Source organism: Sus scrofa, chromosome 1, assembly GCF_000003025.6.
Source record: "Sus scrofa isolate TJ Tabasco breed Duroc chromosome 1, Sscrofa11.1, whole genome shotgun sequence".
Taxonomy (NCBI): domain Eukaryota; kingdom Metazoa; phylum Chordata; class Mammalia; order Artiodactyla; family Suidae; genus Sus; species Sus scrofa.
In genome coordinates, this window is record NC_010443.5 from 125917354 (window position 1) to 126061532 (window position 144179).

Genomic DNA, 144179 nt, shown 5'->3' on the forward strand with positions numbered 1-144179 from the left:
ACCCATATGGTACTGACATAAAGACAGAAATATAGATCAGTGGAATAGAATAGAAAGCCCAGAATCAAACCCACACACATACAGCCAACTAATCTATGACAAAGGAGGCAAGGATGTACAATGGAGAAAAGACAGCCTGTTCAATAAGTGGTGCTGGGAAAACTGGACAGCCACATGGAAAAGAATGAAATGAGAACACTCCCTAACACCATACACAAAAATAAACTCCAAATGGATTAAAGACCTAGATATAAGACCAGACACTATCAAACTCCTAGAGGAAAACATAGGTCAAACACTCTCAGACATAAATGACAGCAACATCTTCTCAGATCCACCTCTTAGAGTATTGACAATAAAAACAAAAATACACGAATGAGACCTAATTAACTGAAAAGTTTCTGCACAGAAAAGGAAACCCTAAACAAAATGAAAAGACAACCCACAGAGTGGGAGAAAATATTTACAAATGAATCAACTGACAAGGGATTAATCTCCAAAATTAATAAATACCTTTTGCAGCTCCATACCAAAAAAACAAACAACCCCATGGAAAAACAGGCAGAAGATCTAAACAGACAGTCTCCGGCGAAGACATATGAATGGCCAAAAAACACATGAAAAGATGTTCAACATCACTCATTATTAGAGAAATGCAAATCAAAACCATGATGAGGTACCACCTTATACCAGCCAGAATGGCCATCATCAAAAAGTCTGCAAACAGTAAGTGCTGGAGAGGGTGTGGAGAAAAAGGAACCCCATTACACTGTGGGTTGGAATGTAAATTGGTGCAACCACTGTGGAAAGCAGTATGGAGATTCCTCAGAAAACTAAACATAGAACTACCATTTGATCCAGCAATCCTACTCCTGGGCATCTATCCAGAGAAAACCACAACTCTCAAAGACACATGTACTCTGATGTTCATTGTAGCACTCTTTTCAATAGCCAAGACATGGAAACAACCTAAATGCCCATCGACAAAGGAGTGCATCAAGAAGATGTGGTACATATACACTATGGAATATTCCTCAGCCATTAAAGGGAACAAAATACCGGCATTTTTAGCAACATGGATGGACCTAGAGATTATCATGCTAAGTGAAGTCAGTCAGACAATGAGACACCAACATCAGATGCTTTCACTGACATGTGGAATCTGAAAAAAGGACACAATGAACTTCTTTGCAGAACAGATACTGACTCAGTATCTGAGTCAGTAAACTTATGGTTTCCAAAGGAGACGGTTTGGGGGTGGGGGGATGTTCTGGAGTTGTGATATGGAAATCCTATAAAATTGGATTGTGATGATCATTGTACAACTATAAATGTAATAAATTCATTGAGTAATAAAAAAAAAGAAAATAACTAATGAGTGGATTTAAATCCAAGCAAATAAAGAATTACATTAAATGTAAATGGTCTAAACGCTCAAATTTTTAAAACAAAGAAAAAACTGTGGGATTGGACTTTTAAAAAGCCCGAACCAAATATGTGTCATCTATAAGAAACTCATTTTTAATATAAAGATATACATGTTAAAAGTAAACTGATGGACAAAGACGCATCATATACACAATAAGCATAAGAAAGCTGGAGTGGTTATAGTAATATCAGACAAAGGAAACTTCAGAACAATGGCTATAAAAAAGATAAACAAGGATATTACAAATTACATCCTTTTTGCTTCTGCTGGCACATTGTACTTCTATGCATGTTTTAAGTCTCACAATACATTTTTCATTTATCTACCCTTTCTTATATGAGCTATACCACTGGGTAACAAAACAGTACATGAGGGCAAGTATCTTTTTTATAAAAGTATTACAATTAATAAGCGAAGAATAAAGAATAAAATGTCACTGTTTTCCTACTCCCAATAAATTAATAGATTTGAATACTGAGTATCAACTGCTGCTAGTATCACAAAGATAAACAACACATAGGATGTGCCTCCTGATGAAAGACCACACAACCACCCATCTTGCCAAAGGGACTGATCTTAAGTCTAAATAATTTGCATAGTCTTTGTGTAATCTTACAACTTGTAGAAAACTCAAAGAACAGAAGAGCATAATGAACTAAACCATAAACATGCAATCAATAAAGTCTAGACTGAGGGTAATGCTACAATAATGGGTAACAGTGATGGGTGATACTGGTGAAATGCTTCAGGTTCTTCAATGAATTACAGGGAAAATAAATGGATAGAAGGACACTGTAGATTAAAAGCTCCCTCAAAGCAAAATAAAAATGGGCAAAACTAAAATACACTCTTCAAGGATGCAAGAAGTAATAAATATAAAATCCCAGGGAGTGGTTACTTTAGAGGGTAAGAAGATGGAAATTGCTGTTTGTTTGGGGTGGGGGGGTGGAGGGTTGCCTTGCCTGCAGTCGGTGAAAATTCCCAAGCCAGGGATCAAACCCATACCTCAGCAGTGACCTGAGCTATAGCAGTGACAATGCTGGATCCCTAACCTGGGGCACCACGAAGGAACTCCCAGAAGATGGAAATTTTATCAGGGCACAGGGAGGAGCTTCTGGGTTGCATGTCTAAGTTCTGTTTCCCAGTATGAGTGATAGTTATAAGAATATTTGCCTTGTAAAAACTCACTAAGCCATATTTGCTTTATATGGCATTCATTATCTGTACTTTAGTTTACAATTAAATGGTTAAGAAAAAAGTAGTGTGATCTCAGTGCTCAAAAGTGAAGCTACAGGGCTACAGGAGTTCCCTAGTGGCCTAGCAGGTTAGCAATTCGCCATTGTCACTGATATGGCTTGGGGTCACTGCTGTGGTGCAGGTTTGATCCCTGGCCCAGGAACCACCACATGGCCCAGGGCATGGCAAAAAGAAAGAAAGAAAGAACTTAAGCTGCATAACAGTTGAAAAATGGGAGCTTGACAAAAGACAGATCCTAAAGAAGGACTAAAATCACGCAGGATAGTGGAGAATAGATTCAAAGCCAAAATATAAACAAGAAAAAGTAGACTTAATACTCATGTCAAAAGGATTAATCTTAGTTAACAGGTGCTTATGAGAGCAGAAATGAGAGGCCAGAATTTCCATCTTCAGTTAGGGAGTAGGATCTTTGGTCCTTCCTAAACCAGACCCATTCTTGTTTTTTTGGTTCAGAGTCCAAGATTGGTAAAAATTACCCAGAGACCTTAGTTAAGAATTCAGACTTCCAGATTAAAATAAATTACATCCCAGGGATCAAAGGAATGCTGTCATCCAGCTCTGAGGAATCATGGAAAGAAGTACTGCCTATTAAGACTGACTTGTTTAGATTCCACATTATTAGGTTAAACTGGAAATTACAAAGTTCTTTTGACAACTACTGTCTATGCCAGCAAACTTCCTATTAGTATTTGTTTATATATGCGTAGTAACTACACATAAAGATTACTCGTCAGAATGCCAAAGCATCACAGGCATTTGCCCTAAACACGATAGTCAAACATTTTTATATTTTTAATTATTGTAGCCACAGCATTTGATTCAATATATGCTGCACAGTGCCATGAATATATAAAATGTGATTCTTCAAATATGGAATATTCATTGCCTTAAGCTTTCATTTTCTCTATTTTACTTAAGCACCTTGATTTTCACAGTTTGCTAACACCAGCATTTCTAGCTATAATTATGATAAAATAATTAATATTTGTGTTCTCACCATGTAGAGTACCAGACTGGAAGTCAGAAAATCTTGTTTTAGTCTAAATTCTGTCATTAATTAGTTCTGTGACCCCAGCCTAAGTACCCTCTAGGAAAGAATTTAGTTTTCCCATCTGTAAACCATAGATGTTGGACTATATCTGAGGGTCAAAGAGCATATTTAATACAGGGCTCTAGGTTTTGAAAGCTTCTCATATTTCAAAGGGAACAAATGTCTAATGGTGTCATGTCAGACAACTTTTCAGGGTTTGTGATGAAGATTTGGCACAAGACCATATACAGTTTGCTTCTCTGCTTCAGAGTTCAGAGTTCCAAGCCCGATAAGCCAAACGCCAGGCTCCCAACTGAGGGTGGTCCTAACACAGATCCAACGACAGAAAGCCTCAGGAATCATGGATATTAGAGTTCCTCTTTTAAAAAGAATTATATAGGAGTTCCCGTTGTGGCTCAGTGGAAAAGAATTTGACTAGCATCCTCCTTCTCCCACAAGACCCATGGCAAATGTTGTCACTGTAACACACAGTTCCTTGCCATCGAGGCCTCATTCTACCTCGGAATCTTCAAAGCCATATAATCAGGGCTGAGTCATTGTCAACCAATTATACATTTATTCTAAGCTTTGGAAACTTATTTATACTGATTTCACTGTCCAATAGGAATATAGTGCCCAAGCAATGCTCTCTTTTCTAGATGTAGTTGTATCCCAAGGTACAGATCCATATTTTAACTCTCATTCTGCACAGTAAATCCAATTTGAAAGTTGACTCCTGTGTGGATGGTTCCTTTATCCAAAGAATGTGTTCCTAACTCCAGAATTCCAGGAGTTCAGAGCTGAGGGTCCTCCTGAAACTTCAAATGGAATCATGTGGGAGACTCCAATTCCATCTGTGCCCAAGATAAGCCCAGTGTATAAGCAGAAGATTTGTTCCTATTAGAACCTTGTAAGTCTTAGAGAAGTAAAGTTACCAAGTCATGAATCCACCTCTTATCTATAATAAGATACTTAAGACACAAGGAACTCTACATATACCAGGACCGCTTGAGTCCTCCCTGGTGACCAGGAAAGTTCTAGGAAGAGTGGAAAAGGACTGTTCTTATGCCTTACATATTATCACACCATCAGAAATATCTTCATACTGGAGTCATGCTCCTAAAAGGATGATCTGCAGATGTATTTATTATAAGGAAGCTATTTCAGAAAATGTTTGGTGTCTAGGGGATTATTTTAAGGATGATAATTAGCATTCATGTACCACCTCCAGAAGTGGTTCTGTATTAGCAATGCTATTTAATTTCTGAATTTATAATGTCACATTTTATGAGTTCCAATAAAGATGGGGACAAGACCCAACATTTGGCTGAACTGTATGAGTACAGTTTACAGGGATAATAATAGTAACCTGAAACTTTTAGAGCAATGGCTGTAATTTTCCATTTCAGCTCCAGTTTCAAATATTAAACTGTAGTCTACAGAGGGTAGCCTGGTTCCTTAGTAAATTTATAGACTGAAAAAAAAAAAAAAAAAAATAAAAAATAAAAAAAAATAAAAAAAAAAAAAAAGGAGTTCCCGTCGTGGTGCAGTGGTTAACGAATCCGACTAGGAACCATGAGGTTGCGGGTTCGGTCCCTGCCCTTGCTCAGTGGGTTAACGATCCGGCTTTGCCGTGAGCTGTGGTGTAGGTTGCAGACGCGGCTCGGATCCTGCGTTGCTGTGGCTCTGGCGTACGCCGGTGGCTACAGCTCCGATTGGACCCCTAGCCTGGGAACCTCCATATGCCGCGGGAGCGGCCCAAAAAATAGCAAAAAGACAAAAAAAATAAATAAATAAATAAATAAATTTATAGACTGGATGATTTGAGGAATATGAATAAAAAGGGTAGAGGAATATGTTCGTTTGAATATAGGGGGAAAGGCAAATTCCTTGCCAATTCTGGATCATATTCAATAACCATCAGGACAATATATTCATGAGTTTTTCCTTTTCAAGTTAAAACCATCATTCTGAGATTACAAAAAAAAAATGGAAAGCAGACCTTTTGTGCTTTGACTCTCAACTTAGAGGTACTTGCAGAATTGTCATTGGCAAACACCTTAGGATTTGGCCCTTATATGTTTTAAGGATAGGCTATAATAAAAATTAAAAATAACCTAAATGTCCACTAATTAGATAATGCTAGAAGAAATTTGGCATCATCTGCACAAGGAAAAATGTGAAGCCATTAAAGCCATCCTTAAAGAATGTGTAATTCAATAGGAAAATATATGGAAGCATACAAAATCAGTTTGACAATGTGCATCCCTGAGGAGGAAAGCTAAAAGAGGATGATGGAAAAGAACTGACTTCTAATTATCAGACCACCTGAATTTCTTGCTTTAAGTATTTTTCATTTAAAAAGTAACTGTACATGGAATATAACTTCACAAAGAAATGAACTTATCTCTATATTTTTCTTTTCCATACTTTTCTATGTTTTCCATATAGTTTTAAAAATGCATGGATTACTTTTTATTGAAATATAGTTTGTGTATAATATTATTATATTAGTTTTCAGATATACAATAGACTGATTTGATATTTGTATAGTTTATGCACCATACAAAATTATCATGACATATTGACCAGCACAAATGAAATTTTCCATGGAAAAGAAAATCATGGAGAACAGACTTGTGGTTACCAAGGGGGAGGGAGAGGGAGTGGGATGTACTGGGAATTTGGGGCTAATAGATGTAAACCATTGCCTTTGGAATGGATAAGCAATGAGATCCTGCTGTATAGCACTGAGAAGTGTGTCTAGTCACTTACAATGGAGCAGGATAATGTGAGAAAAAGGAATGTACATGTGTTATGTGTGACTGGGTCTCCTTGCTGTACAGTAGAAAATTGACAAAACACTGTAAACCAGCTATAATGGAACAAAATAAAAATCATGAAATACAAAATAAATAAATAAATAAAAATTAGTTGATGACTAAGTTACATTAGATTGTTCAGATCTTCATTTCCAGAGACAACATAAGGTAACACACAATAATGACAAAGACAGACATTCAGGAACATTGTTTAAAAGAGAAGTTATACAAACCCTATGCATAGTAAGAGTCCATTGAATGTGTCGGTGGATGGATGGATGGATGGACTAATGACTAAAAAGAAGAGATGGAGAAAGGGAACAAGGAAATCAAAGATATTCACCAGATTCTAAAAGTAGTTCTTCTAAATGGTGGAACTATGACCTTGAAGTTCTTTATTTTTGTTCCTTGACATTTCTGATTTTTCTACAATAAAATGATGATTTTTTTAAGCTTTTAAGAAAAGTGGATACTGATGAAGGAGCTGGACCTCTAGAGAAATTCAATGATTTGCTAAAATATCCCCAGTCAAGGTGGAGGAGAACTTGGATTTCAACCCATGTTTGTGAATCTTAAAAGAGATTTGGTCTGAAATCTTGGGCAAGGAGTTTCAAATGTTTCTATTCCAGCAAGACCAGAAGGCATCCTTTCCTTGTCCTAAAGAATCTTCACACATTAAGTCCCAGAACTGCTAGCCTCCCTAAGTCAAAATGTATTCAAATGCTAGCTACAAAAATTAATTTCTGCTCTCCTTAAAGAAAGGGCGTTGGGTCTGTTTTTGGTTCATTTCTTCTTTCTATGCCTTCTGAAGAACCAGGTTGAACTCCTCCCCAGGAACTAGGAGCTGGGGAGAACTTTGTTTAAAACATTGCTATGAAGGAAATGATATCAGGGGTTTTACTAACTGCTCTAAACTTACATTTCTCCAAAATAAATGTATGTTCTGTTTACATGGAGCCCAGCTCCCTGGTTTGCAAAACAATTTAGTACTTTCATCAATAAGAGTGATTACTACATAGCAGTTGCTAGAAATAATATCTAGTGTGCTGATTCTTCATTGTCTTGAATTCTTTGTAATCAGATCAGGGAAACATTGTCATTCTGGAGCAGTCCTCACAGGCTCTCTCACACCGTTAGCTGCACAGGTGGGCAGAAGAGAGTGAGCCCCTTCTGTTTGAACACAGGAATGAAAGTTTTCGAGATTGCTGCATCTGTTCCTGCTGAAAAGGCCACCCTCACACCCATTTCCTCCTTCCATCAAACACAACAATCAAGCTGAACAATACTGAAGTGCAGTAACATGGGCCATGCAGGCAGACTGCTGTAAACATGTTTGGTTAGATGAGAAAGCAATATGCCTGGAAATATAAAATATCCTTAATCTCCCCAAAATCAATGATAACAAATAGGACAGTTGGAGAAGGAAAAAGTTAAGTCAATAGAAGTTGCTCAGGGAGTTCCTGTCATGACTCAGTGGAAACAAATCTGACTAGTATCCATGAGGACACAGGTTCATTCCCTGGCCTCACTTAGTGGGTTAAAGATCCGGTGCTGCCATGAGCTGTAATGTGGGTCACAGATGCGGCTCGGATCCTGCATTGCTGTGGCTGTCGCGTAAGCCTGCAGCTACAGCTCCAGTTTTACCCCTAACCTGGGAACCTCCATATGCCATGGGTGCAACCCTAAAAAGCCAAAAAAAAAAACTTGCTCAGAACAGCTTTTTCCAGAATAGTTAAAGATGCTCTATGTGAATCTCAGCTAAAACAAGGAGAAGCATTTCAGAACTCTGAACTTGAATGAAAATGTTTCCAAGATTTTCTGGGGCGCCATGAAGAACAAAGATCAATGATAGGTTGGGTCCACCATTCAGAGAGATTCACATCCCAAACTGAGATTCATGTCTCCTGCTGGATGCACTCTTCTTAATACACAGCTTGTCTCCCACACACCACTGTGGATACCCTCCTTCTCCATTCACTACACCCCATGACCACAGTTGAACAGGCTGCATTGTACTTGAGAAGCCTGATGTGAGACCAAATTGTTCTTTAGCTAAGATTTGCCTGTGGAGGGTGGATAAGGTAAAGGGAAATTCAATCAGTTCCAGGCCGAGGCCACTGAGAAGAGCCGCACCCAGTGAATTAACAACATGACCTGAAGAAGTCAGGGCCAATGAACCAGCCATCTTTTGTATGTGGATGGTTCCAGATAGTTCTACCCACCACTCCAGTTATTTGCTATAGAGAAAAGTTTGTTGGTTCTTTGTTGTAGAGCAGGACATCTCATGCCAAAAAAAAAAAATTCACTTGACTCAGTGATTCCAATTTTCCAGGTCACAATAATATCAACTTTTCCCAGCAGATATGGGTTAGCAGGTTAATCACAACTAACTTAGGTCCCCAGAAAATACCAACAATGATAAATGTAATAACAACAGTAGCAAATACTTATTCGGCACTTACAAGGTGCCATGAACTGTTTTAAGCATTTTTGAATCACTTTCTCTGAGCCTCGGTTATTCCATATGCATACTGGGGCCAACAGTAACTTCACCCTCAAATTATCAGAAGGATTAGACAAGTTATAAAATGTACTTAAGGCCACATGGCCACTACATCATGGGGTGCTGAGATTTATACTCAGGAAGTCTGATCCTCAAGTTTGTACTTTAGCAATCTGTTGTAACTCTGTTCCTAGCCTCCAGAAATTTGGCACTTTACCACCTGCCCTACGTGTTTATGTCAGACACATCTTGTTCAGGACAACACAACAATATGTTTGAGCCACCTTGCCTTGGCTTCCTGCCTCCTTTGTCATCCCCTTCCTTAGGAGTCCTCCTCCCAAGAGCATGCTTTTCATATACAAACCATGCAATACAAAGCTCACTCCCCTCACCAACCACCTCCTCTCCTGGGCTCTCACACTCCACTCCAGACCACAATCCACCTGCCCTAATCACCCTATGGCCAGACACTAGAGAACTAGGGGCAGCCCCTGTGCCCTAGAGCCATAAGCCTGTTTACCCTGCCTTCCCTGTTCCTTCCATGAAAACCACAATAAAGGCTCTTGCCCACAGCTTTCTCCTCTTCCTCCGCTGCCAGACCTAACCCCTGGGCTTCCCCATGTAGTTTTCCCAATAGCTTTCCTCTTGGGAAGCATGAGTAATAAGTTATCCTTTCAAGTGTCAATCATCTCCTGATTCGATCTACCCAATTTATATATATATTATATGTATATATAATAGAAGACATATATATAATATAGAAAAATATATAATAGAAGACATATATTAAATGTAGAAAAATGCATTTAATATTTAATTTAATTATATATTTAATTATATTATATATAAAATAGAAATATATATAATTATGCATTAGATATATTTCTATTTCTATATGAGTTTTCTATATTCTAACACACTACTGTGTTACACCCAGCAAACGAGTGCTATGAATCAGACCAGGAATGCCTGCTATGTACTTCGTTCAATTCATCTTTAAAGACTCTCTAGCTTCCTATCGCTCCTGGGTATAATTTCAAAGAAACTCTGGGTCCGAGGAGAACCTTGGGACACCTCCCTAAATGGGGTCTCTGATCACAGGTCCCAGCTTATAGTGATGTCTCCCTCTCACAGGCGTGGGTGGGACCCCTGTCCATAAGAACAGCACTGCCAAGGTTGCTGAACATCCTCAAAATCTATAGAGACACAAGATATACAATGGACAGGATATACATCTTCTCCAAGAGAAGAAAATACAAAAAAAAACTGTAAAGCAGATGCACTTTGACAGAATTTCTGCTCTCTCGATATTTACATGGATGGAGAGAAATGTCTAAAGAAATAGGTGGAAATCTTCTATTTGGTATCATACACTAGGCAAAGGAAAGGTACATGAGAGGCCTAAGGAAGACAATAGGGTCAGAATGTCCCTCCACCTTTTGCTGGAATAGATGTATAACTGTGCCCACAAGGGTGAGGTCTCCACAATAGGCTGCAGGCAAAACCCCAGTGTAAACACCAGTATACCAGGCAGCTTGAAATCCCAGATATACTTAAATCCTGTCTGAGTTCACAGGAACCAGTTGTCCAAGGCATTATCTGACAGAGGAGACAGTATCTGAAGATAATGTGACATGGTATTTGATAGGAAACAAAAGATGAATAAAACCCTTTGACTCTAGATGTCCTAAAATATCCATCTCCTTGTAATCAGAAGAATCAGCACAATCAACCCCAAAGAGGGAAAGTCATTGGGACAGCCCACCCATGGAAACCTGGTACAGAATGAGACACAGCACATTTTAAAATCGTAGCATCACTCTGAGGCAATTTGTTAAAATGAAACACTGAGACCTCACCATATCTAACTTGCTTCCTCATTTAAGTAAATTGTACTGGTGAGAAAATGCTGTATTTGCATCCACAGCATATGCATCGGATGCCAGGTTTATCTCAATTCAAATGTGCATTTTGAGGTTGTAAACATATGGTTACAATTTCTATGGAGCTGTTTAGGAATTCTTTATGGATCAAATCCTTAGTCCTGACATCCCAGACAGGTTCAGCAATTTTTTTAAACTGCTGCAAAGCTCTTTGCTTCCTAAAGGCTCATTTATAACAGGAATTGGCTTTGGAAGTGTTTATATGCTCTTTGGTGTTGTCTATAATTACTTTCTCAGCTGAAGTGGCGGGAAGGAGGGAGATCTAGGCTGAGAAAGGCAATGAGAAAAGCCAGAATAAATAAATAAAAGTGTCTTAAGGGAAATCTGTTTCATCTCTCCAGTCTTGTAATTTTCTTTTTTTTTCCCAACTATAATTGAAAAAAATATGCCTGAGTCCTAGCACAGATATTAAAAGAAACACCAATGGTTTTTGTTACATGGGTCTCATAGGCTTGAGGTTCGAACAGCCGCTGCATAAAGGGCAGTGTCCAGTGAGGAGATTGGGAACAGTGATAACTGAGATTCGTCTCCATGGTTATTTAGACCCACTTGAGAAAAACCATTTTCACTTTACCTGGGAGAATATGAAAAATAGCTTTTTCAGCCTTCCATTATGTGTATAGTATATGAACAAGTCCACAGTAGGGTACTTGAAAGTAAAATTGCTATTCTGAGGTTTACCAAGCTAATACACCAAACCTGTACTATGTGATATACTATGAGCTTCCTGATGGTAGAAAGTTGGGTGTGATCCAAAGACTTTCCTGGCCATGTGGTCTGGGTCTGGGAGACACCTGAAGCGAGATTTGGGTAAAAGTTCCACCAAACTGAAGTCTGTGAAGACTCGTGGGGACAGTGGAAGTTCTCCCTTCTTTCTTTCTCACACTTCATTTCTCAGCTCTAATCATTGCATTCTGCCAAAAAGAGCAACTTCGCTTCCGTCACTGCATTTGCCTGCTCACTGAACTGTGTCTGCCTACAGTGAGCAAAAACACGATGAGGGGCCGAGAAGAGCAAGTGTGCAAGCTGGGGTCACCTCGAGCAAGATGCTGCATGGAACCGTGGCCATCACTTACAATAAAAAAAAAAAAAAAAGAAAAAGAAATAGAACCTTTTCATGCTTTCAATTCCAATGTCTATAAAGGCATGATGGATATCTTTCAATGAGACAGATCTGGATAAAGAGACATATACCTATGTTAATATGGAACATTTTCAGATGTGTATTTCAATTTAAAAAGCAGGGTTCTGAACAATGAGTGTAATGGTTTACTTTTTTTTCTTTTCGGGGCCACACCTTCGGCATATGGAAGTTCCCATGCTAGGGGTCGATTCAGAGCTGCAGCTGCCAGCCTACACCACAGCCACAGCAACATGGGATCCAAACCACATCTGTGACCTAGCCACAGCCTGCAGTAACACTTGGATTCTTAACCCACTGAGCGAGGTCAGGGATCAAGCCTACATCCTCACGGAGATTGTCAGATTTGAATCTGCTGAACCACAACAGGAACTCCTTTACATTTTTTTTAAGTCAAGAGGTTACTTACACACACATGCTTCTCTACGTATAGACTCTCTCTGAAACTAGAGGTACACTGATAATGTGGTTGCACCAGGGAATGAGAACTGGGCAATTCATGGTCAGAGATGGGAGGAAGACTTACTTTTTATTTAGTTCTATATAAAGTTTTACCATCTGCAGAAATACTAACTAATCAGAAATTAATAAAATGCAAATAGAAATAAAACAATGAGTCACATGGACTAGTTTTCAGAACAGTATCTCATCTCCAGAGAATCACAGGCAGAAATCAAAAAAGTAATTTCAAAAAAAGTCTAACATTTTATTCGCATTTATTGGCCACCATAAAGGAAGCTGATTTCTCTGTTCCACTTCCTTTCACACCATGGTTGTTCCATAACCTTTCTCCCCTTTATTCTTGACCCCTAGGCTTAGAGTCATATACCTCCTATCCTTTCCCCCTATCCCTTTTCTCCAGATTTTGCATAATGAAGCTCCAGAGAACTTGGTTGTGGATGCAGGAGTCTGCTCGCAGTACAGGGAAGGGAACAAACTCATTGGATCAACCCAATTACCTCTTTAGTGGGGCAGAGAAGAGGAAAGCTGAGACACAGCTGAGTCATTAACTTTTCATCCCATTTCATAATATTTATTCACCTATCAGGGGAATTTGAGGTCTAGCACACTAGAAAGCCAGACTCAGGACACCTGCTTCATCTTCCCAGGAGGATTAGCCTGGCTGGTAGAGTGAGTCTAGGTAAAGGACCAATATCATTATATTCATACACCATCTCTTCAATTTCATATGTCAAAAAATAGTAAGACATCAATTGTGTTACATGTATGTCTACAAATGACAAACATAAAGATTGGTGATGTATAAGCCTTAGGCATAAGGGTAACAGTGTTAAAACTCAAAACTAAGCATCTCGGATCTGGCAAGCCCTCTCTTATATGAACAACATCACTGCTAGGCTCTAAGGTCCTGGGAAGCTGAGTTGAAACAGAGTATGTGCTCCAGTTCTGTGTGGCCCTTCCTTTCAGCTAAGTTCTGTGTTCTTTTTAAAATAAATTTAGACCTGAACCCACTTTAGAACGTGTGCAGGGGTGTGTGTGCCAAGGTAAAGTTCATCAGAAACACTGCACAAAAAGAAAGAAGGCAGTTATGATTTTAAAAAGATCAAGGCAAATTTTGGCAACACTTGTTCAATTTCAGTCCACATAAGAGGATTCGACTTTTGGTCCTGGTGACATGTCTATCCCTACTCTAGGCCAGAAACCTCATGCAATTAAAACTTGATGCAATGAAACATTAAGATGTTATAATTAACACTCCTACCTGTGATCCTCTGCTCACAAGATAATATCATATTTATAATCTGGTTTCCTACACAATGAGACAGAAAGAAAATAAATTAGCCAGAGGATAAAAAAGTCTAGTTTTCTCTGTGGCTCTATTTCTTGTTGCAACTTAATTCATTGGCATTCTGGTTTTAGATCTCAGTCTCTATAAACTTAGTTAATGTGAATCTATACCCTGAGGAATTTGTCTACATTTAGTGAACTGAAAAAAAAAATGGACTTCTCAATCTGAAAGTCTGGTCCCTAATACTGTAGGGGGTTTTCACTTTGGGAGGACTCTTAGAGCATACCCTATATACAGTCTTGGAACTTACCACTTGCAAGTAGTGCATTTATTAATCGTAATATTTTTTGACTATGTAAGTAATGCACTCATTGTAGAAAGTTTAGAAGATACAGAAAAGTTAAAAGAAGTTAAAAATAAATAACCATTTTACCAACTATAAATAACCACTGTTAAATAACTGAAATACTTCCTCCTAGCTTTAAGTTTGTGTGCCTCTACAAATACATGCAAAACTAGAATGATACTTGAAATGGCTTTGTAATCCATTAATTTCACTAAGCATAATATTCTGAGCATTTCTCATATCACTAAATATGTTTTGAAAATAGCTTTAATCAATCCCCTTTTGGATATTTCAGTTAATTCCAATATCTTGTTATAATAGAACACACCCTGCTGAACATTTCATCTTCATATATAATCTTTACTCACATCTGAATGTTTACTTAGGGAAAATTCCTAAAAGGAAAATACTGACTCAAATGGTATGAATATTTTTGATGCTTTGATTTATATTGCCAGATTATATCCAAAATCTTGCTAAAGTGATTTTTTTTTCTTTCTCAGCTGCACCCGCAGTATATTGAAGTTCCCAGGCCAGGGATCAAATCTGGCAGCTGCGGCTGTGATATACACCAAAACTGTAGCAACGCCAGATCCTTAACCCACTGCACCACAGCAGGAGCTCCTGCTAAACTGATTTTCACAAACATCAGAAATTTCCTTTTGGTGTCAGAATGACAGTTTTGCTAATCTTTTACCAACATAGGATGAGAGATTATTGTGTTTAATTTTTGACTAATTTGAAAGAATAAACCTTATATTTGCATCGTACTAATTTACACTTCTTTTTTACTTTGTATAAATATTTTTTCAAATATTTGTAGCTGTGACAGTTCTTGTTTTGTTTTGTGACTTTACTTTTTCCTGCATTTTGCACACATCCTTGACACACAGATTTTTAAAATCATTTTTATAGTAATTTCATATTACATATTAAATTTTCTACACAGTTTATCTCATGCAGATTAGTTATGCTTATTGGGCTTTTTTTTTTCAATGGATGGAATTTTTAAAATTTCTCTTTAGTCTGAAGATCTCAATCAGCACCTACCTCTCCACACCTTCTTTTGAGTGACTCAGAAGTCCACAACTCTTACTGCTTAGCACCCGTAGACTAAGGGACCCTTCCTCTCGGTCACAAGTGGTCAATGAGGCATGTATGCACCTGACCCAAGAACAGTTTCTCTAGAAGGTGACCTGCAGCCCATGCTTAAAATGCAGCCTGACACAATATCAGAGATGCAGTTAGTAGAGCTAAATTTCTCTCTCACAGAGAACAGCGGGGCAGGATCAGAAAGGAAGAGATTCCATAGGAAGAGGTGACAGGCTAAAGGAATATGCAAGCAGAGGGAGATAGGATCAGAAAACAAAAGAAACACAGGATGCTATGCAAAGAGAGAGAGAACAAAAGACATATGGGTATGAGAACAGAGGAAGTGCTATCCTAAAAAAAAAAAAAAAAAAAAAAAAAAAACCTCAAACCCTACCAGCAGAGAGACCAGAGTCAATTACTTAACCTGCCTTGTTTCCTTGAAATTTTACTTTTCCAAGATGGGGACTTGCATAGGCATATGATAAGCCCACATGGCTTAACTAGTAGAGGGCTCTTTCCTCTTGCATCCAAAATAAACATTCTGGGACTGTGGTTCCCAGCCACTGGTGATTTTATCCTCTAGGGAAAATTTGGCAATATCTGGAAACATTGTTGTTATGACTGGAAGGGTACTGCTAGCACCTAAGGAATAGAGGCCAGGAATGCTACTAAATATCCCACAACTCTCAACTTCCCACAACAAAGAATCATGGAACCCAAAATGTGAATAGAACTGAAGCTGAGAAAGCCTGTTCTAGAACAAATCAGCTTTTTTATGGGTTCTCTCTTTGCATTTATGCTTAGAAAGAAAGTCATTCTCTCTTCTGTGATAAATCAAATACCGCCCTATAGTTATGTTCTATTTCTATGATTTTACTTTAACAGTTTCTTTTTCTTAGAAATTTTTAGTAACAAGAAAGCCATGTGAATGGCAAGGAGATTGGGAAACTGACTCAATTTATGCAACAGGTCACACAATCATGCCTGTGATTAGATTATATTCCTAGAGGAGGATCTGGTAGAGATTCTCAGAACTTCCTTGATTTAAGTCCGCTCTCCTGAGAAGGTAACCCAGACTCTGTGAACATCTGTATTCCCTCTCCGTGAAGAGGCAAATGCTAATAAATTCCCTCAGCAATTGTACTGAAAATATAAAGTCTGCTTACAACAAAAGTGATGATGTACAAGGTACTATATTCACTTGATTGAACAGATGTTCCAAAAATTGGGACATCCTTAAGGGAAAGACTTAAGAAGGTGGAACCCCTCGAATTGGTGCCAGGATCCTGGGCATTAGGCATTGGACAGAAGTCACTTACTCAAAGGAGTTTTTCGAGTTGACATGAGTAGGTAGAACCAGGTGAATACTCTGAAAATGTACTTACTCTGAAGAGGAGAATGTAACTTACATAAATCTTAGGTACAGTTTACATTTCTGAGCTGGTCTCCAGACATCACATCTCCTCCTTCCTTCTCTTTGCCAACATTATGAGGTCCAAAAGTTTTCTAAGATTCTGCAAGGCAGATGGTTCCTGTCCTCACGTCACCATAACAACCCATATTCCATAGTAAGTAACAAGCATGATTAGAAAAGACAGATGGAATGAGCCTGCAAATGCAAAATCTGCCCCTCGATTTAGAACACTCTGTCCCCGGGGAGAGGTTCTCATCTGGAAATTCAGTTGTCTTCTTGCAAACCCTTGGGAGCTCATAACAAACAGCACTCTCACGTTAACCTTGCTCCTTGAGAACTCAGAGTCTTTTCTCTGCATTTACCCTGAAGTGAAGATTAATTCATTCTCTCCTTCAGTGACCTTGGAAGTGGAAAAAATAGACATTTTCTGCCCAGTTACTCCAGATTCTATCCCTCCTGCAACATAAACTGCAACCCAAGCAGTTCCTGGAAACTTCAAATAGCAGCACTTTGTTGGTCTGTACTTGCTGACAAATTATCATCGTGACTCTGTTAAGGACTTCTATCTTCTTTCTCCTGCCCCTTAGAACTCTGCATCTTTGTATTCAATCTCTCTCCCACGCATTCCTTACTTAGACACCAATACCTTTAATCTTCAGCACACTCATTTCCCCAGTACCTATGAGCGAAATTAACACACATAAACCTGGTTGTGTGCAAAACACCCGCAAGCAGAAACATGGAGACAAATAATAACTAGGATACAGAAATTGATGTTTTCCATAGAAACAGTAAAGACCAATGCAATTCTTGGAAAGTGTGCCTCTAAATGAAAAAGAAGTGGAGAGAAATAAGTTTAAAACCCTCTCAGGTCCTTTCTATAAGGCAAAATATGCTGTTTTCAAAAGATACCCACCCCAGAAAAATAAGAATAATAAAAAATATATATATAGAAGAGAGTAACACAAAATAAGAATAATAATTAGAATAAGTAAATGTTCACCAGCAAGCAGTCATCATTCAATGATATTATTTATTAAGGTTAAGTTCTTAACCTTTTTCTTGTGTATAGGCCAAAGGTTGGAAAGCCTTTCCTATGAAAAGCCAAATCGTAAATATGTTGGCCTTTTCAGGTTATAAGGTTTCTTTTCCAACTACTTAACTCTGTCACAGTAGCCCAAAATAACCATAGATGATATGGGAATAAATTAGTAGGCTGTGTTCTAATAAAATTTTATTTATAGGCATTGACATTTGCATGTTATGTAATCTTAACAGCTCATGAAATATGATTATTCTCTTGATTTTTTTAAAAGTGACTTAAAACTCTAAAAATTATTCTTAGCACAGGGAACATACAAAACAGGCAGAAGGTTGGATTTGGCCCATTGGCCATAGTTTGGCAACCCCTGAATATCATCTTTTGTTCACTTAAGTAATTCTGAAAATGCCTCCCTGAGAAACACAGCTTAATGATTCCCAACTCTTCTTGCCCTGTTCATTGAGCAACCTCCTACTAAGTTGTACTCTTATCTTGCATGTGGTACTTCCTTCAGGTGTATTAGCTCAATCTGACAACCAAAGAATGGGTTCTAGGAGCAGAACTCTCTCCTGATGCATTAATAAGTTGTTTCAAGATTCTAATTAGTATTATGAGATTTTTCCCTTGTTACCAAAGTTTATATAACCAAAGTTCCAGATCCATGTCCGAGGGAGCAAAGGGTATAATACGGAGGTAAGGGCAGTTATTAAATCCCCAGACAAAGCAGAATCACTCAACATCATTACTATAAATTCTAGTATGTCATTGTCAACTCAAAGGAAGTCCAAATTAGGATGAGTTATGAGCTGACTCAATTGTTAGTCTGATCAGTGGTGATTAAAAAGGCGTAAATTATAACCTTAAAAATTTTAGTGTCTCAAACATCCAATGTACAGAGTCAAAACATGCTAAAACTGTACCTATAGGATAAAGGGAAAATTCCAACAGCCACCTTGCCACAGTAAAGTGGAAAATAAATATCTAATAAGCAAGTAGCTAATAATATCAATATATAAGAATGAATTGCATATCCCCAGAAGAATTACATAATAAATAAGAACTTAGTTTAATCTCTGCTAAATTTGTTCTACTATGCAGTTGGTTGCTCATGGAATAATACTAAGCCCATGATTGCCCAGATCTCACCTACCTAGTGATAAAAATGCGTTCCATTACTAATTTTCTCTCATTCCTATCCTCCCACACTATTATATAAGTTCCAGTTTTTAAATGCAAGCCTTTTCATGAGATTTGGCTCAAGGCAAATAAATTCCCAGTGTGTCTGTCCCACCAGATCTTTAGACAAGTCATGGCTGGCACCCTGACATGGTGGGGGGGAAATAATTATGATGAGCAAAATTCTGAAATTAGCAGACTTGAGGTTTAAACCTAGGCTACTGAATCCAATCAGCTCTATAAATTCAGGACAAACTGTTTTATTTATTTGTGCCATGAAGCAAGGGAGGGACCTTGGAGCTTGTCCATTCCAGCAATTTCCAAGATTTTCTCTAGCAAAGGAATCTTTGCTTAAAACGTGATTTAAGGTATGACCCGCAAGTGTAAAACTGGGAGGGCACAGCTTCTCTATTAACAAGGAGGTCAGAGCACCAGGAGACCTGCTCTTTCTACCTCCCCAGGCACCTACGCTGGCCCCCAAGGCTCCTCCACAGAACCCTGTGATCTTTATCAGCTTGAAAGCCACTGATCTTTTTTTTCTTTTTACAGCTGTACCTGCAGCATATGGAAGTTCCCAGGCTAGGAGTAGAATTGGAGCTGCAGCTGCCAGCCTACACCACAGCCACAGCAATACTGAATCCAAGCCGCACCTGCAACCTACACCACATAGCTCACAGTAACACCAGATCCTTAACCCACTGAGCAAGGCTAGGAACAGAACCGGCATCTTCACATCCTCACAGACCCTGTGCCAGGTTCTTAACATGCTAAGGCACAATGGGAACTCCTAAAACCACTGATCTCAAAAAATAAATAAATAAATAATAAATAAAATAAAAAATAAATAAATAAATAAAACCACTGATCTCATCCAATCCTCTCATTTTACAAATGAGGAAGCTACTGAGAACATGAAAAATGACCCTGCCAGCAGCCAGACAGTATGGTTAACAACCAAACAAAAACAAATATAAATGGTGCTCAGCCAAGACCTCACTGCTGGTGTGTTTGGAACAAGACAGAGATGTGGCCAATCCACAACCTCAATGATGACAAGACTTCCCCTCCTCTAACATGAGAGAGTGCTGTTCCCCTTCCATAATTATTCCTAGCCCACCTTGAATACACCAGTCTCCGTGATATAATCTATTAAGATACCCAGTCAGGAGTTCCCATCATGGCACAGGGGAAACTAATACAACTAGGAACCTGAGGTTGCAGGTTCTACCCCTGGCCTTGCTCAGTGGGTTAAAGATCCTGCGTTGTTGCTGTGGCTGTGGTATAGGCCAGTAGCTGTAGCTCCACTTCTACCCTTAGCCTGGGAAACTCCATATGCTGTGGGCATGGCCCTAAAAAGCAAAAAAAAAAAAAAAAAAAAAAAAGATGCCCAGTCACCTAACTGTCCCTACTTCTTGACATCACTGACCAGAACTAGCCCCTGCTCTCCTGCTCCATCCCTAGAATCATCCAGCATAAACCTGAATCCTGTAAAAGGGCCTGCCCACTGGTCCTCTGTGGTGCCTTCTCCCTTACTCCAGCCAGCTCAATAAACCCAACTTTTTGTTTTTATCTAGGTGTGTCCCTAGTGGTCTTTGGCTTCAAGGTTAAATTATTAGCATTCTAAGCAACATCCTTAAGGAAAACAGAATAGCACCAAGGATCAGTTCAGAGAACAGATAGCTGAGCTCCTAAAATGGTAAATAAACAAATAGAAGAGAATTCAGACCTTTAAAAGACCCAAGGCTACTAATCCTCTAAAGTTCAGCCATCATGGTGTAGGGGCTTCACTTGAGGGACATCCAGGGACCACTGTTTGACAGTGCCCCTGACGTGGAAGAGAGATCCACCACTGCTCTGTCTGAAATGCTCTGTGCCACTCAATATCTTACATAGCAGCCAGAATGGATGGATCACCTCGGAGATCAGCCTAGCACTCAGAAAAGTCTGTCATTATTTAACCCACATTTGCTTTATAGGAATTCAAAAATATTGTGCTAAGCATCCTTCTGGGTTGGACAGCAACCTAAGACATCCCCATAATGGTCCAGGCTGTTCCAACAAGGACATGAAGTCACGACCACTTCCAGGCTGGTCTTGAAAGGGAGGATACGATTTCCTCTGGGTCTTGCACATAGTATGAATTTCAATAAGCATGTCTTGAATTAACCCCAGTGAGTTGAAATCAGCCTTGCATTCTGTATGCAGTGTCCGTGGCTTAAGAAAGGAAGTTTTCCTCAGTCTCATTTTGCCAACAGTATTGCCAGTCCATGAACATTAGGATTTATTTTAAATATTTCCTTTCTTCATGCATAAATAATGATAAGGGTTGAAGGTGTGGAGACAGGCTTAAGCAAGTGACTTTATGGGGGAGGCACTGGCAATGGAGAAGGGCTTTAAAGCCTGGCACAGGCCCAAGACCTCATAGTGAGTTTTTAGTACCCACCCCTCAGATCCTAACTAGTTTCCCCACTATTTACCTAGAGGCTGGGATGCATGAGCCCGATAAGGACTCTGCTAGTCCAACAATCTATGTTCAGCTCTCTAAGCATATTTCTAGGGATGAAATTCCCTAAACCAAGCTGACTGCTTAGGTCTATTTGGATATCCCAATTTTCAACCCCTGTGTTATGGCCCTTCTTCACAAAGCTGCCCTTTGTTGTGGGGCTCTGCTCATCCTTCAAGGCTGGTGCTACTGTCACCTCTTCTCTGTGCTCTCTATGATGGCCTTCTTCCCAAATACAGCCCACAAGAACTGGGTTTCTATAATACCTAATGCAATAAATGGAACTAGACTTACTTGTTTTTTATGTCATCTCCATGACCAGTTTTTTTTCTTGAGAGTGGAGTAGATGCCATCTTCACCTTTGATCTCCAGATATAGAAAAAGGACTTCTGTAAGTATTCTCTGCTTTAGATCAAATTGCCTTCCAAATTTTGTGCTCTGACATAACATTGAACCTCATCCTCTCCCTCAAGGAAACAGAGTGTGACTACTATAAAGATGATCATATGCTGCTATTTCCACCATCAGGCATGATGCTTTAGCACTTGGCAGAGAAGACCTCAGGCTTCCCAGCCAGTTATCCCATCCCACCAAGAAGAACCTAAAAACAACCTCCAAACTTCCTCAAATGTACATCTGGCTTCCCAAACCACTCAAAGACTGTTTGGTCTGAATTATTTAGAGTGACTTTCACCCAGTAAGATTCTCCCCTAGAAACCCCCAAAGAGAAAAACACCCTTGATCAAAAACATTACAAACAACCAAGCTATTCAATGAGAGTCTGCACCTCCCCTGCCATCTTCTTACCAATATGTGCTCCCTAGAGCCTGGAGTCTACACACTTATCCACTAGTGAGACCCCAGCCAAGTATATCACCTCCAACTCCACTTTGAGCAAAGGAGGGTCTGTTTCCCAAAGAGCCAGTTGACCTTGAAAGGCAGTGTTAAAACAAGGAAACCTAAACCACCTGTTCCTGATAACCACCCTTCCTCCCCCTTACTCTGTAAAATGTGTCTTTGTTAAACTATTCAAATACTAAAGGAATAGACCCCCCAGTCCCTAACCAGACAACAGCCATGTGGAACTAGGCTACTCCCATGGGGTAATATCCCTCAACCCCACAGGCTCCGTTCATTCACAAACCAGAGCTGATTTTCTAAGCAGAAGCATGTCAGTAAGTCATACTCTTAGTTTGCCTAGGCACAAATAAGGAGCTCTATGAATGTTTTTGCTATGATATCTTCTTGAAATTTCTTTTAGGATGTTTAAAGTTTAGTAGCAGAGTTTATTTATCCATCTATCTCACTTACCAGAGAACACTAGAAGGTCAGAGAATCGGTTCACACAATAAACATGCATATTTGTAGCCTAAGAGGCTGGCACCATTCTCAGCTTATCACAGAGGCTCAATGAGCAAGCGGCTGCATCTGTGGGCCTGGCTTCAGCCACTTGAGGACAGTCCAGGAGACAGAGTGCTCCGTCCCTGCTCTGGAAATCTTACTGAGGTGCGGTGAATTCCTAGAGGCCAGAGTCCTATATTTATTTATCTTGAGAGCCCTGGTGTCTCTCATAAACCAAGCATTCAAGAAATATTTGTTCTGGAATGAACAAATGAATTCATTCTTGAAAATTATTTGCTTGAATGCAGGCCATTAAGTATCAAGCAAGAATCTACATCTGATACACTAATGAAGCTGCTCTAATAGCACCAAAGCTCATCAAGTCTCATTGCCTCGAGACTGACCAGATTATCAAGTCCAGGAATTATGTTCACTCTATATCCTTCCTGATCTGTGTACCATCCCTTGGTGTTCTTTTCTCCTTGGCACCTGTGACACCCTCCCCTGGAGTTTTCTACTTACCTCTCTGCCTGTTTCTGCAAGTGTAAACCTCTTTCTTCATCTGATCTTCAAATGGTTGATACCACATACAAGGCTCTCTCCTTTTCTGTTTCTCCGCGCTGTCCTTGGAAGAATTCCTATAAATTCAAATGCATGCAATTGATTACTTTTTTATTTACTAATGAATTTCAGATCTACATTTCCAAGCCAGACCATTCTTCTGAGGTTGATACTTCCTGGATGTCTACAGTCACTCATCTCATAGGCAACATAAACACGTAAAAGCCTTGTTCATCCTCTCCTCCTTTCCCTTGTCCTTCCTCCCACCCCAAGCCTTTTCTTTCTTCTATATTTTATATCTCACCTTTGGGAACTCTCCACCATCACCGAGACCACTGTACCAGAAATCTTGGGGTCACTCTAAACTCCTCCCTCATTATCTTCTTTCATAAAACTAGTCACCAACTGAAGTTCCTATCATGGCTCAGCAGTAACAAACCCAACTAGTGTCCATGAGGATGCAGGTCGGATCACTGGCCTCTCTCTGAAGAATCTGGTGTTGTCATGGACTGTGGTATATGTAGGTCACAGATTCAACTCGTATCTGGTGTTGCTGTGGCTGTGGTGCAGGCTGGCAGCTGCAGCTCTGATTTGACCCCTAGCATGGGAACTTCCATATACCACCAGTGTGGCCCTAAAAAGACAAAAAAATAAAATAAAATAAAACTAGTTACCAACTAAGTAATTCTCAATTTCTCTCTTCCTTTCCATCCTTCCTGACACTCATGTTAATTTCCTTCCCCTTTGAAACTATCCCTAGAAAGTTCTCTCTGCTCTCATTCTCCCCCACATTTATAAGATCTGGGACATCTACTGGAAGCAAGAGCTTCCTAAAATGCAAACCTAATTACATTACATCATTCTCTGATGAAAACAATCTTTTCAGCTATCACACCAACCCACCCCCACTGTCCACAAGATGAAGTGCCAACTCCCAAGCACAGCAGAGGGGGGAACCCTGCCTCATCTCCTGCCACCCCCTAGCTCCATGCTCCCCCAACACCACCCCTGGTTGTCTCCCCTGGGCTCACTGCACCAGGAGAGCCTTTCAGTGCCTCTCTGCCTAGCTGACTTTACATGTTCTCCAAGCAATTCAAACATTACCTCCAGAGGGTTTTTCTATCCTGATCTTCCCCCAGCCAAATAAGAGGTCCATCTTCTTCCTCCCATTCTACATAAACACTCAGACGTCCACTCCCTGCAAGGCTATTTAGAGATTTTCAACTCTACCTGCTGGCTAAAAGTCACCTGAGCACCTGAATGCCTTGAATTCCACAACAGTGACTCTGATTTCATTGCTTTAAGAATCAATGAGATTCTCATGTGCATTGGGCTTCATGCTTCCCAAACTTTAATGTTAGTACCAATCCCCTGAAGGTTTCTTAAATATGAAGATTCTAATTCTGCAGATATGCCTGGGGTCTGAGATTCTGCTATGTAAATAAGCCCCCATGTGATATCGATACTACTGGTCCACAGACCACAAACCTGGATTGCATTTGCTGCCCCATGTGGAGGCCATAAAGCTCTAAATAGCAGAGCCACCACAAAAAGACTCCCCCTATAGTTCCCTTGTGCCTCAGCAGGTTAAGGATCTGGCCTTGTTACTGCTGTGGCTCAGGTTCAATCCCTGACCCTGGAACTTCCACATGCCATGGATGCAACCAAAAAAACAGGCAAAACAAAAAGACTCCATCAAGGAAAATAGATGTTGTTAAAACACCTGACATAGCTTGGTTCCAGAAAAATTTGTGTCTATGGGAACCATAGAACCATAGGTTGTAGAAGCTACTGCCATCTAAAAGGGTAAAGCCCAGAAAAAGAAAGTGACTTGCCCAGAATAACACAGAAAGTAAACACAGAATGAGGTCCAAACTCAGGACACTTGATTCCTCAGTGTGTATACTGTTGAGTATATTCAGTGCTTGGGAGAGATGTTGAGGACCCACCACACTGGGGAAGTAGCCATCGCACAGGACGCCAGCAACATGAGCAGGACCCAGACAAGCACTTTGATACAGAAGTGGCTGGAGCAATTCCCCTTCAAAAGAGATCCCAGCCAAAACTTGCTGATGAGATGGATAATGGAAAAACTGGTCACTTCAGTCCAAGGCTTATGACTGTGTGTTGGGTTCCTGAGTGAACTTAACCTTGACCCCAGAGAGAAACTAACACTGAAAAATGTGCACTGTGGAACTCTGGACTATTCTAATGTCTTTAATCATCTTGATTCTTAATACTCCCCAAACCTACCATAATGCTGGACCTATCAAACTCCCTGGATATCTTAATGGATAGCTGTTAAATGAAGGCTAACCAGAGAACGTCTTGGCTTTCTTTACATAATTCTTTACCAGTCTGTGTTGTAGTCAACCTCCTTCCTATAGGGTGGGATGACATCAGCCAGTGCCTGGCCGCCCACTATAGAAAATTTCTCAAGCTTCTGATGGAGGCTGGATCTGGTGAGTGGGATGTAGTACATGATTCCTAGACCCATTCACACACATGCATCTAAGATACAAGGGTTACAGGCATAAATACAGTAGCACTTATTCTTACTAGAGAACCAAGAAGAAGTCAATTGCTTGTATTAAGTTGTGGGAGGGTGAAGGACTGGAAAAGGTGACCTCACTCATTCTCCAGCTGGCAGAATTGTTTGCCAAGGAAAAGAGAACATTGAAGAGTAAGTTATATCCCCTAAAGGTTAAGAACACGGGCTTTGGGGTCAGAAAGATTTGCGTTTAAGTGTCATCTCTACCAATTACTTATCACTTTCGGCAAGTGACTTAATCTTACTAAGTTCAGCTTCCCCAGCTATAAAATCGAGAAAATAAGTAGCTTCCTATGAGGATTGCTATAAGGAATAATGAGATAATTGTGTAAAGTACTTAACACAGTGTCTAAGACACTGGAGATGTTAAATAATAATAGTTCAACAACAGCATCTATGTAGAAAGGCCACAATGCCAGCTGTGGCTGAATGACTAATTCTAGAAACAAGGGTTGTGGCCACCAGCCATATTTCAGATTTCTTTTGTGGCTAGAAAATTCAAAAACTGGAAAAAAGCACCTTGCCTTTTTTCTTTTCCATTTTTTAAAAATGAGATTTAACATTTCATCCTAATTGTCTCAATAGCATTTCTTTTTTCCTCCACTATTGTGTACAAAGTGGGTAAGGGATAGATTTACTGAATAGGTGAGAGACGGAAAATTTCTTCCATCTCAAATCAATGACAATTGACTGGGGGAAGCTGCCTGGACCACTGTATTATGAAGGATGTTGAAATTAAACCCCAGCTTAGTGAAAAAGAAAGCTATGATTGATTAGCAGTATCTTCAGTGAGCATTTTAATCCATAGAGGGGAAAATGGTGAATAATAACAGCTAGGTAAGGTCACAGTGGAACCAGGGAGGATGGACAACAATGGTAGACTGTAGGTGGAGAGACTGATGAAGACGCTTACACTGGCCCTGAGACATCTGTTGACATAGTCTTCTGTGCCAATTTTCCTTCCCATCCATTCTCAACCCTTCTCCACCCAGCTCTCTGCCTGGAGGCTGATATGCATGCAGTATATAAGCAAGGTTGTGTTCCCTCTGGCTCCAGTTGGTTTGGCTAGTGCAGAGCCTCAAAAGGAGGTAAATGAGTGAGGAAACAGTGAGAGCAAGGTCATTACTTCCCTGGATCTCTCTCTCTGCAGAGTCACTTGTCTAGCTCTGTCCCTCAGTTACAAGTCATTGATCTTCTCAATCTCTGAGACTCTATGCAAATCTCTCTTCTTCCAGGTTCCAAAAATCATTCCCTCTACCCAACCCTTTGGTGAGAGAGTTCCCATCATGGCTCAGTGGAAACGAATCTGACTAACATCCATGAGGACATAGGTTCCATTCCTGGCTTCACTCAGTTGGTTAAAGATCCAACGTTGCCATGAGCTATAGTGTAGCTCACAGATGACGCTCAGATCCTGTGTTGCTGTGGCTGTGGTGTAGGCTGGCAGGTGCAACTTCAATTCAACCCCTAGCCTGGGAACTTCCATATGTCCCAGGTGTGGCCCTTAAAAGACAATAATAATAATAATAATAATAATAATAATAGTAATAATAATAATAGCAACTCCAATGCTGCAAGCTCTGGGGTACCACACTATCCTTGTGGTTTTCCTCAACCAAAATTTTATAAATAGTCTTTTTATAAGTGAACCTCACCAAACACTATTATATTGAAAGGATCACCTGTCCCCCTGCCTTGGTACCCTAATTGAAAATAAAGTGCACATCCACAGGCAGGCAGGGGATAGAACATGCTAGGCAGGGCACCTTTGTACAGCTAGGGAGAAGAGTGTGTGTCTGGTAGCCAGAGATGAGATGGATGGAAACAACAACACAGATACTGCCATGCCCACTTCCCATCTACCTTCAATTGCCCACACATGATGTGGATCTTACTCTGCATGGTAGTGTCAACTGATTGAGCAGAGATAGGTTCAACCATTAATAATTTCTCCTTTGACCTGGTAGGACAAGATGTCCTGGACTATTTTGATCCCCTTGCTGGGAGATTAAAACTCAGTCTCCCAGCCAATGAGACAAAGAGGTACAGATGTGCAGACAGTGACCAAATCAGGTTATCAGTAGAGAATCTGACTAAGGACAGTGCACCACCCTTCTAGTCACCAGCCTTTCCCATCAAAACTGCCCTTCCTGGGAGTTCCCGTCGTGGCGCAGTGGTTAACGAATCCGACTGGGAACCATGTGGTTGCAGGTTCTATCCCTGCCCTTGCTCAGTGGGTTAACGATCCGGCGTTGCCGTGACCTGTGGTGTGGGTCGTAGACGCGGCTCGGATCCTGTGTTGCTGTGGCTCTGGCTACAGCTCCGATTAGACCCCTAGCCTGGGAACCTCCATATGCCACAGGAGCGGACCAAGAAATGGCAAAAAGACAAAAAATAAATAAATAAATAAAAGCATTCCAACTATTAGATGAAGAAAAAGAATCAGAATATCATAAAAAAAAAACAACAAACAAACAAACAAAAAAAACCCTGCCCTTCCTGGGGCCAAGCTGTACAGTTCTTAGGCCTCTACATTTGAGGAAAGAAATGGATCTCTGTTCCTATTCAAGAAGAAAATACTAATACATCCTTGTTCACCATTGCCTCAGTGATATAAGAACCCACACTTCCTAATAAGAAGAACCAGGAGAGAAGTAAGCTGTGAATGTAACCTCTCCACCCTCAAAGTAAAGATACTTGTCTTTGAGTATTTCATCAAGTGATCTTGTGACTCAATCGCACCTGAAGACCCCCATCTGGACTAAGGTGGTCCCACTTCTTAGTAGAAGAGAGACCCCTGAGAACCATTAAGTCTCCTCCCAGTGTCCAGCATCCAGAGATAAGGCCTCCCTAGTGAGTACAGGAAAGTCAAGAACTACATTACGTTAGTCAGAGTAAAAAGTTCTGATGCTCTCCTGTAGAAAAGACAAAAATAAAGCATAAATATTGAAGAGATAAAGAGAAAAGGTAAAGCAGGATACCTCTCTCACAACTGAGGAAGCAGTTTGTGAGAGAACTATCAAAACCCTATTTAGGGGAATAAAAGGGAGAGGAATTGGGGCCAAGGAGGGCTGGTAGCCTCTACCCATTACGCTGGGAGGACAATAAAGCTCCCCCCAATTCTATTTAAGGAAGATTATTTTTAAGCTTCTCTTACTCTTCATTTCATGATCTTCAGTAGTCTTTTCATCTCTCAAGATCCAGATCAAATGCCTTCTCTTCTCTGGAGACCTCCCTGACCCTAACCCTTCCCCCTTCCAGTCAAAATTACCTGTTCCTTCCTCTGCACTCTTAGTACATTCTAACCCTCCCTTTAGCACTCTTTATTTTGTAAGCAGTGAACACGTTTGCCTCCCCCAGATGATTTGTGAACTAGAGAATGTCAGGGATCTGTCTTAGTGATTTCTAAATAAAAACAGTCCCTAGATCATAGTGAAAGAGTATTAAGTGTTCATTGAGTTTGACAATAACAGATTTTTGCTATCCATTGGAAACTGGACAGGCCCCTTCCCCTCCTCACTCTCATCTTTTTCCAGGCTTGTCACTGGTAAGAAACTAAGGGAATCTCCACCAAAAAGTGGAGCCTTCTGGGAACAGAAGTGTAGGTAGAAGGGCTGTGAAACAGGGAAGAAGGAAAAAGCCAAAATAAGGTGGGTTATCAAGCTAGTTCCCCTCTTGGGCAACTGGAAACCTCTCCTACTGAGGACATTCTGAAGAGCCATGGAGGAGGTATTTCAGAATTTTCCCCCAAAGGGAAAGAAGGTGGGAGAGATAATCCCTATGTTCCCACTACCCATTGGTCAAGGATTACCTATGGGATCTTACCCTCATACTTTTTGTGTGTGGCTGTGTCGGAATGTCTCAGATTTCTGCATGTGTCCCAGGTGATGGTAGCAGAGATGCCTCAGGACAGAAAGCAATTGATAAATGATGCAGTTGAGGTGAGATGCCATCAGGCTATACCTGAGCACAGCTGTTGCTACAGCAATAACTAGAGTAGAAAGCTGAGCCAAGAAGATTGGAAGCAGGGGGCACACCCTGGCAATAATTTTTATTGGTGTTTTGTGATTTCTAGTCACATCAGAGAATTCCATTAGTTATTGTTACATTATTGCTAGCAAAGAGTTGGGCATTGTAACAAGAATTTTCCCAAGCTTCACCAGCTGTGGGTAGCCAGTCATGATAAATACCCAAATTTTAATGTCTCTAACCCTCTAGTTTCTACCTAGCTCTGTCTCCTAGCTCTAAGTCTCAAGCTTCTGCAGGCTTCTCTTAGCTCTATTGCCAAGCCTCCTGAGGGCAACTCACATACTTAGAAATCAATCTGTCAGCTGTGGTCACCACACATTACCAGCCATGTTTTTCCTTGCCCACTCTGGACACCCTTTTGTATTTCCTTCCACAAGCAGCTCCCCTGCCACATATGCTGTCTATGCCGACCAGGCACTGAGGGTGGATGCTTCCTGGCTTATGAGGTCACCACACCCTACTGATGACATGTTTCTTTCTGTGCCAGAGCGATGCTGTAGCTCCTTCAAAGCAAAAATGCTTCTCTCCCCCCAGACCACACTCTGAGCTGGGAGAGTACAAGTAGGGCCGTCTCAGACCCAGCAGCTCAGTCACTATGGGCAGCTCCCTCCCTTCAGCTCCACTCCAGCTCCACTCCAGGATGTGATCCTCCTCTCTCCCTTGTCCTCCACCCCCCACCTCCACCACCTCCACCACCTCCACTCACTCAAAATGGCCTCCTTCCTCCTTCAGCCCCAAACATACACCCTCATGCAAATAAACTCAAAAAAAAAAAAAAAAGCCACTAGGGTGTAGCCCATCCCAGCAGAGCACAGGACATGCCCAGGCAAGCCCGAACTCCAGCAGTGCCCACAGCCTTGAGCCAGGCCTTTATCCTTCCTATCACAGCAAAAATTAGAGATCTATATAGCAGTGATTATGTGCATTCAACCTTAAAGCCACAAGCATGCAAGCAATTGGCACCAAAGACTCCCAAGTGTTCCATGGGTTTTTTCCCTACTGCTATGAAATGAAATCTCAGCAGATACCCTAAAGAGCTCTTTGTCCTGGCATTCTCGCCCATCACCTCACATTAAAGAGAAATGGGGTTTTTTTGGTTAACAAAGGTACCTAACCTCCAAGGGACTTACCCTGCATGATCCATGTGTATGAGTAAGTCTAGTTCACAAAAAGTTTCTCTGGACATATTTGTAAATGGAAAATGTGCCCTGAACATGGACTTAATGAATATGCAACATCAATCCTTAAATTTGCCTATAGGAAAAAAAAATGTATTCACAACATGCTACATACAGCATGGTCCAGCAATTTGGAGAACAATGGCTGATGAAAGCCAAGAGCAAAAGAAAATGGCAGTAAAATAAGATGGCATATTGACAGCTGAGATCTAGTGTGACATCTGTGGGAGGTTCTGTGGCTTCAGAATTAGGTTCTTTTCACTTCAAAAGAGCCATTCATGAACTCTGTCAATCAGCAACTTAGTCATACATACATAAAACTCTTTCTCCATGCCTTGCTCAAAAAAAAAAAAAAAAATTCTTAAGACGATGCTAAGAAAACAATGTACAGACCACATGCCTTCTATTAGTGAAAGGCAGCATTTTTCTCCTTGACTAACTTAACAGACTGAGTTGAATTTTTATCCAACCTTTGCCACATCTCACTTTTACAAAAGGAATTCAATTTGTATTCTCCTCGGACTTCAAATAAAAAAGTAACATCAAAGTCAAACAGAAAAATAAAAGCTCTGGTGCAGACATTATTTTGTTTTCCTCTCCCAGGTAAATATTTGTACTTTCTGGAGGAGCTTATGCTAATGTGTCTGTAAATTGAATATATATATTTTTATGAGAAAGTAAGTAGGCAGGAACAAAGGGACAAAAACCAAAGATCCCAGGTACTCTCTCCCAAGTGATCCCCAGCCAACTGTGCAAATGATATGTTTAAAAGAAAAACGATGTGGTCTCCATGGAAGCTCAGTTTGAGGGCTGTGCTTTGGCAGACTGACAGCTGTGCTAAGTTATGTTGAAATAATCAGTAATACATTTTTGATTATGTATATTGTCCAGAAAGGACTGGAGAGCCCCACGCAGTAAGAGACAGCTCAGTTTGGTTGTCTTCTAAAGCTTCATTCCAGAATGAAAAGTCATGAGCTCTTCTGTCACTTGAACATTTTGTTTGTTGGCAGAGCTGGGAAGTACCAAGGCAGTTTCACTAATTAAAAGCCATAGGCCCAGAATAATCACTGCCGCTCTTCTCTAGAAGGAAGCACAGCATGCTCAGTACATTTCTGGATACAACTCTACCTCAATGTAAAGCTGGAAATAAATTAAGAGGTCAATTTTCCAATGTCACAATAGGAAATTAGAGAACAATTAACCCAAATTGGCATTTGGAATTTAACTCTTTGCAGGACTAATGGGCCGATCTCCTCCAGCTATGTATTTATTGATAAGCATGATTTTCTGTTTTACTTTGTTTGTATAAAGGAGGAGAGTGGGGTTTGTGTGAGGAAGTCCAAGGGAGAGATGCAAGTGTCAACCCCCAAGGAAGTGAAACAGATGAGCTAGAACAGACTTGAATCTGAGGACAATTGAAATGGGCCCCAAGGACCCTCAGAAAAGACCTAGGCTGGAAGAAGGCTCTGAGGAGGAGTTGAGTGGCTATATGAGAAGGTAGAAATGTAATAACTGGAGAATGTGGATTTTAAAACACTACCATATTTGTTCCCAAAGACTGGAAACAGGAAGCCTAAGTACCTAGGTTTACACAGCATTCCCTTTGTCACCATACACTATGATAGAGGTCACATACACCCTAGCTTTTTCCTCTTAGAGCAAAGTTGGTGTGTTGCTTAACATTTAACATTCCTGCTTAAACGACTTTAATCTCTTTGCAAAAACAAAAACAAACAACAAAAAACAAGCAGTTTATGAAGCCTTTGGACAGAGAAGTAGGACGGGAATCAGAGCAGAAAGTAAGTGAGAAAGCTATTTTATACCTCACCTAAATATGGAAGAGCATGCCATGCTTCGCTCCTCCAGCATACTATCACCACCACCCCCAAAATGAAGCATCACTCATATGGAGACAAGCTCCTCCTTACTAAGCAGACCAGTCTAGACAAGTATGTGTATTGGTTTTAAAAAGACATTTTGGGAAATGCAGTCTGAAATTCAGACTATGGGAGACTGTCCGTGATGCAGAAAAGTCACAACCAGGTGTTGTCTGGGGTCCTGCTACTCATGACCCTAACCAGCAGCCTTACCTGGGAGCTTATTCTAAATGCAGAATCTTAGCCCCACCCAAGACCTGACCACATAGGCCTTTTTACAAGATCCCAGATGATTCATATGCACATAAAAATTCACAGGTAGTTGAAAAGACCAGTCTTAATCCTTTAAATGTATTGGGAGAGGCAAAAAAGGAGAACTTAAAGCAGAACTCTGAAAATAGTGAAAGTGGTCTCTCACCCTTTTTTTCTCACTTCTTCTGTTAAGAAAGAAGCTTCCCAAAATGCAAAAGAGCATATTTTGTGCAAGAAAGGAAGGGAAATAGGAAGCATACATATATGTGTTTCTATTTACAAAAAGAAACACAGGACAGATAAAACAGAAAACAACAAATCCATTTAATTAGAAGGTTTAAGAGGAAAGAAAAGGGTTGAAGGGATAAAAATGGGGGTGACAGCTCTCTAAGTATATCTTTTGGTGATTTCTGACTTATGGAAACATGTTGATATTCTGCATATGCAAAAATTAAATGATATCAAAATTACAGGAAGAGGAAAGAAAAATATAAAACCAAGCTAAAACAGATGAACTAATTATATTTCAAGTGAAATCTATATCCATAATGAAGAGATTTGAAAAAACAAAGAACTAATGCAAATAACATATGAGTATAGAGTATTTGACCGTACAACCCAGCCTTGGGTGAGACTGTGATAACTAGAGCTGCAAATGAATTCTAAACTCTTTTAATACATTTGTTTCTTGCGCAGGTATTAGTGCAGAAATTCTGTAACTCTTTTAAATGAATTACAGTATTGAACAAATGAGGAAATGTATTGCCATTGTGGGGAGCCAAGGGCCAGTGCCTGCTTGAGACATACACCAATGGCTATAAGGCAAGACCTGTTCCCCTGGGCCCAACATCAGTTATGATTTACCTGGGAATAAAGACACAGTGGGAGACAGAGTGAACCCTGGATATAAAACAGGAGGGAGGGGGCAAGGCACCCTTACAGAATAACATAAACTTTGAGGATACAGCAAAACTGGTTAGAATCAATCAGGTCCAAGATGGCAGATGAGTGTAATTCCAGTAGAACTTGAGCCTCATAATCATTGTAATACATTAGCATATGCTAAATGACATGTCCACAGGCATCAGGAGAGTTCTGAGGCCAACCATAAAAGCCAAAAAGTGGGTGATAGAAATCCTCGCCTCTTCCCAGCCCCCCAAAATTGGTGGAATAATCCTCCCACTTATTAGCCTACAGAATTATAAAAATGGAGTTCCCTTGGCATAGCAGAAACGAATCAGACTAGGAACCATGAGGTTGCAGCTTCGATCCCTGGCCTCACTCGGTGGGTTAAGGATCCGGCATTGCCGTGAGCTATGGTGTAGGTCACAGATGCATCTTGGATGCCATGTTGCTGTGGCTCTGGTATAGGCTGGCAGCTGTAGCTCTGATTAGACCCCTAGCCTGGGAACCTCCATATGTCACAGGCATGGCCCTAAGAAGAAAAAAAAAATTATAAAACTCATAAAAACCCACTATTCCATATTTCTGGCCCTCTCACCTTCTGATGACCTACACCTTGTCTATAGAGTATGTCTCTCAATAAATCTACTTAACTATTACTTTGCCTCTTGCAGTATTCCCTCTCCTCTGAGACACAAAGAACTGAAACTTCACTAAGTGATTTTAGTTTAAAAAAACCATGGGTTCAAGTCCCAGTCTGAGTTGGGTAGTTTCAGATGGACACACAGAGGAGAGGGCCATGTGAAGACAGAAGCAATACAGTCACAAGCCAGGAAATGCCTGCAGCCACTATGAGCTGGAAGAGAGGAGGGGCGGATTCCTAAAACCTCCAGAGGGAGTGTGGTTCTACCAACATCTTAATTTCAGACTTTCAACTCTGGAACTGTGAGAGAAGAAATTCTGCTGCTTAAAGCCACCAAATGTGTGGTACTTTATTAGTTTTTGATCCCTGAAAAACTTGCCAAGTAGATGTATTGTTTTCTCCACTTTCTAGAAAGGGAAACAGAGACATGAAGAGTTAACTCACTTGGGTTCCAGAACATAAATAGTGGAGAAAGTATGTTAACCCAGGAAATGTGTTTTGAAGGACAGCCATTTACAACCTCTATTTCATACACTTTCTGCCAAGTAGCCATTAAAGATGTTAACTCTGTAGAACAGATGTCTTTTCACATCAGAATGATGATATAGAAAAGCAGGTTACAGAACTCCATGTCTGGACTCTTTGGTAAGCACACATGGAGCCTCACCTCTGTAAAAGTTCATAGAAACACTGGGTAAAGAGCTAAAAATAAATACCCTGCAGAGCTCAAAAGAAAGGAAAATCCTTAATAGCCAGAAAGGGAGGAAGAGGAACATAAAGTGATAAGCTCTCAAGCAAGGATGAGGGTTTAACATACACAAAGGATCAAGAAGCTTAGTTAGAATGTACAACGTAGGGGGTCAGAACTGCACCCCATTCCTTCCCCCACATAAACTCAGGATGCTTGAGTGGCTATCTCTCAGTACTGTGGGGCAAGAGATGAGTTCCACTCATTAGCTCAAGGAAGATATAAGTAAGAGCGTTTGTGTCCTCTTGGACATGGGAAAAAGATCTCCCACTAGAAATAGCAGGCCCAGGCCTGTTCCTCACATGTAGGTGGGGTCTAAAGTCATACCATTCACATGGTGCAGGCATTTCCAGCCAAGAAATTAATGTAAAAATGGACCCCGATTACACCAGCCAGAATGGCCATCATCAAAAAGTCTACAAATAATAAGTGCTGGAGAGGGTGTGGAGAAAAAGGAACACTAGTACAATGTTGGTGGGATTGTAAATTGGTGCAACCACTGTGGAAAGCAGTATGGAGATTCCTCAGAAAACTAAAAATAGAACTACCATTTGAGCCAGCAATCCCACTCCTGGGCATCTATCTAGAGAAAACCATGACTCGCAAAGACACATGTATTCCAATGCTCATTGCAGCACTATTTACAATAGCCAAAACATGGAAACAACTTAAATGTCCATCAACAGAGGAGTGGATCAAGAAGATGTGGTACAAGAGAAAAAACCTACTACATGGAGACTAAACAACATGCTACTAAAAAAACAATGAGTCAATGAGGAAATCAAGAAGGAAATTTAAAAATACCTTGAAACAAATGATAATGAAGACACAACCTCTCAAAACCTATGGGATGCTGCGAAAGCAGTGCTCAGAGGGACATTTATAGCAATACAGGCCTTTCTCAAAAAAGAAGAAAGATCCCAAATTGGCAACTTAACCCTCCACCTAAACGAATTAGAAAAAGAAGAACAAAAAAGACCTAAAGTCAGCAGAAGGAAGGAAATTATAAAGATCAAAGAAGAAATCAATAAAATAGAGACTCAAAAAACAATAGAGAAAATTAATAAAACCAAGAGCTGGTTCTTTGAAAAGGTAAACAAAATTGACAAACCTCTGGCCAGACTCGCTAAAAAGAGGAGAGAAAGAACCCAAATAAACAAAATTATAAATGAAAAAGGAGAAATCACAACGGATATAGCAGACATACAAAAAACCATAAGAGAATACTAGAATAACTATATGGCAACAAGTTTGACAATCTGGAAGAAATGGACAATTTTCTAGACTCTTACAGCCTGCCAAAACTGAATCAAGAAGAAACAGACCAACTGAACAGACCGATCACTAGAAATGAAATGGAAGATGTCATAAAATCACTCCCTACAAATAAAAGTCCAGGACCAGATGGCTTCACAGGCGAATTCCATCAAACATATAAAGAGGAATTGGTGCCCATCCTCCTTAAACTCTTTCAAAAGGTTGAAGAAGAAGGAATACTCCCAAAGACATTCTATGATGCCACCATCACTCTAATTCCAAAACCAGAGATACCACCAAAAAAGAAAACTATTGCCCAATATCATTGATGAATATAGATGCAAAAATTCTCAACAAAATCTTAGCCAACCGAATCCAACAACATACCAAAAAAATTATACACCATGACCAGGTTGGGTTCATCCCAGGTTCACAAGGATGGTTCAACATACGCAAATCAATCAGCATCATACACCACATTAACAAAAAAAAAGGTCAAAAATCATATGATCATCCCAATAGACGCAGAAAAAAGCATTTGACAAAGTCCAACATCCATTCATGATCAAGACCCTCACCAAAGTGGGTATAGAGGGAACATTCCTGAATATAATCAAAGCCATTTATGATAAACCCACAGCAAATATAATCCTCAATGGGGAAAAACTGAAAGCCTTCTCACTCAAATCTGGAACAAGACAGGATGCCCACTCTCACCACTGCTCTTCAACATAGTTTTGGAAGTCCTAGCCACAGCAATTAGACAAACCAAAGAAATAAAAGGCATCCATATAGGAAGAGAAGAGATAAAAATGTCACTGTATGCAGATGACATGATACTATACATAGAAAACCTAAGGACTCAACCCCAAAACTCCTTGAACTGATTAATAAATTCAGCAAAGTGGCAGGATATAAGATTAACATTCAGAAGTCAGTTGCATTTCTGTATACCAGCAATGAAATATTAGAAAAGGAACACAAAAATACGATACCTTTTAAAATTGCACCTCACAAAATCAAATACCTCGGAATACACCTGACCAAGGAGGTAAAGGACCTATATGCCAAGAACTATAAAACTTTAACCAAAGAAATCAAAGAAGATGTAAAGAAATGGAAAGATATTCCATGTTCCTGGATTGGGAAAATCAATATTGTAAAAATGGCCATACTACCCAAAGCAACCTACAGATTCAATGCAATCCCTATCAAATTACCCAGGACATTTTTCACAGAACTAGAACAAACAATCGAAACATTTATATGGAACAACAAAAGACCCAGAATCGCCAAAGCAATCCTGAGAAACAAAAACCAAGCAGGAGGCATAACTTTCCCAGACTTCAAGAAATACTACGGGAGTTCCCGTCGTGGCGCAGTGGTTAACGAATCCGACTAGGAACCATGAGGTTGCGGGTTCGGTCCCTGCCCTTGCTCAGTGGGTTAACGATCCGGCGTTGCCATGAGCTGTGGTGTAGGTTGCAGACACGGCTCAGATCCCGCGTTGCTGTGGCTCTGGTGTAGGCCGGTGGCTACAGCTCCAATTAGTCCCCTAGCCTGGGAACCTCCATATGCCGCCGAAGCGGCCCAAGAAATAACAAATAGACAAAAAAAAAAAAAAAAAAGAAATACTACAAAGCCACAGTCATCAAAACAGTGTGGTACTGGTATCAAAACAGACAGACAGACCAATGGAACAGAATAGAGAACCTGGAAATAAACCCTGACACCTATGGTCAATTAATCTTTGACAAGGGAGGCAAGAACATAAAATGGGAAAAAGAAAGTCTATTCAGCAAGCATTGCTGGGAAACCTGGACAGCTGCATGCAGAGCAATGAAACTAGAACACACCCTCACACCATGCACAAAAATAAACTCCAAATGGCTGAAAGACTTAAATATACGACAGGACACCATCAAACTCCTAGAAGAAAACATAGGCAAAACACTCTCTGACATCAACATCATGAATATTTTCTCAGGGCAGTCTCCCAAAGCAATAGAAATTAGAGCAAAAATAAACCCATGGGACCTCATCAAACTGAAAAGCTTTCGCACAGCAAAGGAAACCAAAAAGAAAACAAAAAGACAATTTATAGAATGGGAGAAAATAGTTTCAAATGATGCAACTGACAAGGGCTTAATCTCTAGAATATACAAGCAACTTATACAACCCAACAGCAAAAAAGCCAATCAATCAATGGAAAAATGGGCAAAAGACCTGAATAGACATTTCTCCAAAGAAGATATACAGATGGCCAACAAACACATGAAAAAATGCTCCACATCGCTGATTATAAGAGAAATGCAAATCAAAACTACCGTGAGATACCACCTCACACCAGTCAGAATGGCCATCATTAATAAGTCCACAAATAACAAGTGCTGGAGGGGCTGTGGAGAAAAGGGAACCCTCCTGCACTGCTGGTGGGAATGTAAACTGGTACAGCTACTATGGAGAACAGTTTGGAGATACCTTAGAAATCTATACATAGAACTTACATATGACCCCACAATCCCACTCTTGGGCATCTATCCGGACAAAGCTCTACTTAAAAGAGACACATGCACCCGCATGTTCATTGCAGCACTATTCACAATAGCCAGGACATGGAAACAACCCAAATGTCCATCAACAGATGATTGGATTCGGAAGAAGTGGTATATATACACAATGGAATACTACTCAGCCATAAAAAAGAATGACATAATGCCATTTGCAGCAACATGGATGGAACTAGAGAATCTCATACTGAGTAAAATGAGCCAGAAAGACAAAGACAAATACCATAGGATATCACTTATAACTGGAATCTAATATCCAGCACAAATGAACATCTCCTCAGAAAAGAAAATCATGGACTTGGAGAAGAGACTTGTGGCTGCCTGATAGGAGGGGGAGGGAGTGGGAGGGATCAGGAGCTTGGGCTTATCAGACACAACTTAGAATAGATTTACAAGGAGATCCTGCTGAATAGCATTGAGAACTATGTCTAGATACTCATGTTGCAACAGAAGAAAGTGTGGGGGAAAAAAAGTAATTGTAATGTATACATGTAAGGATAACTTGATCCCCTTGCTATACAGTGGGAAAATAAAATTTAAAAAAAAGTATATGTATAAAGAATAATAAAAATAAATAAATAAATAAATAAATAAATTTTGGTAGAGGTTTCCATTTAAAAAAAAGAAGAAGATGTGCTACATATACACAATGGAATATTACCTAGCCATTAAAAGGAATGAAATGCCGGCATTTTTAGCAACATGGATGGACCTAGAAATTATCATGCGAAGTGAAGTCAGCCATACAATGAGACACCAACATCAAATGCTTTCACTGACATGTGGAATCTGAAAAAAAGGACAGACTGAACTTCTTTGCAGAACAGATGCTGACTCACAGACATTGAAAAACTTATGGTCTCCAGAGGAGACAGTTTGGGGGGTGGGGGGGATGTGCCTGGGCTGTGGGATGGAAATCCTGTGAAATCAGATTGTTATGATCATTATACAACTACAGATGTGATAAATTCATTTGAGTAATAAAAAATTAAAATAAATAAATAAATAAATAAAAACGGACCCCGAATAAGTGAAACCCATGGGGTTTCCAGTAAAAGCAGACACAAAACTGTTTTGAAAGATGTTTTATAAGCCCCCAAACACACAGAACATTGTAAGGCGCACAAATCCACAAGCAAATATATTCTGGCTGAAAATGAGCTCACAATTTAAAAATTACAGAATATAGTCATCGCAAAAAAAGAGAATTTGGGAGTTCCAGCTGCAGCAAAATGGGATCAGCAGCATCTCTGCAGTGCCAGGACACAGGTTTGATCCCTGGCCTACTACAGTGGTTTATAGGATCTGGCATTGCCACACCTGTGGTGTAGGTCACAAATGTTGCTCAGATCAGATCCCTGACCAGGAACTCCATATGCAGTGGGACAGCCCAAAAAGAAAAGAAAAAAAATTTTTTTTCTGCATGGTCAGTAATAGAACAACCTGAAAGAGGATATTAAATAATTGTTTCAAATGATAAAATAGAAGACTTGAAACCCTAAGAAAAGAACCATAAGAACTGGAAGATCTGAGAATAACCAAACAAATTTCTGGAAGTGAAAACACAAAATTCAGCAAATGGAAGAGTAGATTAGAGATGGTTGATGAAAACACAGAAGTAATGAAATCATTCAAAATGCAGCAAGGAGAGATAAAGAGATGGGAAAGGTAAGAATCAGGGTAAGGGAAATGACAAGATTAAAAATGCGTCTTACTGGAATTCCAGGAGAGAAATTAGAGAATGAGGTGGAACCAATAACCAAAATATAATGACTGAGAAATTGTGATGAACAATTATGGGTATTAGCCAGGATCTAGGCAGGAAACAAATGGCATTCTCAGGTAATTGAGAAAAGTTTAATAAAGGGACTGCGGACTGAAAATAAGTGCTGTACAACCTCAAAGTTGAGAATTAGGTTTTATTTGGTGGACAAAACTGAGGACTTACGCCTGGGAATCAGCCTCTCAGATAGCTATGAGGGGCTGATCCAAAGAGATAAGGGAGGAACCAGGATACATGGGAGTTTTTGCAACAAAGATCAGGTAGTCAGAACTTCCAAAGATTACTGTTAGTTGAAGAAAACCAGATATCTCAATTAAGGAATTCAGTGCTTTTCAATGAATGGGAAGATGCAAGCGCCTAAGATCACTAAAATCATTCCTTTGCTATGTACGGTAACTGTCAGGGCCAATATCCTGTTCTTTCCAACACTGAGTCCGCTCAGGGTGCCCCTTAGGGGGTGACTGCAGTGGCTGAGTGTCTTCAGTGGGCTGCTCAGCCCATCTGTCTCCATTCAGAGCTTTCTCAGGCTCACCTCTGGGGGTGGCTGTTGTGGCTCGATGACCTCAACACCCTTTGTTTTATGATATGGCTGGCAACATTTTTCATTTCACAGGACTATTTACAAAGGTAAGAGCTGGGTCAGGGAAGTTAACCAGGGATAGAAAAACACCCAGGAGCCAGCTAGTAAAAGCACAGATTAAGGGGAGGGAGGGTAAGGGGAGGGAGAGGTTACTAGACTCAGAGAAAGAGCTCTATAAGGTTGGCCCAGAACCATGTCTGTGCTTTCAGTGGAGGGGTGCAGCCCACTCCCTATGAATTAGCATGGAGGGAGCCTACAGTTGAGCACCTCAACCTCTCTCTCCTGGGCCCTTGGAGTTTCTTCCTGGGGCCTCTCATTGATGGAACTCTATTGGATGCCAAAGGACAAAGGAGGGTGCAATCACTCCCTCCCCAGTTGAGAGCCTTCAGGTAAAGGAGTAGTGACAGCTCCCCACTAGCCCCATCCATAAGCAGTGTGTGTGTGTGTGTGTGTGTGTGTGTGTGTGTGTGTGTGTGTGTGTGTTATAAGTGGAGAAAAGGAAAAACAGAGACAGAGAAGGAGAGTGTCCAAAAGTAAATATACCAAAATGCTACCATTTTTTTATGTTTTGGCAGGGTTTTTTTTTCCTTTTACTTACTGTTTTAATTCTTCTACTGTGAACATGGAGTACAATGATGCAAAAGATTCATCTTTTAATAATGCTCAGTGGCCGTGGGAAATCTGGATTGTTCATCAGTTCATTCCCCACTAGACTGACATCATTCTCAACCCAGATTCTCTGCCTGATAATCAGAGATAGAGATGCAAACCAATGATGTCACTGGGAAAAAAGAAGAAGAAACAAACAAACAAAAAGAGGGAGGATTCAGAGTTCCCCATTGTGGCTCAGAAGTAACAAATCTGACTAGGATCCATGAGGACAAAAGTTTGATCTCTGGCCTCACTCAGTGGGTTAAGGATCTGGCATTGCCATGAGCTGTGGTGTAGGTCGCAAATGCGGCTTGGATCCGGTGTTGCTGTGGCTCTGGTGTAGGACAGCAGCTACAGCTCCGATTAGACCCCTAGCCTGTGAATCTCCCTATGCCACGGGTACGGCCTTCAAAAGGACAAAAAAAAAAAAGAGGGAGGATTCAAAGCAAGGGTTGAGGAATAGTTTGTAAAATAGTGTATTTCTTATAGGCTGGATTATATGTGGCCTTGCTTAAGCTTAGTAAAATATCATCTCATACATAGGACATGTTCAGGTTGTAAAGCTGACGTCCAGGCCTGTGAAAGGCAACAAGAAATCCTATGAAACTTAAGTTATACTTTAAAATAAGCTGCATCTTAGGTTTCGTGTATATAATTCATGTAAGAATAAATTTTGGTTTTGTTTTATTTTTACAGCTGTGTTCATGGCATATGAAAATTTCTGGGCTAGAGATTGAATGGGAGCTGCAGCTGCCAGCCTATGCCACAGCCATAGTCACACCAGATCCTTAACCCAAGCAAGACCAGGGATTAAACCCAAATCCTCACAGACATTCTGTCACATTCTTAACCACTGAGGCACAATGGAAACTACTAAACTTTGTATTTAAAAAGACAGCAGTGAAATTGTATCTCTGACTATCCAGAATGGTCCAAGAAACAGGGAACTATGCCTTTACCTTGAGCCAAAATTGAATTTTGAAGCTATGTGTATAAATGCTTTCTAGGTTCGCTTATAAATCTACCCATGTAGCTAAATATTGCTTGAAACTCAACTCTAAGACAGGAGTATGTAGATATAAAAAATGCATAACCTGAAAGTTGAGAGTTAAGTTTTATTTGGGACAAAAATTAGGCCGTAAGCCAGGGAGCCAGCATCTCAGTTAGCCCTGAGAAAACATTCTGAGGAGGAGGAGAGAGCTAGGATACATAGAAGTTCTTGCAGCAAAGGGCAAGTAGTAGGAACAAAAGAGGCCTCAGCTCACTGAAATTATTCTTTTAATATGTACCTCAGCTCTCAGGGCCAGTATCCCGTGTTTTTACAGCCAGAGTTTCCTCAGCACTCATTGTTAGGAATGGCTACAGTCTGATGGCTGTTAGATGAGAGGTATTCTTCATTTCCTTCCTGAGTTCCCTCAGGGCTCACTGGCTCACCCTTGGAGGTGGCTGCATTTGCAGATGACTGTGACATCTTTCATTCTGTGGACTTAACTACAGCCCCATCAGCAGTATTTCAGAGCTATCTGAATACTGCCCCAAAGGGTAGTGGAAAATAATATTAGTGAATATGGCAAAGATGAGAAGGAGTTGTATGCAGCCATGGCACATATTTTACCAAAGTTTGCTGCTGGTCTTGTGAAGGCTACTGCAAGTCATGAGGAGCAGACATCACCATGAAGGATTTTAGTGTGTTTCTAGATATGAGGAGATGCAAGATTTGGGTACATAACATCTTCTCCTGAAAAACATCTGATTATCTGAAGATCTGTTGTTCCAGTTTTCCCAGAGCACAGAGTGCCTCACTCCTCATTTCCACCCTGAGCTCTGCTCAGGGGGTGTTGCAGGTGGGCAGCTTCAGTGGCTCATGATTGAATCCACATAGAGGCACATGGAAAATGACAGCAAGTGCCAATCTCCAGTTCACAGGTGAAATCTGGCTTTTGATGGATTTCAGGCAGTTCCTCATTTCATCTCTTGCTTCTGAATTATGCTACTTGGAATGTGATGCATTCCTTAGCCAACTGCAGTCAGGAGACTGGCTGGGATTCAGAGGAAAGAACACCACCTACTGCAATACTCCTCAGCTCACAGTTCACTGTGCGCTTCCCCCACTGGGCGTTCCAGCCCAGACTAGCTTGTGAGAATTAACAAGATTTCAGTTGGGGATTGGAAGGGAGGGAACCTATAGCCACAGACCCACACTTAACTATATTAAAAATCCCAGGCCTTTGGCGAGAGCTATTCGTTATTAACATTGTAATGCTATTAGGCGAGGATAATGATTGATGGAAGTCTTTTAACTGCAGTCAGATATGCATGTCAATTTCTTGGAGTTTAGATGAGGAATGACATCATCAGCCCAATTCTCTGCTGAGGAGTGCAGAAGGATATAAAACAGAAGATCCAGAGATAAGCCTTTGGGGCTTTCACAGGAGCCACTGCTTCCTGACACCCCTACCTACACCCCTGGAGAGAATATCCAAGTACCCAAGTCCTACTTTCATCCTTTATCTGAGCTAGAAACTCAATTTCAGGTGAAGGAGACAGAAAGAAGCATTGCAGCTACACCCATGGTGATCCTTTATTCTGCAAAAAGTAGACTTTTGTACATCTCAAGCAGGGCAGAATAACAGGCTTAAACTTAGAGAACAGGCAAGCAATGGTACTTGGTGGGTCAGGCAGAATCACAAAAGATTCCACTAATCATGGACAGAAAGCTTCACAAGAGACCTGCAGTCAGTCCCCAAAGAGATGAAATGCAAATGCAGCTATCTTTGGGCTATGACTCAAAGCTTGATTGGCATGCAAAGGCACATTTACCCCTTCCAGCTCTAAAATTCTATACCCCGTTAAACTATGTGATAAAACACAGCTCACAGCAACATCAAAACCAGGGTCCCCTGAAATGCAAATCAAAAGCACAATGAAAACTCAGCTCACACCTGTTAGAAGGTCTATTGTCAAAAAGACAAGAGATAACAAATACTGATGTGAATGTAATGTACAGAAAAGGGAACCCTTGCAGATGGTTGGTAGGAATGTAAATTGGTAGAGCCACTATGGAAAACAGTATGGCAATTCTTTCCAAAAATTGAAACTAGAACTACCATGTGATCCAGAAATCCCATTTCTGGGTGTATATCCAAAGAAAAGGAAATCACTGTCTCAAACAGATATCTGCACTGCCATGTTCATTGCATCATTACTCAAAAGAGCCAAGACATGGAAAAAACTAATGGCCTCTGGACAGATAAATGGATTTTTTAATGTGGTATATATACACAATGGAATATCATTTGGCTTTTAAAAAGAAGGAAATCCTGCCATTTGTGACAGCATGGATGAACCAAGAGTATGTTATGCTAAGTGAAATGTCAGACAGAAAAAGACAAATATTGAATGGCTCACTTATATGTGCACACTGTTTTTTTTAAGTCAAACTCATAAAAACTGGGAATAGAAAGAAGTTGCCAGAAGCCGGGGGTGGAGCGAAGGAAACAGAGAGCTTTGATCAAAAAGTACAAAGTTTCACTTATAAGTTGAATATGTTCTGAGGATGGTGTTACAGCATGGTGACAGTTAACAATATTTAAAACTTGCCAAGAGTGGAGTTCCCATCGTGGTGCAGCAGAAATGAATCCAACTAGGAACCATGAGGTTTCGGGTTCAATCCTTGCCCTCTCTCAGTGGGTTAAGGATCCAGCATTGCTGTGAGCTGTGGTGTAGGTCACAGACATGGCTTATACATGGCATTGCTGTGGCTCAAGCGTAGGCTGATGACTATGGCTCTGATTAGACCCCTAGCCTGAGAACCTCCATATGCCGGGGGTACAGCCCTAAAAAGACAAAAAAAAAATTACAAAAAAAATAAATAAAACTTACCAAGAGAGTAAACCTTAAGCACACACACACACTCACACAAAACAATGTTTTGAGGTAAAGGATATGCACAAAACAACACAAAACAATGTTGTGAGGTAAAGGATATGCTAACTTGATTGTGGGAATTTTTTCACAATGTAAGCATATGTTAAATCATCATGTTGTATGCTTTAAATACATTATGATTTTGTCAATTAAATCTTAATAAAGCTGCAGGAAAAAAGAGAGTCCCCCAGCCTTTCCTCCTGCTTGATGAATTCCTACCCTATCAGCAAAAAAGCTAGAGGAGTTTCTTCTGCAACAGCTGTACCCTTGGGGTTCTGACCTTTCCCTGGCTGTGCTACTGATCTCATCAGATCCTCTTTACTATAGAACTGAGAACTCTGGGTTTGGATCAAGGAGGGATGGAGTATCTCAGTGCCTCCACAAAGAAAGTTAATGTATATAGTAAGTAATTATAAGAATGCTACATTCCACACCTTACACTCCTCTGCATTTCATTCTTCCTGCCCAGTTAAGAGTCACCTCGCCACTCATATTTTCACCCATTCGTTTGCTGGTTTTCCAGCCATCTGTGATGAATTTTACCACATTGCTGTCTTAATTCAATGAGCCACTAGCTGGGATTTATGGATTTTGAACTGAGTGAGATACTCTCCATTATGTCAGCAAAGTTTTAGTCTCACGAGTTGGCAATAAGCTTGCAACTCTTTTCAACTCATTTTTAAGAGTTTTACCCAAAGGTTAGACTGAAGAGTCTGTCATACATATTCAGTGAAACCCCAACTTGGCTCAGTGCCACTTACCACTTTTCTATTCCACACTGGGATCATTAGAGAGAGAATCATACACACACACACACACACGCACGCACACACACACACACACACACACACACACTTTTGTGGAATGAGGAAGCATAAAATCAAAAGCCTTCCACTTTCTGTGGTGCTTTGAAATCCTTCTATGAGTCCCATTCCCATTCCTCACTTTATCAGTTTCTAAAATTTATCTCCCTTCCTAAGTCCCCTGTCTCACCATCTCCCTTCTTTCTGCACAGATAGAAAAATGGTAACATGAGGAAAAAACTCGTTTCATTTCCTGCTCCCTGATCTCCATTTCTCTGCCTCTATTCCTAGCTACACCTCTATCCCAGTCAGATGCTTGTCCTCTTGTCCACGACTAATCTTCTCCCCGCCATTCCAACCTTTCCCACTTCCTCAGAGAACTTACCCTGTCAAAGAAAGAAAGGAAGGGAGAAAGGAGGGTAAAGAAGGGGGAAGGAGGGAGGGAAGGGAAATGAAAGAAGATGAAATGAAATGCAATGAAATGAAACGAAACAAAATGAAATGCAAAGGGAGGGGAAGAGAGAAGAAAAGAAGGGAAACTCCCCACAACAACACTCCTCTGATATTCACTCAATCTCTTTCCTACCCCCAACAGACTTCTACCCATAGGAGTGTAGTCTCTACCTATTTCTCTATTTCTCACCAACTAACCTTTCATCAGCTCAATGCAGTCTGGATTCAGTTTCTACCACATCACTGAACCCTAACTGAAGACTGTTTGTGCCATTGCAGGCCCAGTACATCATACATGCCTGGCATGGGGTGAAAGCTCAATATTAAACTTCTCTGGCCAATCTCCCCCCAGTTGGTAAACTAGAAGAGTTTACCTGACTTTTCTCCATCAGTAATGCCTCCCCCATTGGCTTCCAGGTCTTTTCTCTCTCCTGGAGTCCATCTTAACATCAGACAACAGCTTATGTCTCCTTTTCAGGATCCAATCCTTCTATGCTTTAAGTCAGGACCACTTTGAGTCCTCATCTCTTGGCTGTATATAAACTTGGTGGGTGACTCTATCAACTCCCATAAAAGAAACTACTATCTATATGATCATAAATATAATATGGTACAATGATGACCAACAGGTATACACTTGCATCACAGAACTTTACCATTTTCATTTATTTGATAAAATATGATGAGTTCCTACTCTGTGCCAGTTCTATAGCCCTCCCCACTGGACATCTCCACTGGAATGATCCACAGGCATTTATTTACACTCAGGATATCCAAACCAAAATTGCCTCCCTGAACACACACACACACATTCCCCCTTCTCTAAGTAAATGACATCACCCATTCAGCTAGTCAGCCAGAAAAATTTAATCATGATCTTGAAATTGTTTTTCACCTGCCCCACATCCAAATAGTCACCATGTCCTATGGATTCTACCTTCTAAATTCTCTAGAATCACTCTCTTCCTCTCTAGCCCACTGGCCCTGCCTCAGTTCATTCTTTCTTCTTTCTCTTCGGAGTTACTACAACAGCATCTTTCACAGGCCTCCTATCCTCAGTTCCTGTCAAGCTGTTCTCCACACTGGCCTTTTTAAATCATAATCTAATAGTAGCATTTCTCCATCTAAAAAAAAATTCAGTGGATCTCACTACCTCGGATAAAATCCAAACCCATTCAAGTGCCAAATGATCTGGTTCCCACCTACCTGTCCAGTGTCACAAATGCCTGATCTCCCATATAGATTGAGTGGCTGTGGTTTCCCACACTCTCTCATTTCCCCATGATTCTGTACATACTGGTGCTTCTACTCACACCTTCTTCACCCCCTTTGCCTTCTGTTCAGGTTTGCTCACACTTCCAGACTCTGATCAACTGTCATCTCCCCGAGGATATTTCCTCTGCCCTTCTTCTCACATCTTCAGTCTGAATTAAGCACTGCTTTCTTGGGAATATCAAATCATTCTGTACTTGCCTCTACTCTATAACTTATCATATTTTTATAATTAATTATTCACACATTTATATTCTCCACATTTTAAGCTCCACTGTAAGCTCCCTACAGCCAAAGAGCATTGATATTAGTACCAACAGTATTTATCACAGTACATGAAACATACTAGGTGTTTCAATTAGTGTATATTAAATAAATGTTTGTAGAGCAAAAGAATTACAGTCTCCCCCGACCTCACCAGTGATGGCACCAACAAAATCATATTAATAATATTAACTCAAGTCCAATGAATAAATCTAGGCTTTGCCTTTTCATGTTAGATCTCAGATCTCAGACTCAACAAATATACATGAACACACACATACACACAAAGTGAAATATGCTCAGGAAATTGTTTACATATTCATTGAACCTACAGGAGTGCTCTCTTCTATTGACCTCACAATAGTCTCCCACTGGTCCCTGATGCCACTTTGTGGCACCTCCACTGATGCCCAAAAACCTTCATGATGATGGTCCTTAGCAAAAGAGGAGAGGTGGGGATCAGAGGAGGCTGATCTCCTCCATTAAATGTGCCCCAAAACAATATAGCTGATGCCACAACTTGATTATACACCCATGGGTAGAATATATTTTTACCACTGATTTGTACACCTCTGCTCTGCATGGAGCCCTAGGCAGGATCAGTAGGGGTTTGTGTCTGAGTGATGAACACTGAGCAGACTCAGTCACTTTTCCTTTCCAACAACTATGGTTCTTTACAGAAGAAGCACACCTCTCTGGCACCTCTCTCCCTTGGCCCTGGCCCAGTGGTTCACTGGAGATGGCTGGTTTTCACCTACACCAACAGGGACAACTGTCCTCACCATTGCATACAGAAGACACTGGGCTGGCACAGGGTGCAAATGGTCAAAAGGTAGACATGCTACCATGAAGGCAACAGGACAAAGACTTGAGAGGCGGGGCACTGGAGCTGAACCACCTGGGTTTACATCCTGGCTCTGCCACTTTCCAGCTTGTGTGACCTTGAGCAGGACGCTTTACTTTTCTACACCTCAGTTTCTCCATCTGTAAACTGGTGATAATATAGCACTTTAAACGGTTGTTAAAATGAGCAAAATAATTCATGGTAAACACCGCTGCCTGGGTGTTTACCTAGAAAATACTCTATAAGTTATCTGCTATTATTATAGTCTAGTGGGAGATAAACAATAAAATAAGAAGACAAATAAGCCAAAAAATTACTTATTACTGATTATAATAAGTGCCAAGAAGGAAATGAATAGGTAAGCATAACAGAGAATAACAGGGGCCATGGCAATAGGTATTTTAGATGGGACCAGAGAACTCTCTCCAAGAAGGTAATTTAAGCCAAGACCTGAAGGTCAAGAAGGAGCCAGACACACAAAGAACTAGGAGAAGAAAATTCCTGGCAGGAGGACAGAAGAAACAGCAGTGCAGAGTCTCTGAGATCGAGAGGCATTTGGTGAATCCTTACACTGAAAAAGGGCCAGTGAGTTGATCAGAGTGAGCCGATCAGAGTGAGCCAGACACAGATGGACATGGGAGGAGAGAGGGAAGGTGCAGCAGGAAATTTCCATTTTATCCTGTTAGGTTATCTACATGTTTGGAGAGAACTCTGACTAATGGCCTTAAGGGTAAGCAAGAGTAGAAACAGGAAGATAATTATGAGGCTACTGTGATTTTCCAGTTTAGAGATGATGGTGGCAGTGGGGATATAACAAATAAATGATGTAGAGTGTTATCTGAAGAGAAAATACAATGGGCTCTGCAACAGGGCAGAACCGGCTGAGGCATTCAAAGTTAGGAGAAGGTGAAGTAACCTCCCTCTTATAACCTGAAAGGGAGAGACAAAAACCATCTAAACATGGTTTTCTTTTTTTTTTTTTTCATTTATAATGATTTTTATATTTTCCATTATAGCTGGTTTACAGTATTCTGTCAGTTTTCCACTGTACAGCAAGGTGACCCAGTTACACATACAAGTACACATTCTATTTTCTCACATTATCATGTTCCATCATAAGTGACTAGACATAGTTCCCAGTGCTATACAGCAGGATCTCATTGCTTATCCATTCCAAAGGCAATAGTTTGCATCTATTAACCCCAAATTCCCAATCCATCCCACTCCCTCCCCCTCCCCCTTGGCAACCACAAGTCTATTCTCCATGTCCATGAGTTTCTTGTCTGTGGAAAGGTTTGTTTGTGCCTTATATTAGAGTCCAGATATAAGTGATATCATATGGTATTGTCTTTCTCTTTCTGATTTATTTCACTTAGTATGAGAGTCTCTAGTTCCATCCATTGTAAACATGGTTTTCCATGGAAGACAAACGGTCACTACTGTCCACAAAACAAAGTAATGCTTTACTGAGGGGCCAAATGGGGAATAGCTCTGGGAATGACAGAAATGATGGATTTGTTACCAGAAGAGATGCATAAATACCTTCTTTTCTTCCTGATACATGTCCCTGTAACCACTGTTTCTTAAGTCCTCCAAATTATTTTAATAAATCTTCAAAGTAATAAAAAAGCAAACAAAATAAGTATTTGCTGTAATAATCATGAAGGAATTAATTGACATGTTTTAAGTCATTTATGAAGCAGTATGTTTATATTTGATAGGTCACATGTGTTTTGTAGTATTGTGTGGTCCCTTCTATAGGAAATATATGAGTATAGTTTTGAATATTGGAATATAATTTTATTTTAAATAATTACATTGACTTTATGATATATTTTCCTTTGTAAATATTGATGACCATATACATGGCTGTTTTTTGTGTTATACTCTTAGTCAAGAATGTAGGCCCAAAGCGGGAAATTAAATTTCCTTTATGAGTCTTTAGAACTTTCTCTCGCAAAAGTGGCACTGCCTCTGCTCCCTACTTTTCCCTGGCTCAGAGTCACACACAGCAGAGATTTTAAAGTCATCGTTCAGTATCCCCTTCTCTCTGATCCCAAATAATTGAAGCTTTCTCTCTCATAATTGCCTCTGTAACTAAAAATGGAAGGCCTGTCTAAGAAAAGTATTGCCAAAATATTGCAAGTGAAAGAAAAATCATCAACTCAAACCAATATGTATTTATCAAATAAATAATACTTGAACTCCATTCTCTATATTCTCCACTTCCCAACTTTGTTTTTTTTTTTGTCTTTTTTTTTTTTTTTTTTGTCTTTTGTTGTTGTTGTTGTTGTTGTTGCAGGGACATTTATCTTTTTTTTTTTTTTAATTTTCCCACTGTACAGCAAGGGGGTCAGGTTATCCTTACATGTATACATTGCATTTAGTTTTTTCCCCCACCCTTTCTTCTGTTGCAACATGAGTATCTAGACAAAGTTCTCAACGCTATTCAGCAGGATCTCCTTGTAAATCTATTCTAGGTTGTGTCTGATAAGCCCAAGCTCCCGATCCCTCCCACTCCCTCCCCCTCCCATCAGGCAACCACAAGTCTCTTCTCCAAGTCCATGATTTTCTTTTCTGAGGAGATGTTCATTTGTGCTGGATATTAGATTCCAGTTATAAGTGATATCCTATGGTATTTGTCTTTGTCTTTCTGGCTCATTTCACTCAGTATGAGAGTCTCTAGTTCCATCCATGTTGCTGCAAATGGCATTATGTCATCCTTTTTTATGGCTGAGTAGTATTCCATTGTGTATATATACCACTTCTTCCGAATCCAATCATCTGTTGATGGACATTTGGATTGTTCCATGTCCTGGCTATTGTGAATAGTGCTGCAACGAACATGCGGGTGCATGTGTCTCTTTTAAGTAGAGCTTTGTCCGGATAGATGCCCAAGAGTGGGATTGCAGGGTCATATACTTCCCAACTTTCTTATTTCATCCCAAATAAAAATAAAGTACATACAGAATTGTGCCACATAAGGAAGTAAATGATTTCTTTTATTTTCCTTTTTTTTTTTTTTTGGCCATGCCTGCAGCATGTGGAAGTTCCCAGGCCAGGGGCCAGGGATCAAACCCATACCATAGCTGCTGCAGTGACAAGTGACCATGCTGGATCCTTAACCCGCTGTACCACAAGAGAGCGCCCATAAATGATTTCTTAAATAGAGGAAAGCTATAGTAAGAGAGAAATAAAGGAAAATAAAACAAAAACACTTAAACTTAAAGGCCACTTGCTCCCAGTCCACTTCTCTCAGGGTGGTTCTGAATATAAAAACTCAAAGGAATTAATACTTGTTGAGTGTATCAACTCGGGGAACCCTAAGCTAATGTGAAAGTTAATGCCATTATCAGGAAGGTCACATTTCTTACCATTGAGAGAACAGGCAAATTCAGCAAGTAAAGGACTGACACAGTGAAGAGAATAAGCAGAGCCGGCACCAGGAGACAGGACAGAGATTGTGAGAAGTCAGGTCAATTTTCATTTGCTCAGCCAGTGCAAGAATGAAGACTAGCAGATGGGAAGCCAGCCAAGGGACTCAAGTTTAAAATGCATATTTGGAGTTAAACATTACGCAAACAATAATTCACAGGTACTTGGCTGTTTAAAAATGTCTGAACTGGAGGGTTCTCAAATCTATTGCTGAGCTAAGAATTCTACATCCTAAATTTATAAATATACAGGGGAGACACGGGGCAAGCAGGGAAGAGACAGTGTGTCTCCAAAATAGTCATCTTTCATGTCTATGTGTGGAGGATGAGCCGCTCCTTGGCTGGCTGAGTTGATGCTGAAGGATCCTTTTCATCCATTTGGTCAATATCCAAAATGGCAAGCCTAACTGATTGTCTAAAACACTGACTCCTAGGGCCAGACTGGAAACTGGCCAAAAGCACAGGGAAATTATTAAATCTAAGTGAAAACAGATTCAAAATGGCTGTTTTTAAGTAGGGCACATAATATTTGAAAGCTAGGGAAAAAAAAAAAAATTGGTTAGTGGGAGCGAGTAGAAACACAGAGGCATGTGGCCCTGTTAGAAATTCCAAGAGAATATCAGGATGCCTTTGTTCCAAAGAGTTTGAAAAAAAAGATCCCAACTGGCCTCCCTTGCTTTGACTCCTGTGCCGCTGCAATCTGTCTCAACAGAATCCAAGTAGTTCTATTAAACACAAGTCAGGTCGTGTCCTCTATCTTATCTGAACCTACCAATGAAGGAGGACTTCTGACCTCCTTCACAGTAATTACCAAATCCTGCAGGGCGCCATGTGATGCTAAATGGTAAGGACCAGAACAGAAGATATCACGGGACATTTCCCCCTCTCTTGTCTCCTGACCATCTGTATTTCCCTGCAGGTTGGGGGAGATCCCCCCATGGTTTGGTACTTAGTAGGAGGCAAGGCTTACAGCAGTGGAGGAGGGAGTGTTCCCTGTCCCCATTCTAATCATCAGAGCAATCACATGGCAAGGCCAGGCCAGTATGTGTTTTTGTATCACTCCCTCAATATTTAAAGGCAAAAACTATTTGCAACAATGGAATCAAGGATGCAGTGTCTGTCACACTGCCTGTGGTGGCAGCAGCACCACCAACAGCAAGTTGTCCATCCTTAATGGTCCCCACAGGAGCACCCCAGCTAGACCACTCTTCTGTATGACCCTGGCAGCATTCTTGCTTGCTGAACTTTCTTTGGCTCCTACCTATTTTCTATAGCCTCTCCTTTGATTCTAAAAGTTACTTATGGCCTTCTGATAAATTCCTTTTCTGTCTAGATTAGCCACAGTCATTTTCTGTTGTTTACCACCAAGACCAGGACCAGTAAGATGAGCTTTGTTGCATGTTGATGAAACTCAACATTAACATGGAAAGGAAGGCCTCGAGTCTGATAGGGTGCAGAGAGCCAACCTGCCCTCCAAAATAAAGCAGACCAAGCTAAGTTTCTTGGGGCACCAGAGGGAGGTAGCCTGAGGTAGCAATTGTGAAGGAAGAGAGAAGTATAATTTGGCCAAGGAGCCTATGGAAGACAGAGACCAGGAAAAAAATCCCAGTGAGCAAAAAGAGGAAGGGCAAAGGAAAATGAAACACAAAGAAATACTTTATCTAAAAAGCTTAAACAGCTGCGCTATTTAGAATACTACCTCCTTCCTTGAATTTTATCTGTTCATGGTTCCTGTTCTTACTAGAACTGCTCTTGTGAGGTTTGAAGTTCTAAAGCTTTCAGTGAAATGCCATTTGCTGTAGCTAAATTTTTTTAAGTCAAGACCTAAATAAATCAGACAATTTAAAAAAAAGGCATATGTGATACTTCTACAGGATCATTGATAATTTTTTTATTGTTTGGCTTAGTAATTAATGCATTTTATTGCTTGCTGGCCATGATTCAGAGATCGATTAACTGAAACATGAAACTCTGAAAAAATCAATAGAGAATGCTCTATATTATGAGGTTTAGGAGGTAAGTAGTGATAGAATTCCATAAACTCCACATGGAAGTCTTCAATATTCTGGTCTCACCTCCTGGATTCCTCTCCTTCTCTGTGCCTCCTTCTCTTTTCCTAGTCTTTTCTCCACATCTCTGTCTCCTTCAGCCTATGTGCATCTGTCTGCTTCTATCTATTTCTGCTTTGTCAATTCCTTATCTCACATTCAAAAGGGGTTTACTGTACCTCACACATATGCACCCAATATAGCAAGATAACACAGACACAAGTAGATGAGAAAGGAAAGGAAAAACACAAAGCAGAGTCAGAAGTGAGACCAATACAACAATGCAGATATGGACCCCTAGTCGCAAGCTACGAGTGCCATAAATTTTCTCTACACTCTCCAACAGTCATTCCAAAGATGGAAATACAATTCAGTGTCCATAAGATAAAATTATACCAATTGCTCAAGCTCCCTAAATCTGCATAGTAACATAATTTATGAAAATGATGCATCACAATGACACAATTTGTCAGAAAATTCCTCCACCTTACAAATGGCCCTGCCACATTTAATGAGCAGAAATCACTGGCAGAGGAGTTCACTCACCTTTCCTGGCTGGAAGAGCGGGTTTCCCAGTGTGCTTGATGGGAGTATTACTTCCCACAGCAGGTAATAAATTTGCGGAATTCATTACCCCCTGGAGAAGGTGTAGGCAGGAAATAGAAATGGATTCAAAAAAGGTTGGTCAAATTTATAAATGGTGAAGCCATAAATGCCTCTTACTTGGTTTGCATTTACTATTATTTCATATCATGACCAACCCCACCCCCATACCAGCTATTCTAAAGTACATCCATACAGCTCCTCAACCCTCCCTCCAGTATGATTTCTGATGATATATATAACACAATACATACTTGTGTCTAGAAATATTATATTTTTTATTCTTTGTTAGTAGAACTATAGTTCACATTTCAGTGGCTTTGTTTAAATATAGATAAGATGCTTTCACAGTCTTTACATTTTCAGTGTATTTTATAACTCTACACAACACATAACTAAATGAATCATTTCAATGCTGCAGTCACAACTTATATCCTGATTTAGAACAAATTCATTATGCTTTTGACAACCCAGCTGAAGTAAACCTGGCCCTGGGAACATTTTAGAAACTTTCTTATTGCTCAAGGCCTGAAAGGGAGTAAAGAAAGTGGCTGGGATTGAATTAAGTTTGAGCAGCCCTTTGCCTCGAAAAGGATGAGTTGAGGTTCTATTGTTTTCTGGAGCAGCAGATGCCTCTCTATCCTATAATCCCACCTGCCTGGAAGAGGGGAGATCTGCAGTCAGTCTCTGAGCATAACAATGACAGACAGGACTCTGCTGAGTTTTAGATCACTTTCTCCTTTTTGTTTTGGGGAATCCCGAAGAACTTACCAAGTCTCTGAGTAGCTAGGGAAAAGCAGCCAGAAGCCACTAGACTCACTGTCATTCCAGGGAAAGAAGAACTTCCATGGTGGCCTAGCAGGTTAAGGATCTGATGTTGTAACTGCTGTGGCTAGGGTCACTGCTGTGGCGCATGTTCAATCCCTGGCCTGGGAACTTCTGCATGCCATGGGCATGGCCTAAAAAAGAAGAATTTCTGGGCACCCTAGGGAAGAACTGATATCAGGGTGTCTAGTTTATACAGGGAAGCAATGAGACCCATGAGCAGGGTTCCTTGGCCCTTTAAATTCCAGGAGTTATTTTTTAGAATGATTTTTGGAGGTAGGAATGAGGGTAGTAGAAGCAGTTTTGCGGCAATAAACATCTGCTCTTTGTTATGCTGGAATTTTTGATGACTGATACCAACACAGCAGAAGCATGTCTCATGACCTAGATACAGGCCAAGAAAAAAGAGGCCAGGTGTGCTCCTGGTCTGCCTTCCCTGTGGTCCTACTGGGGCTTGTTCTGAGCCCCATTAAATTGGAATATAACCCTGGACAAACTGCTGACCTCCTCTACATCTTCTTCCTCACCTATCAAATCAGACAGTTACATCAGACTATGTGAAGGTCGCATTCGGCTCCAACTCCTGTCCTTCCTTCCTGGGCTCATGGCTCTGCTGGAGTAAACAGCAGGCCTATGTCCCCCTGTTAAGGATACCTTGCCTGCTACCTGCTACACTCACAATGCTCTGAAGTATTGACTTCTGTCTTGGTGTTCATCTCACTGGTTTATTTCCAATGAACTATAACAGCATGATGATACATTATTTGCACTAAGCAAGACCTGTTTGAAGGTTTTCAGGGACCTACCAAAAGAGTCAAGAAGGCAAAGCAGACTACTTTCACTTTAAAACAAGGAGGAAAAGAAACCTATCTCAAGGTGTTATATAAAGATAAAATGAAATAGTTATCCACCCCAGTGTCCTGTGTATACAGTGCTATGGGTTCTAAGGTTCGTGTTCTGGGAGGTGGCCATGTCTTGCACTGAAGAAACTAAGGTTCAGAGAGGTGAAGAAAATTCCCATTCCCCAGCTGACATAATAAGAAGCAGAAGAGCTGGTTTTTAAGCACACAAAATATTTGACTCCAGAACTCAAGCTCTTAACCAGTGTATTTGTGAACTGTTTGGCTTCACAGTCCTCAGTGGGTGCAGGCTTTGGGGTCAGACAGGAAGAGATTTAAAAGCTGAGTCTAGGGAGTTCCCATTGTGGCTCAGGAGAAATGAACCTAACTAGTATCCATGAGGACACAGGTTCAATCCCTGGACTTATTCAGTGGGTTAAGGATCTGGCGTTGCCATGAGCTATGGTATAGGTCTCAGACACGGCTTGGATCTGGCATTGCTGTGGCCATGGCGTAGACTGGTGGCTACAGCTCCTATTCAACCTCTAGCCTGGAAACCTTCGTATGGCCCTAAAAAGCCAAAAAAAAAAAAAAAAAAAGCTGACCTACCACTCACCAATGGTGACTCTAGACAACCTAACTAATTATTTTGAGCCTCAGTTTCCTCATCTGGAGGATTAAATGAGATTATATATGTAAAACATGCAACATGTGGTAGGCCTTCAGCAGACAGTTTTTGTCCTGAGTGTGTTATGTCTGTCCCTAAAGCAGACCCTAAGAAGAGGGTTGGAGGCAGTAGTTTATTGGAGGGCAGGACGTGATCTTCAGAAGTACAAATGAGGAAATAGGGAATGTGTCAGGGACAAGAGTCAGTAAAGGATATGTTATTGGCCAGCTAACCATTGTGAGAAACTGGGGCTCATCTAAACCATCTGAGAAAATATGTGGAAGCCAGCTCAGAATCATCCCACTAAGGCAGTGGTTCTCAAACTCAAGCCACCATGGCAGGATCTCCTGGATGGCTTATCAATACCAGAGGCTGGGCTCCATTCCCAGAATTTCCCACTGAGAAGATCTAAGATGGGGCCCAAGGGTTTTCATTCTTAACAAGGTCCCAGGTGATTCTGAGGTTGCTGGTCCAAAGACCACTCTCAGAACTGCACTAAAAGATGGGTGACTGGGGCATGGAGACACTGACTTGTTCCCTCCCTGACCGGGATGTTCCATTGTTCAAGGGTGTAATGCCCACACACATATTTCTGGTGAGAAGCAAATGTGAGCAGCACCCAAGCAAGTTTTCAGGCAAAGCAAAAGAGAAACAAGAGCTTTAGAGGCAGGAAGCAACGGTCTTTTGCAATAGCTGATGAACCAAGTAAGCTGGGGGGTTGGGGCAGGGCATCAACAGCATCTGCTCTATATTCTCTTCCCTACTATTGCTGCATTTGTGACCGTTATTTGTCTTCAAGCTGAAGGGCTACAGTCTCAAGGTTATTGGTGGAAAATTTTCTGAACCCAGGGGTTGTGATGATGGAAAACTCCCTCAGACTGAAGCTGATAGCAGCCATGAAGGACCCTTCCAGGTCACCAATTTCTTCAGTGAATCAAAGGAATGAGGAGAGAAATGGAGCCAGGACCAGAGCAGTCAACAGACACTCTTGTCTGCAATGACCAGCAGATCCCCTGTGGCCCAATGCAAACTCCTGACCCCACTCCCAAGGCCCTGCCAGCCTGCAAAGAGGATGCATTTTACATGCAAATCATGCAGAAAGCAGAGCCCTCCCACACAGTCTTTGTGCCCTGTGGAGAAAATGGCTCACACTGGTGATAAAATGGGACGGCTCCATTATTCTGTTCCGCATGTACATTTAATTGTCAGCATTGCAATAGCTTTAACTGCAAATAAGCACAATCTCATTGCCCATCAATTGTTTGATGGGAGGAAAACAGGCAATTTGGAGATGATTTTGCGATGAGAAACATCATTATTATCTTTTTGTATGAGGTTTTGTTTTCATTCTTCACTTCCCTCACCCTCCCTTCAGTGATTATATTTTTCTACAAATTCAATATCAAAATACTACAGCCAATACAAGATATTCTAGCATCCCTTTGAGTCCTGAGGGGTTCATTACCTAATTCAGGCTATTTGCAGTAGTATTTTCTTTCTTTTCACAAAGCGCTTTTCTATCTCTTAATCCTTTCATCCTCAAAAAAATGCCTTGGGTTTAGGGAGTTGGTGAGAACACTGTTTGCAAATGAGGAAACTGAGGTACAAAACTGCATTGAGTTATCCAGGAACTCACTAGCCCTGATAGAGATGGTTCCCAATAATCTGCAGAGTGTCATGTTCAATTTTGCTCCTATGGCTAGAAAATTTGGGGACACATTAATCAATGAGGGTAGAGAATTCTCCACCATCAAGAGAGTAGGGAAATGCACACTCCTCACTCTAATGGCAGGGACTGCAAAGTCACATGACAGAGGACATGGGTGTATACAATGCTAATGAGGGAGGGTGTAACATATTGTGAATTTACTCAATCACTTGGGCCAGGAAGAAGGGATGTACTTCCATTCACCAAAAGGTAGAAATGGTGTTCAGCTTCTATTCAGCCAAGATTAGGCAAATGCACTACTCATGTCAAAGGAGAGGCCTTCTGAAGACAAGGGGACCAGACCGAGGAACCTCAGAAATGAGGAATCCTCCCACTTCACATGGTAAGCTACCATCTCAGCACAAGATCCAGCTATTGCACGTTTTTGAAGATGTGGACTTATTTGTACATTTCAGCCTATGATATCCACCAATTGTGTTATTTCCCTAGATGATTTTTTCCTATTTTTATTGGAAATGACACCTCTTTTATTAAAAAGCAGGAAATATTATATTGAAGAACAATACAAGCAATGGTAATCAGTGCTAAAGGATATAAAAGTTTTATCTTGTGATAAGAGAAGAGCTAAGCACATCCTTAGAGGATTTGCCATTTGCGTAGTTTATTAAACCTGACATGGGGCCTGCAATTACCACCAATTATTTGGTCATAGTGTCAGTCCCATTTAAAGTGAGAAAGTTAGTAATGGCAACAGCTTATTTTTAATAACTGATTTCAGAGAAAACCCTTTTGTGTTCAACTGTTCCTTCCTGACCTCCTGAACTCCAAATAAAAGACTTCTACCTATGGGGTGAATGGAGTGAACCCCAACCCAGGAGAGCAGTCACAAGATGCTATTACAGGCTGACAATAAGTTCTATATTCACTCGCCTGCTCCTCCATCCTACAAATATGTGAGTGCCCCTACCTAAGGCTAGCCTCTGCAGTGAAGTCCTTCTATACACGCCACATTCAGCTAAAATGTTGAACCTGAAAATTCCCACCGATGTTATGAACAGGACTCCATCCTCTGAACAGGAAGAGATTTCCTGGTTTCTTGTGTGGTGGTGATTATGTGCCAGGAAATGTATCCTTCAGGTCTATCAATAAAGCCCCTCTTGACTCGCTTAATAAAAAGTTGAGCGGTTTTGTGTAATTGCTTTTGTTTCAATTTGGGATCCTTGGGATGAACAAATGGTTCTCAAATCCCAGGAATACTGGCAGGACAACATCTTACTTTCATGGGTCATTGGAGTAATTACTCCAAATATGAATCTGTTGAACTTAAATATTAAGTCACTCGTTTTTTGGCCATGCCCATGGCACGTGAAAGTTCTCAGGCCAGGGATCAAATCCATGCCACAGCAGTAACCAGAACCACAACATAACAACTCCAGATCCTTAACCCACTGAGCCACTAAGGAATTCCCAAACTGCTTTTTAAAAATACGCATCTTTTTCTATTTTGAGGCACTGTCTCCCACAAATTACATAAAATTTATGTAATTTAGAGACTAAGTATTTTATAACTTAATATACTTCTAGGCACTTGTGTTTAATATTATGTTCAAACTGCCCCCTGCCTCCCCAGGTTGCTAACTTGACTTGACTTCTTTCATTCTCCGACACCCTCAACTTTCTATTATGATTCTGGAATCTAAGCAACAGCAATAACAAAACCTCCAAAAGCTGGAATTTAAGATGTTTTAACAATCCAATGAGCCAAGATGTCCGGATAAATAAGGTGTTTAGGGGAGGTCTTGTGGTGAAGTGGATTAAAGATCTGGCATTGTCACTGCTGTGGCTCAGGTTGCTGCTGTGGCATGGGTTCAATTCCTGGCCCAGGAACTTCTACAGGCCACTTGGCATAAAGTATGATTAATGGTAAGAGATGAAACCGAGGCCATCTTTTTCAAATTTTGTCAATTTTGATGGAGTAGGAGAGAAGGGAGAGATAGGGGAAGGAAAACACTGGGGAGAATTCTGTATATTCTTATTTAAACAGACAAGCGAACAAAGATTGAGAGGACCTTTAAACCTTGTGGTAAAGGCTTCTCACTTGAGGCAGCACATGTCATCCTCTGATTCGAGCTCTGAGCCTCTCTCTTCACCCCAAGCACAGCTGCTTCAGGAGACAGAGACAGAAATAGAAAACCAGCCATGGTGATGAAATGTGACAACTTGCTTGAGAAAAGACATGTTTGATGTGTTTTCCAACTGGATGTTTCTAAAATTTATGGCAGTTTCAGACAAGATTTCCAAAGAAATCCTTTCTCTTACTCATTTCAAGCCTCTAAATCTATAATACCCTTATCACTGCCACAGAGAGGCATCAAAGTCAAAGTTTCTTCCCAACAGGTTTCACAAATTGCATTTCACTCTCCTCTGCAAACTCAGGTCTCTCCCAGAGACAGCTCTCACCCATCTTCTCCAGCAGCACCACCCCTTATCCTAGATAAATTTCTTTCTTTCTGGGACCTCAGTTTTCCCATCTGTGCAGTGAAGAGATTTGGCTGCATAATCTTTAATGCCCCTTCAACATGTAACATTCAAGGACAGATTTTACAGCAAGCCTGAAGATGTTCTGAAGGTCATATCATATCCATAATAGGGGAGAGAGGAACATGAAGAAACATGAAGAGAAAGAACAATGAGGGATTTTGTTTTGGTTTGGTTTGGTTTTCTGGCTGCATCTGCATCATATGGAACTTCCCAGGCTAGGGGTAGAATCGGAGCTGCATGCCACAGCCATGGTAACACCAGATTGGAGTAGTATCAGTGACATACACCGCAGTTTGTGGCAACACCAGATCCTTAACCCACTGAGCAAGGCCAGGGATCAAACCTGCATCCTCATGGATACTAGTTGTGTTCTACTGAGCCATAATGGGAAATCCCAATGAAATGTTTTAAACAAGGATTGAGCCTTTAGCAACAGCCAAGTAAACATCCTGCTCCACATAGGATAAACCTTCTACATAAACCACAGAGAACAAACCCTCCATGGAGTAGCTACTATGAAATCTGGACACACACAAGAAGCAGCTAGTGGAGGTACAAAAAGGTGAAGAAAAGTATATTCCAGTGAAGAGTCTATGCATGTGGGAGGGCATTATATAGCCTAAGTATTCGAACATCCTACTTCACTTCTAGCCCAAGAGCAGGCTCAGTTATTGTACACAGAGCATCAAGCATGAATGGAAAAATCATGGCTTTTTTGGTCTAAGGAATCAGAGTACAGAGTTCAAAGCAGCTATAGTCACTGGAGAAAGGAAATATTGGGGAAGGAAACAAGCCAGAAAAGGAATCCCCAAATTCTACCTTTCCAAAAATCTGGCTGGCTCCTGACCATGCATGCATGGAAGAGACTCAAAGCCCCTCACCTAAAGGTAAATGATCTGAACTGAACTGACTTCAGTCTTCACAAAAATAGAGTTTGGAATTCATAGACAACCAAGTCCTGAAGCACGTGACTCACAGAGGAAAATGACAGAATCCATTCTCTACAACATGACATTCCTAGTATGCATGATATAATCCCAAGTTACTCAAAATATAGCAAATCAAGAAAACAAGGAGCTTTAACATGACAGAGTGAGGATGAGGCAGGAGAGTAAGGCTCATACTACTACTTTTCTCCCATCCTATTGGTTCTGTCAATATCAAACCATGCCACAGTATTTTAAACTTTCACCCCCTTCATAATTTTCAATCCAAAGAGCCATTTTTTTGTAAACTTTATATTCCAAATTCTGATAATACTGAATTTTTTCACCACTGTGTGCCCTGAGCTGCTGCCAGAAGACCATCCCCTAATACAAAGGGATTTAAAAAAAATTTTTTGTCTCTTTTAGGGCTGCACCCACAGCATATGGAGGTTCCCAGGCTAGGGGTCAAATCATAGCTGTAGCCACCAGTCTAGACTATAGCCACAGCAATGCCAGATCCAAGCTGTACCTGCAACCTACACCACAGCTTATGGCAATGCTGGACCCTTAACCCACTGAGGGAGGCCAGGGATAGAACCTGCATCCTCATGAATGCTAGTCAGATTTGTTTCCGCTGAGCCATGATGGGAAGGCCCTAAAATTTTTTCTATTATAGTTGATTTAAAATGTTGTCAATTTCTGCTGTACAGCAAAGTAACCCAGTTATATATATATGTTTTCACATTATCCTTCATCATGTTCTATCACAAGTGATCAGATATAATTCCTTGGGCTATATAGCAGGATCTCATTGCTTATCCACTCCAAATGCAATAGTTTGCATCCACTTACCCCAAACTCCCAAACCATCCCACTCCCACCTGCTCCCTCTTGTAAACCATAAGTCTTTTCACCATGTCCATGAGTTTGTTTCTTTCCTATAGATAGTTTCATTTGTGCTATAGATTAGATTCCAGATATGTGATATCATACGGTATTTGTCTTTCACGAAGGGATTTTTACCAGCTTTTGCCCCAACTAGCAAGCCTAGATTCCTCTATTTTCCTTGCTCCCAGTACCAATATTGTACCACCAAGTTTCTTGAATACTAATGATAAAATTGAACTCTTGCTGATTAAACAGAAAAGAAATTTATAGGACAGAACAAAATTCTTAATTTCATTAATTTTCTTAATTATTAATTCAGAAAAGTAATACAGAAGCACCTTCTGCTTCTAGCTGAGAGTAACAGGAAATCTGCTTTAAATATAAAGATAAAGATAGTTTAAAATATAAGAGTATGGGGAAATATACCATGCAAACACTAGGCACAGAAAGCTAGAGTGAGCATGTGAGGATGCAGCAAGGAGGTAGCTATCTATAAGCAAAGAACAGCTTAAGTCACCTTGATCTTTGGACTTTCAGAACTGTGAGAAAATAAATTTCTATTGTTCAAGTCCCTTCCAAACCTCCCAAAAGGAATTTTAGGATAATAACATCAGAGTATTAAACTAAGCTCAGATCACATGCACACAAAACATATCTACAAAGTCGGCATACCCATGAAGGCACATATCCATAAAGGCTACTTGTAAATCATAAAAGCCATTCTATACAAGGAAAATCCTGTACATATCACTTTAGAGTTTTTATTAGAGTATTGTTTGTATTACTCTGTAGTGCTTCTGATGGTATTTCTCTCTGTATTCAAGAATGCTTGAAAAGAACAACTCACACCATTTGGGGTCATTTTATCATAGCATAGTTGAAGTAGACTAAACTGTACATATTTTAAGTGTAAAATAGGGCCATTTTAATCATATGCATCCACTTAAGAAACTATTACTACAGTAAAGACAACAAGTATTTCTATCATCTCCCCTCAAAAAAAGCTAGAGTGACTACATCAACATAAAACAAAGTAGACTTCAGACCAAAGAATATTTCAAGAAAGAGAGTGGGATATTTCATAATAATAAAGGGATCAATTTATAAACACGGACAGGGAGGCTGAAGGACTAGCATTAGCACATAGGTAAGAACCAAGAGAGACAGTGGTAGCAGAGAGCAAGGACATGGTCAGCCAGAGCAATGGCTGGGGCCACCTGCACAGGTCTTTTCTGCTCCCACAGTAACCTCTGCCACTGCACTTGCACATCTGCCATCCCACCCTGCTGTGTGTTATCTCTGTCACTCATGTGTTCTGATCCATATCCCTCTCAGATTGAAGTCCTCATTTGTCTAACGGCAAAATCTGCTTCATGCCCCCAGGTGTTGGTTGCCAGGGAGTAAAGAGGAAATACCTGGTTCCTTCACTGCTAAAGTGAGAGACAGGGCCTGCCTTATCACCAGGATTCATACTCTCAGGGATACCCACAACAGGAACATGATTCAGAAGCTGGGCTTTCAAAAACAAATGGCAAATGACTCTCTACGATAGATATTTCACACTGGAAAGCAATTTGGATATATTTAAGTAGGTTTACCTTATTTTTCTTTAATTTTTGACATAGTAATTCTAATTTTAGAAGTTATCCTTTTTCACTTTATTTTTTTTGGCGATGCCCACAACATGTGAAAGTTCCTGGGCCAGGGGTCAAACCTGTGTCACAGCAGCAACCCATGTCTCAGCAGCAATGCCAGATCATTAACCCACTGTGCCACAAGGGAACTCCAGAAGTTATCCTTCTTAAAAAAGATCAGAAATAAGCACCAGGATTAGGCACGAAAATATTCAACTGAAATACCATTTATAATAATGTAATCCCAGGAAATTATTAAACTGTGGTATGTATCAGGTTCTAAAGAACAGGAAAAGATGACACGCTCAAAATAGGATATTCAAGTGACTATTTACAATGGTGTGTGTCAGGAAACTACAACAGATAGTGTAGTAACCTTGGCTAAAACCTCTTCACCTCAAAAAGGCAAGGGAGGGAATAACTATTGGTTCTCAGAAGGCGAGAACCCTATAGACTTAGCCTTTGGTGGGACGACCCAGCCAATCTGACCTGCCAGGGAAAAAGGAATGAAATGCCTACCTTTTATCTCCTCCCTCCACTCCCTTCTTTCCCATTTCCTGCCAAGGACTCCCATTGACCAAACCCAATGGGGAGTCAAAGGGCCCTTGATACGGTCCATAAAGTCAGGCTCCAGAGGCAGAGAATAAGGTGGAAAAGGGTAGACAGAGGACCTGGGAAAGCAACTGGAAGATAAATATCCTACATGATGAATTCTCATGCGGGCATGCATTTAAAATTATTCTAAGAGTTCCTGCTATGATGTAGTGGGTTAAGAATTCTACTGCAGCAGTGAAGGTCTCTATGGAGGTATAGGTTTGATCCCCAGCCCAGCAGAGTAGGTTAAAGGATCCAGTGTTGCCACAGCTGCAGTGTAGCTCACAGCTGCAGCTCGGATTCAATCCCTGCCTCAGGAATTTCCATACACCTTGGGTGCGCCCATAAAAAATAAATTACATTACATTACATTACATGACCTTATTCTAGAAGAATTCCCTGGTGACCTAGCAGTTAAGGATTCAGCATTGTCACTGCTGTGACTTGGGTCACTGCTGTGGTGCAGTTTCAATCCCTAGCCCTGGGAACTTCCACATATCATGGATGTGGCCAAATATTAATTAATTAACATAAAATTATTCTAAAAGAATATTTAATGGTAAGGGTATAGAGTCTCAATATAATGAAAAGTAGAAAAATAGAATCCAAACCATCTAGAAATTATGATACTAAATTTAAAGACAAAAAAGCAGACAGTGTTAATATGTGGCTGTTTCATTTACTTTTTAAAATTTTGTTTTCCAAAATAGCTGTTAAGTAATGCATGCTACTTTTGGTTTTTGGCTTTGTTTGTTTGTTTGGTCTAAGTAATGCATGTTACTTTTGTTTTGTTTGTTTGCTTGTTTTGCTTTTTGGAGCTGCACTGGAGGCATATGGAAGTTCCCAGGCTAGGGGTCCAATCAGAGCTACAGCTGCCAGCCTATGCCACAGCCATAGCAACATAGGATCCAAGTCTTGTCTGCAACCTACACCACAGCTCATGGCAACACCAGATCCCCAACACACTGAGCAAGGCCAGGGATCAAACCTGCAGCCTCATGGATACTAGTCAGATTCATTTCCATTGTGCCACAATGGAAATTCCTCATGTTACTTTTGTAATCATGAAAAAAATATAGTTAACTGAAAAGATATCTCCACTAATAAACCTGCAAACAATGGTAAGAACCAAGACCCTTATGAAAACAGAGGGAATAAATAAACAGCATGATTTTGTGAATGTACCATATTTGAATCAAAAAGCAGTTACTGACCCTTTGTCACATGCCAGGCAGCATTCTGGGTCCTGGGGACATGAAGATAGGAGGATTTGTCTTCAGGGAGCTTACCTTCACTAAGCCAGTGAAACTTTGGCTTGAAGTGTGGAATTGGGAGGGGAAGGACAGCGGCTAAAACGCAGCTGTCCACAATGGCATCTGATGCAAGCGATCAGTGTTTATGTGTACAGAAACCTCACGGAGACATCCACAGAGTCAGATAAGAGCTGGGAGCAGCTGGCTGCAGCCTGTGCTGAAATGCTGCATCGTGTTGTAAAAACCATAAAGATGGGAGATGTTTTCAGCACTATTGTGTTCTGGGATCTAAACCAGAAATGTTATATATGACCACAGCATGATAATCAGGGAGACCATCTTCTCACAGAGGCTCTTACAGAATGCGCACATGATATCTTGTGGAGTGGGGGTAACAGACAGGATTAAAGGCATGTGCCTCTCACATAAGAGGTGTTTAATACATTTGATACTGATAAAGATAGCAAATAAACAGACCAAACCTTACACTTTTTTTAATGAATAGTAAGTATAAATGTTGTCTTGGGATTGAGATGTCCTATAAATATGATTAGTTACCTGAGACCTCTTTTAACACCACAAGTTGGATATATTTTTCACAAAAATTATACTCAACAGAAATATTATGGCAAAAGCATCAGAAAGAAATTAAGCAATGAGTCACAGCACCATGTAAAGACAATCAATCAGAAACAATTTTCAGGCTTCTGTCAGGGCTGTATTTATGGTATGTTATAGCTGGGTTAGTCCTCTTTGAATAAAGGCCATGCACTATGTCCTAATTACCATTTCCAACAGCCTGTTAGCAAGACTTGATCAGCTTGACAATCAAGTGACACTGTGATTATATCGAAGAGCTGGTGCAGAGAGGTCTGAGGCAATGAAAGCAGGTTGGGCTTTAATGAAAGGGAGAGCATGTGGCTGTCATCCTTCCTGGGGGCTGCATGTCACCTTCAGTCTTTAAGTCAAGAAGCCAATGACATCAGGAATGTGCCTGCAACTGAAAGGACGCTTAAATAAGGCTATAACCATACAGAACACAAAATTTCACAGGTGGTCTTTCTACATGGTGTGAGGTTTGTTTTCAATCTGGAGTTTACACCATTAACAAAAAAATTCTACAAACAAGACAGACATTTTAAAACTGTAGGAGTTGGTAAATATTTCTTATTAGGCTCTAGATTTCTTTCGAAGTTTTTTTTGTGGTTTTTTTTTTTGCCTTTTTTTTTTTTTAGGGCCACACCCACGGCATACGGAGGTTTCCAGGCTAGGGGTTGAATCAGAGCTGTAGCTACCAGACTACAGCCATAGCAACACAGGATCCAAGCTGAGTCTGTGACCTACACCACTGCTCAGGGCAATGCTGGATTCTTAACCCAATGAGCGAGACCAGGGATTGAACCTGCATCCTCATGGATGCTAGTCAGATTTGTTAACCACTGAGCCACAACGGGACCTCCACAAAGAAGATATATTTTTTAAATCTTAAGTAATTTTGTTTAAAATATAGCCTAGAGGCATTACAGCTCTAGAGCCAAACCAACTGAGCTGAAAGTCCACTTCTCTTTGGCTGCACCCGTCGCATGCAAAAGTTTCCCAGGCCAAGTATCAGACCCATGCCATAACAGTGATCCAAAACACTGCAGTAATAGCTCCAGATACTTAACCTGCTGAGCTACTAGGGAACTCCTGAAAGTCCATTTAAGAGGAGTGTACAACCTTGGGGAAATTACGACCCCTCTATGCCTCAAATTCTTCATCTAAAAGATGAGAAGAGTAATAGTAACCTCCTCATGGGGTTGTTATGAGGACCAAATAAATGAATACACTTAAGTTACCTGGAACATAGTAGGTGCTTTTTAAATGTGCCTATTAGCTATGATTATTATTTTTTTAAAGTCCTACTCCAGAGAAATCATAATCTATCAGCATTTCAAAATTATTTTTAGTCTTTATAGTCTTAATATTAAGAAACATTTTCTTTAGTGTGTCTCAGAACATTTTAAGACCTCAATTTTCAAACAGTTGAGATTTCTTTCATTATCTTAGAGAATCCAGTAAATGATAATATTGCAGATCCACATCTAATTTGACTTGAGAACAATGGAGAATTCTTATAAATAATGTTTTATAGGGCTTTTAAAATAAATTTTAATCTACTCCTCCTCATAGTTTATAGAGTAATCTTTGATAAATTTAAAAGCCCACTGGAAACCCATCTGCACTGAAAGTATCTCATACATTTATTCAAAAATATTTATACAAAACTGAATATGATAGAGCCTTGCCCTTGAAGAAATCATGAACCATGGGAGACTAATATACAAAATTAATTATGATATTAGTATGATATGTTTATTAATAAAAAGAAAGACTTTATGTATTGCCTCTTGCCATCCATCAATGTAGTATATCAGACATTTGAAACTTAAAGTAAATAAGAATAACTACAAGGACAATGAGATTGGGTGGTTATTGTCAAGGGGCACTGATGCTTCTCAGAAATAAACTAGATGCTAACTGAAATTAACAAGCAATTGGTAACAAGTGCGAAAGACAGAGGCCCTCTTTGGTAGCACAAAGATACCCTTATCTCCTGAAGTTCAAGGGGAAAAAAAAAAAAAACTATGAGTCAAGGCCAGGATTTAATAGTCCAAGTGAGTGAACTTCGAAAAGATTAAATGCCCACCAAAGGCAGATTTATTATGCCAAGGTCAGGACAAGTTTTCCCAACTTAGGAAAACATAGAACCTGACATGCAAGGAAGACATCTAGGAGGATACTCCTGGAGATTTTGATTACCTAGACTCCTCTGAATTTTCTGAAAACACAGAAGTGGCCCATCATCCCTATTAAAAGCTAATATTTCCCCTTCCACTCTGTCCTGGAAGACAAGGCAAAGAGCTTTCCCCTGCAAGGTAATAGCATCTGCCCTTCCTCCCCTCCTGACCACTGTGTCTACAACTAGGGCTAAATCACTACATAACCTGGCTGGCAATGTGCTGGGCCTGTAAAGGAAGGAAAAGGACCATACTTCCCAAAGAGCTATAAACATAGGCACCTTCATGTCCCAGGAATGTGCATGCAGAAATGGATTCTGAGAATGCTTAATCCTGGTGACTGGTAAACTTAAAATAAAGAAGTGTTCATTAACCTGAAGTTTTCCTCAAAATACAGAATTTAACACCTTGGCAAGGACCCCACCACCAGCACCACCGAGAGACAGTGCAAGCTTACTATGAAAATGGCCTTAGAAACAGGAGGGAAAAAAAAAAGATGGCATCCCTGAGCGAAGTTGCAATAGCAGGATTGCCAAATGGTGAAGGAAGAGGCTTAGAGATTCACTGAAGAGGCCAAGCTGGAATGGAGATACTATGGCCAGAAACTCTGCTCAATGGTTACGTGGCATAGAAAGGCCATAGGACAGGCTGTTTACCAAGATGATAAAGAATGTGCAGGAGTGAGAGCCACCAGTGTGCAAATGCCCTGTTTTGGTGCTCTGTAGTAGGCCAGAGGGGATGGTAGGAGGGACTCTAAGGAACTGGCTCCCTAATAGCAATGGGGGTGATGAGTCCCCAAAATAATAGAGGACAAATGGCAGAGATTAACAGCTTAAAGCCAGAGGATCAAAGTTATGGAAGTGAATAGCAGGACTGGCATGGGAGCTATGGGGTCTAAACTCTAGACTTATACAGGTAGTTAACAGAACAGCAAATACCTAAAGGTAAAATAGATGAGTACTACTCAAGTTCATACCAGCAGAAGAAATCAAGGATGGGTGACTAGGAGAATGAAGACAGTCATCTCAAAAAAAGTCATGATCCCCTATTGAGTTTCTAGACATAAACTAGTTTTCAGACCCAGAACCCACTGATTGAAGAGGTTGTCTGGTCCCCAGGAGGAAGGACTCTGCAAAACCACAGCAAGCATACATTACAATGATTTCTCTGACTCTTCCCCCACCAAGGGACGTATGACCATTGATTGGAGTAAATGTTCTCTGGGGAAAGGGGAATAGCCAGAACTATGTGATTCAGGGTTTGAGGACATGATCAGATACCTGGAGATGTGAAGTGTTAGCATGAACTCCTGGTAGAGGACAGGTAATAAATGGAGACATAGCCAAGTCTGGCTTATAATGGGTCCACTGTCCTGCATACTAACCTGGTAGTCATTTCCCCCAATGCCAAATTTACACTTAGCAATTGGAATACCCGAATACAGAAAGGGGAGAGCGGGCAGAGAAGTGGAGGTGAGTGCTATCTTAAAGACCTAAAGGATCAACAAGTAGTTGCCCCCTACTACCTCCATTTAATTCAACACTGTGGCCCCTACAGAAACTAGTTGGGTTCTAGAGGATTAGTATAAACCAGGGTTCAGGATACTTTCTGTAAAAGGCCAGATAGTAAATATTTTAGGTTTGTGGGCCCCATAGTTTTTGTCACAACAATTCAACTCTCCTATTGTGATGTGAAATTAGCCACAGACAATATGCAAGTGAATGAGCATGGCTATGTGTTCCAATAAAACTTTATTTACAAAAATAGGCAGCAGGCCAGATTTGACCCACAGGATGTAGTATGTTATCCCCTGATGTCGACAGCCACAAGCTCTACCAAACAGTGGCCCAAATGCAGTCACTATGTCAGACAGGGCACCTGCCAGAGCAAAGTCACACAGCATCAGGCACATGGTATGTGGCTATTGATTTAGCAAATGAATCAGGAAAGTGCATCAGAAACAATCTGTAGTTGTGTGAGATGGACATTATTTATAGCTTTCCCCCAGAACTATGTCAACTCTCTGTACTTTGTTATACTATAATCCAGAAAGATCTGGACCATCTAGACACCCCATATTATATTGAGCCACCACATTGGTAATACGCTGATCATAAGACACACATTTAAGAAGGTGGGAGATAAACCCTATGAAGATACATAAAGTGATTCATAAAGTAGAGTGATGCACTTTATAAAAGTTTTAGGGTCTAGTGACCAGAAACATGCTGGACATTCCCTTCCATAATTTATACAAAACTAAAGTATTGCCTTTTTGTATTTCTACCACAAAAAAGGGAAGGACAACACATGCTGAACCTTTTTGGATTTCTGGAGGCAGTATATTCTACACCTGCAATGTCCAATACAAGAACCATTAGCCACACAAGTCTACTTAAACCTAAATTAAATTAAGCTAAAGTAAAATAAAATTTCAGTTCCTTAGTTACATTAGCCACATTTCCAGTGCTCAACTGCCACATATAGCTAGAGGCTACCATATATAGAATTACCGATATACTATATGTATATTTTATTTACAAAAACAGGTCACACCTGTGGCACATGGAAGTTCCTAGGCTAGGGTTTGAATCAGAGCCATAGCCATCAGCCTATGCCACAGCCACAGCAACAGTGGATCCTTAAACAGTGAGTAAGGCCAGGGATTGAACCTGCATCCTCATGGATACGAGCCAGGTTCTTAACTCACTGAGCCACAACAAGAACTCCTAGAGGCTACTATATTGATTACACAGGTATAAAATATTTCTACCAGTGTATAAAGTTTTATTAGAAAGCATTGTACACTTAGAAATAAGGAATATTGTCCCAATCCCTATACCTCGTGACCAAAGAGCAACCAGGAGACCCCATGATAATGGAGGTATCAAAGATGGGCAAAGATTCTTGGAGTTTGTGGCAAGCTCCACAGAGGAATCACATAATAGGTCCATGAGATTCTAGAGAAAAGTTATGCCATCTGTACTGGAGGTTAGGGGTAAGGTATACTGTGTAGCATAGGAATTATACTCAATATCCTGAGATAAACCATAACGGAAAAGAATATGGAAAAGAATGTGCATTGTTAACTGAATCACTTTGCTATACAGCAGAAATTAGCACAACATTGTAAATCAACTTTACTTCAATAAAATAATTTTTTAAAATCTTATATCGGAAACTCTATCCTACTATCCACTTCTAAAGAACCCAACCTGTGTGTGTGTGTGTGTGTGTGTGTGCATGTGTGTATGTGTGTGTGCACACACAGGCATGCGTGCATGTACAAGCCAAGTCCAGGCCAGTGTTACAGCCCCAGCTGAATGTAATAATGTAAGAAAGATACCTTTATCTTTCCTCTCCAAGAGTACCCTGAGAAATTATTCTAGAGTTAAAATGTGCATCTTTCCAAAAACCACTTTCTTCAGTGATCAATGACTATCTCAGGCTGCAGGACCACCAGTCAATGGCAAGTGTGCCCACATTACCACAGATCTTTGAGGAGCAGTCAAGAACAACACTGGAGTATCATCACATGTCAGCAAGAACAGCCAAGAGAATAGGACTGATCAGCTGGCTACACTGATTTTCCAATCCTATTTCAGGATTATGACAAAGCCTCAGTTCCAAAATTAAGCAAATATCCTTGAGTATTTTTTTATTGGAATATAGTTGATTTGCAACATTGTGTTAGTTTCTGCTGTATAGCAAAGTGATTCAGTTATACATATATATACTTATACATATATATACATATTCTTTTTCAAATATTCTTTTCTTTATGGTTTATTATAGGATACTGAATATAGTTCGCTGTGCTATACAGAAGGACATTGTCATTTATCTATTTTATAGATAGTAGTTTGCATCTGCTAATCTCAAACTCCTAACTTACCCTTCCCTACTCACTCTACCCTGGTAAGCATAAATTTGTTTTCTATGTCTACGAGTCTGTTTCTGTTTTATAAATTAGTTCATTTGTATCGTATTTTAGCTTCTGCATATAGGTGACAACATATGGTATTTATCTTTCTCTTTCTGACTTACTTCACTTAGTATAATAATCTCTAGATCCATCCATGTTGTTGCAAATGGCATTATTTCATTCTTTTTAGTAGATGAGTAATTATCCTAGAGTTTTTAATACTTACTGTGTGATGAGGAGGAGGAGAGAGAGATGGATTAAGAGATGGAAGATGGGGGGGAGGTATGAAAGAGATTCTTGTATATTGGAGCCACAAGTTAATTTGATTTGAATGTTAGAAGTAATATGAACTCATTTTGTACCTCCAAAATTGTGAAACAAAACATACTGACTACAACTACTAAATGAAAGAAGCAGATTATTGAATAGTATGCTTAGAAAGAACCCACTTTTATGAAATATCTATCAATATCTTCAAAGGAAAAAAAGATCAGAAGGCCAAGAAGTTGTTAGCAACAGTAATGTCAGGACGGTGGATTTTTATTGCATTATTTTTCTTATCTGTATTGTATGAACTTTCTGTGATAACTTTGCGTTTTGGTAACAAGGAAAAAGTTATAGTTTTAAATTTACTGCAGTGGTGAATCTGTTTTCCTTCAACAGCTTTACTTTTTTTTTTAAGGAGTGATGTGTATTCTTTTCCCAAGAAATACAAACATCTCCCCTTTCTTTCATTTTAGATAATTAGAACCAGCCTGCCAGGTTGGAGGCCATTTCAGATGTCAATCTACAAAGCAGTCTAGAAAGGCAGGAAATAGGTCATGGAACATTTTAAATTGCCTTTATAACCTTGATTACAAAGAGAAGACATCTCCTTTGTGATTTTTGCTTCTGAGGAGGGTGTTATGGCCAAGAACTTGGATGCTCACAAAATCCTCCCCCCCGCGCCCCCACCACCTCCATAAGCATTATTAAAGAGCAGGCACCACACAGAGGAACTGTGAAAATGAACGTGGCGTCATTCACATGCTCTGTAAACTCATCCAGTCCAAAGGGTCATTCCTTCTGCAAGGTCACCAGCAACCACCCTGCTAGGTGAGCATCTCTGTAATGAGGAAATCACTCTACTGGAGTCCCACTTGGATAAACTACAGGTACCTCAAACACAAAGAACCCAATCCGAACTTACCAACTTTTCTCCCCCAACAGTGCATTTTAGGTGTCCTTCTGTTGCCCTGCCTTGACCCCAGCCCCACTAGACTGTAAGCCGCTCAGTAACCCTTTCTCATTTCTCTATATTACCAGTGCCTATAATCATGCAGATAAAAGAGTAGTTGCTCAGTCCACGTGCTGGAATTATTTTTGAATGAATAACAAGTACCCCAATGATTTTCTTTAAAAATCCAAGTCCCTTGGTGAGCTTTTGTCTTCAATCAGCTTATCTATTCAATTGCTGCTGCCCTTCTTTTGATGATGACTCTGTGCTATCTTGGAAGCAGTTGGTTTCTGTCAATTCTCTTTTGTTAATTATCTCAAGTGCCCATACCCAAGGTCATCTATTTCAAGGAACTTGTTGGGTGTCAACGCTCTACATGTAGGCATATTCTTCAGTTAACCCCCCTAAATAAGATTTGACAGAGAAAGGCATTTTTGAAATTGAAGGGTGAAAGAATAGCTTCAATACAATAAAAGCTCAGTAATTTGAACTAAGTCCAGGAAAAGTCGGTCTGACAGTGAAAAGTACAAATTATGAATTCTTTTTTTTAAATAAACAATGACTATTTTTGTGTATAGGAGGGTTTTAGACCATACTAAAAATATACCTTTAAAAAACTGATGATAGGAGTTCCCATTGTGGCTCAGTGGGTTAAGAACCTGACTACTTATTCATGAGGATGAGGTTTCGATCCCTGGCCTCATTCATTGGGCTAAGGATCCAGGATTGCCATGAGCTGCGGCTTAGGTCTCAGATTTGGCTCAGATCTGGGGTTGCTGTGGCTGTGGCATAGGCCAGCAGCTGCAGCTCGATTTTGACCCCTAGCCTGGGAACTTCCATGTGCCAGCAGGTGCAGCCGTAAAAAGAAAAAAAAAACTGATGAATGATATATTATGGTAGGAAAGAAAGAGGGACAGGTAAAAGCAACCATAAGGCAGAAAGGGGCAACTGCACTGAGACTAGGACATAGGACACAGGATACCAGGAAAACACCATACCTTGAAAACTCAATCTCTCAGGAGTTACTGTTATGGCTCAGCAGTTAACAAACCTGACTAGTATCCATGAGGACACGGGTTTGATTCCCGGCATTGCTCAGTGGGTTAAGGAGCCAGCATTGCTGTGAGCTGTGGTATAGGGAACAGACATGTCTCAGATCCTGCATTGCTATGGCTGTGGTAGGCTGATAGCTGCAGCTCCAATTCAACCCCTAGCATGGAAACTTCCATAAGCCATGGGTGCAGCCCTAAAACAACAGCAACAACAATTAAAAAAAAAAAAAACCCACAATCTCTCTGTAGAAATTGCTGAGCTATGCAAAAAGAGGAGAGGCAGCTTAGGAAATATAAAGGAGGGAACTTCACCCCCATTTTGACCTGAACTGAAGTCATGACCAAACAGTTGTATCATTTAAGGTGAAGCAGACACCATTCCTTGCAGTGGTGAGGAAAGAGGCCCTTCAATCTGCAAGTGAGCATCTCCTGGGCGTCTAATGCAGCCCCTGTGTTGTGTCCAATCCTTGAAGGACCATGATGCCAAACAAATTTTAGGCAACTCAGCTATACCCAAATCCCATGAAAACAAATACCATCTGTCAAGAAACTTTGAAAGAACTAAACAAGACCCTCTGACAGCACAGGCTGACAAGATACAGTCAGACTACGGAAACCAGGTGTTCATGGACAGTGGAAACCACTGTGGAGGACAGGGACCTCAAGCCTAGTTGACTGGGTAGGATTTGGTCAGACAGAGAGGAGGAGGGAAGTAGGTACAGTGGGGAGAACAGTGTGACACAATGCAGAAGTGAGGAGGAATGTGGGTTGCAGAGGTGGTGGCAGCAGGGGCAATGGCAGAGGCTCAACGAAGAGCACAGGAGGTAAGAAGACAGCCCAGCTGAGGTGGGAAGGAATTGCCACGCAGTCACTATGTGCCAGGCCCTGCTCCCATCACTGGGCACATGCAGTGAACAAGACAGACAAGCCCTGGCCCTGAGGGATTCATTAGGAACCACACCAGCTGCCATTTAGTAGACAGAGATCTTTTGAAAGAGTGAGATGAAAAGAGATGAGAAGCACCCATAATAAAAGAGGGGAAGGCTCCAAAAAAATCCACCACACCCTAAAAACCCACAAGTTTTCTCCCTTGGATACTGGCCAGGTAAAGTGAGGTAGGTACATTAACTGGTGAAAATAAGAAGCTCTGCTAGTGTATTTCTTTACAACTGTGAGTAATCCAGCAAGATTACTTGAAATTAAAGAAAGGAGGAGATGAAGGTGGAGAAGAGCCGTCAAAATCACTTATAAGTCAACTTCATTTTATGTTTTTTCTTTTTTTTTTTTTTTTTTTTTTTTTTTTTTTTTTTTTTTTTTGCTGCAATGTGCAGCAGCTTGATGTGGGATCTCAGTTCACAGACCAGGGATTGAGCCCGGGCTACAGCAGTGAAAGCACCAAGTCCTAAACAGTGGACCAATAGGGAACCACCCAATAAATATGTCACTTTAAAGAGACCCCCAAATGAGAGTAAATACACTAATGATCCTTTTTTTATTTTCCGAGAAATGCTGACTCCAGCCTTAAATCATATCCCTATTTACTCATGAAATAATTAATACATCAAATATTTGCAAACCAATCTAATTTCAAGGAGTATTTCAAAATGGCTATTTTCTCATTTGCATGGAAAAAAACTCTTCTTAAGAAACACTAAGTTGAGAATAATAATGTCTTTAAACATTTTTATTCCTTTCTCTTCTCTTCTCACCAAAATAGTTAAGGAAAAGTTTCATCTCAATTTTCAGCAGCAAATATTATTTTAGAGAGCTGCCGCCAATTGTAAACATCTCAATTCATTTTCTTTTAAACTGCACTATTTTATTGAATAAATTATTCAGTGTCAGGGACTAAACAAGGGACCACATTACTCTGAAAGGAGCTGAAATATTGTATTAGAGACTAGCAAGCTGTCATGGCAAATTGGGCATGACCCACCACCCCTGCTCCCACCCCTAGCCCCTACCATGTTCCTTAAGCTTCTGTGACTGAATCACAAGTCTGGAAAACTCAATTTGGTAAGTGTGGGAAGACAGAACTTAATTGAAAAGTTATTTCTAATGAAATGCAAGGTGGTAAAAGGTTGGGGTGGCAGGGTAGATCATTTGAGTCTTTATTAATAACACCAATTCATTTTAATTCAGTGAAGCACATAATTGGCATCAAGCTTTTCAAGTTCACCACACACATTCCTGTGCTTGGAATCTCTAAAACTTTTCTTATTTGGTAATAGATGTTTTAATAATTTGCATTTTAACAAGAGGTTACTTGTAGCTGGCTTATACTAATTATGTGTGTTGAGTTTTACTAAGCCAGGGATACCCACCAGCCAGTGACAAATCTTTCTCTAAGTTTTAACTTGAATATTCCCTGTAATTATTCTGTAGTCAGCTAAGACTCCAGTAAAGAGATGAATGGGGCCCCTTGGATAATCTGAGGTTGTTGGTGAGGTCAATGACTATTCCAGTTTGTTCCATAGCTCCTACATGTAAATCCCTTTACTAGGAGCTCGGAGAAAGCCTGGAGAGCATTTGTTTCATTGTCTTTATCTCTGCAACTGCAGGCTTTCTATGATGCAAGACCTAGAGGGGTACATGTACCACTGAATTATTTTGTTGTACAGTGGAAATTAACACAACATTGTAAATCACCTATACTTCAATAAAATCATTTTAAATTTTTTTTTAATTTTTAAAAAGACCCAGGTGCTCAAATGGACCATCTCCCTGGGAGGTGAGTGTAAAGCAGAAGGGCTGTGTTTCTGAGGAGAAAAAAGAAAACTGCCTCTCATTCACAGGGTAGAAGAGAGGAAGAGTTGTTGGTTTAGTGAAAAAGTCTTTGGACTGAGAGTTCAGAGACATAAGTTTTCTAATCTTCCTTGGCTGAGATGACCAACTAGCCAATCACACCAAGACGAGTTTCTTCTGGGGCTTTGTGCCATCATACAATTCTATACAAGCAAGAAGTAGCAAAGGAAAAGAGGCAAAAGGAAAAAGCAAGAGGAAGAATAAGCCATATCATGAAAGTGAAAACAAGTGGACAAGTAACCCACGAAGCTCTCATCAATGCAAAATATAACAGACTAATGCCTTCATATGAGCTTCGTAAATGTGCACAGTGTTTCTGGCTTAATTCACTGATAACATTAGTATCTACTAGATGTGATTGGGGTTATAAATGTAACTAAAAATAGCCACTTGCCCCCAATCTTACAAGCTCATAGAAAAAAAGATATATATGAAGAACATTATTTGTAAACAAATGATATGAAGAAATATTATTCATTCAAATAGGGTTCAATAATCTTGCAGGATCTCAGAAGGAAACTTTAGAACACAGAGTTTTCTAAGTCTGGCTGTGCATTAGAATTACAGCACAAAACTATGTTTTTTGGAAAACACAAATGCCAAACCCCAGAGGGTAGACCTCCAGAATCTATATTTGTTTTTCTTTTTAAGGCTACACCCGCTTTGTGTGGAAATTCCCAGGCTAGGGGTTGAATCCGAGCTGGAGCTGCTGGCCCATGCCACAGCCACAGCAACACCAATCCGAGCTACATTTGCGACCTACACCATAGCTCTTGGCCATGCTGGATCCTTAACCCACTGAGCGAGACCAAGGATCAAACCTGCATCCTCATGGATACTAGTCAGGTTCTTAATCCACTGAGCTACAATGGGAACTCCCCAAATCTATATTTTTAACAAGCCTCCTAGATCACTCTTATTCAATTATCTTGGCACCAGAAAAGTTTCCAATTTTGAAACTAATGCAGCCACTTTCATGACTTTCCCAGTTCTAAGAAAGAAAAAGTCACCTTCCCTAATCATCCAGGCAGAGAAACAGAAAAACTTCCTTAGTCAATCCAGAACCCAGAGTAGCCTTTCCCCATTTCACTTCATCCTACTCCTTTGCTCTTTCCAGTTGGCTGGCGGTTGTTACAGTTGATACAGTCAGGGATAGGAAGAAAGAGGGAGTGTCAGATTCTCAACCTTAATGGATATTTCTGTGAGTATGAGGCAGGTTTAGCAGGCAGCAATGTACAGATGCATTTACATTGCATCTAAGAGGATTTCTGTTGTGGCTATGCAGTAGCAAACCTGACCAGTATCCATGAGGACAAGGGTTCAATCCCTGGCCTTGCTCAGTGGGTTAAAGATCGGCGCTGTCATGAGCTGTGGTGTAGGTCACAGACTCGGCTTGGATCCCTTGTTGCTGTGGCTGTGGTGTAGGCCAGCAGCTATAGCTCTGATTGGACCCTTAGCCTGAGAACTTCCATATGCCTCAGGTGCAGCACTAAAAAACAAAACAAAACAAAACAAAACAAAAGACTTTATCTAAGGACAGCTGAAAAAAATTGGGGAGGTAAAAGAGCTCTTGTGGCTTTTAACACCTGCCAAAATAACTTTCTATAAATGAGGATATAGACGAGGTGCTCACCACAATGACTACACCTCCACCTGGTGAAAATGACAGGATGAGAACCCCGATCCTTGTATCCCCAAGGAGTGCCTTCTACAAAGCCTTCCCAGTTTCCTTCACTGGCTGCTAGTTGGCAGTTATGGAAGTAAGGCACACATGGCCTAGTTCTCCTGCCAGGATACCTATTTTTGCAGGAAAATTGATGGCTTGGCAAATAGTATGTTCTCCCTAGGCACTTCAGATATATTGTCTCAAAGCTGCTCACTTATTTATTCAGCAGCCGGAGAGCTCAAAGTTCACACTGAGTGCTTCCATTTTCCCCTAAAAATGTGTTTGTGACTGAGGAATACATACTGAAATAGTAAGCTATCATCCATGGCCTTTGAATTCACCAACAGATGGGGCAGACCAGGCTTGGCACTGTGGGCTGCTGATGGCCATTTGGGCAGGTTTAGCAACCACAGCATGACCAACATGGACTTGGCCCCAGAAAAAACAGGTGAGGGTGGACAGTACATATCCTAGGTCTGTGAGTCAAGGCAGTGACAGCCACAATGGGAAAGAGCCTCAGTGCAACAGGACAGGTAGACACAGAGGCATCACATTGCCATGCTTTTGTTTCCACATGCTCTTACTTTTCTGGGGATATGCTTAGTTCCTCGTATCACCCCTCCCCTGTAGGTACCTGGAGCTAATGAGAGGCCTGGCCTCTTCCAGCCACCTCTTCATGTTTTTTTTTTTCTTTTTTAGCCCCCCAGGTGGTATAAGGAAGTTCCCTGGCCAAGGATCAAATCTGAGCCACAGCTGCAGCAACACTGGATCCTTATGTTTGTCTGAGTTTTATGATAACTTGAACAAAAATGAAGTAACATCCCTGAATGGGTATTTCCCTTCCCTCCTGCATGTGGCCCATCCTCGAGAACTTTGGTGTCACCCAAAGTGTCCCTCACAATCATCATTACTTTGCTTTATGTCCAGCCTCTCTGCTAGACTATTAACCACAAAGGTAAGAATCTCCCTTTTCCAACTGCCTACCCAGGAGTTCCCTGATGGCATAGCAGTTAATGATCCAGCATTGTCACTGCTGTGGTTCAGGGCACAGGTTTGATCCCTAGCCCAAGAACTTTCACATGACATGGATGTGGCCAAAAAAAAACCTAGTGTCTACCTCAGTGCTCTGCATATAGTAGGTACTCAAAAAAACCTTTGAACAGAATTGAATCAAACTGAACTAAATCCTATCTAATCTGATAGAAGTGCAAGGAATCTAGAAGGAGGAAAGTGGTAATGGGGTCCTTCACTTTGTGCAGCTTGCTGACACCTCTAAGGAGGGGGAAGGGGTGCCCAAAGTAAAGGAAGGGGGCATGGTCTTCACAGGAAATATTTACCTTTTTTGTCTTTTTTTTTTTTTTTTTTGCTTTTTAGGGCCACACTTGCAGCATATGGAGGGTCCCAGGCTAGGGGTCTAATCGGAGCTACAGCTGCCACAGCCACAGGAGCAACAGCCACACCATTCAAGATCTCAGCCACATCTGCAAACTGCACCACAGCTCACGGCAACGCCAGATCCTTAATCCACCGAGCGAGGCCAGGGATCAAACCCTCAATCTCATGGTTCCTAGTCGTATTGTTTCCACTGGGCCAAAACAGCAACTCCCCACAGGAAATATTTCTTAATAGAAAATGACCCAAGCAGCTAAAGCATTGCCTCAGGACCATAATTGGCAAGGGGGGCAACATGTGAGATAACATTTCACTAAAAGAACCAGATGGGGACCGATAGTATTTTACTAAAGGATGTTTCACCTTAAGGCCTTCTGTCTTTCCACTTGGCTTAAAATAGTTTTAAATGAAGGACTGCAGTATAATCTTTCAATTCCATAGCAATTTATAAAGAAAAGAGCTCGTCTTTGGAGGAAGCTGAATAAACTACTTCTCACTTGGTAAAATTTTAAGATCGCTGAGAAGACACCACTCCCCAAAACCCTCAAAAACATGTCTTTCTTTCTTTTTTTTTTTTTTTTTTTTTTTGACAGCACCCATGGCATATGAAATTCCCAAGTCAGGGACTGAACCTGAGCAGCAGCTGCAACCTACACCACAGCTGTGGTAACATCAGGTTCCTAACCTCTGCACCACAGGGGGAACGCCAACAAAATATATCTTCTCTGAGTTTCCGTCGTGGCTCAGTGGTTAACGAATCCGACTAGGAACTATGAGTTTGCAGGTTCAGTCCCTGGCCTTGCTCAGTGGGTTAAGGATCTGGCATTGCCGTGAGCTGTGGTGTAGGCCACAGAAGTGGCTCGGATCCCGTATTGCTGTGGCTGTGGCATAGGCCTGTGGCTACAGCTCTGATTAGACCCCAGCCTGGGAACCTCCATGTGTGGCGGGTGTGGCCCTAGAAAAGACAAAAAAAAAAGACAAAAAAAAAAAATATATATATATCTTCTGATACTGGTTATTATTCCTGTTTCCCACACATTGATTAATGACTGAGGAAATCACGTCACCACTCTAGACTACAGAACTAGAGGTCTACTTTGCCATATTACATATGACAAAATCAACCATGAGTAGCCCTCTTATAGCTACTATAGCTCTGATTGGACCCTTAGCCTGAGAACCTCCATATGCTCTGGGTGTGCCCCTGAAGAAGACAAAAAGACAAAATAATAATAATAATATGAAATATATATACATATAATTGAATCACTTTACTGTATACCTGAAACTAACACAAAATCGTAAATCAACTCTACTTCAATTTTAAAAAGAAATAATATACAATAATGAAAATGAGCAAAATATTTCTGTTAAACAATATGGTTGATTCTCACAAACAGATTACTGATTGAAAATAACAATACACTATGAATTGTTCATATGAAATTTGGTGACAGGCAAATCTAAAGTATGGTTTTAAAAGTCTGAATTGTGGATTTCCCATTTGGCACAGCAATAACAAATCAGACTAGTATCCATGAGGATGCAGATTCGATCTCTGGCCTTGATCAGTGGGTTAAGGATCCAGCGCTACCGTGAACTGTGTATAGGTTGCAGACATGGCTGGGATCCTGCATCAAATCAGAGCTGCAGGTAGACAGCTGCAGCTCTGATTTGACCCCTAACCTGGGAATTTCCATATGCCATGGGTGTGGCCCTAAAAAGCAAAAGCAAAAAAAAAGTCTGGATGGTGGTCACCTTTGGGGAGTAGGTAAGGTTGATGATTGAGGGGGCACAAGAGGAAGGCTCCTGGGGGCTAGCACTGTTCTGTTTGTTTTTTTTTGTTTGTTTGTTTTTATTGAACTATAATTGGTTTGCAATATTATATTAGTTTCAGGTGTACAATATAGTGATTCAATATTTTACACTTATATTCCATTTACTTTTTTTTTTTTTCGTTTTAGGGCCACACCTGCAGCATATGGAAGTTCCCAGACTAGGGGCTGAATTGGAGCTACAGCTGCCAGCCACAGCCACAGCAACATGGGCTCCAAGCTTCATCTGTGACCTACATCACAGCTCACAGCAACACCATCCTTAAGCCACTGAGCAAGGCCAGGGATCAAACCCACATCCTCATGAATACTACTGGGGCTCATAACCGCTGAGCCACAGTGGGAACTTCCACTTATATTCCACTTCAAATTATTGCAAACAATTGCTATATTTCTTAGTGCTGTAAAATATATTCTTGTTGCTTATTTTACACATAGTAGTTTTTATCTCTTAATCCCATATCCCCAACTGTTTTTTCAGCTGGGTAGCAGTAATTACATGAATGTTTATGATGATTTGCTAAGCTGACCACTTAAATTTTGTATATTTTTCTATATGCTTGTCATATTTGACAAAAGTTTTTCAGTGAATATCCTTTAACCCAGCAATTTTACTTCCAAAAATTAAATCTAAAGTTGATGTAAGATATAGAAACTATATTCACTGCAGTTATAGAGATATGATAGAAAACTGGAAACAATCTAAAGATTCAACATAGAGTATTACTTCAATAAATCAGAATATATCCACATAGTGGATATGATATATCTATTAAAAATATTGCTCTAGATTTATATTTGTTCATGTAGAAAAATGTCTTATTCTATTAAGTGAGGAAAATTGTTTATAGAATAGGAAAGAAATAAAGCACTAATTTTAGAAATATATGCATATAAAGTATGGTGAAATAATATATTACCAGTTACTGTGTCTATATAATCTTGTAATTACTTTTCTAATTTTCCTACATAGATTACTAAAGTTATAAATAATAATGGCTACCACTTATTGAACACAAACTGTGTGACAAATATTGAGAAAATATAAAACATATTTTCTTATTTAATCTTAATCATAACTCAGCACGACAAAAAAAAATCATCTGCATTTTGCAGCTAAGGATACTGAGTAGAAGTAAATAAACAAGCTCTAAAAACAGAAAATGGTCACTATATTTAACTAGGGTCTGTCTGGCTCCCCAGCATACACTCCTTTCCACAACATCACATGGTAAGATTGTATTAAGAGTTTCACAGTCAGGCTTTAAACCCAAACCACTCCATTCTATTTTAAAGCAAGAATTTCTATAAGCTCATAAAGTAGCAAACAAAGATCAGCTTTAAAAAAAAAAAAAAAAAAAAAAGGACCTTGATAGACTTGATAAATGTGATATGAATAGGGAATAGAAATAATAACAACTACCATTTATTACATGATCACCAAGTGTTGAGTACTTGCTGAGTATTAGCTCATTTAAACCTCATTATCCTGCAGTAGATTGATTGCATTAATGGCCCCAACTCTCCCTCTTTCCTTGTTTCCATATTCTTTGCATGTCACTTTTCACGCCCTCCCAGTCTGACTCAGGACTTAGCCATGTTGTCATGGCCAATAGAGTATTATCGACCACAAAGCAATCACAGGGTTGAAAAGTGCTCTGTGTGTCTGCCTACTGATCCTGCTCTCTGTCATCACCATGAGACCATGCCCAAGCTAGCCTGCTAGAAGATGCAAGACACATGGAGCCCTGCCATCACCCAAGTCACCCCAGATAAGGCCACTGAGATTAGCCAATAGCCAGCCAACACCCAGACAAATGATCCCATCCAATCAAGACCAGCAGAGTTGCCTTGCCAACATCCATGTAATTTTAAACACACAAGCAATAAATGTTCTATGCCACTGTAGTTCTATGCCACTGAGGCTTTGTGATTATGAGGTTCCACGCTGCTTTTTTTATGCAGATGTAGTGTTGATGTAGCAAAAACTACTGATACAAATAGTATTATTATTATTATTATTATTTGTATTTTACATAGGAGAAAACTGAGGCTCAGAAAAATCATACAGCTGGTAAGTAGTGGAGCCAGTATTTGAATACAGATATGTATGCCTTAATCCAGAGGAATTGCTTTTAATTACCACTCTCTCTCTCTCTCTCTTTCTATATATGTATATATATAGCCTCTAAAAATGCACTCCCGGCTATAATTTTACACAGAGCACGTACACATGCAGGTCTTTCTCCACAGCTGCTCACTGACTAAACATTTAAAATTGGGAAGCTGTATTTCTGACTAACTCAAATCTGAGCTACATATAGCACTTTTAAAAAGCTGACTGATCATAGTTCTTGTAGTTTAAACCAAAGATTTTGTGCGTGGGGACTCTGGTATTTTTTTTCTCCCTCTCCTGCACTCTCTCTTACGTAGTCCACAGGCACTTAATTTCTCACAGATGCCTTCAGTGCTGACATGTATCCCCATATTAATTTGTGCACTTCAGAGCTTTATCCTAAAAACGCTGATGACAACCAATAGAAGATGTAAAGTTTGACCTTCACTTACACAATGATTGGCATTGACTATAATTCCTTACGAGATTTCACATAATCAACATGCTGATGTGCACAGCTAGAGTACATAATCAGTTGCTCTGTATCAAAAATCACCTTGCAGTTGGGGCAAGGAAACAAATTCTCACACTTAATGGTTAGGAGGATCAATTTTTAGATATACTTTTTTTTTTTTTTGTCTTTTTGCCTTTTCTAGGGCCGCTTCCTACAGCATATGGAGGTTCCCAGGCTAGGGATCACATCAGAGCTGTAGCCGCTGGCCTATGCCAGAGCCACAGCAACAAGGGATCCGAGCCGTGTCTGCGACCCACACCACAGCTCACGGCAATGCTGGATCCTTAACCCACTGAGCAAGGCCAGGGATCAAACCCGCAACCTCATGGTTCCTAGTCGGATTCATTTCCACTGCGCCACGAAGAGAACCCCAATTTTTAGATATACTTTTCATAGTCCATGTTAAAGAGAAGCAAGGATGATAAATGGATAAAGTATATCCACCCAAAGTTTTGTTTTCTAACCAGAAACCCTCAAGACATAGGGATCAAAGAGCTCACGGATAGTATGGGGCCAGGTGCTGTGAGCTCAGATTCTCTCACCTGGAGGGAAGCACAGCGTGTGACAAGTAGAGGAAGAGGAGTCTGGGAATGTGCCCTCTAGTCCCAACACCACCTCATACAGGTGGGTGGTGTGACAGACATCTTTCTTTGCTTCTAGATCACTCCTCGCCCTGCCCAACCTACTAGGAGCCAGAAGATGTACAAGAATGAACTTCATTGCCTCTGGCTCCCAGTTGCCTTTGTTGGCTAGGGTGCACCAGCAACAAATGAGCAAGATAGAGATGGAAGTAGGGGGTTTGTTCTCCTGGCTTTCCCCCATCATTTCAAATGGGTGGCTGTGTCAGATGGCCCCCATGAGACATCCCCCGCATCTCTGGATTCTGTTAATCGTTTCATGCCTTCAAACTTAGAAGTAACCACAGCCCCACTATATACAGCTCTAGGATTCTGCACTACCTCCTAAGACTTTCCCCTACACCATGTGCAAGCCTTTGTAAAGAGTCTCCTCATTACACTTCCTTGAAGTATCCAACTTTGAGGGGGCTGGGAGTGATCCCCTCTGTGACTCTAGGGAAGTCCTCTCAGGGTGTATCACCTTCCTGATCTATAGAATGGAAAACACCTCTTCTTTTATGAAGGGTGGGCAGGTTATTTGTGTGTTAGATCCTAACATCAACATCTTTGAAAGGGTTCCGTGTTGCAGAATGTAAAGATACTGTTGTGTGAAGTTGATATCTTAAAACCTTATTGCAGAACAGAAAAGAAGTATATGCTTGAAATACAGGAAGAAGTATCTGACTAAACAGAGGGATTTGATCTGAAAACAAACAGGGAGTGATGAGAAGGAACAGAAATTGGGCTTTCTTTGAACTACTAGCCTCTGTGGGATCCGTTCAGATAGTGAACACTTTCTTATTTTCCGCTCCTTCTCATCACCGTCTCCTAAATGGAGTCCACTAGAGAAAGTCATTGCTTTGTTAAAATAAGGGATCTTCAACTTGCTGACATAAAAAGTGAATATACTTGGTGCTGAAAAATGTGGATGAAAACTGAAAACTTCACTCAGATCAACATAATAACCCTCTGCCCACTGCTTCTCCCTGGCACTCTCACCTGACCAAGGGGCCTGGACTCTAAAATTGTGCCCCACCACCCTTTCCCATTATGGTATTAACTGACAGGTGAGTTGTTCATTTTTTTTGGTCACACCCACAGCATGCAGAAGTTACCGGGCCAGGGATCAAATGTGCCACAACAGCAACAATGCCAGATCCTTAACCACTAAGGCACCAGGGAACACCAGTAAGTTGTTAATTTTTAATAAAATTTATTTATTCATTCAGCCTTATTTATTAGACACCCACTAGGTGCCAGGAACTCTCCTAGGCAATGGTAAACAAGTTCCTTTTCTCTTTGAGCTTGTATTTACTGCCATAGCCCATGGGATAAGGATCATTTTAAAGAAAATCTTAGAGAGAGAAAAATCAAGGCATTAAGATTGATTTACAGTATCCTTTATATACACACACAAACATAAGAGACTCTTCAGTATTCAAAAACAGAATTTCAGGCCACTAAATCTAATCGGAACCTCACGCTTACATACCACCCCACCCCATTTCCTACACCCAGAAATTCCAATGAGGAAACAGACGGTGTGACCTTGAACAAATATTACAACCTCTCTGTTCCTAAATAAATGACAAAACCAAGACTAGTCTCCAGGCCTCCTGAATCCCATCATGCTTTATCCCTGGGTGCTAATTTCTCTTGGTGTTTTCATGGTGCTGTTATACCTCTAGTGGCTGGGGGTCGTCATAGAAAAGCATCTTCCCTTTGGAAGCCTTCATATCTGTAGTTTTCCCTACCAGGCCAGCTCTTACTCCCCCTTCAAGCCTCACTAGAAGGATCCTTGGAACTTCCAGAACAGGCTGGATCCCCCTGTCAGGTGCATCATGTAACTCACCCTCCTCTGTTGGCACTGCTCAATTCCCCACTGGACTTTTGTGAGGCTGGAAACCGGTCTTTCCACTGCATCCAGCAGATGGCAGGCTTGCTGAAAGGATTTGTGAATCAATGAAACTTTAATTTATAAAGGAAATCAATGAGAAAACTGAGAGACGGTCACTGCATTTTGAACGGTGGAGAACTCTTAGGAATGCAACATCTCTACACCTTGATTTTTACAAGTCATAATAATAAATGCCATTTTGAATAAGAGAAAATAGAAGGCTACCCTCTTTGGTCTTGCTATGTGAGGAACCAGGTTCTCCTCCCACTCTTTTTTTCCCATTCCTTGATAGCAGCCTTTCTCTGTGCCAAGGGTAATTAACACAAACAGTCCCTCTCCTTCCCTTCACTCAAAACAGTGCAGAAAACATGTCTCCCAGCTTAGAAAAAAAGCCATTTCCTCCTCGAGTCTAAATGGGATGAGAAAGGAGGATTAAAAGGCAGGGAGCCCTTCCCTCCAAACCCATGAATTGCACCCTCCTCGGGGCGGAGGAAAGACGACAGAGAAACACAGATGGCATGCTGGCAGTTGGATGAATTAATGTGATTGCATCCCTGGAATGTTTCAAGTGAGATATTCATGTAATTCATGCAAATTTAGAAATAATTGAGGCTCACGTTTCCAGGATAAAGTCGTGGCATTTTGCTTTTACCTGAACTACCCCTGAAAAGGGGGCATTTTTATTATTCCATATTCAATTATTCATAACCACACACTCATGGATTTTAGAACCATAAAAGGTCAGCCCTCTCTGATTCTGCAATTGTTTTCTTCTGAAGTCAGGAAGCAGCCCATGAATATGCACGTGCACACAATCCTGACACTCCGTTCACTGTTCATTAACAGTGTGTTCACTGTATATTTCAAAGTCAAACAAATAATACCTGTCATGAACATGCATTTTTAATATCTCCTATATTTCATTTTAAATGAAATGTCAAAATGATGGAAAATATTTCCATGGAAGTTTGGAAAGGGCAGCGTCTTACCAATGCTGCCTTGTGAAAATCAGCACCATTGCAAAAACACCCTTAAAGAGGTACTACTGTTGCTGGAATCAGATTGCTTTTGGTATTTTACTGCTTTTGTCATTTCTGGGAAATGTCAACGTGAAATCTGTTTGCCCAGTCAATAAACTCCTGGGGCTGACGGAACCGCTGTCCTCTTTGCATCTGAAAATGGAGGCTGTTTGTTTACAGCCTGTTTCTATTCCCTGCTTTGGGGCTAGAACTGCATTTTATTTGCATGTGATGCTCCTCTTCAAATATGTGCCCATTGTCCCTGTTCATTCTTTAAATGCTACTTCCCATTTTTAATGGCAGGGAAATCAATCAGCTCTGACCTCCCTTTTCTCTCCAACCCTCAGAATTTCTTAATTTCAAACTCCCAGCTACTCTCCCAGAAATAGCCTCTTTTTTTTCCCTAGGAATTATTCCCTGGAATTTGGGCTACGTCAAGGTCAGAATGCAGCTGAGATGGGGTAAGGGGGTGAGAGCTTGTAATGGCAAGGGATGACCAGGAAAGTCTAGAGTAGGGTCTCAACCTCAGCACTACTGATATTTTGGTCCAGATAATTCTTTGTTGTAGGGCTGTCCTGTGCATTACAGAATGTTAACCACAGCCCTGGCCTCTTCCTACCAGATGCCCATAGCATACCACCCCTCTTTATATTGTGACAACCAAAAATGTCTCTGGATGCACTAAATGTCCCTGAGAGTGGGGTTGTGGTGGGGTGACAAAATCCCCACACCCCTAGAAAACCACTGATCAACAAGTACAACCAGAAATGACTATTTTCCCAGAAGTGTCTTCTCCTCTCAGTGCTGAAGAAAGCAGGGGCTCCAGGAGCTCCTGCAGATTGCACCAGAACAGAAGTGTGTGGTTCTCTGATACCCTGAGAAGAAGCAGTTTTCCATTCTCCACCATTTGGAGATCTGGCCAGGTAGACGTGGCCTGAGACTATGGCTGTGACTTTTGCCACCCCTAATCTTTTGACCAAAAGTAGAGTTTTCTGAATTCCAACCTAATAACGTTTACCCCATCACATAAGAGACTTATTTTTAGTGTATCTGCGTGTTCCTACCCTTCCACTGGTCTGCTCCTCTAAAGAAAACTCCAGCTTATAGATCATCAGACTCTTTTGCCTGAGTCAGAAGGTAGGGTCAGGTGGTGCAAGAGCAGGGAATTTGGGGATGACAATAAGCTCTTCATGTTCTTCAAGACATAATAACAAAGGACCTGAGTTGGTCTCTTAGTTCTGTGGACCACATTTTTTCACCCTGTTGCTGCTCTAGGACTGAAACACTTGGGTTATGGAATTTATCACCATTACACTTTTATCTGGATGGTATTTAACTTCTGCAAAGAATCTTTGGGAAGTGTTCTCTCAGATGAGTAGAAAAAGAGATACTATAATCCTCATTTTACTGATGAGAAAACTGAGTCCCAAAGAAATCAAGAAACAAAATATGTCAACTTCAGCATACTTATTTCCCATTTCCAAGTCTGCTTTCTCCAATTAAACATCACCTATCCTACACTATTGGTGGGAAAGTAAGCTCGTTCAACCACTACGGAGAACATTATAGAGGTTCCAGGAAAAAAAACATAGAATTACCATATGACCCAGTAATTCCACTCCTGGACATATATCTGGAGAAAACCACCATTCAAAAAATTACATGTGGAATTCTTTTGTGGCACAGTGGGTTAAGGATCTGGTATTGTCACTATAGCAGCTCAGGTCACTACTGTGGCGTGGCTTCAGTCCCTGGTCTGGGAATTTCCACATGCCATGGGTGTGGCCAAGAAAGGGGGGGAAAAGATACATGCACCCCAATGTTCATTGCAGTACCATTTACAATAGCCAAGACATGGAAGCAACCTAAATGTCCAGCAATACAGGACAATAATACAATGGAATATTACTCAGTCATTAAAAAGAATGAAATAATGCCATTGCAGCAACATGGATGGACCTAGAAATTATCATACTGAGTGTAGCAAGTCAGACATAGAAAGACAAATATCATATTATATCACTTATATGAGGAATATAATAAAAATGACACAAAAGTATGTATTTATAAAACAGGAAAAAACTCATAGATTTTAAACCAATCTTATTTATCATAGGTGAAACTTGCAGGGAGGGAAGTATTAGGAGTATGGGAATAACATATACACACTACTGTATAAAATAGATCAGGGAGAACCTACTGTGTAGCACAGGAAAATCTACTCAATAGTTTGTAATAACCTATATGGAAAAATAGAATGGATATATTTGTATGTATAACTGATTCACTTTGCTATACACCTGAAACTAATACAACATTGTAAGTCAACTATACTCCAAAAAATCGAATTAAAAATTGAATAAACATTGTAAGTCAACCGTATCTCAATAAAATTGGATAAAAAATTGAATTAAAGAAAGATGAAATAATGCCATTTGCAACAACATGGATGCACTTAGAAATTATCATACTGAGTGTAGCAAGTCAGAGAGAGAAAGACAAATATCATATGAGACCACTAATATGTGGAATCTAATTAAAAATGATACAAAAGAACTTACAAAACAGAAACAGACTCAAGGATTTCAAAAACAAACTTATGTTTACCAAAGAGGAAACACAGTGGGGGAGGGATAAATTAGGAAGCTTGAACTAACATATACATACTACTGTATATAAAATAGATAGGTAACAAGGACTTCCTGTATACCACAGGGAACTCTACTCAATACTGTGTAATAACCTATATGAGAAAAGAATCTGAAAAGGAATAGATACATGTGTATGTATAACTGATTTCCTTTGCTGTATGCCTGAAATTAACCCAACATTGTAAGTCAACTACCCTCCAATAAAATGTTTTAAATAAATAAATAAATAGCTATCACTTTATAAAAAACGCCTTGAAGCCAAACATTTCTCAGGCACACAGTTGACCTTGTGATATCTCTTCATCTTTTTTAAAAGGTCTACATATGTTAAATGGTTTATATGCATTGGCTGGTTGAAAATGGTTTATCTATGTTAAGTAAGTATGTCTACTGTGTTGAAAAGTTCTCATTTTCATAAGGAGAGAGGACTCAGCCTCAGTTTACCCATTAATAAACTCTTCTACAAGGGACAGGTGACAGGAAGCCTGCTATCATTCCAACAGGCAGTTTGCAGAGCCCAGACACTCAAGGTGAGTGGAAGGGGTGGGCTATGTGGTAAGGAGTGATGGTGGGACCCTGAGCCAAGCCTGGGTCTCCACATGTCAACACTTCTTCATAGGAGTAAGCATGGGGGAGGTAAGAACTCAGCGTCACTGTCAGGGATATGAGAGAAGAGGAGGTCCTACAGCTGCTTTTTTTTGTCAAAGCTTCAGGGAGCTGATCCCATAATAACTGACTATGATTGTGGATCACAAAATAAAAACAATGCACAGCCTTCCTCCCCACAATACACAATCGAAGAGGGAAGAGGGAGGGGCAAGACCATCTTTTCCTGAGCTTTCTCCTTCTGGTGCATTCTTTCTGAGAATCAAGAGGACATGGGCTCTAGTCAAGTCTCTAGAATCTAGCTTAATCTTCTTATACATATTCTACAGGTGATAGTTAGAAAAGGCAGTGCCCACCCAAGCTGTCTCACAGGGAGGAGCTCAAATTAGATATCGGATGTCAAAGCACTTGCAGATGGTAAGGCATTTTGTAAGGCATGATGATGATCTGCCAAGTGAATGTGGGACTGAGTTTCAGAGGAAAGAAGGGTCAGGCTAGATTGACCACAAAGGTTGATCGAATAGCACCCCTAAAACCCATATCCATCCAGGACTTCAGATTGTGACCTTATTTGGAAATAGGTTCTTTAGAGATGGAATGAAGGTAAGGATGGAGATGAGATAGATGAGACTGGGTTAGAGGGAGCCCTAAATCCAACGGACATTAGAAGTGTCCTGATAAGAAATAGAAAGGCACAAGAGACATGGAAAAGGTAATGCGAATATGGAGGCAGAGATTGAAGAGATGCATCCACAAGCTGAAGGATGCCAAGGAATGTGGGTCAGCACCAGAGGCAACAAGAGAGGCATTGGACAGTTTTGCCCTCAGAGCCTCCGGAAAGAATCCACCTTTCAAACAACTTGATTTCCAACTCCAGGCCTCCTCAGCTGTGAGAGAAAAACTTTATTCTTTTAAGCCACCTAGTTTGTGGTCATTTGTATGGAATTCCTAAGAAACTACTACAGCTGCTATGTACCCAAGGGACTAGGACTTTCATTTTCCCTCCAGTATGGGAGGATTGGAGCATCTTGAGCCAAACTACTCCTGGCTTCAAAGTATGGGGTGGGGCTAGCCACCACCAAAACCCAAAACTCCGGTGTTCCTGTTGTGTCTCAGTAGGTTAAGAACCCGACACATTGTCCACAAGGATGTGGGTTCAGGAGTTCCATCGTGGCACAGTGGTTAATGAATCCAACTAGGAACCATGAGGTTGAGGGTTTGATCCCTGGCCTTGCTGAGTGGGTTAACCATCTGACGTTGCTGTGAGCTGTGGTGTGGGTCACAGACACGGCTCGGATCCCAAGTTGCTGTGACTCTGGCATAGGACGGTGGCTCAAGCTCCAGTTAGACCCCTAGCCTGGGAAACTCCATATGCCATGGGAGTGGCTCAAGAAAAGGCAAAAAGACAAAAAAAAAAAAAAAAGGATGTGGGTTCAATCCCTGCCCTCGCTCAGTGGGTTAAGGATCCAACATTGCTGTGGTGTATGTCACAGATGTGGCTCAGATCTGGTATTGCTATTGCTGTGGCATAGGCCAGCAGCTATAGCTCCGATTTGACCCCTAGCCTGGGAATTTCCATACAATGCAGGGGGAAGCCCTAAAAAGAAAAGAAAGCAAAACAAAACTTCCTACAAGGAATCAGCCACCACTGAAGAAGTCCTGATCTTTCAGCCAAGAGAGATCAGTAATCTGATGATGCTAAAGATTTAATGGATGGCCATCATCCAAAAGTCTACAAACAATAAGTGCTAGAGAGGGTGTGGAGAAAAAGGAACACTAGTACACTGTTGGTGGGATTGTAAATTGGTGCAACCACTGTGGAAAGCAGTATGGAGATTCCTCAGAAAACTAAAAATAGAAATACCATTTGATCCAGCAATCCCACTCCTGGGCATCTACCCAGAGAAAACCACGATTCACAAAGACACATGTATTCCAATGCTCATTGCAGCACTATTTACATCAGCCAAGACATGGAAACAACCTAAATGTCCATCAACAGAGGAGTGGATCAAGAAGATGTGGTACATATACACAATGGAATATTACTCAGCCATTAAAAAGAATGAAATACCAGCATTTTTTGCAACATGAATGGACCTAGAAACTATCATGCTAAGTGAACTCAGCTGTACAATGAGACACCAACATCCAATGCTTTCACTGATATGCGTAATCTGAAAAAAGGACAGACTGAACTTCTTTGCAGAACAAATGCTGACTCATAGACATTGAAAAACTTACGGTCTCCAGAGGAGACAGTTTGGGGGGGTGGGGGGATGTGCCTGGGCTGTGGGATGGAAATTCTGTGAAATCAGATTGTTATGATCATTATAGAACTGCAGATGTGATGAATTCATTTGAGTAATAAAAAATTAAAAAAAAAAAGATTTAATGGGACCCCGAACTTAGAGGAAGGGTTTCCCTTTCCACCTTCCAACTTCTCAATTGATGGCATTAGGAGTCCTTCTCTAAGTGTGTCAGATCAAGGGGTCCAGAGGGAAATTCCATAGCCTTCCACATGAGAGTTAGACTGCCAGCAGAATCCCAGTTGCCTTTTGTACCCTGCTATCCACTCCCCTGTGGGAAGACACCTTGAAGAATTCCTAGGACAGGTCTGCAAAGATGTAGGTACATACTGTCTGCCACCCAACTCCTACCACAGTAGGAAACTATGTGTACCAATGAGAGTTTTCTGTGCCCTAATAATACAACTTCACACAGAAAGGATGAAATGGGATTTATTTTTTTCTGCATGAGAAGTCAGTGTGAGTGGTAGAAAGAGATAAACAGGTGAAAATTTACTCTGTAATTTGTCTTTGCCAGGAACTATGAATGTAAGCCAGCACTAGATCTAGAACATAGTGGGAGCTCTATAGTAATTGAACCACAATTAGGTGGTTAGGTAGTAACCACCTAATTTAACTGTGGTAGGTAACTACCTACCACAATTAGGTAGTAATTAAGCCAAATTAGGAGAAATTGTGATGGAGCAGGACTGGAGGGGAAGGTTGGGAGGTAAAGGGGCAGGAGCCATGGAAATGGATGTGGAGGGAGAGAAGCAGAGCATCCACAAATGGCAGGAGGAAGAAGCAGATAGTAAATAATAAAGGTGATGGAGAAAAAAGTCAGAGACCCAAAGAGTCCTAGGTCCATAAAGCTACAAGAGGACTTCTTGAAGTTCACTTAATGAGAATCTGAATGATTAAATGTTCATCTTTAAATCTTCCACTCTGCACCCCAAAAAATCTAATATCTGGGAATAAACCTGACCAAGGAGGTGAAAGACTTATATGCTAAGAACCACAAGACATTAATCAAGGAAATTAAAGAGGACACAAAGAAATGGAAAGATATTCCATGCTCCTGGGTTGGAAAAATTAATGTTGTAAAAATGGCTACACTACACAAAGAAATCTGAAGATTCAATGCAATCCCTATCAAATTACCCATGACATTTTCCATGGAACTAGAACAAACAATCCAAAAATTTATATGGAACCACAAAAGACCCAGAACTGCTAAAGCAACACTGAGGAACAAGAACCAAGCAAGAGGCATAACTCTCTCAGACTTCAGGCACTATTACAAAGCCACAGTAATCAAGACAGTGTGGTACTGGTACCAAAACAGACAGACAGACCAATGGAACAGAATAGAGAACGCAGAAATAAACCCAGACACCTCTGGTCAATTAATATTTGACAAAGGAGGTAAGCACATAAAATGGGAAAAAGACAGTCTTTTCTGCAACTATTGCTGGGAAACCTGGATAGCTGCATGCAAATCAATGAAACAAGAACACACTCTCACACCATGCACAAAAATAAACTCAAAAATGGCTTAAAGACTTAAACTGACAAGACACCATCAAACTCCTATAAGAGAATATAGGAAAAACATTCTCTGACATCAACCTTACGAATATTTTCCCAGGTCAGTCTCCCAAAGCAACCGAAATAAAAGCAAAAATAAACCAATGGGATCTAATCAAACTGACAAGCTTTTGCACAGCAAAAGAAACCAAAAAGAAAACCAAAAGACAACTTACAGAATGGGACAAAATTGTTTCAAATGATGCACCTGACAAGGGCTTAATCTTTAGAATATACAAACAACTTATACAACTCAACAGCAAAAAAGCCAAGAACCCAATTGAAAAATGGGCAAAAGACTTGAAAAGACATTTCTCCAAGGAAGATGTACAGATGGCCAACAAGCACATGAAAAAATACTTGACATCATTGATTTATTAGAGAAATGCAAATCAAAACTACCGCAAGATACCACCTCACACCAGTCACAATGGCCATCATTAATAAGTCCACAAATAACAAAGGCTGGAGGGGGTGTGGAGAAAAGGGAACCCTCCTGCACCGTTGGTGGGAATGTAAGCTGATACAACCACTATGGAGAATAGTAGGAAAGTACCTTAGAAATCTATACATAGAACTACCATATGACCCAGCAATCCCACTCTTGGGCATATATCTGGACAAAACTCTTCTTTAAAAAGACACATGCACTCTCATGTTCATTGCAGCTCTATTCACAATACCCAAAACATAGAAACAACCCAAATGTCCATCAATAGATGATTGGATTAGGAAGATGTGGTATATATGCACAATGGAATACTACTCAGCCATAAAAAAGGATGACATAATGCCATTTGCAGCAACATGGATGGAACTAGAGAATCTCATACTGAGTGAAATGAGCCAGAAAGACAAAGACAAATACCATATGATATCACTTATAACTGGAATCTAATATCCAGCACAAATGAACCTTTCCATAAAAAAAGAAAATCATGGACTTGGAGAACTGACTTGTGATTGCCAAGGGGGAGGGGGAAGGAGTGGGATGATGGGGAGCTTTTGGTTAATAGATGCAGACTATTGCCTTTGGAATGGATTAGCAATGAGATCCTGCTGTGTAGCCTTGGGAACTATGTCTAGTCGCTTATGATGGAGCATGATAATGTGAGAAAAGAGAATGTATACATGTATGTGTAACTGGGTCACCATGCTGTACAGTAGAAAAAATAATAATAAAAGATAAAAATAAATAAATAAATAAATCTTCCACTCTTTTCAAAATGAAAGTCTGTTTGGATTTAATGATTTAAAGAAGAGCTCTATCAAAGATAGCCACCATTTGCACAGCCCTCCGGGACAATGCCACTGAGCTGGGCAACAAGGCCCCAGGAACGATGGGCCACCTGGATTCAGAGAAGGTGGGAGACAGAATCATGTCCACATGGAGTTCCCAGCCATTTCCTGAGAACTTCTTTTATAAATACCCCTTCCCAATCTTAGGTTTTGGCAGTATTTTTGACCATCAAGCAAACTATGCTGGGAATTCTCTTGTGGCATAGTGGATTAAGGATCCGGTATTATCACTGCCATGGCGAGGGTTCAATCCCTGGCCTGGGAACTTCCATAAATATATATATGAAATGAGATTTTCCATGGAAGTCATGCTAAGGAGATTACCAATGGACAGCAAGAAGATTGTGATATGATTATAACCCCTCATCCATAATCCTGACACCCAAAACCAGAGATATTTTCCATAAATTACTTGGTATCAAAACCTGACTTGAACTGACATGTGGCTTTTAATGGTCTTCACTTATCCCACTTAGCAGGATATTCATTTTTGCTATAGAAATGTTGGTATATTTGATTATCAGATGCTGCCCCAGGTTATATTGGAAGTGTTCCATAGTATATACATCACATTTCCCAATTCCAAACAATTCTGATTTTTGAACTCTATCTGCACCAGTTGGAGAAAGGGATTGTAAGCCTATAATATCCTGGTCTTTGAGGAATGATCTCTGCCAGGAGAAGTAAGACTAAAAACAGTCATTTCTTCAAGATCCTAAGCAGGATATTTTGTTTTAATAGTAGGTCATTTCACAAAACCTAAAATTTTTCTTCTTTTTAGGGCCACACCTGCAGCATATGAAAGTTCCCAGGCTAGGGGTCAAAGAGGAACTGCAGCTACCAGCCTACACTACAGCCACAGCAACAGCAACACTAGATCTGAGCCAAATCTGCAAACTATGCCCCAACTTGCAGCACCACCAGATTTTTAACCCACTGAGCAAGGCCAGGGATCAAACCCACATCCTTAGGGAGAGAACATTAGGTTCTTAACCCACTGAGCCACAAAGGGAACTCCCAAGCCTAAAATTTAAACCATTAATTTGAAAATCTTCTTAATCACTAGGATCTGTGTACTATAGATATTATCTCTAAACATCTCTTACCTCTGGGGAGTGTTGGGATAGGGTGAGATTCAGAAATACAAAGGTGATAAGGGCTTGAAAGTCAGGGATAGAGTAAGGGTCAAAGACATCACTTGATTTTTTTTTAAGTTCAATCTTTTTTCATGGCCACAAATTAGATAAGAATATCATTACAGCAACCAAACGGCTAAATCAAAATGTCATGAACCTCATGACAGAAAGAAGGAGATCTTTATAGCTACTAAAGGAGAAACTGACTGCTCCCAAGACGCCTAAGACCCCTGAGAGATAAATGGCATCCATAAATCTAGCCAATAAAACACCTAAGCCCACAGGTCAAAACTGGAAAAGCCAAAGACCTGCTTTGTCAACATAGCACAACATTGGTCCTCACAAGCTTTGTTTTGTTTTGTTTAGTGTAAAGCGCTTGCTGACATTGAAACTTGGAAGTTTTCACATAATACTTTATATCCGTTTTTCCTTAAAGACCTGGCAACATTGGACCCAGTTCACGTATGACAATGATCATCTGATCTGGGAAGAAGCCATTGCACCATCTTAGATAGATGTGATCTTTCCATTTCACCGCAGTCCCCATAATTTTCTGGGGGCTCCACCTGGTCCTGCCGACATTTGGGAGTGAGACAAACACTTTGGCCATGCAGGACCTCTGGATACATTCTATGGATCCTAAGACATACCAGGGACATGATAGGGCTACTTCATGCCTGTGGACAAGCTGGGAAAGGGTCTTTTTCTGCAGAGAGTACTGACAGGCTTGCTCCAAAACACACACTTGAGCAGTAACAACTAGTCAAATGATCCAGAGAAATCCCAAAGGGAAGCACGGAGCAGAACTGAGAAGTCAGTGAAGATTTTTACAGAAGTGAAATAACAAGATTAGGGAGGAGCAGATGTAGGTACTATTAGCAATGAGAACTCTAAGGAACAACTACTATCATTATTTTCACTAATGAGCAATTTGTTGCTTTTCTCCAAGTCAGATACAAACATCCCTAATATTTATAGTATGCCTACTAGGTACAGGTGGTTTACATATGTTGCCTCATTTACTCTCTACAACATCCCTGGCAGGCAGGCATTATTATGTCAATTTTAGAAATAAAGAAACTGAGCCATACATTCACAGCAACCTGGTTGCAACTAGAGATTCTCATAATAAGTGAAGTGGTCAGAAAGAGAAAGACAAATATCATATGAGGTCACTTATATGTGGAATCTAAAATATGGCACAGAAATAGACTCACAGACATAGAGAACAGACCTGTGGTTGACATGGGGCAGAGGGGAAGGAGTGGGATGGACTGGGTTAGTACATGCCAACTATTACATATAGAATTACTATTACATAGAGAATGGATAAACAACAACTATTACATATAGGATGGATAAACAAGGTCCTACTGTATAGCACAAGGAACTGTATCCAATCTTTTGGGATAAACCATGATGGAAAAGAATAATAAAATATATATAGGTGTGTGTGTGTGTGTGTAAAAACTGAATCACTGTTCTGTACAGCTGAAATTGGAGCAACATTGTAAATCAACTATAATTTTAAAAAGAAACTGAGCCATAGAGATTTTTTAAGTAACTTACTCAGGGAAAGTAACTTATCATTGTTATAACCAAAATTCAAACTTAGGTCTTTATGACGCCCAAATTAATTCACTATTCATTATACCACTAGACCAAAATCAAAATGTTTATCTTTCCAAGAAAGTAATTACTCAAATAATCAAGACATCTTAACTATCTCCTCTCTCCTCTTAAAAAAATTACTCTCAGGATCTAACATAAGTTAAGTCACACCTCAATGTGAATTTAAGTCATTCTGGAGTCTTAATGGAGACCTGAAAGATTTCTCAACCAACACAAAAAGAGATAAACACTATAGGGAAAAAGGGTACTTCCTAGTATCCCTGAAATCACAAGAGCATTTTTGAACCACACTAAGGTGTTAGAGGAGGTCCCCCAGAGGAAGTGACCACCGATTAACCCCGGAGCTGGACCCAGGCAATTGGAGGTGCCTCATCCCCTCCCCTGTCTTTGGAATGTATGTTCTGCTCACCATTCCCAGAGTGGGAGCTGTTTTCAAGGATGCAGTCTTGACATAGCAATGCGTTACTGAGAACATCTGGACAGAATGTGTGACTGAACCCAGTAAACGACTCTATGTAACTTCTCAGATTTGGCAGGCAGGAGCAGAGATCTACTCATCTTTCAGCATCCTAAGACAAGACCCATATTTGAGTTCCCTTGCTTATGAAATCTGCCATCCACCAGTCTGGAGTGATCTGCCTCATTCTTCAATCTCTCATTGTCCTCCCTGCACAGGGGCCAGTTTGCAAACCAGCATTAAGTTCCTCATCAAACGTGCAGATGTGATCTGGGCAGGGCATGCTTGAGGTGGAGTGTTAAATGCCGATGGGTCCAATCATAACCTTCTGATCAGGGGAGGGTTTGCAGAAAGATAAAACATTGATTTTTCAGGCAGTGTAAACATCTCTGGCATCCAGGTACCTACCGCAGAATCTCAGAAAACTCAATTATTAATATCAGTATATGAACATCATTTTGTTGTGATTAGATTTCACTTTAATTTAAATTCCGTTAAAGCCACAAGGGAGCAAAGAAGCAGTCTCGTGAAATAAACGAGTCAGTCTCAGTTTTATTTTTCATGTTTGCAAGCCAGGATTATCAGCAAATCTTATCAGTCAGGCGGCAAATTACCAAGAACCGCATTAAAAATGTGTATAGCCGTTTTCATTTTTGAAAGATTCAAGACTATAAATAATTAAATGCATTAGACATCTGTTATTTATGAGCTGAAATGACAGTTTTAATTTAGTTCTTCATTTAGCCAAGCTTGACGTATTATGACTCTAAAGGAAAACACAGGAAATATCTAAAAATGACATCTTTCAGAGCCTGCAGTGACCATAGGTGCAAATCAAGACCTGGTTATTTTTCACTTCCCTTCAAGGCCTGTCAAGACACAATCTCTACCTGTCCTCAGGAACTCTGATTGGCTGACAGAGCAGCCCACATCTGCTAGTTTCACGAAGTAAAGCAGGCCGCTTAGTAGGAGGTGTGAATATGATCGCAATTAATTATGCATGCAGAACTAAGTCACTAGATCAGATCTACGGACCACTTTAGGGTAATGCCAAAGAATTTAAAACTCCTTTCCTTGCCTTAAAGCCCCACTAGAGAAGGGCTGTTATTTCAGTTTTCCAAAGATGTACAAAACTTCATGGGTAATGGAAAGATAGCAGCAAGAAACAGGTGCAAGAATCATGATTTGGAAGCCAAGGGGTAATATGTTAATAATTAAGATGCACTGCAGTCACTGACTAAAGTCAAAAAATGAAGGAATCATTTTTAGAAATGTAGGCTCCCTAATCATACAGCCATACAAACCCACACATGTCAGCCTTGTGCCCTGTGACAAGATACCTCTGGATTCTTGGCTCAGATGCAGTGCAATTGTCTACAGCCTGGAACATTCCAGAACTGCGATGGATCCTGAAGTGACTCCAGCCACAGGTGATGAGAAATCACAGCACCTTGGCCTTTGTCAGAGCTGCTGGAGGTGGGACAGGTCACATTACCCATGCTCAGTCAGCTGAGATGTGTTGTATGGTTGAGCGTGCCAAGCACTGGCCATAGGCTATAGTTTGGAAATTACTACATTGTTTAATGTTTGCTAATTCCAATACATGGATTGAATGACTGATATACTGTTTGTCAATTTTAATAAATTTGCCTGGGGAATTTTTGTCTAAGTGTTTGGGTTTCATGTGTACAATGCTTAAAGCACTAGGACTCCTTGGGGAAGGGGGAGGGGGAGGGGGTGGGAAACTGCAGAATTAGGTGAATTCTGAGCCCCTAGAATTGCTTAATGAGCTAATGAGGGAATCATTGGCAAGCACAATCTCTTTTGTAGAAAGGAGGACCATCATGTTGGTTTTTTTTTTTTTTTTCCAATATGGAAAATATAAATCAGGGAACAGACCGATGCATTCCAGGAGAAATAGTGCGCATAATGTACCTGCCCCCCTGGGTCCCCACTCCTGTGTCTTTCCAAACCCCTATATGGGGCCACTCTGCCCTTCCTCAGGTCCTGGGGCATATCTGTGGCCTACAAACGAGAAGGAACACTGGAGCCCATGGATTTGCATCCATTGGGTCTGGGGCCATTCCTGTCCCCTACTGTAGATCCCAGACCCAAGGCTGGGACTCCTTGCCTTGCTTCCTGCAGCAAAATCCTGCCTCATCTACCAGCATTTGTATCATTCTCATTGCTCCTGAACTCTTGCCTTCATGGCCTCCAGTTCCTCTGGAAACTGGAATCAGCCTTGCTTGACCATCTATACTTGTTCTCCCAGAAACTAGTGTCTCATCCTTCAAACGTACTGCCAATAACAAGGTCAGATGCTGTGATGTGGCCAGATTGAATGCCTGCCATGGCTGTCCTGTGGCTCCCAAGGCCACCGCCAGGGCTGGCACCCATTGTCTCTGCTGAAACTCCTCAGGGTCTGTTTTGTCCCCTTTCCTTCTCCAGGGCTGGCCCAGCCTCACAACAGCCTCCCAGATCTGGTAACTACACATTGTAGTTTTCCCTCTGCTCCATCCAACAAGCCTGATTGACAGCTTTTGGGGGATTTCTGACTTCCCCAGCTGCTAAGCCTGCTCCTCACCCAACTCTGTACTCTCCTGCTCAGATTAATCTAGGCAGGAGCTGATTTGGCTTGTAATGTGACATTAATTACAGAAGTGCTAACATTTCTAAATAAAAAGGAGTGCCTCCATTTTCAAAAGTTGAAATTAAAATAAAACCAGAAGGAATCATTTTTGGGTACAAACAACCCGAGTTCCCGACTCTTATGAGCACTTCTGCCAGCAGGGCTTGTCCTTTCTAGCAATGCCAGCTTCATGGACACACAAACGGAGCAATTACACAGGGCCCTGGCCTCAGAAGGGCCCCGCAATTGGTTTAATGCTCTGCTCTTTCTGCCTAGAAATTCTTAATTTTAATTGTTTTGCTTGTAAAACCCCATGGGACAATGGAGCACAGATGTAAGCAGAGGAAATGTGCTTGACACACATGTTCCCTGTCGTTCCCACTGCCTCACTGGCACAGAGCATTCCCAATGCCTCATGAGCCTAGAATTTCTGTGGACCCATGATATGGCCCAAAGTGACAAGGGCACATGTGACATCTACAACTGAGTGTGCAGAGGGACACTCACAGCCCCAAGAAGCCACACTTTCTGTTCAAATTAGAAAACATTGGTGCTAATGACACAAGTGGGATGTCCTGCTCCAGGAGGGTTCATGAGGATAGGTACTTCAATGCATGTGACAAAGCTTCTGTGTCCCCAGAGTGAGCCACAACTGCCTCCCACCTCTCCAGGAGACCATCCAAGATCATCAGGAAACACCTTATATTAGGACAGTTGTTCTCAAAAGCATGACCCCTGGCCCAGTACCATCAGCATCACTCAGATCTACTAGCTAAACAAGCCTTCCTGGTGACTCTGATATATGCTAAAGTTTGAGAACCACGCTAGCAGTTGCTGGCAGTGTGGACCCTGAATTTTGGTTCTGTTTTTTGGGGGTTTTTTTGTTTTTTTTTTTTTCTTTTTAGGGCCACACCTGCAGCATATGGAAATTCCCAGGCTAGGGGTCAAACTGGAACTGCAGCTGAGGCCTACGCCACAGCCACAGCAATACCAGATCTGAGTCACATCCACAACCTACACCACAGTAAGGACAGGGATGGAACCTGAATCCTCAGGGATGCTATGTCAGATTCTTAACCTGCTAAGCCACAACAGGAACTCCTGCCTCTGTTATTAAAAGCCTGTATGCTCACTCTAAAATAAATAAATAAATAAATAGCTCACTCATTTCAAATGCAGAAAGAAGGCAGTGGTATTCAAAGAAACACAAACGTCCAAGGAACCCTATCATATCCTTTCTTCCTGGTGTGACTTTCACCCACTGCCAATGAAAATGATGATGGAAAAGAACAGGAAAAGAGAGCAAGGCCTAGTTCTCCTCCTTTCAGCCCTTTCTCACTCCTCAGCAAGACAGAGGTAGAGAGTGCTGGTTGAATGTGCACATATCAAGAAGTGAGATTAAAAAAAAAACAGTTGAGTTCATTTTGTGCAGTGTTACCACTGTTCTGGCCAGAACAAAATATAAATGCATTATTTTTCACGCAATACAAACTGTAATTCTGGCGATTTGCCATATGAGTGGAATACCCCTGTATTTGCATTGAAAACTGGCATTGCACAATATAAATATGAAGAGTCAAATTCATGCTGATAATCTAAATTTTCAATTTGTCTTTACTTAGAAATTATCTGTAGAGCAAGTAAAAATCTCCATGACAAATGGTAAGAGAGACCATGGGAGAAAGGAAAAAGCTTTGGATTTTAGTACTTTATACATCATTATTTTTTTCTGTTTTTTGGGCAAGGGGTCCCACATTTTCTTTCTGCATTGGACCCCACACATTATATGGCTAGGAGCAGGCTGGTCAGACAAGGAGAGTAACCTCCATGCACAGCCCAGACTGGTGGGGGTGGTCTGGGTGGACTGCTTCTCCAAGTGTGTGTGTTCCTCTCTGTGTTTGCATCTTCCTTCTGAGACCCCAGTGCTGTGGCTCCTCTGCCCTGGAGTTGGACAGTTCTAACCTGATGGACTGACTGTGAGCCTTACACGGCTGATGCCAGTGTGGCACAATTTTGGCCACTGCATCCTAACTCTCAGACCACTGCTGCCTGAGGCCCAAGCCCCACACCACCTCTCCACTTCTGCTCACCTCCATCTCCCTGTTCACCCACTTAACACCACTCTTCTGCATCCTCCAGCTTGCCAAACTTACTCTGGAGTTCTGCTTCCTCCAACAGTCCTGTCTTATCCCAAGGGGTAGGGGGAGTCCTCTAAGCAGCAGGGAGAGTTCTGACCCTTATTGGTTCAACTCTTCTCTTGGGTTTCTTGTCACCATGGATCTGCTACTTGGTACCGCATGGCTCTCTATCAAACTACTGACCCCTGCAGATGATCAGATTGAGGGGACAAGAGGGCACTGGTAGCTAGGATCAGTTACCATGGCAGAGGGAAAGAAGCCCTGCCCAGGGAAAGCAGCCTCATAGCTCCCTCAAATGTTACTGGGTTGTCTTTGAAAGAACAAAACTCCAAGCATTCAAGATGGCTTACATCAGAGGTTCTCCACCTCAGTTCATTAGAACCCTTCCGGAGGAGTTTTTAATAAAATCCAACAGTGGGCTCCCATCCCCAGAGTTCTGGTTGAATTGACATGGGGTCAACCCCAACATTGGTTATTTTTTTTCACACCTTTCCCAAAGAATTCTAGTGCACAGCCAATGCAGTGACCCCACCTAACAGAAACAGTCAAGCTGGTTCTAAGGAGCAGAACTAAAGACGGAGGACAGGACCAACATTGTTACCTCAAGAGCACTGCCTGGTTCCACCTGCCAAGTGGCTCTGGTGAGTCACTTATGGCATGAACATCACTTTCTTCCTGTGAAGAAGAGAAATAATTTTATATAATCCTGCCCTCTGTGCTGTAAAATAGGACTAGAACAAGGAGTTCCCATCATGGCCCAACAGAAATGAATCCAACTAGGAACCATGAGGCTGAGGGTTCAATCCCTGGCCTCACTCAGTGGGTTAAGGATCTGGCATTGCCGTGAGCTGTAGTGTAGGTCATAGAGATGGCTCAGATCTGGCATTGCTGTGGCTTGGCATATGCTGGCAGCTTTAGCTCCAATTAGACCCCTAGCCTAGGAACCTCCATATGCCATGGGTGTGGCCCTAAAGACAAAAAAGACAAAAAAAAAAAAAAAAAGACTAGAACAAGACTAGAACAATAATACACTCCTTACAAGATTTGCCTATTAATTTACAATTTCTAATGCTCTTCCACAGTTACCAGACCCTAAGAGACATTGGGTGGTACTATAGACTGAATGTTCTTGTCCCCCCCCAAAAAAAACAAAAATTCTTGTGGAAACATAATCCCCGAATGTGATGGCATTTAGAGGCTGGACCCTTGGGAGGTTATTAAGTCGTGAGGGCTCTACTCATAAAAGAGACTCCAAAAAGTTCTCTTATCCCTTCTGCCGTAAGAGAGCTGTCTGTGTTACAGGAATCTGGGGCCCTCACAAGACATCAAATTTGCCAGTGCCTTAATCTTGGACTTCCAGCCTCCAGAACTGGGAGAAACAAATTTCTGTTCTTTTTTTTTTTTCAAATTGAAGTATAGATGATTTTAAATGTTGTGTTACTTTCAGGTGTACAACAAAGAGATTTGGTTATATGTATATATGTGTGTGTATGTGTATCTGTATATGTGTGAATATGATATATATGCATGTGATATATATATGTATATGTGTATACATATACACACATTTTTTTCAGATTCTTTTCTATTATAGCTTATTACAACATATTGGATATAGTTCCCTACGCTATACAGTTGGCCCCTGTTGGTTATCTACTTTATATATAGTAATGTGCATATGTTAACCCACCAAAATGTCTGTTCTTTATAAGCCACACAGTCTATGGCATTCTGTTATACCAGCCCAAGAAGATTAAGGCAGGAGGGGAGGTGGGAAATGGGTACATAAGCACAGACTACCTGGTTAGTGTCATGAAGACACCTGGCTGGTGGACTCTGCTCCTGTGAAAACAAACGTGACAGATTTCTTTTTTTTTTTTTTTTGTCTTTTGTCTTTTTAGGGCTGTACCCATGGCATAGGGAGGTTCGAAGGCTAGGGTCAAACAGAGCTATGGCTGCTGGCCTACACCACAGCCACAGCAACTCAGGATCTGAGCCTCGTCTGCAACCTACACCACAGCTCACAGCAACACCAGATCCTTAACCCACTAAGCGAGGCCAGGGATCGAATCCATGTCCTCATAGATATTAGGCTCGTTAACCACAGAGCCACAACAGGGACTCTGTGACAGATATTTTGGTCAATGAATATGTTAGTAAGATGCAAACCCAAACTTAGAATCAATGTTCTGTTATTATTATTTACCCAAATTTTTATCTACTTACTTATTCATAGTTATTTTTTTAATTTTTTTTAAAGTATAGTTGATTTACAATGTTGTGTCAATTTCTGGTGTACAGCAAAGTGACCCAGTCATACATATATATATTCATTTTCTCCTATTATCTTCCATCATGTTCTATCCCAAGAGATTGGATATAGCTCCCTGTGCTGTATAGTAGGACCTCATTGCTTATCCATTCTAAATATAATACTTTGCATCTACCAACCCCGAACTCCCAGTCCATCCCATTCCCTCCCCCTCCCCCTCCCCATCCCCCTCCCCCTTGGCAACCACAAGTCCATTCTCTATTTCTGTGAGTCTGTTTCCATTTTGTAGATAGATTCATTTGTGCCCTATTTTAGATTCCACGTATAAGTGATATCATATGGTATTTTCCTTTCATAGAGAGATATTTCTATCAAAGCATAACGATCTCTTGCCCGATCCTATCCTTTAAAATGTCCTAGTCAAGAACTTTAATGAGACTGTGAACTAGAAATGCCTTCTATCTTGTCACAGGGTTCTCACTTTTTTCCCCTTTTCCTCTTCCTCCCTCCCCTATTTTTCTCTGACTTCAGCTTCCTTCCCCTCCTCTTTCATCTTCTCTGAGTGACACACATGAAAAAGATCTTCTCTCAAGGTATCCCAATTTCTTTGCTGATTCTGCTATTAAGTGATCTTTGGAAGGCATCAGTTGGCACCTCCAGGCAATATTATCTCTCAGCCTCTCATACGACTTGAGAAGCTTCAGACCCACAACACAAAAATTTCCCTGCAGCATCTAATAGGTTGGCTTCTCTTTCGTCCATGAGGATAATTCGTTTCCAGCCTGCTTATAATATCTCATTGGAAATCTAGAGGAGGTTTTCCCATTTCCTTCCACCCTCCTCTTACCCCTGAACCTCATGTCTTTGAAACACATGCAGTTTTTCTCAGTGTCCTCACCTGTAGTTTTCTTATGGGCAGCACATGAGTGGCTGAGGGTATTGGCTCTCTCAGCCCCTAGCCACCAATCGCTATCTGCAGGTGGCCTGAGCCCTGCCTACCTCCTGAAGTTGGCTGCTGGTGAGGTAGGCATTGTCCTGCAAATCAAAAACACTTACAATAAACAGACCTCAGGGCAGCCTTGGGCCTTGGCAGGCAGTTAATGGGATCAGAAAGAACCTTTTACTCTGCTAGGCACCACATTCCTAGCCCAGACTGCGCTTAGGGCAAGAATAAAAGAGTGATTCTTTCCCTTTTATACTTGCAGTTGAAAATGCAGAATGTTGTTATCAGACAAGGCCACAGGAAGTGTATTTGTTTTTCTTGTGGTGCTTTCTTCCTAATTCACACACACACACAGTATCTCTTTATAATTTTCCCTCCTCAGCTTCCTCTATTCCTTTTCCTTCCCATGTCTCTACGCCCTTTAGAAATAAACACTGACTTTTTAAAACTAAAGTATATACATCTTCATCAAGTAATTGGTGAGACATCTTAAGATAATGAACTGCAGTCACTGAGGAAAATAAAGACATTTAACTTTATCAGGATCCACTCTTTATTCTAACAGACTGTTTTTAACATATTTTTTAGGACCGCACCTGCAGCATATGGAGCTTCCCAAGCTAGGGGTCGAGTTGGAGCTGCAGCTACCGGCCTAAACCACAGCCACAGCATCGCTGGATACAAGCCGCATCTGCAACCTACGCTACAGCTCATGGCAATGCCAGATTTTTACCCACTAAGTGAGGCCAGGGATGGAACATACATCCTCACAGATACTATGTCTGTTAAGCCACAATAGGAACTCCAGACTTTGTTTTTTAGAACAGTTTTAGGTTTACGGAAAAATCAAGTGAAATGTACAGAGTTTCTGTGTACCTCCAGCCCCACCTCCACACACAGACTCCAGCACTAGCAACATACCCCCACCAGAGCGGTACATTTGTAACCACTGATGAATTTAAACTGATACATCATAACCACCCAAAGTCCACAGATAAGATTAGGACTCACTGTTGGTGGTGCATGTTTTATAGGTTTGAGAAAATGAATAATAACATGTATCTACCATCATGGAATCTACAGAATAGTTTCACTGCCCTAAACATCATCTGTGCTCCATCTATTCATCCCTCCCTTCCTGTCCACCCCTGGCAACCACTGATCTCTTTACTGTCTCCACAAGTTCTGCCTTTTCCAAAGAGTATTTAACACCCCTCCATATCTTGACAAAGCTTGATATCTCATTTTTCAAGCTCTTTCTTTTTAGTGGAATAATATTCCATTATCTAGATGTACCACAGTTTATCCATTCGCCTACTGAAGGATATCTCCATTGCTTCCAAGTTTTAGCAGTTATGAATAAAACTGCTACAAACATCCGTGGGTGTTTGTGTGAACATAAGTTTTCAATTCCTTTGGGTAAATACCAAGGAGCACAATTGCTGGAGCTTATGGTAAGAGCACATTTAGTTCTGTAAGAATATACAAATACCTCTTGCAGCTCAATATCAAAAAAAAAAAAAAAAAAAAAACCCAATCAGAAAATGGGAAGATCTAAATAGGCATTTCTCCAAAGAAGACATACTGATGGCCAAAAAACACATGAAAAGATGTTCAACATTGCTAATTATTAGAGAAACGCAAATTAAAACTATAGTGAGGTATCACCTCATACCAGTCAGAATGGCCATCTTGAAAGAGTCTACAAAGAATAAATGCTAAAGAGGCTGTGGAGAAAAGGGAACCCTCCTACACTGTTGGTGGGAATATAAACCTCCTACAATGTGGGTTCAAACATTGTGGAGAACAGTATGAAGATTCTTTAAAAATTAAATATAGAACGACCATGTGATCCAGCAATCTCACTCCTGGGCATATATTGAGAGAAAACAATAATTTGAAATGATATATACACCTCAGTGTTCATTGCAGCACTATTTACAACAGCCAAGACATGAAAGCAACCTAAACATACATCAACAGAGGAATGGATAAAGAAAATGTGGTACATAAATATACATAAAAAAATAATATATGTGGTACATACATAAAAAATAATAAAACAATGCCATTTGCAGCAACATGAATGGAACTAAAATCATCATACTAAGTGAAGGAAGTCAGCCAGAGAAAGACAAATATCATATGAGAGTTCTAATATGTGAAATCTAATAAAAAATGATACAAAAGAACTTATTCCCAAAGCGGAAATAGACTCAAAGATTTTGGAACCAAATTTATGGTTACCAAAGGGGAAACATGGGGAGGGTGTGGATAAATTAGGAGATTGGGATTAACATATACACACTAATATATATAAAACAGATAAGAAAAATTTCCCTACAATGACAGGGAAATCTACTCAATACTGTGTAATAATCTATATGGGAAAAGAATCTGAAAAGGATTGGATATACGCATAACTGATCCATTTTGCTGTACACCTGAAACTAATGCAACATTTAAGTCAAATACCTGCCCATAAAATTTAATTTAAAAAAGATAACCTTGGGATTTTGATTGGGATTCCATTTAAACTATAGGTCAAGTTGGGAAGAACAGACATCTTGACAATATCGAGTCCTCTTATCCACCCATTTCATTCCTCTTTGATAACTGTCATCAGAGTTTTATAGACTTCCTCATGTAGATCTTTTACATATTTTGTTAGATTTATACCTAAGTTTTTCATTTTGGGGCGCTAACATAAGTGGTGTTGTGGCATTTGTTTTAGTAGTTCTTAACATTTCTTATTTAGTTTTTATTGAAGTATAGTTGATTTACGATATATTAATTTCAAAGTTATAGCACAGTGATTCAGTATTTTTACAGATTATGCTCCACTAAAAGTTATTATAAGGTAATGGCTATAATTCCCCATGCTATACATTATATCCTTGTTGCTTATCTATTTTATATATAGCAGTTTGTATCTTTTAGTCCCATATCCCAAACTTGCCCTTCCACTCTTCCCTCTCCCCACTGGTAACCCCTAGTTTGTTTTCTATATCTATGAGTCTGTTTCTGTTTTGCTATATACATTTTTGTATTACTTTTTAGATTCCATGTATAAGTGATAACAGAGTATTTGTCTTTTTCTGTCTCACATATTTCACTAAGCATAATATCCTCTAGGACTGGCCATGTTGCTGAAAACAGCAGAATTTCATTCTTTTTATGTCTGAGTAATATTCCATATATACCTCATCTTCTTTATTCATTTGTCTCTTGATGGACCCTTGGGTTACTGCCATTCTTGGCTACTGTAAACAGTGTTGCTATGAATATTGGAGTGCATGTATCATTTCAAATTAGTGTTTCTATTTTTTTAGGATATATACCCAGGAGTGGGATTGTTTCTATTTTCAGTTTTTTAAGGAATCTCCATTCTGTTTTCCATAGTGACTGTACCGATTTACATCCCCACTGACAGTGTGCAAGGGTTCCCTTTTCTCCACATCCTCTTCAACATTTGCTATATGTAAACTTTTTGATGCTAGCCATTTTGACAAGTGTGAGATGATATTTCACTCTGGTTTTGATTTGCATTTCTCTAATAATTAACAATGTTGAGAATCTTTTCACATGCCTGTTAGCCATCTGTATGTCTTCTTTGAAGGAAGGAAGTAATGTATAATTGAATCACTCCATTGTAGAGCATAAATTATCACAACACTGTAAATCAACTATAATTCAATAAAACTTTTTTTAAAATCATAGAGGAAATAAATAAAATAGAGATCAAGAACAATTTAAAAAATCAATAAAACCCAGTGTGGTTTTTTGAAAGAATAAACAAAATTGACAGACTTTTAGCCAAGCTCACCAAGAAGAAAAGAGAGAGAATCCAAATAAACAAAATAAGAAGTGGGAGTTCTCATCATGGCTCAGCAGTAACAAACTCAACTGGTATCCATGAGGATGTGGGTTCAATCCCTTGCCTCGCTCAGTGGGTTAAAGATCCAGTGTTGCCATGAGCTGCAGTGTAGGTAGCAGACATGGTTCAGACTTGCATTGCTGTGGCTGTGGTGTAGGCCAGCGACTGCAGCTTTGATTCAGCCTCTAACCTGGGAACTTCCATATACTGTTGGTGCAGTCCTAAAGAGACAAAAAGAAAAAAGAAATGGGAGAGGGGGAAATAACAACTGATAACACAGACCTATAAATAAATCATAAGAGAATATTATGAACCACTATATGCCAACAAATTGGACAACCTAGAAGAAATGAACGAATTTCTAGAAATACACAACCTACCAAGACTGAATAAAAAAGAGATAAAATAAATAGACCAATCACTAGCAATGAAGTTGAATTTATAATAATAAAAAAAAAAACCTTCCAGCAAACAAAAGTCCAGGAGCAGAAGCCTTCACAAGGGAATTCTACCAAACATACAAATAATTAATACCTATACTTTTCAAACTATTCCAAAAAATTGAGAGGAAGGAACACTCCCAAATTCATTCTATGAGGCTATCATTACCCTGATACCAAAACCAAAGACACTGTAAAAAAAAAAAAATTACAGGCTAATATATCTTCGATAAGAGTAGATGAAACAAGTCTCAACATAGTATTGGCAGACTGAATCTAACAATATATAAAAAGGATCATACACCATGATCAAGTTGGGTTCATTTCAGGACATAAAAGTGTTCAACATTTGCAAATCAATCAGTGTGATACACCACATTAATGTAAGGCAAGAATAGAAATCACATGATCATCTCAATAGATGCAAAAAAAGCATTTGACAAAATTCAACGTCTTTTCATGATAAAACCTCTCATCAAAGTGGGTATAGAGGGAACATATCTAAACATAATAAAGACCATGTTTGACAAACACACAGCTAACATAATACTCAATGGTGAAAATGTGAAAGCCTGTCCTCTAAATTCAGGAAAAAGACAAAGATACTCTTGCCATTTTTATTTAATATACTATTGGAAGTCCTAAGCATAGCAATCAGACAAGGAAAAGAAATAAAAGGCATCCAAATTGGAAGAGGTAAAACTGTCACTATTTAAAGAAGACATGATATATTATGTACAAAACCATAAAATCTGTATCCCAAAACTACTAGAACTAATAAAATTTTTCCCCCACACTCACACCATGTGGAAGTTCCTGGGTCAAGGATCGAACTCGTGCCGCAGTTGCAGCCTGTGCCACTACTGCAGTAACGCCAGATCCTTAATGCACTTTGCCACAAGGGAACTTCCTAGAACAATAAATTAATTCAGCAAAGTTTCAGAAAAGAATATTAATATACAGAAAGCTTACTTTTTAGAAATTCCCTTGTGACACAGTGAATTAAAGATCCAGTGTTGCTGTAAGCTGTGGCATAGGCTGTAACTATGTTTGGGGTTGAATCCCTGGTCTGGGAACTTCCACATGCCACAGGCAGAGCTAAAAAGAAAAACAAAACAAAAAAAAGAACTCTGCTACTTTTCTGCACACTAATAATTAACTATCATAAAGAGAAAGTAAGAAAACAATCCCATTCACGACTGAATCAAGAAGAATAAAATAACTAAGAATTAATTAAACAAAGGAGGTGAAAGACCTCTATCATGAAAACTATAAAAGCATTGATGAAGGAAATTGGATATAATACAAAGGACTGGAAGGATACTCAATACTCTTGGATTGGAAGAATTACTATTATTAAAATATCCCTACTACCCAAAGCAATCTACAGACTTAATGCAATCTCTGCAAAAATGCCTATGACATTTTTCACAGAACTAGAACAGATAATCCTAAAATTCATATGGAACCACAAAAGACCCTGAATTGCCAAAGCAATCTTGAAAAAAAAAAACACTTGAGTCCACTAATCATGGAGAATAATCAGGACTTGCACACACACTCCATGATATAAAAAGTCAGCTTCAGTTTGTAAATCATAGATTGATGTATGTGATAAATACATATGGACAGATCTGAGTCTGTTAACCAACGCAGTCTATTCTTATCTGTGTGACCAGAGCAAGGATTTTGTGTTCCTTCAACCCCTCCCCATCTTACTTTAGGAAACATCATGGCATGGTCTACTAGCTCCTGCTGAGGACTCAGGTTTACCTAGAGTGGGTGATAGGCTCTGTCTGGCCACCAAGAATTCTGGATGTTTGGCTATTCCTAGGAGACACTGGATGAGTGAACCAAGATGAAGTCACAAGCCTATTGCAGGCTTTAGACAAGCCTCCATTTTCTCATCCATAAAATGAGAAAAGGAGGAGAAAGCAGGGAATAAAAAACTTCATAGTTTGTTATGAGGATTAACTACAGTATTATAAAGTACCTTGTACAGCCTGGTACTTAGTAAATGCTCAAAGTGGCAGGGAAGTGTCTCCCTAAAACTGCTCATTAATTACAAAGGAGAAAATAGTAACTTAATGGGAAAAACCTGAAAGATGCCACCTTAACCAAGTGATCAACATTAATGTCACCAGTAATGAGACAATCTGACATCAGGTGCCTCCTGATGTGGTGTTCTTTTATTATATTCCTGCCCAAAATGCACAAGAATCTAACTATGAAGAAACAGCAGACAAATCCAAACCCAGGGACATTCTACAAAATAACTAGCCTGTGCGCTTCAAAAATGTCAGTGTCATAAAAGACAGACTGAAGGACTGTCCCAGATTAAAAGACTAAAGAGACATGACAACTAAATGCAATGTTGATCCTGTATGAAATCCTGGATCAGAGAAAACAACAGCTATAAAAAAAAAAAAACATTATTGGACATTTAGGGAAATTTGAATATGGGATGTTTATTAGATTATGTATTATTGCAGAGTTAAATTTTCTGAATGTGATAATTGTGCTGTGGTTATATAAAAGAATATCCTTGTTCTTGAGAAATCTATGCCATATTGTTTAGAGAGAAAGAGGCATCATATCTACAGCTTATTATCAAACGGCTTAGAAAAAATAATTATCTTATGTAGATGAGCAATTGAAAGTGAAAGCCCAATGTAGCAAAATACTAACAACTGGCAAATCTGGATACAAGATATCCAGGAGGATTTGGTGCAATTTTCTGTTTTGTACATTACAAATTTTCTGTATGTTTGAAATTATTTCAAAATAAAAAGGTATTAAATGGCAGAAAAGATAACTTTTCAGTGCTATTTGGAAAGAGAAATCAAGGTACACTGCCACACTGCTGAAAAAGAGAGGGAATCCCATGGAGAAGAGCTTTTAACTTTTTTAACCGTGTTCCCAGACCCACAGCATCTGAGCAACCCCATCCAAGGAAACAATGAGATTTCTGCTGGAGAAGCACTTTCCTGAGGAGCAGTGTTCCTGCATGCATGTACACACACAAACACAACACACACAGACCCAAACATACACTAAGATACACTAACAAGTATACACATAATATAAACTCAGAGAGACAAGCTGAATATAACTGGCAGTTGACCCTTAAGATTACTCTTCTCCTTAAATTTCAATTTATATGTTCTATCTCCAAGTTGAAACCTTATACTATCATCCTAACTGGTCTATCTTCAATCTTTACCACCTCCAATTTATCCTTTACACTATCTCCAGAGTACCAGTAAAACATAAATGTGATCATGTGAATGCACTTGCTTAAAAAACTTCAATGCTCCCAAATGCTGAGTAAATCCCTTCTCCTTACTTTCATCAAAACAACTTTATTGTTTTTCTTTTTTATGGCCACAGCTACAGCATATGGAAGTTCCCGGAATAGAGGTCAAGTGGGAACTGCGGCCATGGCAGCATGGTATAGGAGTCGAATCTGCAACCTACACCACAGCTTGCAGCAACACTGGATCCTTAACCCACTGAGCAAGGCCAGGGATAGAACACTCATCCTCACAGAGAAAACATCTGGTCCATAACCCACTGAGCCACAACGGGAACTCCTCATCCAAACACCTTAGCTCAAACACCAGGCAGCTGGGTGTAGAAAACTCCCTTGGAAGACTGGAGGTAATTGGAGGGGCATTACATCACATCACAGCAAACCATGTAAAATTTAAAAAATATGGTACCATTTATCTTTCTCTTTCTGTTGTTTACATACTTTAATGTAGACTAAGAGATTAAAGAAAAATTATCAGAAAATGCAATAGGGTAGAAGTCCTCAGATATTTTTTAGAGTCACTGAAGCTTGATAAAATAAAAGATAAAATAAAAGTTAAATCCAGATACAGCACTAAGATTTACCATCTGTTTTTCTTAAAGCAGAAAAATTCAATTTTTTGTCCCTTGACCACAACTACCTTGGGACACCATAATTCAGAGTTTCTATCCTTTCTGCAGTGACTGTCACCCCAGCTGTACATGTGAATGAGCTGGGGAGCAGCAACCACACCCCAAACCAGATTTGGAATCAGAACAATGGACAGGGCCCCTCCCTCATCCACACACACTATGAGTTCCTATAAATGCCAGGAAAACAACATAAAGATGCATTGTCCTCCAGAGCAAGTAGCATGGGCTGTGGTGATGTTATGCATTCTCGCTTTGGCCTATCAGCATCTGGAGAACCAGAGTTCTGGGCTATCTTTCTGGGTTTTTTTTTTTTTACTTAATGAATTGTACTACATTTATAGGTGTACAACAATCATCACAACCTAATTTTACAGCATTACCATCCCAAACCCTCAGTGCATCCCCTCACCCCCAACCTGTCTCCTTTGGAAACCATAAGTTTTTCAAAATCTGTGAGTCAGTATTTGTTCTACAAAGAAGTTCATTGTGTCCTTTTTAAGATTCCACATGTAAGTGATAGCCTATGATGTTGGTGTCTCACTGTCTGACTAATTTCACTTAGCATGATAATTTCTAATTCCATTCATTTTGCTGCAAGTGCCGTTATTTCTTTCCTTTTAATGGCTGAGTAATATTCCATTTGTACTGTCTTTATCAGGTATCATGTTGGACTTTAGGAGACTTGCAGTGGGACCTCAAAATGTAACATTAGGAGTTACACTTTTTTGAGTAACACATATAGAGTAGGCATTTTATGTCTTATTAAATCATAACCCTTCAAGTTAGGTTTTTTTTTTAGATTTTATTTGTAAGTTAAGTATGAAATTGGTTCTGTAGTTCCAACTGTTATGAATTTGTAAATATAAATAATACTTGTTTTTCTTCATGCTGGTAAAGTTAGGTATTTTTATCCCCATTTTATAGATGATGAAACTGAGGCTCGAGATAATAAATGATGTGTTCCAATTCACAGGCTAGTAAGTGATGCCAAAAGTTGAATTCAAATCCATCTAATTCTCAAACCTTTGCTCTTTCTACCAGCCTCTCCCATGATGTCTCATGTTTATCTCAAAGAAGGTAAAATCTTTGACATCTCTCCTGTTATGAAATTCCCAGCTCTTTCAAGTGGTGAACAAGTTCTGGTTGGAGTTTGTATATTTCCTCAGAACTAACAGCATAGGGAGTTTCCTGAGAGTCTACTGGTTAGAACTCAGTACTTTAACCTCTGTGGCCTGTGTTCAATCCTTAGGCTGGGAACTGAGATCCCACATCAAGTTGCTGCACACTGCAGCCAGGAAAAAAAAAAAAAAAGAACAGACATCAGAAAAAATCCTGGCATGTGGACACTACTCTCTGTAGCTCTGGCCACCAAGCCTGAGTGTCCCAGTGCATCATCCTTGTCCAAACCCGCATTTCATATGACTAGGCAAAAGAAGGTCTGGGGTAGATCACTTCTGAATGTCTAAGTGAAAATATCTCAAATAGCATGGGATGGCGAATGTCCTAAAATGCCCATTACCATGCAGAAATTCACAAGTTCTCACATAGAATTGTATATGCTCCAAATCTTAACTGTGAGCCATGATGGTGAAAGTAACCTGTTAATATTGGAAGCTTTGGGGAAAAAATTATTATTCTCAATGTGCTTCAGAAGCTTATCTATAAACATTTTATCACCTCAGAACTCAGGCAACACAAGGTCATGGCTGATGCTGTGAAGGATGTCAACTACCAGAATCTCGTGAGCACTAAACATAAAACTGTAAATCTGTCCAAAGATTAATTCACACCTGTGGCAAAAGATAGCCTTGCAATAGGTGATAGCTTACAGTTCTAAAATCACTAATGTGGAGAGAAAAAATGGAACATTCCACTCCATTAAAGAGTTACAATAAACATTCTTCAGTGGGGGTGAGCAAGTGCTTCTGCATTAGTCACCTACTGCTGAGTAACAAATTACCCCAATGTTTATCCATTCAAAAAACACACATCTATTACGTCACAATTTCCTTGGGTCAGGAATCCAGGAGAGGCTTAGCCAGGTCCCCTTTCTCAGGGTCTCTCACAGTCTAGCGTGATCTTGAGGCTTCCCTAGAGGAAGAAGAACATCCAGGCTCACTCATGTGGATGCTGGCAGGATTTTGTTCCTTGAGGGCTGTTGGACTGAGGGCCTTGGTTCCTCCCTGACTGTTGACTGGAGGCCTCTCTTAGTTATTTGTTTTGTGGGTCTCCCCAGGGACAACTCACAGCATGGCATCTGGCTTCTCTGAGAATGAGCAAGCAAGAGAGCAAGGAAGAAGGAGCAAGATGGAAACCAGAGTCTTTTTGTAACCTCAGAAGTGACAGCCTTTCCTCAGAAAACTAAAAATAGAATTACTATTTGATCCACCCATCCCACACCTGGGCATCTATTCAGAGAAAACCATACTCGAAAAGATACATGTACTCCAAAGTTCATTGCAGAACTGTATACAATAGCCAAGACATGGAAACAACCTGAATGTCCATTGACAGAGGAGTGGATAAAGAAGATGTGGTACACATACACAAGGGAACATTACTCAGCCATTAAAAGGAAAGAAATAACGGCACTTGCAGCAAAATGAATGGAATTAGAAATTATCATGCTAAGTGAAATTAGTCAGACAGTGAGACACCAACATCATAGGCTATCACTTACATGTGGAATCTTAAAAAGGACACAATGAACTTCTTTGTAGAACAAATACTGACTCACAGACTTTGAAAAACTTACGGTTTCCAAAGGAGACAGGTTGGGGGTGGGGGGATGGGCTGAGGGTTTAGAATGGAAATGCTCTAAAATTGGGTTGTGATGATCATTGTACAACTATAAAAGTAATAAAATTCATTGAATAATTTTAAAAAAGAGAAGTGACAGCCTATTACTCTCACTCATCTATCAGCATTTTACTCTTTAGAAGCAAGTCACTAGGTTTAGCCCACACTCAAGTGGAGGAAATTACTGAAAGGCTTTAACACCAGGGATCAGAGCTTACTGGGAGCCAACGTAGAAGCTGCCTGGCCCAGTATCACTGGACTTGGTACCACAGAAGCATCCAGGTCAGGCCTAACAATGACCTTCCCACTCTTGCTACATAAACAGTAGCTCCTGCTCAGTTCTGGATGATGCACAGGTGTTCCAGTGAGATCTGTTCCTGAAGAGGTGGGCTTTTGTTTCCCTTGGGTTGATTCTACTTTGCAATATTCCCCAACAACCTCTGCTTCAGCCTAATAGAGAATTCTATGGAAAAACACACATTTGGAGCAAGCACACACAGACACCCACACACACAACAGCTTTTTCTCAGTTTTTTGAATGCAGACTGAGGATCATCTCTAAAGAGGTGAAAGTGGTGAAAAAGAAAAGGCCCTTTAAATAGCAGACCAGACATCTGAGTTCAAGTGGTGCCTTCAACAGGAAATAATTGTACGATATTAACACATTAACTTTTCCTCACCTACCATAAAAGAGAGAGAGGGAGAAAAAAGGGGGAACAAAGATGATTCTAGTCTAACTCCCTCAAAAGCCCCATTCAGCTTCTTTCCAAAGAGAATTCTCACAACCCCTCCCTTAGGGACCCTAGGTCAAAAGTTGCCATTTGCCCTATTTTCTTTTCTTTTTTTTTGTCTTTTTGCTATTTCTTTGGGCCGCTCCCGTGGCATATGGAGGTTCCCAGGCTAGGGGTCCAATCGGAGCTGTAGCCACCGGCCTACGCCAGAGCCACAGCAATGCGGGATCCGAGCCGCGTCTGTGACCTACACCACAGCTCACAGCAACGCCAGATCCTTAACCCACTGAGCAAGGGCAGGGACCAAACCCGCAACCTCATGGTTCCCAGTCGGATTCGTTAACCACTGCGCCATGACGGAACTCCCCTATTTTCTTTTTTGTTTGTTTTTGTTTTTGGCCATGCCCCTGGCATGCAGAAGTTCCCAACTGTGGAGTTTCCCAGGCTAAGGATCAAACCCGTGCCATAGCAGCAACTCGAGCCACTGCAGTGACAGCACCTGAGTCTTAATGCACCAAGCCGCATGAGAACTCCGTCTTTTGCCCTATTATCGCTCCCCCCAACCCAGGCACCCCAGAATCCTGGTCATTTAGTTGCTTCTCTCAGTGCATTTACATTCCCTCAGTAGCCACAGGATTTTTCAGTTTACATGGATATAATTTTAATTTTACTGATGATGAAATTGAAGCACTGAGCGATTCAATACTTTATAGGACTACTCAGTAGCAGAAGCCAGACTACGATAACCCCAGGAATTGTGCTACGAAGCGTCAGGCCTCCTGTAAAATGACAGTTACAGATGACATAATTGCACATGTGGATATAGAACAACCTCATTATCAATGAATAGTCTGAAACGAAAGCTGTTTTCTAAAGAAGCTCGGTCTATTTTTAAAATAATGCATTGTACACAGTCAGCACAATACCATTTAGCTTACGTGTGACTTTGGGCAAGTTACTTACCTCTCTGAGGCTCAATTTGCTCATGGTAAAATGAGGAAAAGAAATATTTGTTATGGGAGTTCCCGTCGTGGCGCAGTGGTTGACGAATCCGACTAGGAACCATGAGGTTGTGGGTTCGGTCCCTGCCCTTGCTCAGTGGGTTAACGATCCGGCGTTGCCGTGAGCTGTGGTGTAGGTTGCAGACACGGCTCGGATCCCGCGTTGCTGTGCCTCTGGCGTAGGCCGGTGGCTACAGCTCCGATTCCACCCCTAGCCTGGGAACCTCCATATGCCGCGGGAGCGGCCCAAGAAATAGCAACAACAACAACAACAACAAAAGACAAAAAGACAAAAGACAAAAAAAAAAAAAAAAAGATATTTGTTGTGAGTACCGAATTAGATATAATATCTAAAGTGCCCATTATAAAACGCTGCACCTATAATTATGTATGTTTTATAATTATATTTTTATTGTAATTATTCATTCTCTTGACTGGCTCTAAAAAAAAAATCACATACTATGTTTAAGGTGATGATATTAAAATTTGAGGCCAGGAGATCTCGTTGTGGCTCAGTGTAACAAACCCGATAGAATCCATGAAGACGTGGGTTCAATCCCTGGCCTCACTCAGTGGGGTGGCTCAGACATAGCGTTGCTGTGGCTGAGGTATAGGTCAGCAGCTGTAGTTCCATTCCTCCCCTAGCCTGGGAACTTCCATATTCCACAGGTGCAGCCCTAAAAAGCAAATTAAATAAATAAATAAATATATAAAATTTGAGGCCATAATGAAAAGGCTTTGCATAATTTCTCTCCTCAAATGATCACCTATCAGTTCCTCTTTCAAGGATGAGTCAGAGAGTTAACCTAGAAACATCTGTGATCAGTTCCCAAGAACTTCTGGGGGCTAAGGAGTCTGGGACCCCATTAAGCACAGGAGTTTTGTAAAACCTAGATTTCTCTTTCCTTAGTACAGGCCACCTTCATAAATTTGTATTTCTCTAAATTCTTTAAATTCTTTTCTTCTTTCTATTTGTCATCAAACTTCTGAATGCATATTTTATATTTTTCAATTGTAGGTTAACATAATTTCAGTCAGCCCTTAATAATTAGCTCTTTTTCCCAAATCTTTCTATGTAGTACCTTGGAATGTATCACCAGGTCTTCTGTATCATTTTTACTTTATGACAAGGAACCTTCTGCTAATGAATAAATGAAATGTGGTTATAACAGTGCCTGGCACAAAGTTCCCAATGAATGTTAGTGTTAGTGTGGCTGAACAAATAGGCAGCTAATATTTACTGAGAACTAACTTGGTGCAGCACTGCTGGCCAAAGACTTTTTTGTTGGGGCCAGATTATTCAGGATCAATGCATTTACCAAGATATCTTTAGCCATTTAATCGGTTTTTAAATTGATGGTCCAGATTCTTTCTCAAAAAAAAAAAAAAAAAAACAGACACTGGGACTTCCTATTGTGGTTCAGTGGATTAAGGATCCAGTGTTGCCAAATTGTGCAGATGTCACTAGGATCTGGTATTGCTGTGGCTATAACATAGGCCTCACCTGCAACTCCAATTCAACTCCTAGCCCAGGAACTTCCATATGCTGCAGATATGACCGTAAAAACAAAACAAAAGACAAAAATTAAACAGATTCTGGATGATGCCCAGAATGCCAAGGTAGTCTTGTGGAGGGTGTGCTTTGAAAAAGTCCTTTCAATCTCTTCACTCCCAGCAGTCTCAGACACTACCACAAGTTTTCAATAGCTGGCAAGGTAACACATCCAACCAGAAACAAATCATTGTTGTTAAGCATCACTGATTGGCCATCGCCTAAGCAGATGCTTAAGGATTTGGGTTATACTTACCTACAGAAAAGTTGCCAGCAGCTCTTTCTCCAGAAAAAAAAAAAAAAAATTTAAGCACACAATAGAATTTCATATAAGGAGTTCCCATTGTGGCCCAGCAGAAACGAATCCCACTAGTATCCGTGAGTAATTGAACCATATGGGTTCAATCCCTGGCCTCGCTCAGTGGGTCAGGGATCCAGTATTGCCGTGAGCTGTGGTGCAGGTTGCAGACAAGGCTAGGATACTACATTGCTGTGGTTGTGGTGTAGGCCAGCTACTACAGCTCTGATTCAACCCCTCACCTGGGAACTTCCATATGCTGCAGATATAGCCCTAAAAAGCAAAAAAGAAAAAGACAAGACAAGAAAAAGAGTATTTTATATCTATTGTCTAATACACCAGAAATCAAAGATATTTTAGCAGCAGTATTTTAGCAATCCAACTATCTGTAATAACTTCTTTGTGCCCTGGGTCTCAAACCAGTCCTCTTCGAAATTACTCTCAAGTCCTAAAACTTCACAGCTCATCTTTTGTTGCAACTGTATTTCTGATCCATCAAAACTTGTGTAGTGAATATTAAATGGTCCACTTCCCTACCTCTAGTGGTAGCACCCCATCTCATAAAAAAGTATCAATAAAAGTTCTGCCCTTGTATTACCAGTGTATGTAGAATCCTTCGGACCCATGCTGAAACCCTAGAATGGGATAAATTATATTAATTTGTCCAATGGTAAGTAGGCAAACTCCTCTCCATGTCGCCCACATTTTTACCACTGCTACCTGGCACAGCTATCCAGCCTCTTTGCCCCAGTGACATACAATGATGATCCTAGACTCAAGTCACTGCACATTCTTCTTTCAGACTCCATTCATCCCTATCTAGCTCTACTTTCCCCCTCTCCAGACTGAATGAAGCCTTCCCTTCTCTGCACCATGTTCAAATCAGAAGAAGGATTCTTTAAGTCGATTTGCTTCTCATCCCCACATCTTCCCCTTTTTCACTTTGTCTCTTTCATTGAAACCCATTTTCCTCCTTCACCATGTTCTCCAATAAAGAGCATTGCTTCTCCTTCTTACTCTGACCCAAGGACACAAAAGGAGGGATTTGTGTGTATTTCTCTTTCATTAGTCCACTGCACCAGCTTCACTCATGTCCTCATGAATCAATTATTCCACCTTCTCCTCTTTCCCATCACCACTGTATACTGACCTTCAGAACTCTCTGCTGTTTTCCCCAACCTCATTGACATGGCCAGTAGCCCCTTCCATTATCCGCAGAGTTGTGAACATCATCCATGGCCTTTAAACACCCAATGGCCACCTCTTCTCCCTCAAAATCAAAACCTCAATGGAATGAGGAACCCCTGTACTGTTTTCCACAGTGGCTACACCAATTTACATCCCCGTCAGCAGTGCACAAGAGTTCCCTTTCCTCCACATTCTTGTCAAGACTTTTTATTACTTGCTATTTTGATAACAGCCATTCTAGGGGTGAGGTGATGTCTCATTGTCATTTGATTTGCATCTCCCTGGGGATTCGTGATGCTGAGCCCCTTCTCATGCACCTGGTGACTATATCAACATAAAGCTACCTTTAATTCCCCTCCCCATCCACCCCCATCTCCCTCTACCCCACCACCTGTGGAATTACTTCCCTGTGTGGTATTTTTCCAAGACAACTACATAGTTTGGACTGGCCCTGCTTGTGCCTCTCCCTAGCCCTAGCTGGTTGAGTTACAGAGCAAGTGCCAAGGTCATTGCTGCAAAAGAAAGACTTGAAAGAAGAGAGTGCACACTTCTGGGCAAAATGTAAGGAGCATCTCCTATCAGACCTGCCTTTTTCATCTCGCCCTATACACCACTGCCACTACAACAGAGGATCTTCCAACGCAGAGACTAGACCTACCTTGGGATATGGTAAGAGATAGGTGTTGTTTTGTGGTTATTGTGTATTTGTTGACCAGGGAAACATCCTGGGTTTATTACATAGATTTTTAGTTTATTCTTTGTTATTATTGCTGAGAATTTGCTGTCTGGTTTGTGCAAGTTTGTTCCTCTTTGACTCTTGTTTTATTTTACTGTCTATCCCTCTCAGTTCAATCTTTAATTTCTTTTCAGAATATTTTTCTCTTAATCCTCTTTGTTAAAGTATTAGCACTCAAAGGAGCATTCTTAATTCCTTAATCTTGTACTTAAGCTTCAAATCCATCTACTTCTATATTTTTTGCATTTTTCCATAGGTTTTAGTCCATTATTCTCTTAATATTTTATCTCTTTTAACTCTGATGTGTTTAACCTTCACCTTGTTGATTTGTGCTATTGTATCTTTCATCTTAAATCTGATTTATTACCTTGTTATTAATTTTAGGTTCTTAATTTTAATTTATTAATTTTATTATTAGCTAGTTTTATTTTTCAACTCTCATTTGACTTTCGCTTTATTTTTTAATGATTTTTATTTTTTTCCATCATAGCTGGTTTACAGTATTCTGTCAATTTTCTACTGTACAGCAAGGTGACCCAGTCACACATACCTATACACATTCTTTTTCTCACATTATCATGCTCCATCATAAGTGATCAGATATAGTTCCCAGTGCTACACAGCAGGATCTCATTGCCTATCCATTCTATAAAAAAGAACAAAATAATGCCGTTCACTTTTTTTAACTCCTCACTTTCTTTCAATGATCCATTCTCCTAGTTCCTTTATCTTAAAACTTATTTAATTTATTTCTCATGATTATTTTAAGTCTTAACCTTTTATCTGTATTGGGCTTTTATTCTACTGTTATAACATTTATTCTACTCATTTTCTTTCAACTTTCTCTTATCCAGCCTCAAAGTTTTCATTTTAATGTTCTCTTAGCCTTCTACATTTCTTTTTTTTTTTTTACATAAGTTTTCCCTCCTTTCTTTCTTCTCCTACATTTTTATCTATTTTATAACCTGGTTGAAAATCATCAGTAGGAGTAGGTGTGTGAAAGAAAATCCCACCTTCCTCAGGCAGCGATTAGAAAGCTTCTGCCTGAAGCTGCTGGGCAATGCCCCCTTCCATGGATCCCCAACCCTTTTAAAGACCCTCACATAACTCTATCCAAGGCTAACATTCTCTGGGGGGTTGGGGTGTCACAGTAGACAAGATGTGTTTACTAAAGGGCATTACTTCCTGACATCTCATGTTATTCATATATATTTTTTGGGGGGTGTATTTTTAAGGCCACACCCTTGGTGTATGGAAGTTCCCAGGCTAGGGGTCAAATCTGAACTATAGCTGCCGACCTACATCACAGCCACAGCAAATGCCAGATTTGAGCTGTGTCTGTGAACTATACCACAACTCTCAGCAATGCTGGATCCTTAACTCACTGAGCAAGCCCAGGAATCAAACTCACATCCTCTTGGATACTAGTTGGGTTCGTTACTGCTGAGCCACAGTTGGAACTCCTATTCATATTTTTTAAAATCCTTGTTTGGATTTGGGGACTTCCCAAGCCTCAGCCTACACTGAGGCATATTAAAAGAGACGGATCTATGGACTCAAACCCACAGGGACCTCTGAAGATGAAGCTTGCTACATTTTTGAGGACCCATGAGAGGAACAGTTTCCTTAGGAATAAGGAGAGTGACACAGGTTCCTCTTTCTCTCTCCCACTGTCTCTCTCTGTCTCTGTTTCTCTCCATCTCTCCCTCTGTCTCTCTCTCTTTGTCTCTCTCTCTGTCTCTCTGTCTCCATATCTCTCCTGCCTGTCTCTGTCTGTCTCTGTCTCTCTGTCCCTGTCTCTCTTTGTCTCTTTCTCTCTTGTCTCCTTGCCTCTCGCTCTATCTCTCCCTTTCCCGCCTTCTCTCTGTCTCTGTGTCTCTCTCTTTCTCTCCCTCTCTCTCACTTCACTCTCTTTCTCATATGAGCTATTCCCAGCTCCCTCCCTGTGTTGGCTACCAGCTGTCTTAATACCAAACGTGGAGCTTACCCCAGGCAAGTCCATGGACCTGAGGGCAGGTACTGTGTGCTCTAACCTCCCTATAACTTCACCTACATTTTTCCCATCTGCACCTTCCTAGTCCACTTATTTTATGCTATTGTGTGTTCTGTGTATCTTTAAGCGTCATAAATCCTTTCTGAAACAAGGCCAATTTGAGTTACTACCTGGCAGATCTCAGGCAAGGTAATTCACTGTTCTCCAGGTACTTCATCTTCCTCATCAGTGAAATGGAGATGATAAAATCTACCTCCTGGGTGGTTGTGAGGAGTCAGTGACCAAGTGCCTAACAAATTGTAGCTAAAATCAAGAGAGGAGCCCTGAGAAAGAATTGGAACCATCTAAAAAGTTGAATAAAGCGCTACTAGAATGATTTGCAACAGGTTGTATTTTCCAAAGTTGGCAGCAACACTATTTTCCATCTGACCTGCTCTTCTGCAGTGTGAACTTGAGGTGTAGTCTGTGTCCCCACCACTTGAATATGAACTGCTATGAGTTGCTTTGACCAATAAAATACAGCGGAAGGGACTTTTTAGACAGAGGCTTTCACTTCCTGGCAGCTTCTGCTTCATGCCTTTAGGGAGCCAACCACCATTAAAAGGTGCTACTACCCTGACTCCAAAACACTATGAAGACCCCCAAGACATGTGGAGAGGCCCTGGGGATGAAGCCATGCAGAGAAAGAGAGGCCATGGACCTCCAAGGCCCCAGACATCTGAGTGAAGGGACCATCTTGCAAATGGATCCTTCCATACCCCAGCCAGCCAACCCCCCAAATTCCTGACCCACAAATTGTAAGCAAAATGAAATGGTTGTTTTAAGCCACTGAGCTTTGGGGTGACCTGCCATATGGCTATAGATAAACAAAACAGAAATGGGAGTTCTTGTCTTTTTTTTTTTTTTCAGGGCCACACCCATGGCATATGGAGGTTCCTAGGCTAGGGGTTGAATAGGAACTACAGCTGCCGGCCTACACCACAGCCACAGCAATGCAGGATCCAAGCCACATCTGCTACCTACACCACAGCTTACGGCCACATTTGATCCTTAACCCACTGAGCGAGGCCAGGGATTGGACCTGTGTCCTCATGGATGCTAGTCAGATTTGTTTCCACTGAGCCATGATGGGAACTCTGGAAGTTCCTTTTTTAAAATATGTAAATCTCATTGGATCCTCAAACCAACTCTTAATAAATGAGTAACATCAAACTGAACATATTGTTTTGGTCATATGCTAAAAGTCAATCTCCCCATGGACAAAGACCCCAACTAACATGCTTTAGGCATCTTTACAATTCCTAAATTCAGAGTAGGGCATTTTGTTATACAAGCTTGATGTCCAGTTATTCATTCATTCAACAGACATGTATTGAATACCTATTATGTGTCCAGTGCTGCTCCAGATGTTGGAGATACAGTGATAAACAGTTAGATGAAGTCCCTGGCCTGGTACAGACACTTCTCTGTGCTAGTTACTCTTTGTCCCACCCACCAGACCCATCCTTCTCCCTTCCCTTCCTGGCAGTCAACCTCTGTGGCCTGCATCACCTGAGCTCCTTATCCTCTGGCTTCCTTATTAACCAGCAGATACTTCACTGCAGGGGCTGCTCGGTACATAGAGCTCAGACACTGGAAGGTACCAAGAGATTGAGTGGTAGAAGGAAAAAAGGGTCAGGCAGTTCACTGCCCCAGCTCCCTCCTTGCCTTCACCTGCCTTGGGGGTGTCCCTTAGCCTAAGGCCATAGTTCCTACAGAGTGAGCCCCCAGGTCTCCAGTTCCCCCCAGGATCCCATGTGCTGCCCATTCAGGCCAAGGAATGAGAAAGGCTTCTCTCTTTTGCTAGTACCTGGATGCTTCACCAGCCCTTTTAGGTACCCTTGGCCTTCCCTGACTCTGTCCATAGCCCCTTCAATAAATTCTCTGCAGTTCCATAACTTTAGGTATGCTATCTGTTACCAGCCAGGATCTTAACAGGTACATTCTCATTTCAAACACTCAACCACATTAGGCCTTTTTTATGGAACGCATTTCTAATTTTGGTCTGAAAAGTGTGGTCAACATGGGCATCGTGGGCTTCCAGAAGTACTGGCCACTCAGTAACCAACTTTACCACAGCTTTAAAACCCAACTTTGAATCCCAGTCATTATTGATTGTGCACAACGATGATAAAAGAGGTCTCATTTCATATACCAACACCAATTAGTTGGAAGAAGCTGCCTAGAGCACTGTATTGAGAATTGTAGAATCTGGGCTCTATAGAGACGAGTTCTGTGATCAATTAGCAACGTCTATTGTGAGCACAGGATGGGGAATGGCAGCTTCTGAAACAAATATATGCCATTTCAGGCCATGGTTTTAGTACCGCTGTTATATCCATGCATGCCACTGGTGTCTTCCATAAATACAACTTATAAACAAAAATTAATAAATGAAAACACACAATAAGTAAATCCTATACTTTGTACAAATATATTTCTTTTTTTTTTTTTCCTGGCTTTTTAGGGCCACACCCACGGCATACGGAGGTTCCCAAGCTAGAGGTCTAATCAGAGCTACAGCTGCCAGACTATACCACAGTCACAGCAATGCCAGATTCTTAATCCACTGAGCAAAGCCAGGGATCAAACCCACAACCTCATGGTCCTAGCAAGTCTCCACTGCACCACAACAGGAACTCCCACTTTGTACAAATACATTTCCATGCATCAGAGATTTATTTTTTCCTAGTCACCTGAGGATCAAGGAACTGAGCTGAATTGAGGCCGATGGCCTTGAATACATAAATATAGAGATCTGGCTAGATCAAACTAAGCTTCAACCTACAAAGACTTCATATACTCATAAAACCTGTATTTCTTTGACCTTGACCATGGAACTATCACAGTGATTTTTAAAATTTCTTTAGCAACAGAACACTTCATTTAAATTATATTTCACACAGAACACTAAACAAATATAAGTACAGTGGCTCTGAATAAAGATAGAAAACCCAAAGGCCCCCTTGCTCTTGACCACCTCAAACATCTAAGCATATCTCTGAGACCAGCAAGTCACAGCTTGAAGAAAGAGGCAATCTCCATACCAAGAGGAAATCCTGTAGGTCCCTTGGGCCCTATGTAATCATAGCAGTATCATATTTGATGTATTAACCCGCTGTTTTCACTTTGATATTCTCAGTTACCCTGTGAGTCAACCCCACTCATTCATCCAGACTCGAAGCATGCACACCTCAAGGAGGGGTCATCCCATGGAGCTGCAGAACCAAAGGGTCCTGTGCTTAGCTTTTGTTTGTAAAAGCCAAGGTCCAGATTGAATGAGCCTGCCTGATTAACATGAGGTTATCCCACAGCAAAAATGGAACCAGGAATATCAGTGGCTTGGCATAAGAAAACTTGTTTGGATTAAGCCTTCCTCCTTTGTCTTTTAGCAACGTCATCTGGAATGCATGACCTTGAAAGTCAGTGCAACAGAGGAAGAAGGAGAATGAAGAGTCCACACTCAATCTAAAACTCTTCAGCTTATGCATTTTTCTGCTCAGGCTACCATTACAAAATACCACGAACTGGATAGCTCGAACAACAGAAATTCATTTCTCAGAGCTTGAGAGGCTAGAAGTCCAAAATCAAGGTGTCAACAGATTTGGTTTCTCCTGAGGCCTCTTTCCTAGGCTTGCAGGTAGCTGCTTTCTCTATCCTCACATGGCCTTTCCTCTACACACACATCCCTATTGTCTCTTCCTCCTCATAAGGACACATTTTGGATTAGGGCCCCACACTTTCTGACCCCAACTAACCTTAATGATCTCTTTAAAGTTTCTTTCTCCACAGACAGATGGCCAAAAAGCACATGAAAAGAGACTCAACATCACTAATTATTAGAGAAATGCAAATCAAAACTACAATGAGGTATCACCTCACACCTGTCAGAATGGCCATCATTAATAAGTCTACAAATAACAAATGCTGGAGAGGGTGTGGAGAAAAGGGAACCTGCCTGTACTGTTGGTGGGAATGTAAATTGGTACAACCACTACAGAGAACAGTGTGGTGATTCCTTAAAAAACTAAACTAGAAATATTATATGGTCCAACAATTCCACTCCTGGGCATATATCCAGAGAAATCCATAATTTAAAAGGATGCATGCACCCTTATGTTCACTGCAGCACTATTCACAATAGCTAAGACATGGAAACAACCTAAATGTCCATCAAAAGAGGAATGGATAAAGATGTGGTACATATATACATTGGAATACTATTCAGCCATAAAAAGAGTGAAATAATGCCATTTGCAGCAACATGGATGGACCTAGAGATTATCATATTTAGTGAAGTAAGTCAGAAAGACAAATATCATACATCACTTATATCATGGAGTGGAATATAATTTAAAATGATACAAAATAACTTATTCACAAAACAGAAACAAACTCAAATATTTTGAAACCAAACTTATGGTTACCGAAGGGGAAGTGCTGGGGGAAGGGATAAATTAGAAGGTTGGGATTAACATACACACACTACTATACATAAAATAGATAATTAACAAGGACCTACTATAGAGCACAGGGAAATTTACGCAATTCTGTCTAATAACCTATATGGGAAAAGAATCTGAAAAAGAATGGATAAACATATATATATACACGTATATATATATACGTATATATATATATATACATACGTGTATATATATATACGTATATATATGTATACGTATATATATATATACATACGTGTATATATATATACGTATATATATGTATACGTATATATATATATATATATGTGTGTATATATATATATATATATATATATATATAACTGATTCCCTTTGCTGTACACCTGAAGCTAACACAACATTGTAAGTCATTTATACTCCAATAAATTTGGTTTACCTTTAAAAAATAAAATAAAGTCTCTCTCTCCAAATAGGGCTTCAACATGTGAATTTGGGAAGGTTGGAGGTGGGGGAGGAGACACGGTACAGTCATAACCACCTGGAATCAGAAAATGCCACTTCCATTCACATTGTGTGGAATAGAACAATTCAAACGGCCCACCTAACTACAAGGGAGACTGGAAAGCTGCATCTTCACAGGTGCCCAAGAAGAAAAGGAGAACCAGATGTGGGTGAGCACTAGCAATCTCTAGCTCACAGAGGTAAAACCAAAAGATTTAGAAAAATCTGTGATTGGGGACAGTCTCCCCCATCCCTAGTGTGAATGATGCAGAAGGAGGAGGGGAGGGTGAGGAAAGGGGAGTAGTAGGGGAATCAACAAAGGACCTCACTTGGAGAGACAGTGTAGACAGCACAGGAGCCATCCAGAGACACGCCCCTCACTTCCCCTGCATTCAGGCGACAACGCCCATCACCAGGAAGACAAATGGTAGCCCACCTCTAGCTTACAGATGGTCGTACTCCATTCCATGGTGGAGGCACTTTACACCCCCAGAGCTGAGCAGCCATGCTAGTCCTCATGCCCTGTGACATCTGGCAAGGGTCTTTTATCAACAGACAGACTGCCCACTGACCATCCAGATAGACTGCTCCCCTTATGCCCCAGACTTAGTATCTGACTGTTCCATTATCAGACTACTCCAGTGGACAATCCCCTACACACACAAACACACTGAGGCTCTCAAAAGATCCAGGCACCAAGGGTCGAGATGATGATGGGGGCCAGTGGAAGAACCTTTATTCGTTATTCTCCTCACCTGTGGGACTGAAGAAAGCAGCTCAATATCCCCTGCCCAGCCCCATCCTCAAGCCAGGGGAAAAGTGAATGAACTTCATAAAGTGGCACCAAACTAATGTGTCAGATCAAGGAACGTCATAGAGCCATCTACTGGTGACAAGTGAAAAGGGACATCATCTGAAAACAAACGGGGAAAAATAAAAATAATCAAATTTGACTCGAACAACTTCATTATAGAAATGTGATGGGAAGTGTCATCTCATTCCCTTCAATGCAACAAACTGTAAGAGACAGTAAGGAAGTTAGATATGCCTTGAGTAAATGTGTTTAGGGAATTAGAATTGTAATACACTAGCGGGTCCTCCAGCACACAGTTCTAAGGTGCTTTTCAATTCTTTCAATACTACGTGTTCGAATTCCATAAAAATAAGACATGGGTTCATTTTATGAAATCTGAAACCTCCATGTTTAATTAAGGAATTTGCAATTCTGCAGCTCCGCAGACAAATGAAACATCACCCTGCTATTAGGTGGTCTGCAGTACATCATCACAGCCTCCATAACACTGCAGATGGACTCTCCTGAACAGCCTGGAAGGTTTTTAACAAAAAAGAGCTCCGAAGACTTGGGTCTGGATGGGGGCAACTAAGGCTTCATTCAAGTAGGTCCCACTTTAAAAGGAAATCTTGGGTATAGAAATTGAGCTTTGTCAGCTCAAACACTAAGTAGACTTGCTGCTTAAAAAGGAAGCCTGTTCCCTATTTTCACAAGCTTAGAGTGTAACTCTAATGTAGTCCCTGCTTCCACGTACAAAACCCAGAAAAGACTGCCCAGGCGAAGACTCGGAAGAAACACCTCAGGGTCATTTTCACAGCCTATGGCATAATTCCAAAGCCCAGCCCAGGATATGGTGAATGCTACATCTGAGCACAGAACGGCTGACCTTCCGTTTAGGGTCAGAAATTGGCTAATCTGTTTCTCAGATTTGCTCCACAGAAGCTGAGCAGATAGATCAAGTTTAACTAAAAAGATGCCAGACACCATGCCTTCTCCAAAAGGAAATCTTAGTGCTACTCGGACCACGGAGCACTGGGTACACAGCGCCACCTACAGTACTACTGGTGCAATTCATCACAGCCCTCTTCAAAGCCGCATTGGAATGAATAGCAGAACTCCTCGGGAACCTGCACAGGGCGGAAAGAATCTAACCCAGACTTCAAATTTGGCAGATATTATGTTTATTTGGGGGTGGAAAAAATATACAAGTTTGATAACAGGGAGGAGGTTGGACTTATTGGTTATAGGGTTGTCTATTTGTTTTCTTGTTGGCATTATGCTAAGAGCATTGTATCCTGCATGAGGATACTTTTTTCTAAAATGTGTTGCAAGAATCCACCAAGGCATAAAATCAATCAGAAGTAATTGTCAAGAACAGTTGACATTGAAATCTGATGTGAAACAGCCAGTCAATCATCTGCCAGCTCTGAATTTAGAAAATATAACCCTAGAAGAAGTGCTCAAACTTACAGAAGCTGGTGTGGATGAGATCACAGTTGAGCATTCTGAAAGGGGTTGCCACAATCATCCTCCCAAAATAATTCGTGAAAGGGCGAGGACAGAGTGGGGGGGTGTCTCTTGAATGACAGGTGAGAAGCTTTGATTTTTTTTCCTGCTTCTTCAAAGCTGCCAGCTTGATCAAAAGATAATGACAGTAGCTAAGATTTTAGAAGATTAATCTGGTGAAAGTAGAGGATGAATCTGAGGGGAAAGAGATTGGAGGTGAAATGAGCAGTTACTTTTAAATAAATAGTGATAGTGGTGGATTACAAACATTGAATAAAATGGAAATCTATAAGGCCTTAAAGATATAAATAAGTAAATGAGTACAAGTAACAGTCTAGAATATCTTGTTGTGTCAGAAAGTAAGGAATCAATGCAATCCTTATCAAGATTACAATGGCATTTTTTTATAAAAGTAGAAAAAACACTCTTAAATCTATATGGAACCACAAAAGACGCTGAATAGCCAAAGAAATTCTGAAAAAGAAAAGCCAGCAGAAAGAAAAGTCACTCTTCCTGCTTTCAAGTTATACTATAAAGCACTCATTCAAAAAGATACATGCACCCCTATGTTCACTGCAGTACTATTCACAATAGCCAAGACATGGAAACAATCTAAATGTCCACTGACAGATGAATGGATTAAGAAGATGTGGTACGTGTACACAATGGAATACTACTTGGCCATAAAAAAGAATGAAATAATGCCATTTAGAGCAACTGGATGCAACTAGGGAGTCTAATACCATGTGAAGTAAGTCAGAAAGAGAAAGACAAATACCATATGATATCATTTATATGTGAAATCTAAAATATGGCACAAATGAGCCTATCTAAAAAATATAAACAGACTCACAGACATAGAGAGCAGACTTGTAGTTGACAAGGAGTAGGGGGAGGAAGTGAGATGGGCAGGAAGTTTGGGGTTGGTAGATGCAAACTATTACATTTAGAATGGATAAGCAATGAAGTCCTATTGTACAGCACTAGGGAACTACATCCAATCTCTTGGAATAGAACATGATGGAAGATAGTATGAGAAAAAGAATGTATTTATATGTATGACTGGGTCACTATGCTGTACAGCAGAAATTGACATAACGCTATTAAATAAACTATACTCTAAAAAATAATAAAATGCTAGGAATGTAATGTACAATTTTATGACTATAGTTAACACTGCTGTGGAGTATATATGAAAGCTGTTAAGAGAGTAAATTTAAGAGTTCTCACAACAAGGGAAAAAATTTTTTCTCTGCATTGTATCTATATGAGATGATAGATGCTAACTCAACTTTTTGCAGTTATCATTTCACAATAAATGTTCAAACCATTATGCTATACACAAACTTGTATAGTAATATATGTCAATTTTATCTCAATAAAACTGAGGGGAAAAAACAGCATGGGACTGACATAAAAACAGATAATAGAGCAATAGAATAGAATCAAAGAGCCCAGAAATAAACCCAAGTACACATGGTTAACTAATATTTGATAAGAGAGCTGAGAATACTCAATAGGGGAAAAAAGTCTCTTCCATAAATGGTGCTAGAATAATAGAATATTCACATGTAAAAGAGTAAACCTGGACCCACATCTTACACCACTCACAAAAATTAACTGAAATGTATTAAATACTTAAATATAAGACTTGAAACCATGAAATTCCTAGAAGAAAACATGGGAATAAATCTCCTGGACGTGGGTCTTGGTAATGATTTTTTTGGGTATGACATCTAAAGCATAAGCAACAAAATTAAAAATAAAGTGAGACTCCATCAGACTAAGACTTCTGTACAGCTTTTTAAAATCATTGACAAAATGAAAAGACAACCTATGCAGTGGGAAAAAATATTTGCAAACCATATAACTGATAAAGGTCAAAATATATTTTAAAAACTCGTACAACTCAATAGAAAAAAAAAAAGGCCAAATAAACCAATTTCTAAAATGGCAAAGAACTTGAATAGACACTTCTTCAAAGAAGATATGCAAAAGGCCAACAGGTACATGAAAAGATGCTCAACCTCACTAGTCATTAAGGAAATGCAAATTAAAACCAAAATGAGATACCACCTCCTGTCTGCTGGAATGGCCATCGTCAAAAAGGCAGAAGATAACATAAGCTGATCTGGAAGTAGAGAAAAGGGAATTCTTGTACATTGTTGGTAGGAATGTAAATTGGTGCTGCCACTATGAAAAACAGTACAAAGATTCCCCAAAAAAGTAAAAATAAAATTACCAGACTTGCCATGAGACTCACCACATAACCACTCAGCGTTGCTTCTACAGTGGTTGTGGCTGATCCCCTGGCTCAGGAACTTCCATATGCTGCAGGTGTGGCCAGTTAAAAGAAAAAAATAGAATTATCATATGACCCAACAATTATGAGACTATATCCAAAGGAAATGAAAACACTTAGCTGGAAAAGACATCTGCACCCCCATGCTTATAGCAGCACTATTTATAATAGCCAAAACATGAAAACCACCTAAGTGTCCCTCAATACTTGTATATTTCAATGAAATATTATTATTATTGTATTAATATTATCATTATATTAATATAACTATTATTATTATTCAGCCATTAAAAAACAGCAACAAGGAAATTCTACCATTTGCAATAATATGAATGAACCCTGAATGCATTGTAAGTCAGAAAAGACAAATAGATAAATATCATCTCACCCATATGTGGAATTTTAAAAAAACAAAAACAAAACAAAAACACCAAACTCAAAGAATAAGAGATAAGAGACCAGACTTGTGGTTGCCAGAGGCAGAGGGTGTGGGGAAAGGGAATTGGAGGAAGGTGGTCAAAAATTGCAAAGTTCTAGAATAGATTTACAAGGAGATCCTGCTGAATAGCATTGAGAACTTTGTCTAGATACTCATGTTGCAACAGAAGAAAGGGTGGGGGAAAAAATGTAATTGTAATGTATACATGTAAGGATAACCTGACTCCCTTGCTGTACAGTGGGAAAATAAAAAAAATTATTTAAAAAAAATTGCAAAGTTCTAGTTATAGGCATATCTTTTTTATTGTCCTTCGCTTTATTGCACTTCAAAAATACTATGTTTTTTACAAACTGAAGGTTTGTAAGCAACCCTGAAGTCGACAAGTCTATCATCTCAGTTTATCCAGCAGCATTTGCTTGCATCATGTCTCTGTGTTACACTTTGATAATTCACACAATATTTCAAACATTTATGTTATTACTCTATTTGTTAGAGTGATCTGTGATCGGTGACCTTGATGTGACTATCCTATTTGTCTTCAGGCACCATGAACCATGCCCATATAAAAGGGCAAACTTAACTGATATATGTGTGTTCTGACTGCTCCACCAGCCAGTCATCCCTTCCTCTCTTTCCCTCCCCTCAGGCTTCTCTGAGATAAAACATTGTTGCAATTAGGCCAATTAATAACCCTACAAATAGCTTCTAAGTGTTCAAGTGAGAGAAAGAGATGTGCATCTCTCATTTTAAATCAAAAGCTATAAATAATTAAGTTTGGTGAGGAAGGCTTGTCAAAAGCCAAGATGTACCAAAAGCAAGGCCTCTTGCTCCAAACAGCCAAGTTTTGAATGCAAAGAAAATATTCTTGAAGGAAACTGAAAGCACTACTCCAGTGAACACACGAATGATAAGAAAGTGAAACAGCCTTATTGCTGATAATGGAGAAAGTTATGGTGGTCTGGATAGAAGATCAAATCAGCCACAACATTCCCTTAAACCAAATCCTAATTCAGAGCAAGGTCCTAACTCGTCAATTCTACAAAGATTGAGAGAGATGAGGAAGCTGCTGAAAAAGTTTTGAAGTAAGCAGAAGTTTGTTTATGAGGTTTAAGAAAAGAAGACACCAAGCGCAAGGTGAAGCAGCAAGTGCTAATGTAGAAGCTTCAGCAAGTTATCCAGAAGATCTAGCTAAGATCACGAGTGAAGGTGACTCCAATAAACCACAGATTTTTGGTGTGGATGAAACGGCCTTATATTGGAAGAAGATGACATCTAGGACTTGCATAGCTAGAGAGGAGAAGCCAATGCCTGGCTTCAAAGAGTCAAAGGACCAACTGACTCTTTTGTTAGCGGTTGATACTACTGCTTATTGACAATGCACCTGTTCACCCAAGAGCTCTGGTAGAGATGGATGACAAGATTTATGTTTTTCTCATGCCTGTTAACACAATATCCATTCTGTAGCCCATGAATCAAGGAGTTATTTCGATTTCCAGGTCTTATTATTTAAGAAATACATTTTGTTGGCCAAAAAAGCACATGAAAAATGTTCAGCATCACTAATTACTAGAGAAGTGCAAATCAAAACCACTATGAGGTACTACTACCTTATACCAGCCAGAATGGCCATCATCAAAATGTCTGCAAACAATAAATGCTGGAGAGGGTGTGGAGAAAAGGGAACCTTCTTACACTGTTGGTGAGAATGTAAATTGGTGAAACCACTATGGAAAACAGTATGGAGGATCCTCAAAAAACTAAAAATAGTATGACCATATAATCCAGCAATCCTCCCATTCCTGGGTGTATGTCGAGAAAACCATGACTCAAAAAAGATACAGGTAATTCCAATGTTCTTTGCAGCACTATATACAATAGCCAAGATGTGGAAGCCACCTAAATATCCATCAACAGAGGAGTGGATAAAGAAAATATGGTACATATATACAATGGGATATTACTCAGCCATAAAAAGGAATGAAATAATGGCATTTGCAGCAATATGGATGGACCTAGAAATTATCATGCTAAGTGAAGTTAGACAGTGAGACACAAACATCACATACCACCACTTATATGTAGAATCTAAAATAAGGGTACAATGAACTTGTTTGCAGAACAGAAACAGCCTGACAGTCTTTGAAAAACTTATGGTTACCAAAGGAGACAGATTGTGGGGGGAGGGATGGGCTGGATGTTTGGATGGAAATGTTCTAAAAATAGGTTGTGAGATGGTTGTACAACTGTAAATATAATACAATTCATTGAATTTTAAAAAGAAATATGTATCATAAAGTTATATCTGTCATAGACTCCTCTGATGGATCTGGATAAAGTAAATCAAAAGCCCTTTGGAAAGGATTCACCATTCTACATGCCATTATGAACACTCGTGATTCATGGGAAGAGGTCAAAATAGGCGCATTAATTTGAGTTTGGAAGAAGCTGATTCCAACCCTCATAGATGACTTTGAGGGCTTCAAGACTTCAGCAGAAAATGTAACTACAGATGTACTGACAATGGCAAGAGAACTAGAATTAGAAGTGAAGCCTGAAGATGTGACAATTGCTGAAATCTAATGATAAAACCCAAATGGATGAGGAGTTACTTCTTATGTATGAGCAAAGAAAGTGGTTTCTTGAGATTGAATCTACTCCTGGTAAAGACGCTGTGAAAATTGTTGAAATGACAGCAAAGGATTTAGCCTATTACATAAACTTAGTTGATAAAGCAGTGGCAGGGTTTGAGGGAACTGACTGCAATTTTGAAAGTTCTACTGTAGGTAAAATGCTATCAAATATCAAACAGCATTTTGTGCTACAGAGAAATTATTCATGAAGAGGCAACTGTTACGGTGAACTTCATTGTTGTCTTATTCTAAGGAATAGCCACAATCATTCCAGTCTCCAGCAACCACCATCCTGATCAGTCAGCAGCCATTGAAACAGAGGCAGAAGCCTCCACCAACAAAAAGATTACAACTCACTCGAAGATCAGATGCTGGTTAGCATTTTTCAGCAATAAAACATTTTTAAATTAAGGTATATACACTAGATTTTTAGACATATTACTATTGCACACTTAATAGATTATAGTAGAGAGTAAATGAAGCTTTTATATGCACTGGGAAACCAAAAAAAAATCATATGACTTGCTTTACTGCAATATTTGCTTTATTATTGTGGTTTAGAACTCAACCTGTGCTAGTTCCAAGGTTTGCTGCATAACATAAAGGGGTACAAAGGAAGAGCAATAGAATGACAATAGAAAACACTGCTATATGATGTATAGAAAAGTTGTAAGAGAGTAAATCCTAAGAGTTCTAATCACAAGGTGAACATTTTCCCCTTTTTTTTCTTTTATTTTTATTGTATCTATGAGAAGACAGATGTTGGATGAACCTGTTGTGGTTATCATTTCATGATATAAAAATCAAACTATCATGCTGTACACCTTAAATTTATACAGTGATGTACATTAATTATTTCTTAATAAAACTGGAGAGGGAAGAAAGAAGCAGATTTGAGCTCTAAAAAAAGTAAGGAAGTGCTCAAAATTAATGAAGACATGTTGAAAGAGCTCAGGATTCCTCGGTATATATCTAGACAAAACTATAATTCAAAAAGATACATTTGGGAGTTCCCGTCGTGGTGCAGTGGTTAACGAATCCGACTAGGAACCATGAGGTTGCGGGTTCGGTCCCTGCCCTTGCTCAGTGGGTTAACGATCTGGCGTTGCCGTGAGCTGTGGTGTAGGTTGCAGACACGGCTCAGATCCTGCGTTGCTGTGGCTCTGGCGTAGGCCAGTGGCTACAGCTCCAATTAGACCCCTAGCCTGGGAACCTCCATATGCCGCGGAAGCGGCCCAAAGAAATAGCAAAAAGACAAAATAAATAAAAATATCCTATGAACAGTAAAGCGGCCCAAAGAAATAGCAAAACAAACAAACAAACAAACAAACAAAAAGATACATTTGGGAGTTCCTGTCATGGAACTAGGGATTCATTAGTTATGGGTTCCATCCCTGGCCTCATTCAGTGGGTTAAGGATCCAGCATTGCTGTGAGATGTGGTGCAGTTCACAGATGTGGCTCAGATCTGGCATGGCTGTGTCTGTGGTCTAGGTTCGCAGCTACAGCTCCCATTTAACCCCTAGCCTGGGAACTTCCATATGCCACAGATGCAGCCCTACAAAGAAAAAAAAAAAAGATACATGCACCTCAATGTTCATAACAGCACTATTCAAATAGCCAAAACATGCAAACAATATAAATGTTTGACAGATGAATGGATTAAAAAGATGTGGTACATATACACAATGGAATACTACTCAGCCATTAAAAAAGAATGAAATAATGCTATTTGCAGCAACATGGATGCAACTAGAGTTTATCATGCTAAGTGAAGTAAGTCGGACAGAGAAAGGCAAGTACAATATGATATCACTTATGTGTGGAATCTAAAATATGGTACAAATGGACCTATATACAAAACATAACAGATTCACAGACATAGAGAACAGACTTGTGGTTTCCACGGCAGAGGCAGGAGGGAGTGGGATGGACTGGTAGTTTGGGGTTAGTAGATACAAACAATTACATTTAGAATAGATAAGCAATGAGGTCCTTTGTATAGCACAGGCAAGTATACCCAATCTCTTGATAGAACATAATGGAAGATAGTATGAGAAAACGAACATATTTATATGTATGACTGGGTCACTCTGTAGTAAGCAGAAATTGGCACAACATCATAAATCAACTATAATTTTAAAAAGAAAAGAGAGAACAGCTTGAAGGGGGTCTCACTAGCCAAACCTGGAAAATTTGAACTTCATACAGGTAAAATGATGATGATGGTTTAGAGTCCACTGAATAAAATGAGAATCCATGAGACTCTAAAGATCTAAATTAATAAATAAATGAGCAGGGAATAAGGGAAAGCTCTGCCCTAGAGTAGAATGCCAACTAGGAAATGCAGATGGAAGAATGAAAATAGAAACTCACCACTTGGCAACCATCACAAAGGAAGTGATCAGTAACTGCTGTGGCTGTAAAGGCTTGATGAAAAAGAGGATATTTCAAAATATCTCCCCACAAAAATAATAACTAATCACAATGGGGGGAATGGTGGCTTTATAGTAGAGAAATCTGACAGAAGCTATCTGACAGGTAGTCACGGTGAATATCACTAGCAGTGGGAAGAGTTATCATCAGGTGTCTGCAAAGGTGGTGCAGGGAGAGGAACAGAACCTCCTGTCTGCAGAATTCCTGCCAAGAGTGCAC

General features: G+C 40.4%; 1 long non-coding RNA gene across 1 annotated transcript; it reads right to left on the bottom strand.

Moving 5' to 3' along the window:
• On the bottom strand, positions 20337-107962 carry LOC110261192. Its single transcript, XR_002345083.1, has 3 exons — positions 107715-107962; positions 23312-23427; positions 20337-21814 (listed from the first exon to the last, which is right to left on the bottom strand). It is a non-coding gene; the product is annotated as an uncharacterized LOC110261192 (long non-coding RNA).